The 119707-nt window shown below is 44.1% G+C and overlaps 11 protein-coding genes and 1 non-coding gene across 16 annotated transcripts; 5 read left to right on the top strand and 7 right to left on the bottom strand.

Annotated features, from left to right (window-relative positions):
* Positions 1–3495: 3495 nt before the first annotated feature.
* serpinf2a (serpin peptidase inhibitor, clade F (alpha-2 antiplasmin, pigment epithelium derived factor), member 2a) lies at positions 3496–19119 on the bottom strand. The gene is made up of 8 exons (XM_030100326.1): positions 19099–19119; positions 6762–6978; positions 5887–6030; positions 5755–5797; positions 5162–5307; positions 4524–4666; positions 4261–4456; positions 3496–3950 (listed from the first exon to the last, which is right to left on the bottom strand). The coding sequence occupies exons 1-8, from the start codon at positions 19117–19119 to the stop codon at positions 3496–3498; spliced, it is 1365 nt and encodes a 454-aa protein (XP_029956186.1).
* A 1196-nt stretch (positions 19120–20315) lies between these two features.
* On the top strand, positions 20316–29542 carry LOC115394984 (solute carrier family 13 member 5). Its single transcript, XM_075410434.1, is given in 14 exon segments — positions 20316–20447; positions 23071–23170; positions 23173–23198; positions 23754–23790; positions 23793–23892; positions 24841–25056; positions 25382–25603; positions 26336–26458; positions 26583–26795; positions 27974–28077; positions 28223–28344; positions 28703–28864; positions 28993–29130; positions 29414–29542. Coding segments are annotated over 14 exon segments (1806 nt in total). The 5' UTR covers positions 20316–20333.
* A 3624-nt stretch (positions 29543–33166) lies between these two features.
* med31 (mediator complex subunit 31) lies at positions 33167–35012 on the top strand. Its single transcript, XM_030101495.1, has 4 exons — positions 33167–33317; positions 33910–33984; positions 34243–34339; positions 34563–35012. Exons 1-4 carry the CDS (start codon positions 33308–33310, stop codon positions 34774–34776), a joined length of 396 nt encoding a protein of 131 aa, XP_029957355.1. The 5' UTR covers positions 33167–33307; the 3' UTR covers positions 34777–35012.
* A 345-nt stretch (positions 35013–35357) lies between these two features.
* LOC115395803 (flavin-containing monooxygenase FMO GS-OX-like 4) lies at positions 35358–40848 on the top strand. Its single transcript, XM_030101456.1, has 9 exons — positions 35358–35461; positions 37593–37803; positions 37946–38084; positions 38215–38357; positions 38478–38530; positions 38679–38803; positions 38910–39017; positions 39199–39408; positions 39609–40848. Exons 2-9 carry the CDS (start codon positions 37601–37603, stop codon positions 39918–39920), a joined length of 1293 nt encoding a protein of 430 aa, XP_029957316.1. The 5' UTR covers positions 35358–35461; positions 37593–37600; the 3' UTR covers positions 39921–40848.
* A 958-nt stretch (positions 40849–41806) lies between these two features.
* On the bottom strand, positions 41807–45457 carry LOC115395801 (P2Y purinoceptor 6). The gene is made up of 3 exons (XM_030101454.1): positions 45418–45457; positions 43646–44200; positions 41807–42692 (listed from the first exon to the last, which is right to left on the bottom strand). The coding sequence occupies exons 2-3, from the start codon at positions 44086–44088 to the stop codon at positions 41807–41809; spliced, it is 1329 nt and encodes a 442-aa protein (XP_029957314.1). The 5' UTR covers positions 44089–44200; positions 45418–45457.
* A 3972-nt stretch (positions 45458–49429) lies between these two features.
* LOC115395822 (schwannomin-interacting protein 1) lies at positions 49430–54265 on the bottom strand. The gene is made up of 7 exons (XM_030101486.1): positions 54004–54265; positions 52635–52813; positions 52125–52228; positions 51771–51846; positions 51595–51690; positions 51327–51444; positions 49430–50403 (listed from the first exon to the last, which is right to left on the bottom strand). The coding sequence occupies exons 2-7, from the start codon at positions 52803–52805 to the stop codon at positions 50309–50311; spliced, it is 660 nt and encodes a 219-aa protein (XP_029957346.1). The 5' UTR covers positions 52806–52813; positions 54004–54265; the 3' UTR covers positions 49430–50308.
* Positions 54266–55216: 951 nt separating this feature from the next.
* LOC115395821 (protein FAM122A) lies at positions 55217–62586 on the top strand. 4 transcript variants are annotated; one of them, XM_030101483.1, is made up of 9 exons: positions 55217–56009; positions 56956–57040; positions 57429–57485; positions 57683–57729; positions 57829–57886; positions 58067–58131; positions 58214–58269; positions 58350–58434; positions 58526–62586. In XM_030101483.1, exons 1-9 carry the CDS (start codon positions 55921–55923, stop codon positions 58647–58649), a joined length of 666 nt encoding a protein of 221 aa, XP_029957343.1. In that variant the 5' UTR covers positions 55217–55920; the 3' UTR covers positions 58650–62586. The 4 variants fall into 4 exon arrangements, with proteins under 4 accessions (XP_029957343.1, XP_029957342.1, XP_029957345.1 ...); XM_030101482.1 differs by having other exon boundaries at positions 57426–57485; XM_030101485.1 differs by lacking the exons at positions 57683–57729; positions 57829–57886.
* Positions 62587–64100: 1514 nt separating this feature from the next.
* bacc1 (BPTF associated chromatin complex component 1) lies at positions 64101–67018 on the bottom strand. 2 transcript variants are annotated; one of them, XM_030101487.1, is made up of 6 exons: positions 66702–67011; positions 65965–66059; positions 65725–65826; positions 65029–65264; positions 64836–64940; positions 64101–64749 (listed from the first exon to the last, which is right to left on the bottom strand). In XM_030101487.1, exons 1-6 carry the CDS (start codon positions 66720–66722, stop codon positions 64685–64687), a joined length of 624 nt encoding a protein of 207 aa, XP_029957347.1. In that variant the 5' UTR covers positions 66723–67011; the 3' UTR covers positions 64101–64684. The 2 variants fall into 2 exon arrangements, with proteins under 2 accessions (XP_029957347.1, XP_029957348.1); XM_030101488.1 differs by lacking the exon at positions 65725–65826 and having other exon boundaries at positions 66702–67018.
* Positions 67019–67489: 471 nt separating this feature from the next.
* On the top strand, positions 67490–69517 carry rnasekb (ribonuclease, RNase K b). Its single transcript, XM_030101498.1, has 3 exons — positions 67490–67747; positions 68552–68634; positions 68945–69517. The coding sequence occupies exons 1-3, from the start codon at positions 67670–67672 to the stop codon at positions 69087–69089; spliced, it is 306 nt and encodes a 101-aa protein (XP_029957358.1). The 5' UTR covers positions 67490–67669; the 3' UTR covers positions 69090–69517.
* Positions 69518–70146: 629 nt separating this feature from the next.
* trnav-uac (transfer RNA valine (anticodon UAC)) lies at positions 70147–70219 on the bottom strand. Its single transcript has one exon. It is a non-coding gene; the product is annotated as a tRNA-Val (tRNA).
* Positions 70220–70880: 661 nt separating this feature from the next.
* On the bottom strand, positions 70881–77157 carry LOC115395797 (microtubule-associated protein 11-like). The gene is made up of 13 exons (XM_030101449.1): positions 76965–77157; positions 75861–76180; positions 75690–75785; positions 75486–75615; positions 75320–75406; positions 74651–74771; positions 74421–74568; positions 73888–73970; positions 73591–73742; positions 72970–73106; positions 72772–72850; positions 71507–71621; positions 70881–71425 (listed from the first exon to the last, which is right to left on the bottom strand). The coding sequence occupies exons 1-13, from the start codon at positions 77155–77157 to the stop codon at positions 71269–71271; spliced, it is 1818 nt and encodes a 605-aa protein (XP_029957309.1). The 3' UTR covers positions 70881–71268.
* A 15837-nt stretch (positions 77158–92994) lies between these two features.
* On the bottom strand, positions 92995–93936 carry LOC115394983 (odorant receptor 131-2-like). Its single transcript, XM_030100325.1, has one exon. The coding sequence runs from the start codon at positions 93934–93936 to the stop codon at positions 92995–92997; it is 942 nt and encodes a 313-aa protein (XP_029956185.1).
* Positions 93937–119707: the final 25771 nt, after the last annotated feature.

Below are 119707 nucleotides of genomic sequence, written 5' to 3'. Positions count from 1 at the left end.
GGAAACCTGCAAACTAAAAAACTCCAAATGTGCGAACTGCTTTCGGGAAAAGCGGTACAAAAACAAAGTTAAACGTTTATTTTCAGCATCATGATATAACATCGTTTAGCCACCATTAGATTCATTACCTCGTCGCTATCCGTCCTTCACACAGCCACTGGAAACAAATGTAGGCGAGTTCAGTCTGACAGCATGCCACCGGGAGCAGCATTTTACCACGCCACGCGCTAGTCCTCATGGGAACTGTAGTATTCGTTCAGGCAAAACACTACTGCTTTTGTCCACTGGCGCCGCCAAAATCAACAAAAACTCAAAAGTTCCTTGGTGTTGCTTTAAGTTGATGACAAACTTTTAAAGATTTTAAATGACATCAAGTGGAATTTGGACAATAAAAAAATCTCACAGTGTTGGTTCTACTGGACCGGAGTGCTGATTTCAATACAGTAGACCATCATATTTTAATAAATAGACCGAGACACCTGAAGGGCCTGTCTGGTTTTTAACTGCTTCAGTTCTTGTCTCACATATCAATGTTTTCATATCAGTATGGATACATGTTCCTCAGGAACCCATGAAATGAGATGTGGGGTTCCACAAGGCTCAATTTTAGGTCCTATTCTATTTAACCTTTACATGCTTCCTCTAGGAAAAATCATCAGGAGACACGGCATCAGTTTTCCTTGTTATGCTGACGATACTCAGCTGTACATCGCCGTGTCTCCTGATGACTCAGAGCCAATAGAAACCCTTTTTAACTGTATTTCAGACATGAAGTCATGGATGGCAGTGAATTTCCTGCAGCTCAACCAGAACAAAACTAAGGCTTTAGTTATCAGTCTCGAAGGCCAGAGAGAGAAACTTTTACCAAAGCTATTAGATTTTAAACCAGCACAATTAAAAACCTTGGCGTGATTTTCAACTCAGAACTGAATTTTATTTCAGATATTAGAAAGATCGCAAAGATTGGTTTTCATCTTCTTAAGAATATGGCCAGAGTCACCCGTTTCTCTCTCAGACCAGTACAGCGGTGCTAATGCAGCTTTTATCTCCTGTCGGTTAGATTACTGTAATGCCTTGGTCTCTCGTCTTCCCCAAAAAATATTTTAAAAAAATACAATTATTACAAAACTCAGCCTTATATGTGCTGACGAGGACCAGGGGCGAGTCCACATTACCCAGTCATAAAATTGTTGCATTGGCTCCCTGTCCTTCACAGGGTCCTTCACTCTGGGAGTTTGGTCCTGCTAATTATGGGGGATCCTGTGCATGGGTCCCCCCATCCTGGCTGGCTGGGGGGCTCCTTTGGTGTGGGGGTGCCCTGGTTTGGTGGGTGGGGGGTAGATATACTGGTGTCCCAGCAATCTTGGCCCATGAGTTGTCCCGGTGTGGACGGCCCCATTGGTGGTGTTTCGCATGCTATACCATGTCTTCCAAATGTATGTGACGAAAGTGGGAGCGTGTTTGTTTGTATGTGTGTGTGTGTGTGTGTGTGTGTGTGTGTGTGTGTGTGTGTGTGTGTGTGTGTGTGTGTGTGTGTGTGTGTGTGTGTGCGTCCATGGGTTCGGTGAAGGTGTGGCTATGTTTTTGTTTCATTATATATTGATTTTTGTTTGTATTGTTGATATTGTAACACATTTTGTCTTGTTTCTGTGATATGAAAAGCAAATTATAAATTAAGACTGATTTGATTTGATTGAAACCAATCAAAACATGAGTGTAAACAATGTTTCAAACCAATTTAATCTGGTTCAAACCGCTTTTAATCTGTTCATTGGTATCACAAACCTAGTTAAACAACTTTAAATCCCTTATCAAACCAGTCTAATGCAGTCAAAAAGCCTGTTCTAACCAGTTTAAGCTGGTCTAAACTACTCAGATATAACATTAGACATATTAAACAATCTAACATTTGAACACAGTCACTAAACCCGTTTTAAGCACAGTGAGCTTCTCATCAAACTATCAGAACCCAACGTGAACCAGCTAAGAACCTAATTCTAAAGTTAGTCTAGAGGCAGGTTAGAAATCCAGTCAAGGTCAGAGTTGTTTGCTGAAAGCCTACAGAAACTCAGTTACACAGCTCTAAATTCTAGAGTCAAAGTTAAAGTAAACTAAAGCTCAACCAGACAGTTTGCTTTCTTGGCGTCTCTTTACTTCTGACTCATTTTAACAAACACAGACACCCACAAAGGCTGTGTGAGCACTTTATTTTCTATCATAATTTCATAAACAAATCTCCATTACAAAAAAAAAAAACAATCCAAAAAGACTCGCACATCTTATCACAAAAAAATAAAACAAAACAAAACAACTTTATGTGTATTGGATTATTTTCTGCAATGAAGTGCTGACATGAGATAAAAATACTGTTATTAGACGATTCATTAACAATGTATCTTAAGCATCAGTGTGTGAGCATGAGTGTGAATCTGCGTCACAGGAAACTGAATGGCCTGCAGATAAGTTTAATACCAGTTTTAGAGATACTAAAACAATATATGATATATTTTCTCTAAAAATAAGTCAGGACTTCATCTAAAGATTACCGTAACTGATGAGTGTAATCCCACGTTCCACCACAAGGTGGCATCATGAGTCTCTATCATCAGGACTGAAGACAAACTCTGCTAAAAAATTATAACATTGATTAAAGTCGACATCAACCCAAACATTTATCAAGCGGAAAGAAAATAAACTGCTCATGTGTGAAATTGGATATTTTTATTAGTTTAAATTGATGCAAGAATCTTTTTGAGCTCACGTATGTCATGTGCTGAACAGAAGTCCTCATATAGATGTGGTTGATAGGTATCGTGAACTTCACACACTTTAGTGCCAGGAAATATTTATTTTGGTATTTAATTGAAATGTATAGAATGAGATTAAATCATGTTTGATTCAAAACTGAGTTGTTTAAAAGATGAGGATGAATTTGTTGCAGGCAAAGACAGTGAGTTGACTCACATCCTGACTGACATCTGCAAACTCTTTCTGCTCACTTTGTCTCTCAATTCATCTTTTCGTGGTCACTTTCTAAATATTTGTACATGCTTTCAATCTGATTCATCTTTGGTTTGTATTTTGTTGAACTAAATAGCTGGCTAACTGGTAAGTTAACCACTGAGACTTTGAGAGAAGTTCTGAGAACAGGCGAGATCCTTCAACACTCCCCACACTTGTGTGAGCATTTTTGAAATAATTCCTGTCTTTTGAAGGTGCTCACTCACAAAACGGCTGAATTTTTTGAGCTCATGAAAACATTTTCTATTAATCTTACCTGATGTCATTTTCACTGAGATCAGTTTAAATTCATTTTGGTTTACACACTTGGTTTGAGTGTCGAGTTTTAAAGGGGACCTCCTGGCAATTGTGTCCCTGGATATTTTCCTCTTGGACTGGGCTTTGGTAATCTCTTCTTGAAATGGATCACAATGGGGAAATATGGCGTGAGTGCTGGGATCTAGCAGATGTCCTTCAGTGGGAACACCTGAAGCCTCATGCCGACACGCAGGGATCATCCTGCTCATTCTGCAGCTGTTCCTCGCCAGAGGGGGCGCTGCAGGATTGCGTGCCACCTCCCACTGACCCCGTCTCGCTGCACAGCTCACTGAGTGTGTCTGCTTTCTCAACCGTGTCCGTCACAGGTTGGTCGCTCATGGTGGCGTTGCTGTTGGGATCATCGTTCAGTGTGGGTTCATGGTTGGGGGCGGGGTTTGTGACCACGCCCATGAAAAGAGGCATAAGGGAAGCATCGTCCACCAGCGCAAAAACAAACGGGGAGTTGACGGAGAAGACAGAGACGGAGCGCGTTGCTGTCACCGCAGTAGAGGCTGACGCCTCCACGCCCTCCTCGCTGAGCTCCACCGTGCTGGCGTGATGGACCCCCGTCACCCGGAGCGGCTCGTCGGAAACACCTGAGAGGTTAGGGCTAGAAAACAGGGAGTCGAGGCCTGAGGGGGCAGGGGCCACCACAGGGAAGCAGGGGTGAGTTAACTGGTTAGTTACACAAAATTAACAACATTCAACATGAAATGTTGTTTAATGTTGAAAAAGCTTCAGTGATGCAAAAGCTACAATCCATAACACCGAACAAATGCTATTGTACACAACAATGACCTTTACTTTATGTGAGTAGAATAAGTAGTTCGCCTTAACTGCAACATGAAAATAATGAGGTACCTCCTGATAATACAAATTTTCAGAGACTTGCAGTTTATCAGTTCATCATTGTCTTCAGCTCATAATGTTTGTGAGGCTCACCCATGCTGCTCAGCGCCTCCTGCAGCTCTTGGCGGTACTGCAGCTTGACCTTTGGTAAGCTGACCTGCATGTTTTTCTCCTGAGGCAGACGTTCGTAGATGTCGGAGATGTTGAGTTTGGGCAACACGGACGAAATGTTTCCTCGAGGCAGAACCACCAAGAAGCTGGTGTTTCCTTTAAAAGGGAAGCTAGCAACCTGAAGGAAGGATTTGTCAATTAGTCAGTCTGTGGAGTTTGAGACCATCTGAAGGTGTTTGTGTTACCTGTGCTTGAAGCTCAGGGTGGTCGAGCAAGCGCAGAGGGTACTGAGGAGATTTCATCATGTCCACAGACACAGAGTTCTGGCTGTCCACGTAGAACGCACCTTTAGAGGTTCCCTGAGGGTCAAACTGAGTCTGCCACTCACCTGACAAACAGAGGAGGAGGAAGTCAACCTGATTCCATGTGGAAGGTTGAAGTTTATAAGGCTGTTTCTTAAGTAGAATGTGAAAAGTCAAAGCAAAGTTTGGAGCTAGTATCACGATTCCAGCTTTGTTTGGACGCTATGTTCAAGGAACATTTACATTACCAAAAAACAAAAAACAAGCCACAAACACCAAATATTCTTCAGAACATCTCAAAAACCTACAAAACAGTTAAAACAATATGATTACATCAGTTAAAAAAAAAAGACTGGAACAAGTCTACTTCACATGATTTTTCAGAAAAAAAAAAAAAAAAAACACTCCCAAAGAACAAACCTAGTACAGTCTAATACGTGTGGAACCAAGTTCAACTGCAGGCTTCAGATTTGATCCAAAATGATTTTGAACCGGGTCTGAAACCAGGCGTGAACCCTGGTCTGGAACTACTACTGGAGCCGGACAGACAGTTCCAGCTGTGGAAGTGTTGAGGAGTTCACCTTTGAAGTACACAGCATTGACGAGTATTAGCACCACGTCATGAGGGACACTTTCCAGGAAGTTGGAGATGTGACCACTGGTGGTGTTCTCCACCCACTGGTTAACCTCCTCCACTGAGAGCAGAGAAACAGGTCTGGACTGGTACCTGAAACAGAATCCCCGTCACATACGGAACACAGATGATCCACCAGGAGAAAATATTCATGCTTCCAAAGTCTACTGAAGCTGTAAACTGTGGAATGAGTCTTCTCATGTAATCTAACATCTGACCAGCAGGTGTCAGCAGAGAGCTCCACCAGAGAGCTCCACCAGGAACTACCGCATTCGTAGTTATAGTTGCATTGGCATTACTGTATCCACAGTAGCCCTGAATACCATTAAAGTTTTTGAATAGTACTTTGTTTTCTACTCTAAAAAATACAACAAAGTATGTTAACATTGTAAAATCTGTTCCAATCTGCTGAATCTGAGTAGTAACTGTTTCAGATTGACTGTTATTTGGCAATTGAGCTGAAAGTCTTCTGGTCTGCTACAGGACTGATTCTTGTGGTTTAGTCAAGAGCAGCCCCTGATTTACACATGTAGCCGTTACCTGGCCAGAGACTCCTCAACAAAGGACAGCTTGACCTCGAACCCTAGGAGGGGGCAGAGACACAGAGGTGACAGAGCCCATTTTAATGTCCACTGGCACTGCAGCAGGCTGAGAACATGGAGGACATCCCACCTGGTCTCAGGTACGTGCGCGCCGCCACCTGCAGAGACGACTGGCTGAAGTGGGGGAGGAGACGACCCAGAACGTGATGGTAACAGGGCAGATCCTGAGCGTGGAGACTCTGCAGAAGCTGTCGCTCTGTCTCATTACGAGCACCTGAAACGTCACACCCATAATCAAGAACCATTTTTATTCGGGATCCACAGGATCTGTCCTCTTTTTATTCCCCCATGTCAGCATAAGTAAAATCATACACAAAAGTTCCTCTCACTGAGAAATACTGTGAAGTTTGACTCACCAACTATGTTTTATTTCATAACAGCTAAATGGTCTTCCATAGACATCAATACATAATCACCTTAACAACATAAAAGATCAACCTTTTTTGTAGTTCTGTAGCTGTGTGCTGTATCCTGACACTCCCATGAGTCACTGTGTGAACAGGTTCTGAAGCTTCACACTTTATTGGACTAAATCTGTGTTATAAAAGGAGTCCCAGAGCGCTAGCAGCTTGCACAGTGCACCTAGCATTGCAATGACTCACGCATTAGTTAGTCAATTAAAGTAGGTTTAAGGTAAGATATAACACCACTTTTCAACTCCACTAATGAAAACAGTTAAAACTAGCTTTACAGTAAATTTTAAACCAGATTCAAATCAAATGTGAATTTAAGTTTGAAGCCAGGTAAGAAGACTCAGTGTTCAACCAATTTTCCAAAACCATATCTGGTGAACTGTTAAAAACCACTTTGGATGCTCCTGCGGCCATTTTGTTTGGCAGTTGCTTGCAAACCAGCTGTGTTCTGCTCTTCAAATCTGTAGAACATCTGTGACCATTTGAAGGTGACCTTCTTCCTGCTGTTTTCTGATGAACCCGAGCGACTGACCTAATGTGAGCTGAGCCAGTGCTACAGCCACGCTGAGCGGGGACACAATGACGTTGGGCTGCTGTGGGCTGACGGCGAGTTTCTCCAGGAGACGTAAACCCAGTTGCTCCACAGCGCCCCCTATAGCTCGTTGATCCTCAGGGGCAAATGCTCCTTCACATCTGTCAAGCTCCTCCTCTGCTGGAGCAGCGGTATCAGGAGGCCCCTGGGTGGGCTCCTGAGGAGTAAGATAGATGGGATGACTGTTGGATCCGTGTGAACAGGAAGTAAAGATGGCAGAGGGTTCACCACACTCAGGTATTCCTCACAGTCAGACCGCCGCAGAACAGACAGCATCCCAGAAGAAGGAGACACAGCTTCATTTCCAGATCAGCAGCCTAAAGATTACAGAGGGACATGTGACCACCAAACAGCCCTTCTGCCCTCATCCACAACGAGGAGAAAGGCCAGCTGGAAACTGCAGGGCTCATCCCCCGCTGTCGACATGGAGTGCAAAGCAATACAAGAGTTCCAAAGAGCACAACACAACACAACACAACACAACACAACACAACACAACACAACACAACACATTTCCAAAGGGTTACTTTGTAAGGAGTAGCTAGACGACCATAGAATGAAGTAACTGTAATCATTAACTTAAATCACAACTAGAGGTCACAGTAAATCTGATTGTTGCAAACAATGACGCATTGAAATGTGAGGAATTGATTTACTCACAGACAAACTACTACTATCCAACCAACTGACTAACCAGTTAAAGGTGCTGTAGGCAGGATTCCGCATCTCCGCCATTTTGCTTAGGATTACCTAAGCAAGACGGCGATTTGACCCATCTAAGATGGCGATTTCAAACCCAGCACAGCCAATCCTGTCCTGTTGTCTCTGACATCACGCCCTTACGCAAGTTAAGCCCCTCCCACAAGAATGTGCGACGAATGCCCTTTGACCAGTCACGGTTAGAGCCTCATGGGCTCTTCTGATTGGTCAATAATACCTGGAGCTGTCGAGATTCCTTTTCAGCTCAGAACAGAGACAGATGGAAACGCTGCGCCCTCGCGGTAGTGCAATTATGATACACTCCAAAAGGATTATCAATGGATACTCTAACATTTAATCCAAAGAAAACACAGAAAAATTAGCACTGACTAGCAAAATCCTGCCTACAGCACCTTTAACTGGCCTACAAAACTGAGTAACCAACCAACAACCAACCAACCAGCCAACCCACCAATAAACTAATCGAGTGCCCAAACAACCAACTGACCAATTAAGTAACCTACAAGCTGAGTAATAAACCGACCAACCAATCAACCAACAAACTGCTGCCTGACAACATAGTCCTAAGCTTTACTTCTTATTGTCTCATGTTAGCTGTTGCCAAAGCTGTCCGTCCCTGGGAGTGGGATCCCTCCATACTGTGGTTCTCCCCAAGATTTCTTCTTTTCCCACTCGGTTTTTGGAGTTTTTTTCTTGCCGGATGTGAGGGTCTAAGGCGGTGGTTGCTTCGTTTTGTCTCGTTACTATGAATTTGACATATGAACATTATGCTTATTCACTGTTTTTATTTTTACCAACCAATGTAACATCTTGAAGCCCTCTGAGGCAACTGTTGTTGTGATACTGGGCTATACAAAAATAAATTGATTGATTGATTGGATTGATTGACCGATTGACCAACTGACCGACTGACCGACTGACCGACCAACCAACCAAATAACTGACCTACAAACTGACAGGAGCAACTCTACTTCATCAGAGAGAAGCCAGCTGTGCCCAGCACGCAACTGGAAGAAGCTGGCAGATGTCAGCAAACAGCTGGTCTTCCCCTCAGAGATTGCCACTGCCACGTTGAGGCCTGACCTGGTGCTCTGGTCCCCTTCCTTAAAGAAGGTGTACATAGTTGAGCTCACGGTACCCTGGGAGGACTCCATGGAGGAGGGAAATGAGCAGAAGCACCTTCGGTATTTTGAGCTGGCTGCGGAAGCTCGAAATCGTGGCTGGAATGCTGAAATTCGCCCAGTGGAAGTTGGGTGCAGAGGCTTCATTGGAACATCCACCATAAAACTTCTGGCGGATCTGGGAGTGAGGGGCCACTGCCAGTGCACAGCTGTTAAAGCTGCGACAGAAGCAGCCGAAAGGAGCAACCAGTGGCTCTGGCTGAAGAGGAGTGACCACAGTTGGGCCGCTAAGTAGTGAGACAGGAGGTCTGCGGACATCCAAGGTGACTCATGACTAATTGGACTTGGGACACAAGCTCAGGACTGATCATCCTGCAGCTGGCCGCCTCTGGAGAGGGTGTATAGTGTTAGTGGCCGAAACACCCTATGACCCAGAGGAACACTACTGATGATGCATACCCATAAATTTATTCCTCCTCCTTCTCCTTCTTCAAGGCTACCAGTCACCGTTTACCGACAAGTCCACCGATTGCATATGCTCACACAAGAATAACAACATCACATTCTGTGTTTTCTGGAATCTACTATCCAACCAACTGACCAACTAGTTAACTGGCCTACAAAACTGAGTAACCAACCAAACAACCAACCAGCCAACCCACCAATAAACTAATCGAGTGTCCAATCACACAACCAACTGACTAAGTAACCTGATTAAGTAACCTACAAGCTGAGTAACAAACCAACCAGCCAATCAACCAACAAACTGCTTCCTGACCGATTGACCGACTGACGACCAACCAACCAAATAACTGACCTACAAACTGAGAGGCCAATGAACTAACCAGCCAACGAAATTATCAAGTGACTAATCAACCAACCACAATAACCAAGCAATTAGAGGTGTCCCCGACTAAGAATTTCCATAGTCGAATCTGATTCGTCCGATTCTGCCAATAGTCGACTGATAGTCGAATCTATCATCTTGTTTGGCGGAATGCACACGGAGCGTCGGGGCGCCTATACCCACAGCCGGCCCTGATTGCACTAATAATAATAAAAAATACAAATAATTAAAAAAAAAAAAAAAAAAACCAGCGCAGGCAGGTAAAACAACACTTATTTTTTCCTACACACTGAAACACAGACTGGAACAAAGTGTCGGTAACTCTAAACATCAAACAAATGAAGTATAGTTCAAATGACCAGAACCAAACCCTCTTCTAACAAACGGGCTAAAGCATGTTATTTATTTGTATCTATAATCTCTGCAGATAAGCTCACATTTTTTGGCTAAACAGTTTCTCACATTATCTGCTCAAATTAAATGAAATAGGCTTAATTGCACTGTGTCGGTCCGTTTCGCAGCGCAACATCCATGCAAAAACAAACACTAAATTAAATAGAATTAGCCTTTTAGATAAATAAAAATAATAATATAATAATAACCTAAAATATTACAATTAACGAAATAAAAGTCAGCATTAAAAATGAGAATTGAGTAACAGAACCGTCTTTTATTAGCCCAATTATCTGGCTACTTACCCGTTTAATGTGGAAAGCCATGTTGTTGTGAAGTGATATGAAAGGACACAATTTGCATTTGACTTTTTTTGGATCATCTTTGACTTGGTCTGAAGTTCTGTTTTTTTCCGACATTGTAAGACTTTTAAAGTTCAGCCAAATCACCACCGAGATGCTGCTCTGTGATGGAGCTCTGCGCAAAATGGGATTGTGCCACTCACCATGGTGGTTGATTCACAGACACTAAATAGATAGAATATTGAATAAAACTACAAGTTAAGTAAATTTTTCCACAGTGTATTTGATAGGCTAACATGTATATCAAATAGGCTTTATATCATGTTTATTTGGGGAAAAAAACCAAGCAATTCTATGTAAAATCAGTCATTCAGCACCCCCATACAGCTGTAATGGAATGGTCCTCGTTTAATAATCACATTTTTTCGATGCTTCGACTGCGTGATTGGTAGTCGAATCAGGCCCCTTCGAACGAATTGTCGAATCGTCGACTATCTGAGGACACCCCTACAAGCAATATACTGCTGCCTGACAGACCAACTGACCAACCAGGCAACCAACCAACCATCAAACCAACCAATTAACTGACCTAGAAGCTGAGCAACTAATCCAAAAACTAGCCAGCCAACCACCCAATCAACCAATTAACAAACCTATCAACCCATTAGCTGGCCTACAAACTGAGCAAAAAAATCAAATAGCCAACTAATCAACCAACCAATTAACCGTGTGACCAATCAACCAAACAAGAAACCACTGCCTGCCTACCTGACTGACCAACCAACAAAGCAAGCAACCAACAAACTGATCAATCAAACATCAACCAACCAACTGACCAGTTAACTCACCTACAAACTGAGCAATGAAACAACCAAAAAAAAAAACCCATCTAGTGACCAATCAACCAAATAAAACCAAATAAAACAACCAACCAACAAATCACTATCTGAATACTTGACAGAACATGCAACCAACCAATCAACCCAAAAAACTGACCAACCAACCATTCAATCAACCAACCAGGAACCAACCAATCATCCAACCTCGCTATGAAACAATGGAATGATTAAAAAGCCAACAAACCACCTTAACAATGAACCAGTTGGACCAACAAATGAACAAGGGGATCTGTAAGGAACTGAAGTGACAAACAAATTAACAAACCAAGTGACTAATGGATCCCTAACTAGTAAAGCATGCTGTAACCAACCAAGTAACTTGTTTATGTGGTAATATTAATGCTTGTACTAAATCTAATTCATAAGGGTTTCAAATCACTGATGAGACACAATGCCACTGATTGTAATGTTTTGCACTAGGAAAAACCGTTTACCGATTAAAAAAAAAGCAGAACTACAGACTAAACATCATAAGTCAGTTCAAGGAAAGTCTGTCTAAAAGATTCCTTCATTGACTAAAATATTCCCTCTACATCTGTCAGCAAGTCAGAGTCTGCACTGTTTGCCGCCAGACTAAAGGTTAGTTTTTCCAAACCTTTTGTGGCCATGCTGCTGAATACACACAGCAGAGAAGACCCCGAGCTCCAGCTCGGCCTCAGGCTCCTACACCACTGTGTCAGTGGACCTGACTGGTCTGAGGCCTGTTAAAAACCTGCACTGACCTCTGAAGTCACTGATCAGTTTGAGCGCCATTAGGAAGAGGAAGGATGGGAAGGAGCAGAGGATGAGCAGGGCTTACCTGAGCAGAGGAGAGCAGAAATGAAATGAGTAAAGACGTTGTGATCCTCTTTCTCCACGCTGGAGCGCCTCAATCCAAGAACGCCCCCGCCGGTGGGTTAATCATCGACACACTGTCTTTGAACGCAACACGATGTAGAAAATAAAGAGACAGAGTGTGTTTGGAAGCTTTCTGTCTTGTCAACAAACACAATCGACCCAGAAATGAGACGACTCCTCCGCAAGGGACCACAAAACACCTGATTAATCTGTGCAATAAGTGATTCAGCTTTTTTAGCCCACGTAGCTGAGCAATAAAAAAAAGCTTCATGCTAATGGTAAACTTTTAAATGTTTGCCTGATAATGGAAACTTTATATTTAACCATGAAGGACAATATCAGAGCTAAAGAACAGATATGACAATTGTGACAAGAAGGAAAAACATCTTATCATAGAAAAGCACAACAATACAGCAAAACTGAGGCAGCCAAAGTAAAATAAAGTGAAAACTGACAACAAAAAACAGAAGTCAATAAATAGGCTAGTCTAGAGTAAGGCTAATGTTTACACAAACCAAAGAAAGCAAAATCAAGCTATCATAGTTCAATTACACCAAACACAGCAAAAGTAATTTGTCAATAAAACTAAGCAAATTAAATAATAAAGCTTGACTTGAGCCTAAACCAAAATCTGAAGTGAAAACCCGTTCCAGTGGCCTCAGTGAGTGTCTAGGGTGTTCGGGGTGGCTTGGTGGGTGCAGTGTGCAAGTTGAGCTTGTTGGTGGCAGTCCGATGGACCCTTCGACACACCGCGTGGGCGAGTGTTTGTTTTTGCCGAGCTTTCGCGGAGCCGCAGTGGGTCAAATGGTGCATTTCCTTCGACCTCCTGCCCCCTCTGAGCACCTTTAGAGTTAGATGATGGACAGATCTTCTGCTGCTGGGACTCCGCCCTCACACAAACATGAAGCTCCACCCATCCTACAGCCTCACTGCCAGGAACAACACACACTCATACACTTGTATGTGTCATCTGAGGACACTCTGACTTTGACTTTTCAACAGGGTGGGATGAGGATCAGACTATCAGTGATGGTATTGGACGGCACTGCAGCTGATCACAGATTTCAAATATCTGTGCGTGTGTGTGTGTGTGTGTGTGTGTGTGCGTGCGCACACTAGACTAAATCTGAAAATATGTACTTTCACTGCTGGTGTTAAATCAGTACTTATGCTGTGACTTGTGCAGTTGTCCCTACTTGCACTATTTATAACTTGGAAAAAAACAGAAAATGCATTTAAATGGCACAAAAAAGTTGATCGTATTTTCTTCAGAAAATCTTGTATTTTGATTTTACTGTTCCTGTGTCACACTGATTCTCTTGATGCTTTTCTTTTCATTCTCCCAGGTGTTGAAGTCAAGCTCATTTCTGAGGCTGATGCAGGCTGGTTTATGTCCAGTAGGTGGCAGCAGAGGACAATGTGAGAAAACAGCAGCTCTGTCCATGAGCAAAAAACCATGCTTTTATTCGTGTCTAATCTGTCCTTGAATCTGAAAAACACCGTGAACTTTCACGTCACACAAAAACAAGGAAATTAAATTAACTCAATATGAATTAAAATTACTAACCTATAATCAGAAATTGTGTGAAAGTTGTTGAATATTGCCATGAGCTCATTAGTTTAATGACAGATGGTGAAGTAAAATGTTGAGCAATGAACACACACAGTAATGCTGCATTTAAATCCAGTTCAGATTCAAACTTTCTGGGTCATTTGACCACTTTCCTAAAGAGAACTCTTTCGATGAAGGTCATCTTTTATTACCTCCGCCAGGAGGTTATGTAATCATGTCGGTTTGTTAGTTTGTTGGTTGGTTGGTTTCTTAGCAAGATCCCGGAAAAAGTAATTGACGGATTGCAATGAAACTTTGTGGAAAGGTGGGTCTTGGGCTAACTTAGAATTGATTAAAGGAGTCATATTATGCAAAATTCACTTTAAAAAGGAGTCTTTACAGTCATACTGCCTCCCAGAGCCTCTGTATGATCCCCCAGAAGTGAAAAATTCAGTCAACTCCCTCAATTGTGCACTCCACTTTTAAGAAAATATACACACAAACACGCAGTTCTGAAATCTTCCTCTTCTCGATGTCATGAAGAGGAACGCCACTCCCCCCCGGAAGAGGATCCAGCCTTTGGCCGGCCCCCGAATCGGTCGCTCATTTCGGCTGTATTGTCTCATCCATCGCCAGTGTTTTCATAAAGTCAGCTCCTCCACCGTCTTCAGGTGGGTCAGCTGACGAGCTGACAGTTTTCGCTAACTTAGCCACAATTAGCTCGGATGGGAACGTAGCGGAGCTCCTCTCCCCAGCAGAGAGGCACTTTGAGTCGGCCGCAGCTGTGACGGCGCCCGGGCGTCTGACTTCCAGAGGCTGAGTTGGGGCCGATTGGGTAAACGGCCCGGAGCTGCTCCACGGAAGCTGGTCCCGAAGCCGGCGGAGACGCACGGCTCGCGTGTGGCCGCTGGGCCGCTCCTCTCCTCGCCGGGAAGCTGCGGAGCCCAGCGGAGGCGCACTGCGCGCGGGGCGCAAAGTCACCACACACCGGCAGCGCCGTCCGGATGAAGAGGGCTGCTCCTCTGAGAGGCTCTCTGCTCTCGATATCACACGAACAACACATGATATAAACAGAAAATAAAAAAAACCACACCTCATTTCGCTTCTGCAGGTCGCTCTGCTCGTCCAGCCACATTGATCTGTAATTTATAGACTTCCAGCAAGGATGAGTACATGGTTTATGTTTCGATCTCAAATGAGAGCTTTTCTTTATCCAATAGTTACTTTTGTATGGTTTATTCTATATAAAAACGGTAATTTCCGCGTTTGCTGCTGTCTGGGACCCTGTTGAGCTGATTCTCGTGCCTCCCAATGCTCCGTAATAACAACATATAGGAAAAAGTTTACGTCCGTGAGGTCGTGCATTGTGTTTATTTCGAAACTTCCGGTGGTAACTTCCTGTAAGGTGCTTTCTTAACAACAGTAAATTTACAAGGTGGGCGTGGCCAGATGCGTTCAAGTTCATCACGCTGTCAAAAACAGGCTGTTCTGAGGAAGGCTCCTCAGAGCCACTGAACGCTCAAGCTCCGAAAATAGGACGAATTTGGGGCAAACAAACTTATATACTATGTTTTTAGGTGTCTGTGACCTATATGACGTGACTGAAAAATAGCATAATAGGTCCACTTTAAATTTTGGTGATGATCCGGATCACTGTCTAGATCCAGGAATTTTTTAAAGGATTCTTTATCATTGAGAGATAGGGAGTCTTTCACATGGTTGAGCAGGCCCGCCGACAGGGGGCGACAAACGCCTGGTTCACACAGGACGCGCCGCCTCCGACGCGGAAGTGGGAAGCGCCGCGCACCGACTGTCAGATCGGCGCAACTGTTAACCTATCTGACGGTTCATACAGGAGACGTGGCGGACCGCGGCGTCCCTAGCGGCTCGCGCCGTGGACCACGGCTGCTCCGCTCCTCTCTATTTTTTGCGTGCCGTGCACTGCCAGTTGTAAAGCTGGACAGAGCAGATCGCACCTCACAGGAAGTCGGGAACAGAAAATACGACAGAATCCGGTCAATTTTCGAATTAAAATGAAGTAAAATAACATAAATTATGTCGCTTTTCAGTTTTCCTTTTCAGATAAACACACACACAGGGAGAGAGGGCGACACGGCGACAGAGAGAGGCATCGCACGCTGCAGCGCTCTGCTCCGATCACACCCCCCCCACAATCACAATGTTGTGCGATTATATATGGTGTTCTTACGGTTGTTGGTGACTGATTTGAGCTGTGGCGGAGGGTCTGCGCTCTCTGAGTGCCAATTTCTAGTTCTTTCTAAAATAAACCCAATGTGTAGACCATCTGACCTCCAGGTGGCGCCACCACAGCACGCAGTGAGAGGCTGAACTCACAGTGGAAACTTTACTGGTGATTATCTTGACTTCCTGGTTTCTAGAATGACTTTCAGGGACTCCTGTCATTGGTGTGGACCAGCTGGGTGAGTCAGATCTCGTTCAGGAACATAAAAGTCCTGACAGCAGCTGATGTCCAGCCAGATCTTCCTCATCTGTCAGTGAACCTCTGGATCTCCATCCTGAAAGCACTAGACACACTTTTCCGGCAACTCATCGCACAATAAACACAGCAGTCCCACCTCAGTGCAGCAGGAACACTCCTCAAAATCCCTGTTTCCACAGCGCCTCTATAGGTGGTTCTTCATGGTACAGGTCAGGTTGTCATGACTTTCCACTGATTAAAGTTGTGGATAGAACCCAAAGACCCGTACTCAACCCGGACCACTTCTCGGTTCTCCCCCGCTGAGGTCCCAGGCGCACAGGTGCGGGTCTCAGGAAGGAGCTCCAACACTGCCGTCTGCTGATTGGTGGTAACGACTGTCTCACTGGACAAACCGCCATGTCTAAACAGTTCATCAGCTGGAGAAACTCCAGCTTGGTGTCTGCACATGCTGCTTTACACACTCTGGTTGTTTTAATTCGTTTTTTTTTTCTTCTTCTTTTCTATTATGTCAGCGCTGACTGCAGTGGAGACACGTACCTAAGAAGCAAAATGTGGACCCATACTGTTGAGGACCAGCCTGCACTGTGCCACATCACCAAAAAAGGTGCTGTGGAAACAAGGCAAAAGTCATCACACTCCTCCAAATAATTCCTTTCATCTCCCCACACCCTGATTCAGCAGAACACGATCCCCAGCAGGAGATTCTGGATGTCGTCAGAAAGATGAAGTCGACCTTGGAAGCCCTTCAACACTGGCTACATTTACACAGGCCCAAAAATCCTCCGTATAATTGGAGTGTAGGTAAAGTGAATTGTAAATGTGTCATGTAAACACCCAAGTGGTTTCGCTTCACTCGAAGCGGATTGTATTTCGGATCTGATTGTACGAGGTCGTCTACGCCGATCGATAATCCACTCAGTATCTCACATATACAGTGCTTGACAGCGGAGAAGATTAAACTGGGTGTTATTCATTCCGCGTATGCGTTCCCTCGTATGTATTGACGTGATGACATGCGCAGTAAACGCGAAGCAGGGAAGACAAAAACAAGCAGAAGAAATTGACGGTGATTGAAAAACACATTTTTAATAAAAACTCTGAGAGAAAAATACACTGGAGAGGTGAGATGGCTTCAAATCGTGCAGCAGCGAGTTGTTCAAAGAGCTCCGTAGCAGACTACCAGCAGGCCGCCCGACCGGTGTTATGGATTAACTGGTTCCCATTTTAACGAGTGACAGAATTCTGTGCAAACACATGCTGATAACAGCAGATGTTAAAATAAGACCCACAAAAGGCTCTTACTTTCTAAATATACTGTAACTAACCAACGTTCGCTGGAACGACTACAAGTTTCAGTCAGGATCTCAACTTCTGTTGGTCACAAGTTAACATGGACACCAGTTAATTTGAAACATCAGCAGGCAGAGTGGAGCCCCGGTGCACACAATGAGACCTGCCGCTCGGCGGGGCGGTATTCCAGCCGGGCCGGGGGAGTGCTCGCTCCTTGAGCAGCGTCTCATGGAGATGTTGGGAGATTGTTTGAGCAGATATCAGCAGATAAAAACACTCTGCTCGGCACTGAGGACTGCTGGCTGCAAAGCTAAAGACCTGAAAGTTCCTTGAGAGACTTTGTGGGCATGTCATAGGACACCGTATAATCAGCTTCACCCAGGGCCCTTGTAAATGAGGATTCATCGTGGATCGCTTTGTATGCCGTCCATGTATACATGCTTGTTTAACACGATCGTTTTCAAAAATGCCCATGTAAACTGGGCCACTGTTCCCACACTACATAACTTCAGGACCACTTCAGACTGAAGCAGGACTGAATCTGCAGAGTGGACGATGAAGGCTCCCCTGCCTCTTCATCCTCCTCCATGTCTGCAGCTTTCTGCACTGTCGACCTCATGAACCACGGACTGTCTCTGATACAGTCCCTCACTTCACACGAGAGCCGTCGCGATATCAAATTTTCTCTTCACGATTATCATCGGCAAAAAATATCACGATAACGATATTATCACGATATCAGCAAAAATTTAACAAAAAATGGTACAAACATTCAGATTCATCTTAGTTTTATTTTTGTTTGTTTTCTCTCTTTTCCCAGATGAATTACATTCAGAATATCTGTCAATGAGATGTTGAAACAATATGAGAACAGTAACTGTACAACTGCATGACAAAAGTGTAGTTACACTCAACTATTAAAATCTGATGAACTGATTAACAGAGGATCCACAGCAGAGGCGTAATTTACGCAGTGTGGTGGGTTATGAAAACCCACGGGCCCTGTTAGGGTGAAATCCTGTACCACCACCACACGGCCGAGAATTTTGTTTGTTTGTTTGTTTAACTCCGAGGCGGAATGAGCGCAGCAGCTGCTTCTCTCCAGCCAGAGGCGCCGCTACTGGCTAGGGCCCCGAGCTGAAGGGGGCCCCGAGGGACGGCTGACATCAGTCAATTTCAATGACAAATTTAAGGCGCTACACTAGACGCTGCAACGACAACGTGTCGAAAATCCCCCGCATGGGGCCCTTTTCCGAGTACTCACTGGTTAGTTGCTAGAAGGGGGCCGGCGGAGAAGACGGCGGATATCAGCGACACAACTTGAAACCCCCCCGGACACATTACAATGACACGTCTGGAACCACCTAATGGGACCCCACTACTACCCCCGGCTTGCATCAACGTGCAGTCAGTGTTGCGAAACACACTTTTTTTGGGTTAGGATGAGCGTCTCGCTGTCGTTGTCGGCCACCGCCGACATGTTTAGTTCACATCGTGACACTCGCTAACTCGGAGCCACGCTAGCTAGGAGCCGTGCCGCTACCGCTGCTGCTGTGTTAGATGTTGTGGTGTGGGGGGGTTGGGGGGGGTGGCTGCAGGAGGGAGACGAAGCAGGGCGGAAGAACATGAGCGGGTTTTGAAAATACAATTCAACACGTTTCAAGTTGCACTAGATCCTCTATGCGATATTATCATGTGCGCATTTTGAACACGATATTGAAATTTCATTTTTTTAATACCACGATTATCGGCATAACCGATTTACCCGCGACAGCCCTACTTCACACTGAACATGCTTCTATCAAGAACTGCGGTATTCCTGAAGGACCAGTCCTCAGTCTCAAATTCAACTGACCTTGGTCAGGTCGTCAGCCATGACAGAATCTCCCTGCACTGCTACGCAGATGACACTTCACATAAAAACAGACCTGAACCCATCTTCTGCTTCACCATCCACCCCATCGTCTGTCCGCAGGAGGATCCTGAACTTTCTGCAAACAAACAGCTCCGGAACAAAGGTCATATCAGTTGTTGCCCCTCATCAGATCCGGCCACCTGTAGCCTTCTCTGCTCAGGACATCCGACTCTGCTGGCACCAGGCTGGGTCTCTGGTTTGATCCTGAGCATCAGAACAAAACATCTGAAAATCAGCACACGCCGGTGTCCGTCACTCACCCTTCCAGGCTCTGATAAACTTGTCCTTGACTTTATCTGCTCTAGGCTCTACCACCGAGACTCACTTCTTCTCCAGTAGGATCAACAGAAACCTTCAGAAGCTTCAGTTCATTCAGAAAAGTGTCGGCAGATTATTGACAAATACAGACAACAAACGTCACAGAACAATTGAAAAGATGTTTCCCGACCCACCATTGACTCCTCACATGATGATTATATACTTGAATTAAAAAAAATTCTTTAGATTATATGCAGATGAGTGGAATTACTGAGATATGACAAGGCACAAGAAATTTGAGCAAATCAGGTTAAAGTCCAATGATTAGCCTCTGAGCGGATTCTGCCAGTAGCTCAGTGGGCAAAACCCACAGCGTTAGCATGTTCGAGTGGCCGCATGAAAACATGTTTTGGAGGCATTTTAAGCAAAAGTTTTAATGCTGACATGGTTTAATGTCACAGCCATGAATGAGTGTTTGCAGTGAGTGTTTGTTTTGGGTTGTGTGTGAGGACAACCTGCAGATAAGCAGAAGTGAATGAGCTGATGTTCTGAATGGGAGCAGGGCGATAAAAGACGGGTTCGTCCTGACGCAAACGCATCTGATCTCCACCTCTGTGTTTGTTCACACAAAGTCTGCAGGGACACAGTGTGTATGTCTTTATGTGTGTGTGTGTGTGTGTGTGTGTGTGTGTGTGTGTGTGTGTGTGTGTGTGTGTGTGCATGTGCATGTGAGCAGACACACATAGAGTTAATATTTAGTGTGGGCCGTGAGCTGCATCTCAATGGTGTTGGACTCAGACAGAAATCAGACTGAGAGGAGAGCCGAGCGACTTCAGACTGACTGAGAAAGTCTGATCCTTCATCCTGACGTCTTCATCTTCATCCTGAAACCTTCCTCCTCCTCGCCGCCCTCGGCCATGTCGGTTCTTCCTCTGCGGGTGAAAATGTTGCGGCAGGTTTGGAGGTTGAAGGGCGTCGTGGTGCTCGTGTGCAGCCCGTTTATCCTGCTGCCGCTCGCCATCAGCACCAAGGTGAGCCCGTCAATTACCAGCGCAACTAACCGGTACAACTAACCACTCGACTAACCAGTTCAACTAACCACTTCAACTACCACTTCAACTGACCAGTTCAACTAAGCTGTTCAACTGTTACCTTGATGTTTAAATTAGTTCCCTGTGAAAAGAATTGTTCAAAAAACACCTGTTGGAGTTTCCATGATGTGTCAGGCTGCAGGAAGTTGTTGTTTACTGTCACCTTGCCAGTTAAAATACAAACTAACAACTTTAAATTAATCAATTTAAAGTTAAATTTATAATCTCAATTATGTGTTTATTGTGAATTACCAATTTCAATGATTAGGTCATTGTAAAATTGCTAGTCTAAATGACTTGCGTGATGTGATTTACCAATTCAAAGTGAGTTACCAGTTTACACAACCACTTCACAGTGAAAGTACTAGATTTCTCATGTGATTTGCCAGTTTAATGTGAATTAGCAACTTAAATTACCGGTTTACTGGTAAAACTACATGTTCAAACGACTAGCTTAGATTTAAATCACTAGTTCAAATTACTATTTTACAGTGAATTAGAAATCAAAATCCTCTTTTAACTGTTAAACTAGTTGTTTGACTTATAGCTTAATGTCAATTTCCCACTTTAATAATAGACAAGCTTCAGTTATCAGTTACTGTTAAATTAGTCATTTAATTACCAGTTTGATTTTATTTCAGCACATTAATGAACATGTTGCCAATTAATTTGACCAGTTCAAAGTGAACATGACTGATATGAATGATTAGTTTACTGGAATTACCAATTATTATTAAATTACTCATTCATATAACCAGTCTACTGTGAATTTAATTGTCTAATTAAACAAATGAATAGTTAAGTGAAGTAATATAGTGTTAAACTGCTATTTTAAATGACTAGGTCATTATAAATTTACCACTTTAAAATAAGAATTTACCCATTAGAATGAACCCATTTACTGTAATATTAGCTGAATTATCAGCTGACGGCAGTAATCAGCGGAGAAGCAGTGAATTTGAACATGTGGAGAAGGAGACGTTACTTTTGGCTCTCAGGAATGTGAGTTGTTGTCCTTCCTGCTGGTCGGGGGCAGCGTGCTGCGCTGCTGTTTGTGGTTGATGAATAACCTGCAGCAGGTTCCAGTCACTCATTGAGACTCCTGAAGCTCTCACACATAAACAAACCTTGACAGCGGGATTCTCGGTTCCACCGTCTCTTCTTCGAAAGGCTCTCGCGGCTTTCTCATGATCCCCGTGTGTGCGAAGCGGCGGCTCGGCGGGTTTCTCACCTTTCTTCATTTTCACATGAACCAGGACGAACATAACTGAGGCGCCGCTGTCGGCCGCCCGGCGCTCTCCTAGCAGCCCTGGCAGGCTCCCCGCCGGCCTTCCCACACTCACATGTTTCAGTCTGCTGCTTCGCATGTTTCTACATGGAGTGCCACATGTTTCCCCCCGCAGCGCCGCATGTGTCGACGAGAACTGTCACGATTCCTCCTGCACCGTCACGCTGCCTCTGCCAGCGCCATGTTTCCTCCCGGAGCCTGGCGTGTTTCGGACATCTTCCATGTTGCTGTCAGGAGTTGGTTTCGCTTAATGAGGCTTCCAAACAGGGGTTTAGTCAAATAGTAACAAAGCTGGCAACAGTTCTGAATGATACAAAAACTAAAGTGTGAACTGAGCTGAGTGAGCAGGACACAGAGAGACAGAAGCTCGTTTGTCTTTCTTTTCTTTTTTAAATAACAAACCGTAGCTAAGTTAATAAAATCTACCACCAAAGAATTCAAAGTCAGACACTTTCAAGGGTTTCAAATGCCTCCAGAACCTTCTGGAAACTTTACGTTCACATTGCAATTTTATATTGGCTAAAGGTTTCATTTGAATTCAGTTTATTAAAGTTTCAGGCTGACTTTTAGGTACAGGCTAGATTTTGACTAGATTTTATTTATTTATTTTTTTGATAGTTTTTAATGATCTTTGGGTTAATTTGTCTAGTTTTCATTCCAGAATACTTTTAAAACTAGTTTTTAAAAAGTTTTAGGATAGTTTGGACTTAATTTCATGAGTTTCAGGCAAGTTTTGATTGAGCTAAAGGCCAGGTTTCACTTGATTCTAGCTTTAGCGTTAACTAAATTCCTACAGACAAAATACATTTCATGTATCAAAATGCAATCTTAAAATAAAAATCCATTCCAGTCAATAGTGAGCGAGCATCAGGCTAGAATTTCTTTACTAAAATTTGGTAAAATCATCAGGAGTTGGAAATTAATTTAAGAGATTAATTCAGGACCTTAATTTAAGACAAGCACACAGATGACGCGTCCGGTTCATTTATGAGGAGTTTGATTCCCTCCAGGCTCACAGCAACAGTCCCGGACGACACTCGACCACAAACATTCATTTATGGCTAGTTTTAAGTATGATTTTAGTCTATTGTTTTTGGTTAGCTATAGCTATTGATTACAGGGTCATTTTTAACTTGTTTCAAATCTGTTTTTCTTTTTTTTTTTTTGTAATTTATTTCATTGGCCTCAGACTGATGTCAGTGTGTGTGTGTGTGTGTGTGTGTGTGTGTGTGTGTGTGTGTGTGTGTGTGTGTGTGTGTGTGTGTGTGTGTGCAGGAGGCAGCGTGTGCATACGTCATCGCCCTCATGGCGCTGTACTGGTGCACCGAGGTGTTGCCACTGGCCGTGACGGCGCTGCTACCAACCATCCTGTTTCCGTTCTCGGCATCATGGAGTCCAAGGACGTAAGAACACACACACACACACACACACACGTCCCAATCTAGCCTTGAACAGATTTCAAACTTCTCTGAAACATTTCCAAAGTACTCCCAAAGCGTACCATCAACACATCGTCGATACGGTGTCAGTAACTCGTCTTAGCTCCATCCATGTCTACTCTCTAACTCCTCCAAAACCAGAAAAGATATGTCCCAAACTACAATTTAATATGTCCACAATTAATCTTTAAACTAAAAAAAGCCCCAAACTGGGTCTTTGGCCTGTCCAAAACTAACCTATAACTAGTCTAAAATAATTCTAAAACTCCTCAACTAGCCAAAGTCAGTCTGATTATGTCTAAACTAGTCAACAGCAAGTTCAAAATAAGTGTTAAACTAGCCCATAACGAGGTCTAGTATTCATTGCTAACTAGTCCTAAATGTGTCAATGGAAACCGCTAGTAGATTTGGAAGATGGCGCAAAGCTTTTCATTTCAAGTGTGTGTGTGTGTGTGTGTGTGTGTGTGTGTGTGTGTGTGTGTGTGTGTGTCTGTGTGTGTGTGTGTGTCCTGTTGTCAGGTGTGCATGCAGTACCTGAAGGACACCAACATGCTGTTCGTGGGGGGCTGATGGTGGCCGTGGCCGTTGAGCACTGGAACCTCCACAAACGCATCGCCCTGCGAGTCCTGCTGCTGGTGGGAGTCCGGCCCGCCTGTGAGTCTCTGGTGACGCTTTACACCTTTCTCAGTCACGAGATGATCTCGTATAAAAAGAGTGTTAGAGAAGTAAAGAGGTGACAGAGTTTGTCATTCTCTGAAAGACTGAAACAACTCAAGAAGAATGTTTCTGTCTACAAACAACTCAAATGCTCTTGGACGTTCAGAGAATCCATAGAAACCTCTGAAAACAGGCTAAAAACCACCGCATGGACTCAGGGACATTTCAGAAAACTTACAGTGTCCTGTGGAAACTTCTGAAGATCATCGTCTGTGACTGGTGTTCAGAGAACAACCTGCTTCTGAACACCCGACCCACCTGTTCTTCCCGCTCCCGTCAGGAAAGCGGTTCCACAACATGAAAACTGTCTATCAGCACTTTTCAGACCCATCATCTGTAAACACTTTTTAAAACCATCATCTGTGAACGCTTCACAAAACCATTGTCTGTGAAAATTTCGGAAAGCTATCATCTGTAAACACTTCAGAACACCATCAACCGTGAATGCTATTGAAGATCACTGTCTGCAAATACTGCTGAAGCATTTCAAAAAAAAAAAAACATGTTAGAACCACTGTGAACATTTTTAAAAATTTTCTGTGAATATTTCTGAAAAAAAGCATACTCTAGAAATACCCTTCAAACCCATTGTCTGTGAAAATTCATGAAACTTTTATGAGAGCTTCTGAAACATTCCTGAGACAGGTTAAAACCATGTCTGTGAACACTGAAAACTATTGTCTAAACACATCTGTAATATTTTTTAAAAACATTGCCTGTGAGCACAGTTTAAAGCCTTCAAACACTTACAAAACATTTTCAGAACATTTCAAAGCCATGGTCTAGACACTACAGTGTTCTGAGCGCAGTGCGGTGGATGATGTGTTGTGTGAGTGTGAGCAGGCGGTGGACGAGAGACGTGCTCTCTCACTCTGTCTCCCTCTCTCAGGTTGATGCTGGGCTTCATGGGCGTCACGGCTTTCCTCTCCATGTGGATCAGCAACACGGCGACCACCGCCATGATGGTGCCCATCGTCCAGGCTGTTCTGGACCAGCTGCACAGCGAGCCGTGCTCCACCGTCCGGAGCGATAGCGCCACCAAGCTGCAGGAACATCAGGAGAAAACCATGAGCATCCAGACTGCGGCTCCAGAGAAAGGTAGGGAGCCTCTCTGAAGCTGACATTGTAAAGAGGGACCCGTCAGATGTTCTGTGCTGTTCCAGTCTAAGGTGTTTGTCTGCAATTAGGCTCTTCTTCTGGGTTTGTTTGTCAGGTATGAACGGATCCCACCAGGACCTCCTGCCAGACGCCACGTCATCAGAACAGGAAGTGATGTCAGAGGGTGCAAAGCACACTGAAGAAATCACCAAACCGATACCACAAGACAAACCTCCGTCGAGCAACGGCAGTCCCGGTGAGTCTACGGATCAGGTTCGTGGAGGAACTCCTGCTTCCTGCTCCTCTCAGAGGAGCTGCAGGAGCAGCAGGAGGTTTGCGGCTCCTGAGGTGAGCCGTGAACTGATTCTGTGTCCAGCGGTGGTGGAGAGCGTCAGCTTCGAGATGGAGGTGGAGGAGCTCAACAACGAGGAGGAACAGAGGAGGAAGATGAGCAAAGGCCTCCTGCTGAGCGTCTGCTACTCCGCCAGCATCGGCGGCACTGCCACGCTAACGGGAACCGGACCCAACCTGGTCCTCTTGGGACAGATGAACCAGTAAGATCCCCGAAAGTCCTGCCAGAGGACCCACAAGTAAAAGATGACTAAAATATTGCTGAAGGAACCTTTAAGAGCGCTTCCAACAACCCTCTGTCTGTCCTGCATTAAACCAGTATGAAACCATTCTGAAACTGGAGGGAAACTGGTGTGAAACCAGTAAGAAACCAGTCTCAAACAGCCTTAAAGGTCTAATACACGATTTTCTCGAAAAGACGAAGCCCCAAGTCTGTTACTCACTTTTTGAACAACGCGCATGCGCCAGACCATCCGCCCGGCTCTCCTGCTTCTCCCAGGAAACGCGGAAGTGTACGAGCGCGATCTCCTCTTCTCCGGCGTGCACGGCTCTGTTTACAGTTTCTGCGATTCGCCTCGCTCATAAATAAAGCTTTTTTTCCGAAACAGTTACAGTTTCATGATGTCAGACTCGCCATCGGTAAGTACTAGCTCAGAAGCTCACCGGCTACATAAACACTCTGAATGCGCATGCGCAAAAGGGAGAAGCTGATTGGGCGCAAGCACGTAGAACCGCCTTACGAAAGCAGCTCGTCAGAATGATTGACAAACAGACCCACCAATTATTTAGGTGATCCACCCGGAAATCAAAATCGTGTATTATACCTTTAAAGTATTGTGACAGTCTAATGCCTTGATGACAGAGTCTTTTTGGTTAGTCGGTACAAGAGGCAGAGCTGAGAGTGGAGATGTTCACACTGTCCCCTCCTCTCACAGACTCTTCCCTCAGAACGGTGATGTTATCAACTTCGCCTCCTGGTTTGCCTTCTCCTTCCCCACCATGCTGCTGACGCTGACGCTGGCCTGGTTCTGGCTGCAGTTCCTCTACGTCGGCTGCAAGTCAGTGCTGCACCTCCTCCGACACCTCATACACCTCAGCCTGTACCGTCACACGTTATTCTGATCACACCCCCTCCTGGCCATATCTCCTCCTCACCCCTCCTGTCCCGGTGTCCTCCTGCAGTTTGAGGAGAACGTGGGGTTGCGGCTCGGCGCAGTCGCAGAAGGAGCGTGCGGCGTACGATCTGATCCGAGAGGAGCACGGCCGCCTGGGAGCAATGAGCTACGGAGAGTTCAGCGTGCTCGCCCTCTTCATCCTCATGGTGGCGCTGTGGTTCACGAGAGACCCGCGTTTCATGGACGGCTGGGCAACGCACATCTTCAACGCCAACGCAGAGTGAGTCCACTCACTGAGAGCGCCACCTGCAGGTCACACCGGAGTTACTGTAAATATCTTTGTAACTAAATGTTTCTTTGTAAAAGGACAGTTGAAACAGATGATTGCTTTGTGGTGAGGTCTGTGAGTTGCAAGGAAACGTCACTCTGAATAAATTTCTCGCCACTCTCGGTTCTGTGGCTGGATTGGTGGAACGTGGGAAAAACCAGCTGGGAGGAACAAATTCACCCAGATGGCCTGAGGGCAACAACTTCAAACACAAACAGGAAGCTTAGGAGCAAACAAGTGAGTCGTGTCCCGGGTCCAGGGTTACGTCGCCAGCCGGATCAACCCGAACACCGCGTGGCATGACTGGCTCCGCCCCCTCACCTTTCACTTACTTCTCTTTCATTCATAAAGTCAGTCTGTGTATCCCATCCAATCAGAAGACTGGAGACGTTCCTGTCCTCGTTCATTTTCATTCACAGGATCAGACTCTGTACTCATTAACCTGGGGTCCTTGACTTCTTCCCCACAATCCACCTCCCCGTCTGGTTTTGTTCAAACTCAGCCTGAACCTGTGGAGAATTCTCTCAATCATAAACACTGTCACAAACAGCTAATGCTAACTCTTTTTAGCATTTACACTCATCGTGGTAACACAGCATCAGTGCTACATGTCTGCGCGGTTAAACCTACTAGCTTTAATCAAGCCACAATGTTTAGCTTGAGGTTTAACCAATATGTGAAGACGTGAAATGTCCGTAAATGATTGGTTTCAGGTGCAGTTTGTGACAGTTAAAAGCTGCAGTACTTCAAGAAGTACAGTGAACAGAAAGACAGCTGGCGAAATCCACCCGTGTCAAAGGAAGGACAGGTTCATTGTGTTTGCTGGCAAAGTGAAGGTCGGAGACCGTGACCATCTCCTCTGGATTCAGAATTACAACACTCACAGAGGCTGGCGGGGGGGTGGGGGTGGGGGGGTCACTGTGGTGCTTCAGTTTGTGTAAACAGACTATTTCGACACATTTCCCGATTGCATGTCTTGATAACAATACTCAGATGTCCCCTGACCTGTCAGCGGCCTCCAAAACTTCCCTCATTTCACTCGTGTTTCATCATGTGCTCATCGACAGGAACCGGGGTTTGAATCTGGGAGGTTGAATTGTTTTGATTGGTAAAGCTCGCTCTGTCCACAGGTTCGTCACTGACGCCACTGTCTCGCTCTTTGTGGCCATTTTGTTGTTTGTTCTTCCCTCCGAGCCACCACGATACCTCTGCTTCTGGAGACGCTCTGACACAGGTAGCGTTGAGCTAACGCTGACATTCACAGCTAATTCTAATCAACAAAGCTAATGCTAGAAAACACTGCTGGCACCAAAACACGCAGCTAGAAGTTAAAATCCAGCTCTAAAGTTTTCGTCACTGTTTATCTTTCATCCAATCAGAGTCGCAGCTGTCTCAAGGCCCCGCCCCCTCTCTGCTCACCTGGCAGGTGACCCAGAAGAAGATGCCATGGAACATTGTGCTGCTGCTCGGGGGAGGCTTCGCCCTGGCTAAAGGCAGCGAGGTGCCCATGTCCTCCACGTCCCCTCATGTCCCCTACATCCAGGTCCCCTCATGTCCCCCATGTCCCCTAAATCCCCTCATGTCCTCTATGTCCCCTACACCCCTATGCCCCCTCATGTCCCCCATGTACCCTTGAGCCTTATGCGCCCCCCCCCCCCCCTTCCCTACATCACCTCATGTCCTCCATGGCTTCCATGTCCCCTATATCCCCCCATGTCCCCTCAAGTCCTCCATGTCTCCTCCATCCCCTGAAATCTATCCACGTCCCCCCATGTCCCTCATGTCCCCTACATCCCCTCACATTCCCCACGTTTGCCTGGACATCATAAGTGTTGTTTGTAAAGTGCCTGTCCTCTCAGGAGTCGGGCCTGTCGCGCTGGCTGGGGGCTCACATGACGCCGTTGCACTCCATCCCTCCGTGGGCCATCGCTGTCATCCTCTGTCTCCTCATCGCCACCTTCACCGAGTGTGCCAGCAACGTTGCCACGGCAACACTCTTCCTGCCCATCCTCGCCTCCATGGTAACCAACCAAGCAAACTCTCACATCCACACACTTCTATCATCAGCAAAGAAATTCAACTTTCTGTTGCTTCTTATTTTTGGTTTTATTGTTATTTATTTGTTGTTGCTGTGATGTTTCCGGGTCAGTGTCAGTCCATAAAGCTCAACCCGCTCTACGTGATGATCCCCTGCACGCTCAGCGCCTCCTTTGCTTTCATGCTGCCGGTGGCCACGCCCCCAAACGCCATCGTCTTCTCCTCAGGATTCCTCAAAGTCTCCGACATGGTGAGTCCTGAAGAGGGGGCACTCGGGGGGAACGAACGAGGGCAGAGGAGGGGAGCCTGAGGGGTGTTGTACCAGCCAAGTTTATGTTGTTATATGATTTTCACATAAATACCAAAAACTGGATCATTTGTCACTTTTTAAAAAGACTATTATATGTGTAGGTGGTTTCTCCATTTTGGATATTTTCTCTCTGTTTCTTGTTTTCTGGTGCTGTTAAACTGTGATCAAAACTTTTTCTGAACCATGTTTTGCTCCTGACCTGTGCTCGCTGCGTCCCCCGCAGGCCCGGACCGGCGTGGTGATGAACGTTCTGGGGATCGGCTGCATCACGCTGGCCATCAACTGCTGGGGCCGCATCATCTTCGCTCTGGACACCTTTCCCTCATGGGCCAACGTCACTGTGCCTGCATGAAAGCCCCCCGCCTTCATACGAACTCCCACAACAAGACCTCCAAACTTCATACTCCACCCCTCCAGAACCCTCCAGAACTGCCCAAACTCTTTTAAGATACGCAGCAAATAGATTTTTTTTCAAGTGAAAGTCATAAACATCGCAGGTAAAAGACCTGTCTAAAGCTGTAAACCATTTCTTGCCCCACAAAAAAAAAAAAGCTGTTTGCATTTTTATTTTGAAAGTAGCCATTTTTTTATATATATAGAAAGAGAAAGTGTGCAGCTGGTGTTCAGGAAATGACATTCACAGTATGCACCTGTCCTCCGAGAAGAAATCAAAGTGAAGTGGAGAACCATGAGGCCAACACAACAGGTCAATGATGCTTTCAAAATAAAAGCCTTCTTGTCACACTCAGTTCAACTGAGCGTTGTTGAAAATATTAATATTTGACAACAGTGTATAGGTTACATGATATATATTAAATGCTGAAGATGACTTATTACAAGCATGTTTGTTTGAGAAGACAAACTTGTCAGCATTTTTTTGGTTATTCTTTCATATTTTTAAGCTGAAGTTTTCCTCTGGATGTGAGCACTGAAAGATATTTAACTTTTTCCTCATTTATTCTGTAAAGAATGAAATGTTTTCATAGTAAGAGTCGTTCAAGTTTTTTAATTACAACATGTAGCATGAAGAAAAGACAGAAGAGTTTGGCCTAATGATCAAAGGAGTGTGGAGAGCCACAAGGATCCTGTCTGGGTCCTTTTTTGTTCACATTTATTCCATTTATGTATTTATTTAAACAGTACCCATTATATTCTGAAGGTACTTCTGCAGGGATAAAACCCAACACTTCCACACAAACCTGCAGAAGCAGACACATTCAGATATGCTGATTATAGAGAATTATGAGGGTCTGCTCTGGAAGTGGCTCTAGCTCTGAACTTATTTACATCATGCAAGAGTCATCATTTTGATGTAATGAGCCACCAGCTCACACAGCTACAGATCAACTTTCTTAAAGCTCTGATTTTATGGTTAAAATTAGGAGTAACTTGTGCTGGAGGTCAGAGTAAATCCATCCAGTGTTATATGTTTAGGTAATAGGTCTCTCAGATGTTTTGGGCCAAATAACAGCTTCTGTTTTTTCTGAGTTCAGAAGCAGAAGATTGCAGCTCTTCCAGGCTTTCTGGTCTTTAAGACAAGCTTTTAATTTGACAAATTGATTGATGTCATCTAATTTAATCTATAAATAGATTTGTGTATATCTACATAAAAATGGAAGTCAATTGAGTGCTTCTTAATAATACGTATAAAATATAGAAGCTAACACAGAATGTAGAAGTTATTGTATTAAATTCTCAAGTCTTTTAGTTCCTCCGAACACATTTTTAATAGTGATGCAGGTTTTGTATTGTTTGTATTTGAAGACACAAATTGTTTGTTTGTTGTTGTTTTCGTGTACAGACATAGCTTCCATAGTTTTGTACTGTTTTGATGCTAACAGTTTATTATTAACAAAGTTTGATCTTTGCATGAAGTCATATGTAAAATACCTTTGTGAGCTTATTAATAAAAAGATTTTACAAATGTGTTTGTGTACCTTCTTTTATAAAGTTTTTTAATCTTTGAAGCGTTTACCTCGTTTTACACATTTATTTTTACAGTGTGGGGATCAGCCCACTTTTCAAATCAACAGATCAGACTGCAAAGCTATGGCTGACATGGAAATGTGAAAAAAATTAACCTGTTTTTTGGGTTTTTTTTTTTTTTATCACACACACATTATGCAAACAGGAATGGAGTGAATGAAAAAAGCTGTGTTACTGTAAAAAATTAATAAGTTATGTTCACTTGTTGCTTCAAAAAAAAAAAAAAAAAAAATAACTGAGTTAGTATCTGAGCTATGATATTTAAAGGTGCCTTAAGGAGTTTGCACGTTTTATGCGAAACAGCGCCCCCTGCAGGCCTTGGGCGTAATGCAGCTTAGTGAAAAACACGTCCCTGCGGCTCTCGTGCACGGAAGAGGGGGACTCCGTCTTCGCTCGTTTAGAAACGCTCAAGTAAGATTTAAGTTTCTTTTACCTGGTGGAGTCTGTGTGGAGCTGTGGCAGTGCTAGAAGTCAGTCTTTTCTTACTTTCTGGAAGCTCCTGCTCAGTTGTTGCTCACTAAGCATCTGGCGGAGTAATGGTGGACAAAATGAAACCTAACCAGCCGGAGCGTGCATTACGTCATTCCTTTCAAATTCTCCCCAAAAAAATGCTGGTGCCGGACCGGCACTGCAACTTTCAAGTGACAATTTAGCGCTGTTAGAGGTACTTGTAATGAATATGTCAGGGCACATTGTACACATCATCAAAAATGTGTAACATATTTATGGTGGAAAATAAGTATTTTTAAGGTTGTAAAACTCCTTAATGCACCTTTAAAAAGTAAAAAGTAATGAGGCAAAATAACTGTTGCTTCCCCTAAAAAACAAAACATGTTTAATTTAGGGCTGTCAAATGATTACAATTTTTAATCAGATTAATCACAAATAATCGCAATTTCTAACTATATCTGAAATATACCCTTTTTTTCCTGTATTGCATTAACAAAAAAACGACAGGACATGATTATATATGTTCAAAACGTGATGTGTTTTTATTTAAGGCTCCAAATAAAATAAATATTAAAAAACTTAAACATGCACACCATAACATTATGTCTGTGTGTGTGCAGTGTATTTGTACGTGCTCCTCGCGCTGCACGCCGCTCCGCTTGTCATGATGCGCATGCATTAAACTGCATTAAAAATTTTAATGAGATTGATTACATAAATTAATTAACACCATTGACGTGTTATTTTTGACAGCCCTAGTTTAATTATGTCAAAGAATTTAGATTTCCTTTTAATGGAACTTTAAGATCCCCATTCAGTTATTTCATAAAAAACTGAATACTGTATGATGAATGAAATAAAAGGATATTTGCTAGAACAAATTACAAACAGCAACTACTACTTTAATCTAGATTTTTTTAAGTGCTGCTGTGGGATAATACGAAACAAGACATCAATCAATAGCATTTCTACATTTGTATGAAAAAAAAAATTGGCACAATATATTTCTGTACTTACATTTAAAAGCTGCCTTCGAATGATCAGAGCTCTCTATGGCCGTGTCTCTGTCACGTCACATCCATTTACCAATACAGTTCCTTCTTTCTCTGTGATCATGTCATTTAGAACTTTCCTGACTGAAGAGTTGCAACAATGTATCAATTTGAAATGATGCCATCATCTAGTTTGTCCGAGATGTGCCACTTAGTAGCTATGCAAATGAGATTATGACATCAATTACAATTTTCCTGAGTAGTTGGTAACAATGTATCAATTGTAGAGCAGCATTTAAAAGTGGATCATATTTGGATCATTTCATTTGATTCCGCCCTTTGTTGGTTATCAGTTTGATTCGGTTTTATTCGTCTTTATTTGACGTCATTAAGCTTCATTTGTGTTTATTCGTTTTCGTTCGGCTTTTTTCGTCTTTGTTCGGCTTCATTTAGTGGCAGTGGCATGTCGCCCTCTGGTGGTCACAGTGTGAACTGCAGCTGTCGTAAAGCTTCCATCAGCGGAAGTGTCGCTTTACGTTTGACGGTGAGACAGCGTCAACAATCACCTCCGAGAGAGTTATTGTTGTTCATTTCCATCATTTCCCAAGTTTTGAAGCTCCAATTCGCCAGTTTTCACACACGGAGACCTCCTGTCCTCTTCAGCACCGCGTCTGGGTGCAGCTGTTACAATGGAAACGGGTTTGTGGTCGATTTTCTGGCTTATCGTTGAGCTAAAAGTGTGCTAGCTCGCTCATTCAGCTCGCAGCGAACTCCGTCAGTAAATGAGGCAATTTTCCGTTTATTTGACTTTTCAGTGATATTTGATAAGTCTGTGAAGCTCGCTGCGTTCATTATTGATGTCAGTGAATCAGTGCCTTTAATTCGGGTCATGTTTCCTCTTTAAATATTGTCGCTTGGCGAAATTAGATGCTCATGCATCCTCGTGAGCATGGTCATTGTAATTAAATGTGGATTTCTGTTCGGTCGGTTTAGCTGAAACTGTGACGGCGTGAAGGAACTAATCATATTTTGATCGTTTATGCAAGTAAATATCCCCTCAGATTGCAGCTGTGAGTCGAGGATGTTCATTAAGTCAGAACTCAAAGCTTCGTTAAGTGGGCAGATTTTTGAATGGAGTCTGGTGTAGTTACATATATTTAAGTTTCAGAGATAAAATGGTTTATTTCTCTTGTTTTGAGTTAAAAAAGAAAACATTCAAAAGTGAATCCGAAATCATTAAAGATATTTATTAAATGTTATTGAAAAAAATGTGTGTGTTTGTGTGTTGCAGAGGAGCAGTCCAGGAATCGTTTCCAGTCAGAGCTGGAGTTCGTTCAGTGTTTGGCCAACCCAAACTACCTCAACTGTGAGCGCGCGCGCTCGCGCACACACACACACACACACACACACACACACACACACACACACACACACACACACACACACACACACACACACACACACACACACACACAGACAGCATCCCTTAAATTTTTCAAAAGCAATTTTTTGTTTTCATTTAGATTTTCTTTTTTTTTTTTTTTTTTTGATTTTCACAGAAATTATCTTGAGCTCTTTCATCCAGTGATTTTTTTTTTTCATTTGTTGTGTGTTTGTGTTTCAGTCTTGGCTCAGAGAGGCTTCCTGAGAGAGAGACCCTTCATCAACTACCTGAAGTACCTTCTGTACTGGAAGGAGCCTGAATACGCCAAGTTCCTCAAGTAAGTCACTTCATCCTGACTCTTGTCATGAATCACGACCCAGTTTTGAACGACTTCAACCAATTTCGACCAGTTTGATTCACATTATCATCAGTGAGACATTGAGAGACTGTGAGCAGAAATGTTTCTGATGCATATCCAGAGAGAGAAGAGAGCGATAGTTCGCAGACATGTTTCAGTCTGTGTGTCTTTGAAGTGAAGTGTGACGCCCCGCCCCCTGCAGGTACCCCCACTGCCTGCACATGCTGGAGCTGCTGCAGTACGAACACTTCAGGAAGGAGCTGGTCAACGCTCAGTGCGCCAAGTTCATCGACGAGCAGCAGCTGCTTCACTGGCAGCATTATTCCAGGAAGCGCACGCGGCTGCAGCAGGCGCTGGCCGAGCAGCAGCCGATGCAGCAGCAGCCGCCGCCGCACGGGAACGCCGCGGCGAAGTGAAGCGGCTCAGCCGGGGACTCTCTGGGCTGAGGCGGACATTTTGGACAGTCTCACTGCAGGACGCCAGCACCGTGGTCATGTGGCTTCAGGATCACAAACTGTGACATTTCCTCCTGACCACAAGGAAAAAACTTTTGAAAGTTTTGACGCTGAGTAAAAATTCCACAAACATTTAAGTCATGCAAATGTTTTCTCACTTTATTCTTTTTCTGTAATAAAATATTTGTTATATGGTGTTTCATTGACTTCAGGTTTGTGTTATTCCAGTTTCTGCTCCTGTATTTATCACACTTTCAGTCTTTAAAAGTAAAAAATAATGAAAAGAAAACACTGAAGAGCACTGTAAAATAAAAATAAAAAATCAAGATACTTTGATTAATTTCTTCGAATCAGGAAAAAATACTTGGAAGAACAGCAGTTTTTTGTTTTTTCTTCCAGGTGATTTAATACTGAATTGTTATTCTACGTTCTTCCGGTTGGCGCTTTATCATGAGTTGCTGCAGCCGGAAGCAGCCTTGTGCGCGGACGCCGCTTTGCTCGTTACACCTCTCCATGTCTCGTGTGAGCAGCGGTGTAGTGAAGTCGGTGGTCTCTCAGTAGGACGCTGTGAGCGCGGAGGGGCATTTCTCCGGGTTTCCCGAACAGACAGCGGACGCGCATACGCTTCGTGACCGGGTCGAGAGCGGTAAGTGTCTCTGTTATCACGGGATGAAGCCGGTTTTTAGCATTAAATCACTTATTTTGTTGGAATCTGCAGAGCGGACCCGTAGACCTAATGCGCATGCGCAGTTCGGTGGATGAGTTTTTTCAGCGTGACCCGGGTTAAAGTTCAAACCGGACTCTGTCTCACCGGGTGTTGTTAAAGTGGTTTAAGCTGTCCGCTGCTCATAAACGTGACCTTTATTTCCCCATGAGTAACTTTTTAACTAGAACTTTCCACTGTGGCGTGAACTCCGAGACACACACACACACACACACACAAATCTCCTATCTCCTGTTATTCTCAGTCAAAGCTTAAGAAATGACCAAAAAGGTATCAGGAATGTGTTACTTGCACTTTATATGATTGTTAAAACAAAGGAGACCAGATCTCAGATGTCCCATTTCTTCATCAATCCATGAAATGATTCATTAATAATGTCAGTTCAATCAATCAATCAATCAATTTATTTTTGTATAGCCCAGTATCACAACAACAGTTGCCTCAGAGGGCTTCAAGATGTTACATTTGTCGGTCAAAGTAAAAACAGTGAATAAGCATAATGGTAATATGTCAATATTTACAGTAACGAGACAGAACAAAGCAACCACCGCCTTCGACCCTCACATCCGGCAAGAAAAAACTCCAAAAACCCAGTGGGAAAAGAAGAAATCTTGGGGAGAACCACAGTATGGAGGGATCCCTCTCCCAGGGACGGACAGCTTTGGCAACAGCTAGCATGAGACAATAAGAAGTAAAGCCTAGGACTATGTTGAGGACAGTCCGTTGGACGGTCCAGCACAAGAACCACGGATCCCAGCAGTAGAACCGAAGCCAGTCCACGGGCAGGACCGACAGGGGTGTCCTCCCGGTCCGGACGGAGCTTGTTCATAGGCCTTCGTAATAGTGGAGTCAGCAACTGAAACTGGAGAAGACTCCCCCTCGAAGGGGGGGACAACAGGTGAAAAGCAATGAACGGACTAAAGGGAAGTTCTGCCAACCTGGTGGAATTTCAACAAAGTCACAACTTCACTGCTCCGGCAACTCATTTAACAACCATTTGGTAAAACAAAAAAAATCAGTGTATGATAAAACAAAAGAAAAACTAAATCTCTAATCGTCCATATTTTTCAAACTAACATTGATCTAATTCAAAATTTTGCCGGACAGCATTGGAATTGGTTCTTACAATATGTGCCACTCAAATCAGCTGTTTAATCTAAAATCAACATTCGACAGATCTTATCTTTATATCTACGTGGTGATCCTCCCCAAAAAACTAAGAAACTTCTTTCTAAATACTACTGTGGCATCACAACTTGCCAAAACTTTATCTGCCCCATCAATAAAAGGCAGTGAAACCTGGCTCTGCTCCACATTCCAACCTCTGGACCCAGATCTTTAAAACAATACAAACCTGCAATTTGTGTGTTATAATGTACAACACAGACTTTATCACGCTAATCATAAATTAACTTCTGTCTGTTTGGGATATCTGGACTCAAACCTGCCCTGACCCTCTGGATCTGTTCGCCTGTTGAACAGATTCCTGGACTGCTACCATTCTCTTCTCTAGTTTGCATTTTCAGTGTAATTTCAACTCTGAATTCAGGCAACACGAAAGGTTTCTGCTGGAGGCTGTCATGGTTGACCAGAAGGCGATCTTGACAAACTGGAAATCCATTAGTCCTAAACACCTCCTCTCAATACCACAACACAACCTCGACTTTCTCAGATTCTTTTCCAAACTACCGCCACTTCCTGTTGTCCATCATCCACATTCCAGATGTTCTGAGGGGTGAATCTCTTCTGGGACTCTCTCAGGACTTTATATCTTGTATATCCACAGACACAGAAGCATCCATGGATACCTCCACCCAACTATCAGGGTCACTGTTATTACTTCTTCCTACCCAACAGTGTACTTTTCCACAATGGGATTCCAGCATATCAAACATGTCAGTTGCTTTTCCCACATAAGTTCAAGTACTTTTCTGAAACAAAAACACAAAAATAATTGGTTTTCACTCAAAATGTCATACTTTTCAGTGGTTTGATTGTGACATCGCACCCATCGACTACTGTGATTGGCCCCGCCCCTCTGCCTTCCCCTCAGGTGCGGCCATGCTGCACAGGGTGGCTGTGGTTGGCGCCGGGGCGGCGGGACTCTGCGCGGCCCGACACATCCTGTCCCGCCCGGACCGCTTCGCTCCCCCGGTGCTGTTCGAGCTCAGCGGCCGCGTCGGCGGCACCTGGTGCTACGAGGAGCGGGTGGGGACGGACGAGCGGGGACTGCCGGTCCACAGCAGCATGTACAGAGACCTCAGGTAGGGAGAGGGTCCCCTGTCTGAGGCTCCGCCCACTCAGGCAGCGTGTCACACACCTAGAAATAGTCAGGGAGGGTCGCACAACCGCTGAACTATCCACAAGCAAAGGGTTTTTGTGTGGGTCTCTCTCTCTCTCTCACAGGACGAACCTTCCCAAAGAGGTGATGAAGTTTCCAGACTTCCCGTTCGAGGAGGATCTGAGCAGCTTCCTGCCTCATGAAGAAGTTCTGAGATACCTGCAGAGCTACTGTGAGAGATACCAGGTTCACAAACACATCCGGGTCCGTATACACACACACACACACACACACACACACACACACACACACACACACACACACACACACACAGACAGTTGTTTTCTGTTCACCTGTTGTTATTTTACTTTGTGCGTTGTTTGTTTTTCTGTAGTTTAATACTGTGGTTGAGAAGGTGAATCCTGTTGTCATGACGACGGAGGATGGCGAGGAGAAGACGGTCTGGGAAGTGACATCATCCGATATGTCAGGTCACTGCAGGACCGAGACGTTCGATTCCGTGTTTGTCTGCTCAGGGTGAGAAGAGACAGGGAGAGAGAAATTTAAACATTCCAGAATGTTACTTTCCAGCTGTTGTCACTGAGGGCGACACATTGTCCTCCAGTTTAAAATATGTGTGTATATGTGTGTTTTTAGACACTACTCAGACCCTCACATCCCAGTCATCCCGGGAATCGAACACTTTAAAGGTACAGTCCCTTTGAAACCTCCCAAACACACAGTGAGAGCAGCAGCAACAACAACGTCACAAGAATAGAAACTGTCACTGAAAGAGGTCTCACTCTGGTTTCATCCTGGATTCAAACCAGGTTTCCAACCTGCTCTGCCTCCCTGCAGGACAGGTGCTCCACAGCCACTCGTACCGGTTCGCAGAGCCGTTCTCCGGTCGCTCGGTGGTGGTTTTAGGAGCCAGAGCTTCAGGGTTAGACATCTCCATGGAACTGGCTAAGGCTGGAGCACAGGTAACACACACACACACACGCACATACAAAAACAAACGCAGTGTGCTGACACGGTCATGATCGTCTGTTCTACACAGTGAAATTTCTTCTTCTCCTCCTCCTCCAGGTGTGTCTCAGTCACGCTCGTCCTCGCTTCACCTTCCCACTGCCCCCGGGGCTCCGACAGTGCAGCGCACTGGAGGCCGTGCAGGAGGACGGCAGTGTTCGATTCCAGGTGAAGATCTCTTTAATTACCTCTGAGGAGAGTAAACAATCTAATCAGTTTCCTCTCAGTAGAATAAACGTTGTTGGTAACATGTGAGAAGTCTAAATAAAGTCTTTATTTACCCCTGAGGCGGGTAAACAATCACTACTTCTGCCTCATTGTTGACTCGGAGCTCTGTGATTGGCTGCAGGACGGTGAGGTGGGCGTGGCCGACGTGCTGATGTTCTGCACCGGGTATAACTTCACCTTCCCGTTCCTGGACTGCGGCCGGCTGGGGCTGCAGGTGGACGACCACGTGGTGGCGCCGCTGTACCGCTTCCTGCTGCCGCCGGCCTTCCCCTCGCTCTTCTTCATCGGCCTCTGTAAGATCATCCTCCCCTTCCCGCACTTCGACTGCCAGGTAACCGACGGCAACCACGCTAACAACACAACACGAATCAACCACGCAAAGCTTGCCGACTATTTGCACCATGCTAACCTTTTTACTCAGTTGTTAAGTTTCATGCACAATCTTTTGATTACTTCTTCATTCTTCGTGCTTCTTGCTGATATTTTCTGGTGAACATCGGCCATCTGAATCCCATCTCTTTGCCGCCTCAGGTGCGCTTCGCCCTGGCGGTGCTGGACGGCTCGGTGACGTTACCGTCCCGGGCTCAGATGGAGGACGAGGTGCGGCGGCAGCAGCAGGAGAAGATGGAGCGCGGCGTGGAGCGGCGCCACCTGCTGGTGTTGGACCAGGACCAGTGGGAGTACTGCCAGTCGCTGGCTCGCACAGCCGACTTCCCACCGCTGGACCCGGTGATCCGAGACCTTTATCAGGAAGTGTGGCGGCAGCGGAGGATCCACCCGGAAAACTACCGCCGGATCAACTACCGGCTGGTGAGCGACACGCGGTGGGAGCTGAAGGAGTGAGAGAGCGGCGAGCGGACTTCGTTAATGCCAGATGAACTGTGAAATCAACAAACTGTCAACTGACTTGATCAGCTTTTAATTGTTTTCTGTCAATCAAGTAGCAATCCGACATTTCCAGCTCCTTAAGGAGACCGTGGTTTATAACAAACTTAACAAAATGAAAGCCTTAATCGTGTAAACACAGAAACATTTCAGAGCTGGCGTCCTTCATCCTTCTGCTGATAGGACTCAGTACCTCCATCAGAAAGGGGGCGCCACAGGGCTCCGTACTCTGTTCACTTCTTTTTGCTTCAGGTGATTATTTTTTTCCTGAGAAGTTGTGTACAGTAGTAAATAGAGGGTTAAAGAAAGTTTGAGTCCTTGAGAGCTCTCTTTCTGGGGAAATGTGGTCACAAATGCACTTTGCTTCATGTTAATTGGTTCAGGAGCTTGTCTGAAGACGGAGCATGGAGGAGACTTTTCCAAACAGAGCTTCAGACGTGGAACACTAAATTGGGTGAATTAACTGCTGTCTACGGATTATTAACAAGCTAAACTGCATGAAGACACATTTTCCGGAAGTGTAGCACATAGCTTGTTGGAGTTTTGAACTGAATCAGCTGCTTGTAGTGAGTAATGAGACAGACGGCGCAGCTGCGTCCGAGGTGGATGGATGAGTAATCTCTTCAGACCACACAACTCTGAAAAGCTCCTCTCTGAATTTTTGTCGCTCTCGCTGGTTTGGAGAGCGAGTCAGTTCTGATATGAGGAGATTATACAAAGACTATTGTCTTCTGTAAAAAAAAACAAGTGCCTTTAAAAGAATAAAGCCCTTCGGACTGTCAGAAGTCCTTCCTGTTGAAATGTTCTACACTCCTCGATGTCTCCAACATGTTTTAGATGTTAAAATCTTTCACTCATGTAAAGTTAGAGGAGAGTAAATCTTTATACTGACCACCCTCACATTTGTCTGTTTACTTTGTAAATTCTAAGTAAAAACTACTGTCATCTGCAAAAAAAGCAAAAAGTTTTTGACTTTTCATTCTCTACAGCTGATTGTGGGCACACCCTGTGTGATTCTGTTTTTCTCGGACTAAAAACAAGCTGCTGTGGTTGGAAATCTTCAGTCATGACCTCTGTTGCACTACACAGCGTGATAGTTACAAGCTTCAGCTGCTAACAACCAACAGAAACACTGCAGGAAGTGATGTAGCAGCCAAAGACACAAAATCAACAGTTTACAAGATCAAAAGATGGGGAAGTGTTGAATCACATCGACCATTTCCCTCAAATGCTAGCATGCTAACATGCTAAAAGAGTCAGTGAGTGGAGGACGACCTGCCGACTGAACCAGCAGAGACACTTTGAAGACAAACTCAAGCTTCAGTTACGTTTCATTTTATTCAATAAATATATGGAAATTTGTTCAGACTGTAGTTGAATGAAGATTTTTATTGAAGCTACCGTGGTGGCTGCTCCGAACAAAAAAATGTTGGCGACTGCTTGTGAATCAAATGGAAACCTGCAGAACGTCATCACAGTGTAAGTCTGGACGCAATAATGCCTCAGCTGGATTTGTTGTGGTAACTAGCTGAAGTGAAATGGACAGAAAACAACTTCTAAACGCTGTAAAGCAACATGAAAACTCTGTTCATGCTATCATGCTACATCGTAGTGGACACGTTGGAAACTCAACTCTCGAGTCCTTAAAGTTGTTTGACTTTAAACTCGGATTTCAGGAATCTCAGCGGGGCTTTCCCAGCTTCCACTCCATACGGGGAGAACTAGAAGAAGAGACCGTCACGTGTGAACTGGTGGTGAAGCTGAGGAAGCCTGTTTCCTGTTTCTACAGCTTCACAATTTTTTTTTTTTTTTTTTTTTTTTTTTTTTTTTAGATAGACAGCTTTTTAAAAGATGACCCTTGAAGATTTGGACTCGTTCTCCATGTGCAACTCCCTCTCCACCTTCTCCTGGGCCTCCTGCTCGTCCTCTGCGACGCCCTCTTTTTTCAGTATTTTCAGCGGCCACCAGAGGGAGCCGCTGCGGCGGTCCCGGCGGACGCCGCGCCGCCCCGGCCAGCAGCAGGGGGCGCCCTTATCGCCGGTGAGGAAGTAGAGGAGGGCGTTGAGCCAGGCGTTGCAGGACGCCAGCGGGCGGGTGACCTTGTAGCAGATGGAGACGGCCTTCATGGCGTTGCAGCCGCCGAGCTGGCCGCGCCGCAGCAGCAGGAAGAGGGTGCGCGTCACGTGGAAGGGCAGGAAGCAGAGCGCGAACAGCAGAGTGATGGTCACGATGGTTTTGATGGATTTCCGCCGCCGCCGGATGTAGTGTGAATACTGCGAGCCCGAGATGGACACCGAGGTCCTCTCCCGCTCCCCGGCCGCCTCCAACGCCACGTCCCCCACCGGGCCGTCCTCGCCGCCCTCCACGGAGCTGGGAGGGGAGCGCAGCGTCTGAAATATGGTGCGGACCACTTGGGAGTAGCACCAGGCGATGATGACGAAGGGCACGAAGAAGCCCAGCAGGTGCAGGACGATGCCGTACGGCACGTAGTCGGCAAACTCCTTATCGATGGCGTCGTCCCAGCAGTTCATGTAGCCCTCCCCTTCCTGCTCCACCGTCCCGTTCCCTGCCTCGCTCGGCCCGCCTCGCCGCACCAGTCCGGTCTGAGCGAACCTGAAGATGGGGCAGGTGAGGACGAAGACCACCACCCAAACCAGCGCGCAGGTGCCCTTCACCAGCCGCCGGCTCTCCAGCGTGATGGTCCTCATGGGGTGGCAGATCCCCAGGTACCTTCAACAGACCAGCAACACACTGTCACGGCTCGGGAAACAGGAATCGACACTCTTTGTCATCATTACACTGTCAGTTGTCAGTCGAACGACAGCGTACTGTGATCTCAAAGGGTACATAATATTTAATTATTAATCAATAAAATCAATTGAAGATTGTCTGGAAAAGTACAGTTTTGGAAAAGTTTAGGATCAAATAATTTAATTTCGTCCTTTGTTATTCTTCTGGGAAAGTTGTTCATTTTGTATTTTTGCCGTTCAGGCGTCAAGAACGGTTGACGAGATCCATTTGCTCTAAGCAAAAAACAATAATGATCCAAAACAGATTTCAACTGAAGACGAAACACTTTTTTCCCAACAGAAATAACTGCTAAAATACATGAAAAGAACAGGAAATGCACAAAACAACTGCCAAACTACTTGCACAACAAAATATATATGAAGAAGTGTTGTGAGAATCAAAAGACAAATACAACACAGGCAGACTCCAAATGACTGCTAAAACACAACAACGTGACAGAAGACTACATAAACACCAACTTAAACGCACAAAATAACTCAGAACAGAATCCAAACAACTGCTAAAAGACACTAAACAAAAAAAGAACACAAGACATCAAAACACTGCTAAGAGATACTTAAACAACCAAAAATGATCCAAAGCAAATGCTGAAAAACACAAGAACAATTCAAAATGACTCAAGTAAAGACACAAAAACAACAAATTCAAAAGAATTGCTGAAATACACAAAAAAATAACTCCTTAAAGACCCAAAACTGACTGATACAAAAAAAATAAAATGTGACCTTGAAGTAAATCGAGTAGGACCCTGATGGTCTTCATAGGGATTCTCCAGCAGATGTGAAGGAAACTAAAATAAAAACCCGTCTGAAGCAGATAAACTCTTCTGGCTGGGAGTGTGAGCGGCGGTTCGCCTGCGGGAGGCGTCTCACCTGTGCACGGAGATGCAGGTGAGGAAGAAGATGGAGCAGTAAAGGTTGAAGTAGAAGAGGAAGCGGACCAGGCGGCACATGAAGTCTCCGAACACCCAGTGGTCCCTCAGCACGTAGCTGGCCACCAGGAAGGGCAGCGACAGGCCGTACATCAGGTCGGTGGTGGCCAGGTTCACCATGTAGATCAGCGAGGTGTTCCAGCGCCGCCCGCCGCCGCCGTGCGGGCAGCAGGAGCGCAGCAGCACCACCGAGTTCAGCGTGAGGCTGAAGACGAAGGTCAGCGAGTAGCAGACCGGCAGGAAGACGTACTTGTAGGACTCGTCGATGCTGCAGGACGACGGGGGGACGGACGCCGCCGCGGAGGGGCCCGAGGCGTTGGGACGGTCGACGGACGCAAAGCCGAAGAACGGAGGGACGCCGGAGGCCGCGTGCAATCCCATCATGCACCTCTGAGGGCTATCCGTGGCAAACGCAGGGCACTTCCTGTTCCTGTGGCGTCATTTTACTGAGGTCCCTTCATGAATCCCTCATCCGTCCGGTCATCCGTCCGTCCCTCTGCGGGACAGAGAGAACATGTGGTCAGGACTCTGTGGACGCTCTGGTTGCAGCGTCTGTGTTCTGCTGATGAAGACGTCGTCTCGCTTCATTAGAGCCGCAATCATTAACGAATGTTTCCGGAAACCTCGCCGGGGAGGGGGGGACTCTCTGTTCCAACTGCCCGGGGGTCAGAGTTCAAACGCTTAGGAAAAAATAAAAGAAGTATCCGGTGCCTGGTCAGGGGGCTCGCCGGCAGAGTTTTCCAGGGTTTGGGGTGAAATTTAGTCTGCCTTGCAATCCGTTGGGACCTCAGCTGGTAAAACTCTGAAAGGATCGAAGCAAATAATGAATTAATGCTGCTTCGTCCGATGTGCTTAAAGCTTCTCTCAGATTAACGACCACATGTGTTCCTTCCAAACTCATTATAATCCAACTGAAACAGTGACGGATCCTTCGGTCAGTGGTTGATGAGAAACACGTCAGTGCTGCTTTAAGACTTTAAGGGTCTTTGTTTTGCAGACGTAACAGTGTTTTTGTAATTAAGATGCCAAATTATGAAGGAAACATGATTTTAGGAGTTTTCATAGGGTTTTATTTTTTTAATTTCATTCATTTAAATACATATTTTAGTTAAAGTGTTATCAGTTCAGTGTTTTAGATTGTATTCTCTATAAATGAAATGGAATTCTAGTCTAGGTTACAGAGCATGTCTATCTCTATCATCCAGGTCTTTGAGAATCTTCCTCTAACATCCAGATTATAGAGCATCTTCCTCCTCTAACATCAGTTTATAGAGCATCTTCTTCATCAAACATCCAGATTATAGAGCATCTTCCTCCTCTAACATCAGATTATAGAGCATCTTCCTCCTCTAACATCAGTTTATAGAGCATCTTCTTCCTCTAACGTCCAGATTATAGAGCATCTTCCTCTAACATCCAGATTACCATCCTCAATTAACCTTCTCGAGTGGTAATAACTTGGATGTCATTAAACTTTCCACTCATTGCCTGTAAAGTTAAACTTTCTTTCACTTTACAAACATAAACTTCAACAGGATCCATCAGCTGGAGGTTTGCTGCTGTGCTGCTATTTTTATTGGAGGATTACTTTTCATCCTGTAATGATCTGATGGAGAAAAACAGAATTTGAGCCACTGTGACGTCTGTCTGATCGCCTGCTTCGACTGGCTGAAACAAAAGATTCCGAGGAGCCGGGCCGAACACCAGTTTTACCTGCAGTTAGTCCAGTTTCACCTTCACGACTGGAGAAGTTCTCCTCCTCCTGCTCCTCCTCCTCCTCCTCTCCGTCCTCCCGGGCTCGTCGGGTTTCCTCGGCGGAGTGGAGAAGCGTCTGCTGGAGGGTCTCTGGAGGCTTCAGCCCGACCTTCAGCTGCCCTGTAAATAATTCATCAGTGCTCATTCAGTCAGAACTGAAACCCAATACAGGGACTGCAGAGGAGGAGGAGGAGGAGGAGGAAGAGGAGCCGGGGGTGGAGGAGGAGGAGGAGGAAGAGGAGCCGGGGGTGGAGGAGGAAGAGGAGGAGGAGGAGGAGGAGGAAGATGTGATGAAGTTGGAAGAGGTGCAGGAGAAAGAGGAGGGAGAGGAAATGAAGCTGGATGAGGAGGAGGAAAAAGAGGAAGAGGAGCTTGGGGTGGAGGAGGACGAGGAGGAAAAAGGTTTTTTTTTTTTTGGAGGAGGAGGAGGAAGAAGTGTAGGAAATTAAAACAGAATCAGATGAAATTAATAGAACAAAGTTGCTGTTCGATGATGCTAAGGCGCAGCTAACATTGTAAAGTAAATCCTGAAGTATTTTCTCTTCTCAAACTGATTTTTTTTTTTAGTCGTAATGTTTACAGACGGCGCATGGTGTCCATCACGACACAATCTGTCTTTTCCTTCTAAATCTCATGTTACTTCACCTTTACTTTGTTTCTGTTCTTATTAATTAATCCTGATTGGCTGTAATACAGCCTTCCTTCCCTGTGGAGGAATAAAGTTTTTCATGATAGAGTTATGAAAATTACACAAAAGAAGAAATAAAGAATTCACCCAAAGTGGCAAAAAGTCGTCCATGTTTGTAGTTCTATACCTTCTCACTGCTCCTTACTAAAACTAACTCCTAATAATAACAGTAATACCTAATACTTCTCCTATACCTCTACCAATACTCTCAATACTGTCCCTAAAGCTAATAAATATTTTTCATAATTTTTCATCTTTAGTTGATCCATATATTTGTCATATTAATTCGTATGCATAGAGTGAATAGGCTTTTGCTTCTTTATTCAGCTCAGTTTGAATTTAAAAATATAAGATTAATGCAGTGAAAACAGACATTAAGTTAAAGATGCTGCTGAGAGGAAAATCTTATTTTTGTCGTCTGCTGCTGTGTGATGGAAGAAAATGAATCAGAGAATCACTCACCGTCTGCTCCTGCTGACAGTCGCTCCACTTCTCCTCCATCTGAGGCTGCAGCTCCTCCTCCTCCTCCTCCTCTTCCTCCTCCTCCTCCATCATCACCCTCATCAGCTCTGCTTCATCCTGGTCTCTCTCCCCTCAGCTTCAGCACCGCTGCCCTGTTTGAACACTCTGGTGATGACGGGAATCAAACACAGGCACTCGGCGAGAGTCCGCCCGTTTGTCCACTGCACCTTTCGTTTTAGTTAAAAATACAACTTCCAAGTGGAAGACAGTTGGTCGCCCTCGCCACTCCATCACAAAGGTTAAACGTTAGAGCCTGTAAACCTTCGGGTGAGAACTCTTTGGTAAAAACACGACACATTTCAATTTCCATTCATGAACTGTTTTCCTTCAGAGTTCAGAGTAAAACAAAAAAAAAGAGACCGTGTGTGAATTTCAGCAGCAAACTACACAAAACAACACTAAACTTGCATAAAAAAACCTCCATGAACAACAAAAATCTGCACTGAACTACAAATACCTACACAAAACAACACAAAACAAAAACTACAAAAAAACCCACATGAACACAAATCTACACTAAATTAACCTACATAAAAACAACACTACAACTACTAAAAACCTAAAATACACAAGGCTACACAAAAACTAGACACAAGTACATAAAAACAACACAACCTCACACAAACTGCACAAAATGTCATAAATAATTAAGGATCTACACTAAGATTATACAAACCTCCATAAACTATGCGAATCCACATAATCTATAGACAAAATGACACACAAAAGTACACACTGATTAAGAGAAAACTAAAAAAAATAGCACAAACCAAAACAAAATTAAAACAGCCCTACAGACAGAAAACTACACAAAACAATGCCAACAACACCAATACACACTATACAAAAGCAACAAAATAAATCAAAAACAAAATGGACAAAAAAATAGTGAAACTCCAGAACTCGACGCCTCAAACAGAACTGGAAAGCAAAGCTCTTTTTTCCTCAGAATTTATTTCAAACTGTTACACTTTACATATATTAGAGTCATTACATAAATAATCTTTTCCTTTATTGTGGAGTTGAAAAAGATCACGGTTAAAATGTAAAAAAAAAAAAAAAAAAAAAAAAAAAGACTCAGATCTTCCTCAGAAGATAAATATTTTATTAAAAATACTTTTTAAAGCTGAAATTTAAAAACAATCTGTATAAATATGCACATTCAAGGTAAACAAATATTTTTAGATATAATTAAATTATTACGGTAGTTAAAGCGATACTTCAACATTTTGGCAAATTGGCCCATCTAGGGCAATTCGGTAGTCATTTAGAACAGCATACTTACTTTTTTTGTGAGGGCGAGCTGTTGTTTATTCAGCGGTGCGTCTGAGGAGAGCTTCACGGCGGACATAATGGAAGTGGACGGTACAGTAGCTTCCCTCGTCAAACTCATCAATCCAACACAATCCAACAACCCCAAAACACACTTTGGTGGACACGTTATAATCCCCACATTCACTACGCTGTGAAATATTAATGCAAAATTACGAGATTGAGCGTTTTTTTGCGAAGATTGCTAAGACGGAACTACTTACTAAACATGGCGTCTGGGCGTAGTGATCTCAAAAGAAAAAGTAGTTCCCAATATTTGCTTCAATGTCGTAATGCTACAATATTATTTGTTGGTGTTTCACAGCGTAGTGAATGTGCGGATTATAACGTGTCCACCAAAGTGTGTTTTGGGGTTGTTGGATTGTGTATTTGATGAGTTTGACGAGGGAAGCAACTGTACCGTCCACTTCCATTATGTCCGCCGTGAAGCTCTCCTCAGACGCACCGCTGAATAAACAACAGCTCGTTCTCACAAAAAAAGTAAGTATGCTGTTCTAAATGACTACCGAATTGCCCTAGATGGGCCAATTTGCCAAAATGTTGAAGTATCGCTTTAAGGAGGTTAATAATGTGGATGCAGTTCCACCTCTGTCCTGTGGCGGCAACACTGAGTTCAAACAGCTTTTTAATCTGCTGTTTTAAAAGTTCAATCTATCGACCTGCTTCTTCTCTCACAACTAAAAGTATCACTTTCATACATTCAGATATTTATTTCTTTCATGAAAAAAATGTAGTTTTAGTATTTATTTGGGGGGTAAATAACATAAAAAACATGAGAATCTCCAAAGAATACTCCTCCTTGTTTGATTAAAACTGAAATGTCCATAAATCAGACATTTACTACACAAAAACCGAAACATTTCAGCCCTTAATATTCATAACAGTAGCTCATAAATCATAAAGAAAATGTCAGAGCAGAATTGCAAATTCCAAACAAATGAGAAAAGTTTTATGTGAGTTTTCATTTTGTGTATTTTGTCATTTTCTGTTTTGTGTAACTGAATATAAATCATAAAATATGTTTTAAAAAATGGGAATTTAACTGAATTGTTTGTAGTCAAAACAGTTTTCTTCACATTTTGAAAAGAAAACCTTTCCAAACTTTAATGTTAGCATCCGGTAAGCGAATTAAAGGTGCTGTAGGCTGGATTTTGCTAGTCAATGCTAATTTTTCTGTTTTTTCTTTGGATTAAATGTTAGAGTATCCATTGATAATCCTTTAGGAGTGTAGAATAACTGCACTACCGCGAGGGCGCAGCGTTTCCATCTGTCTCTGTTCTGAGCTGAAAAGGAATCTCCACAGCTCCAGGTATCTTTGACCAATCAGGAGAGCCCATTAGGCTTTAACCGTGATTGGTCGAGGGGCGTTCGTCGCACGTTCTTGTGGAAGGGGCTTAACTTGCGTAAGGGCGTGATGTCAGAGAAAACAGGACAGGATTGGCTGTGCTGAGTTTCAAATCGCCATCTTAGATGGGTCAAATCGCCATCTTGCTTAGGTAACCCTAACCAAGATGGCGGAGATCCCGAATCCTGCCTACAGCACCTTTAACGCCATGGCGAAATATAGAGATTCTCTGTTTTGATTTTTATTTTAAAATTTAGAAGTCTAAAACAAAAGAATCAGTTGATGTGTAATAAATCTGAAATCACAGCTTTCCTCATGTTAGCACATCTGATTGGAAAACCAAACAGGAAGATTGATCCAGTGGGAGGCTTCAAACAGGAAGACACGCTCTTCCTGTAAATGATTATCAAAATAAAAACATTTTTGCATCTGATTTCAGACTGAAATATAAAATGTGTTTAAATGTCAAAAACCAAACCGAGTTGTCTTTCTAACCTCTGACCAAGTCCAAATATCTCATGCTCACAGGTTTCAAATGTCCTACGTGACCCGAACACAGCATGGGGGTATACGGGTAGCTTTATAGCTTCTGGGATTTTAACTCTCATCTCCCATTCACATGTTTCAAGCACAGATGTTATCATTTTGAAAACGGTTTTCGTTCACATGGAAACATAAGAAATGTTGAAAACAATCTAGTTTTCATGTTGAGCCACTAGTAGGTGCTGCCGCCTGTCTGTGTAGCATTAACATGGGCGTACACAGACTATTTCCTGTATTTAATTTAATCTGTTATGAGAAGTAGCTAGCGTTAGCATGCCCTGAGCAGAAGTTGAATTGTTACTGCTAACGTGAAGGAATCCCAAAGTCTTGGCTTAGTTCCTTCAAAGCGTCCCGTTTGTGCACAGTTCCCGGTAGTCCCGGTTCCGGTGGTCTCTCCCAGCTCCCGCTCCCCCCATGGCTTAGGTCAGGTCCTGGACGTCCAGCAGCATGGCGTCCTGCTTCGTCCTCAGCTGGTCCCGGATCAGCAGGTGTGTCACCAGCTCCGAGCTCAGAGCTGGAAGAGAACAGTGAGAAGAGCTCAAGAATTGGCTGAACACGCTGCTGCGCTAAAGACGCTGCTACGCTAAAGACGCTCCTAAGCTAAATACGCCACTATGCTAAAGACGCCCCTACGCTAAAGACTCTCCTGCTAAGCTAAAGACGATGCCACGCTAAAGACGCTGCTAAGGTGAAGACGCTGCTAAGCTAAAAATGCTGCCAGAACACCAAAACCCTGGACGAAGAGGTTGTCTCTTAGGAGGACTAGAGCCGTGATTGAGGGATCGCAGATAGAACATCAATCGCGGCTGATCATTGGTCTAATGAGACGGCCTGGATTCAATGGGTGCAATTCTAATTGGGCATCAATCAAAACAGCTGCTCCACTGATTAACTGAGGTAACCCGGACCCAGTGGGTGTAAGTGTTTACTGAACCCTGGACTCCTGCCATGTGGAACCGGCTCCCAGCTCTGCTCCTTCTCTCGTTTCAATGTAATTTCATTCTATTACTACATGTCATTGATGATTGTTCCTCTTGTAGCCTATGTTCTCTCTGTTTATATATGAAATGTATGTAGATACAAGAAACTGTCTGTTCTATCTCCTTCTCTCTCTGTCCCCTCACCCCAACTGGAACAGCAGAAAGCCGCCACCTCTGAGCCTGGTTCTGCAAAGGTTTCTTTCTGTTAAAACGGAGTTTTTTCTTTCCACAGTCGCTTATGCTTGTTCATGTGGATCTGTTGGGTTTTCTCTGTAAAAGTGTCTAGAAACGACCACGTTCTAATTGGCACTTCATAAATAAAGCTGAATTGAATTGAATTGCTACGCTAAAGACGCTGCTAAGTTAAAGCTGGCGGAGCGATGAACTGAGTGCAAGGCTAACATTACTGCTCAGCTAACCGTGCTCACATGGCTGCTGGAAGAGAAACTTTGTTCACCGTGAACGTTGTGTTGAAGTGTTGCTCTCAAACTGCTGAGCTGAAGAACCGAACGCTGCCGCAGGTCCCCCACATCCAGATGTTTCCACCCAGAAGCACAGCTGCTGCAGGGACCTTGCTGGAACAGCCATATGCATGCACACACGCAATTAGACACACAAATCTCACACCGCTTTGCTTGAAATATTAAATATACTATAGTACTGTAGCCCCCCTCCAACACAACAACCCAATGACAAAGGAAACACAGCCACACACACACACACACCTCCTCCCGCTGTTCAGACAGCAGCTGGTCTCGCAGCGCTCTCAGCGTTGAAACCACTTCCTGTTTCAGGCCGTTGTGTGCTGTTGCCGCGGTAACCTGCAGGAAGTGACATCACGCGGTGACTTAGTGACACTCGTCACCTGCGGAAAGAGAAGCTTCCAAAAAGAAGGGCCGACCTTCTGATCCGCTGCCTGCTCCTCTTCATCACTCTCACTGTTGTTAATGAAGCAGAGCTGCAGGTTCCTCTGGAGGCTGTCAGCACACACACACACGCACGCACGCACGCACGCACGCACGCACGCACGCACGCACGCACGCACGCACACACACACACACACACACACACACACACTTCCATGAATACAGTTGATCTGTGATGTGGTGTTCCACAGGGGTCTGTACTGGGGCCTCTGTAGTTCTAATGCCTACTTATCGTAGATATTATAGTTTGTGTTTCTGAATTCATTCACGGATTCGTCCATAAACAACATAACCCAGCAGTCGTGTCAGGAGGTGTCACTTTGCGTTACCGTGAGGTGACGACAGAAACTCGACACCTCCTGAAGTCCTCCTCCTCCTCCTGCTGGTCCCAGACGTCGCTCCAGATTCCCCCTCGACTCAGCCCCGGTACCCGCTGCAGGGACACAGACGCTCCGTCAAACACAGATCCTGATATCCGAGGATGGAGACATATGACGCGGATATGATGTCTTCAAACAGGACATCGTCCCCTGAAGTCTGTGATGGTTCTCTAGAGATGTGCTTTAGCTTGAATCTGCTAACGACATTAACGAAGCTGCTGTCTGAACTCTTCCTGTTAGCTGCAGCACATGTTCTGGATCCTTTCATGATCCAGTTCATACAGTTTGAAGGTTCTGAAACTGTTGCTGCACTGCTGAACATTCTGATCCTGCTAATGTGTTTTCTACCGTTCACCCGTCCTCAGGCTGCTCTGCTAAACCTGAGGCTGGACTTCCACTCTTCACTGATTCTCCTCAGGAGGCGGAGGAGGACCAAAGCCTGATGGGAAATGTAGTCACCTTGTCCCGCTCCCTCCTCTCCTGCTCCTGTTTCTCCAGCTCAGCTATCCGCTCGCTCAGCTCCTCCCAGTGCATGATGGGAAGGTCCTGGAAGTCCACAGAGGACGCAGCTGCATGGTGATGAGGAAGCTCCTCCTCCTCTTCCTCCGCCGTCTCTTTCTCCCCCTCCATCCTCGTCTCTGTCAACCAGCAGGGCACTCAAAGTAAACCAGCAAAACTTATAGAGACTAAGAAGATGCTCAAATCAAAACATCTTCACAGGATGATTAATGGAGACGCTACAACCTGTTTTATCCCGCACTGACGACCTCAGATTAGAAACATTGGGTTTAAACAAGGTCATGATGACTGACACAAAGTGTGGAACCTCTGTGCGGTCCCATCACAAAGTTTTGCATCGACGTTGCAGGAACCACGCTCAGGGCGTAGAGGGCTCGGGCAGAACATTCAGATTATAGAGCATCTTCCTCCCTGTAACTGACGTAACTTCACCCTGCTATTAAACTGACCCAGGCACTGCGGACAGCTCAGCTAATGCTAAACTATACGAGTAATATAAAACCTTACCAAATAACTAGCTACTTTTTATCTGCAGAATCCAGTTGAGCAACTCAAAAAACTTTTAATAGTTCTTAGTTGTCTGTGACTACAATCCAAACACGAAGCAAGAAATGAACGTATTCAACTAGTTTTTTTCCATCCAAAGTAATCACAAATGTAACTTTGACTTTAAACTCATGGGGAATGTAATCCAGAGTTAACTGTTCAGTAGCTGGTAGATATAACATCAATATAAAATAGTTGGAGTTTTCACACTGCCTCGTCTCACTACTGCCACCCACAGCACACAGGAGGAACCGCAGAAATTCCCCATGGATCGTTATTATCCAAAATGCAGAAAATAGAGATGTCCAACATGTGGCGACTGGGCCAAAAACAGTCCGCCTGATGTCCTATGATGACATTACAATGTGTAAAAAAAAAATATATATATATATATATATTTCTGTAAAAGAAAAGGACTGTCTCCTACATTTCACTGTACTCTGCAGCACTGCTGATGATTTTAAGTTGTCTTAAAAAGTTCTTGTTTTAGATATGAACTTATTCATAGTGTATTTGCAGCTTCTTACAATAAAACAAAGGGAAACGTATCAGGAATGTGGAGTTTTTCTGTTGCTTTCCCCCTGTCAGATTGAACTGTGTGATTAAGAGCTTCCTGTTTCCATAAATATGAAATATCCTCTTTTTAATAATCCGGGGTTAAACTCCCTCAGTGTTTCTTCTCCTGCAGCTCAAAGCCTTTAAAGCGGGACAACATGCAGACATGTGCGTCCTGCCCCGGGCCGAGCAGCGCTCCGTCACCCACCTTCCAGTCACATCCAGGCGGCTCCGGATCTCCGCGACATGCCGCCGACCCGCTCCCCGCCGCTCCCCGCCGCTCGGTGCGTCCCCGCCGGCCTGCGAGGGACGGGAGAGCCGCTGAGCGGAGCGCGGAGCTCCGAGCGAAGCGGGGCGGAGTGGAGGCACGGAGACGGCTCAGAACATGGAGGAGGGGGTTCAAAACATGGAGACAGAGAGTTTCAAACAGAGACAGATTTAAAGTAGATAAACAGCTGAAGGAGGCCGGACTGTCCCTCCTCCTCCTTCTCTCCTCCTCTTTAACCTCTTTTAGCTTCAACAACTTCAAACTTGAAAACTTTCTAGTTGTTTCTGACAGTTTGTTTGTTTTTGACAGGTTGTAAATCATTTAGTAGAGATGTTTGAGCCATTTCACCCGCCTACCCTCACTTATTTTAAAGTTATCTCAGTTTCTTTTATTTCGTTTTCCCCCCAGGCCTTTAACAGTTTAGCTGGTTTTGTTGCTTTGAGGCCATTGAAAACACAACTTTTCAGTAAAACTGCTCCTGCTCATGGGCACTATGGCTGAGATGGATAATAACAATGGCGGCCTCCAGAGGGGCATGGCTCCTTATTATGGAGCTGATAGTCAATCAGATTAATAATCTGTGTATGTTCTTGTCACTTAATATTCACAGCACGAAACAATGGCACTGTTCTACACATCTGACGTCTCTGTGTCAACAGATGTCAGTTTCCAATGTTCCTGTGTAAACCTAAAACACTTTTCTGTAACAGAAAAGCAGAAATGATGTGATTTTACTTGGATTATTGTGAAAATGCACTCCTCAACAAAACAATAAGTGTCCTCCCACTTAGCTAGCGGGTCTCTGCAGTTATCATGGAAAATGCTGACAAGATGGACGAAACTGAAAGGAAATTGTAGAAATACAGAAAAATTACAAGTCTGTACAAGTATTTCAACATTTTGAATTTGCTCAATTCATTGCAGTCAAATATATGTCAATATATGAAATCTGTAAAATGTTACTGAATATGCTCCCAAAATGTTGACATGACAACTTATATGTATATATTTTAAATATCTTTTTTTATTTTAATTTGTTTTGACTTTCAATTTGATGTGCACACAGCTGCAGTTCTCCCAGCGGCCAGAAGGCGGTGCTTTTTCCCCACCTGGCTGTGCCCAACTGCAGTTCCCCCAGCGGCCGGACCGCGGCGCTATTTCGCCGCCTGGCTCACTGGCTCTTTATTTGTTGAAGGACTATGTTGTAAAAATCTTTCAAACTGTTAATTTTTGTGGACTCCTCGGCTCTCCCGGAGCTCCGCTCGCTGGTACCGGGGCCTGAGTGACAGGCTGTCCCCGCGGACCTGCGGCCCGGCCCCGCTCGCACCGCCCCGGGCTGCTGCTTAGCGGTTTTCTGACTCTTGACTGGAGCTTCTTTTTTTTTTTTTTAATAACAGAAGTTAGCTCAACAGCTAACCCTAAAAGTCACGTCAGCTGTGCGGGGAGGAATTAAAAGTTTCCCGGAGCGGAGGGACGGCCGGCCCGGCAGCGGCGCGGCGGACTTATTAAACTTTGTCCCGGGTGTTTTTGCGCTCGGTTCGTCTTTTGAGCCGCTTTTACGCAGTCGCCAAATTGTGGCGAGAGACGGCGGCGAGTGACGCGCAGCTGCGGGTAATAAATGACGCTCCGGTCGGCAGTCACGCACGGATAAGCCGGTTATATCCGAGGGAGATGCGGTAGAGGGCGGAGGCGGCCTCGGTGTTCAGCCCGCGGACTCCGGGGGGGGCGCTCCGGGTTTGCTGCTAGCGAGGCCTGCGGGTCGGGCTTCCACCGGGCTCGAGTAGAACCCCGGCTCCGCCGTCGACAGGTCGAAGGCCGGCAGCTGGCGCCGCCGCAGCCGGGCCTGCGCGCAGCGGTATGGAGCGGATGGAGGTGGACCAGTGCGCAGGCGCGGGAGGCGGGGCGCTCCGCAGGTCCAACAGCGCCCCCATGATCACGAGTGTCAGGTCAGTGGTACTACACCAACACGAGCCACGCTGAGCCCCGTTCAGGAAACAAACTGTCAACAGAGAGCTGTGGAAGTCAGTCACAACACAAAGACTTCAAATCGGCTGAGCTGTAAATCCTAAGTAAATTGTTTCAAAACTCATCACAGTAATTACAGATGAAATAGTCATTTTAGTTATCACAACAGCTAATCAACATATATAAAAATGCCGGATGCATTTAAACAAGCGTGTATCCATCTTATTTATTAATGCATGTCATTAATAAATAGATGTTTGAAAAGCAAACAGTAAGTATTTTAGATTGGGTGTAATGATTTGTTCTAATTGCAAGGACTACTATGTATTATAGTTTGCCTTTTAATATTTTAAAGCTTCTATATTATTTCTTCTTCTATATTCTCTCTCTCTCTCTCTCTCTCTCTCTCTCTCTCTCTCTCTCTCTCTCTCTATCTATCTATCTCTATCTCTCTCACGCTCTCACTCTCCCAGAGCTTTTATAATATTTTAGAAAATCACTTTCATATGTTTGTTTTCATACTGTGTGTTTTGGTGTTTGGAAACACTTCAACCTTAACTAACTTAAAAGTATGATTACTTGAACTACTACATTTATCAGTATTGTTTGATATTAGAACTTTGATGAGTAAAAGTAACTGAAACACGTTGTAAAGCGAGGTGAATGTATAGAAATGATCTATCTGGACTGCACCATTGGTCACATTTATGATTTGTGCTGCAGAAAAAGCTGCTGACAGTTCGGTCTGACGTTACCAGTTGTTACCACTGGGTGGTGCAGTGAGTGTGTAAGGACAGACTAGAAGATACAGTGGCAGCCACAGTGGAAGTATCGGCTGTGTGAACGTTGTGTGACAGTATTGGGTGTTGAATGTTCGGTTTACCACTGCATGAACTTTCTGAGCGTGTGCTTTGTGCTCTCTGGCAGCGACGGGATGGCGGTCTTCACTCCCGTGTCGTCGGCTCGATACCGACGCAGCAGCGTGTCCATCAACCCCAGCGGCCCCTCACAGGTGTGGAACCAAGATTCAGCTTCTTTCAACAGGGACTACACTCTACTGAAATCCAACATAATTTAAATTCTTTAGAACGAAAAGGAGACTTGTTGCTGTGGCTTATTTTTTAAAGGATTATATTTATCAGTGTGATAGATTAATAACACAGTTCTACAGTGCATTAAGAGAGTATTCACAGCACTTTCTCTACATTTTGTTATGTTGCAGCCTGATTCCTAAATGGATCAAACCTATTTTTTCCTGAAAGTTCTACACACTATAACCCATAATGACAATTTTGGAAAAAGTGTTTTGAAATGTTTTTTGAAAACAACATTAAGAATTGACATGTACAAAAGTATTCACAGCCCTCTACATTTTTCCCTCTCTGTTCCCCGTCCAGCAGCTCGTCTCTCTGTCTCCGTTCTCTCTGACTGCAGACAGGCTGGAGCAGAAGAAGCAGGTGAGGACACACACACACACACACACACACACACACACACACACACACACACACAGCTGAAGATGTTGGTCACATGAACACGCCCCCAGTCCGCGAGGCATCGATCCACAGACTGGATTCGTGATGAATAGACGAACAGAGGGATTTGACATGGGTCAGAGAGATGGAGTGACGGGGTGTGTTTGTGTTGGCTGCAGGAGGAGAACATGGAGACGGCGCTCAGAGGGAGTCTGCAGAGACTCAGGTGAAGCTCCGCCACAGAGCTGCTCCTGCTCCTCCTCCTCCTCCGCCCGCCGTTCCGGGTTACAGATGTGACTAACAGCTGCTCTCTGTCTCCTCCCAGCCCGTCCAGCCTGATCCCGCTGCCTCCCGTCAGTCAGTGGCACGACCACACGTCAGTGGTGAGCATCTCCACGCCTCCAGCACGCCTGTTACAGGACGTTCGCTGACGTGATCCACGTGACGAAGCTGTTGAATTCATGAGGGAACGGCACAAGCTTCGGGTTGCAGTGCCGAGCAGGGTCTGGTTCTGCTTCAGACTGAATCCAGATCCAAACTGTTTCCGTCTTTCTCTTCTTCAGTGGTTTCCGTCGCAGGACAGCGGCGTCACGCCAAACTCGTCCCCGAGTCCAACCAGGAGGTTCAGGTTGGTCCAAGCTCAGACTCGCTGCTCTGGGAGTGTGTGCGGTTACCGTGGTTACACTGACGAGGTGTCGTTCCCCCCACAGACCCGCCGTCAGCGCCACCGTCAGGTGGCCGGCGTTAACGCCGCTCAAGAGGAAAGGTGATTCACGGCCGTTAACATCCAGTGTAGACGGACTGGACAGAACGGTTTTCTCATGTTGGTGAACCTTCTTCCCTCAGGAGGGGCGGAGTCAGACGGACCGCCAAAGAAGCTTTTTGTCGCCGGAGTAACAGACCCCGCCCACCGCAGCAGCTACACCGTCAGGTGAGTCTCACCTCAAACACACGGTCACGTCCGCTCGTCTTCTCTGTGCTGCCTCACCCTCGCTGTCCCCCCCTCCCCCTCCCCCCTTCAGCGTCTCCCAGTCGGCGGCCGACTCTCCGCCTGCCGGAGGCGCCAGTCCTCAGTCCAGCCCGCTGTCGCTCTCTCCTCCGCCGGCCTTCACGCCCTTCACCTCCCACCAGAACCCCGGACACTAGAGCACCAGCAGCTCCCCCACTTCCTCCCGCCGCTCCAATCACCTGCCAGCATCCGTGTAAGTCCCGCCTCCTCCAGCGAGCACGCGACACATGGACCCGTGGCGTTTCCCCACCTGCAGTTTGGAGGTTTGTTTTCCTCTCTGAAGATCCACACTGGTTCTGGTGGGTGGCCCGCTGGGACTTTTGCCTCCTGGATCTCTGTCTCGCTTCAGTTCTGTCGCTCTCGTTCTGACGTTGGACAGTTTCCCTCGAACCTCTTCACCAGATCAAAAATCCACAGAAGATCCGTCATCAGTATTAATCACCAGGTCACAGCAAACTGCTTTGGGGACATGCTGGTTGTGTCATCAAGCAAATGGACAAAACTACGCACAAAAACACAAAACACTTGTGGGGGTGCTGAGAGAAGGGGATTGTGGGTAATTTTAGTCAGTAACAAGTTTCAGAGGGCAGTGAGGATGATAGAAGCAAGCACAAACAGGTTTTTTTACGTCGATTTCAGAGAGACTGTAAGAATGAAATCCGGATAAAAGACAAACCAGCCTGTTGAAAGTGGTTTTACTTCTCAGGTGAGTAAAATCTCGAGACTCCAGGTCGATCCGACCAATCAGGAGCAGAGGCCGAAGGAGGACTACAAGCTTCACGTCAAGTCTTGAGTTGTAATCAAGACCTCTTCAATAATGACGGGAAGAAAAAAAAAAAAAAGATCATCGTGATCTTTCTCTGAAGAAGACGGAGATCTCTGGACGACTTAAAGATCTGATCTTTGTTAGCAGGTCGTCCTGATCAACCAGCAGGGTTAGCATTCCTACAAACCGACAAGTGAATATTTAGAAAAAAGCTTAGTCCAGATGAAGGGGGGCTGTTCTCTGGGGTTTGGAGAGTATTTGAGAGTTAGCTGGAGGAGGACTCCTGATGAGCAGACCTGGACCAGTCCAAACCCCTCGAAGAGCGGGGGGGTTCAGAAGGATCCTGATAGTTAAAGAATCGTCTGTACGCAGTGTGAAGAAGTGCTCTGTTTGTTGATAGTGTATCTATATGTGAATACTGACGTCTGAGCTGCCTGCGCGGTTTCATTGTACATATTCAACCTGCAGCCGGTCGCACCGCTCTTCTTCCTCCCCGCCGGGTTCAATCCACCCTCACTCTGTTGGCCTGAGGAAGACTTTGTGTGTTTCTCCAACTAGAACCAGTGTTACAGACTTCACCCACTAATTGATCACTGTCAAACTTTGCCAACAAACTGTTAGGCTTGGGTGACATTTTTTTAATTTTTTTAATTTGAGCCATGGAAAAGTGTCAACACACGGCTACAAAGGGACTCGGCTTCCTTGATTCTCCAGATTCCAGTTGGATACGCCCACAGTGGGATTTTAACGGTCATTTTGATTATGGCACAAATCGTACTGGACAGATTCTCCTGTCAGTTGTGTAAGCTCCTTTGGAAAGTTCCGAGGCATCTTAACGTTAGCTGGTGTGTTAAACCTTTTCAGTTTTTAGTACCAGAATCGGTCCGCTGCACAACAGTGAAACAAAGGTTTCGAGCATCAGTCTGCTTGATGTCATTTTGCACATATCCTCCACATTAAGTTACAAACTGTGACGAAATGTTGGTCTAATTCTTGTACCGTGTCGCGCCGGCCCAAATATATTTGATGATTGATTGTAAAAACCTGTGGAGCCTTCGAGGGAGCATGACTGCAGTGACGATCTAGTGCTTTACTGAAAGATATTTTGCGCTCAAAAGAAAGCAGCAACTTCGCAGAAGGCATCTTGAGTGTGACTGAGTCTATTCTGAACCATTTAATGAGTATCTTAACTGGAAAATAACAATAATGTAAAATAGTCTGAGACCCAGGACAGAATTGATTGTCCACCAGGAATGTTTTGTTTCACCTGTTATTCATCCAACATAAGTCAGAAACTGTCCCATTTCTGTCGGAAACACCGATGGAAAAACCATCCAATGCGAATCGGAATCCAACCAACACCTACAGAATGGGGAAGGAACAATTACTCGCTTGTCAGAAACTACATGAGTCCACTGGAACTATTTGAAACCTTCAACCAACAACTCCCCTCAAATAATGAGGACACACCCACTTCCCATTCACCTTTAGACCACAATCAGCAAACCCTCTTGATGCTTCATTTTGGCGAACGTCAAAACAGTCCTTGCTCCCTCTGAGGCTCCACACGAGGGTCATTCCAGGTCCAATCAGCACATTTCTGTCTCTTGACTAAACTCTATGTACATCAGGTCTTCGAACCGCAAGCGTGTAACTTTTCAGCTTTTCATCCTTCAATTAGCAGAAGAACCAGTTTCAAGGCTATCGAGAGTTTTCAGGCTAAACGTGACGGCACAGATATGTGTCATCTGCGTAAAAGTGTACATTTCTGTCACTTCAGGCAACCAGTGGGCGTCTCATAATGTGAAACAATCCCTGAAAGCTGATCGTTTTCCATGCTTGTCGTTCGATCTGCAGATGTCCTTCATAAAAACATAAATGAGGCAGGTTCTGATTTCACTCAATGACCCATCGATCCGTTAGAGACGGAGCACAAAGACGACCCGGAGTCGGCTCTGCTCACATGTTTGCACAGTTTTCTACTTCCTCTCATCGTTGTGCCTGAACGTACCGGAGGAGCGCCGTCCTCCGTCACCACTTTGCACAGTGTTCGTTCGAGAATTGCTGTAATGTTTTGCTGCTTTTCCTTCTTTTCATGTGAAATTTGTTGCTTTATTTCTCGGCTCGTTGCGTCTCTGAGAGTCCGTCCCGATTCCAAAGCATGAGATTAAACTCCTGAACGTGTGATCAGTTATCTATGTTCTCCAACTCAATGCAGAGAGGAACCGATGAGAAGTGAGCAATACAACGCACAAGTAAAAAAAAAAAATTAAATGTGCACAGAATTCAGTTATTTGTTGATGATCACAAAGGAGAACCAAACTCGATTGAAGCCAAAGGCACAAATAACAACAACCAAAGTTTGCAATAATTCCAACGTTTAATCAATAAATTCATGAACCTTTTTTTTCACAGTTACAATTTTAAAAATCACTTCAATTCAGCTTTAACTGAAATCCCCATATTTTGTGCAATAATTTTATGTTTCTCAGTTTTCAGAAATCCTATGGGGTCAAAATATTAAATAGTGGCGCTTCACTTTTTTTATTGTTAGTTTACTGTCCAGTAGTTTTAGCGGATCACTGTTAACAAGCACAGCATCAGATATCCATCGCTTATTACAAAAGAATAAAAGAAAAGGAACATTGAATACATTTTCACTTGTCTTTTTATGTGATTGTTTTTTTTTTTTTTTTAAATTCATGACATTTTGTGCACTAAATTTCAAGAACTCTGTTTAAAACTGGTACAACAAATTCTCACGGTGTTCCACAGGGCTCGATTGTGGGAGCACTGAGATTCGAATGGCCCTTTGGCTAAGCCCTGCCCACAAATGCAATACTTGCCAGAACTGGTCATTCTGAGTGTAAAACCCTGCAGAAGAGCATGAGATGACCGTTAGGCCTGTAGCTTACCTGGCGGATGTTAGATGAGGCTTCTCCGCCCTGATTTGGGATCTGAGGGATCTGCAGTCGTCACAGCAGCAGCAAACGCTGCAGCTGAACTGTTAGAAACAGTAACCAAGGGGGGCGTGGCTTAGCCAGACGTCCATTGACAATTTCATTATTATTTTCTGATAAAATTACGCGAATTATTGGATAAAAGCTCTTGACTGTGGCTTATTTTTTAAATACCAGAAAATTTAAATTTGATAAAATTTCTTAAATTCTGAAATTATCCCAAAATGTTGTGTTTGGCTTATTTTTACAGTCCACATGCCAAAAAAAAAAAAAAAAAAAAAAAGCTCACCAGTCTCTTCTGGACATTGAATAACAAAACACAACAATGGTTCCGACTCCTGGTAGCGACTCTAGAAAACCCGGCATCTCCGGTTTCATGTTCTGGTTTGATTTGTCCAAAAATGAAAATCTTGTGGCACTTTAAGAGGTTTTCCAAAGGCAGGAAGTGGACGGACGTCTCGGAGCCGCGGCGACTTGCCGTCATCGCTGTACAGACACCAGCTGTAGCTTTAAGACCATTGTCTGTGTGCACTTCCCAGTTTGCACTGTGTTGTCGGCATGTCGCGTCGACCCGCTCGGCTCCTCGTACCAACCTAAAAGTCTTCGTTTTAAGCCAAAAAATTCTTCGGCAGAAATTTTTCCTGCAGGTTTTTTCCTCCTCATAATAACCAAACCTAAAAATTTTTTCTATCATTCTTTTATCCGATGCACAATATCGTCTCGGCTTACACATTCTCAGCTATTGCGTTATTTTTTTAGAAAACGCCTCCAATCACTTTGGAGCGTCATTAACGAACGTACGGAGAAAACTGGCAATCGTATGAAACGCAGTCGATCGCCCGGCGTGTTTCAGTATTAAAGCTGAGCTGCACCTCGACGGACACCAAGTCAAAATTTTACAGGCAGCAGCACAGTACCTTACCTTTTATTTTTCATCATCTGAAGATAACAACAGATTTTTGTTAGAAAAAGCTAAGTCAAACTTTATCAGTTTTTTTTCTTCCTCAAAAAACAAATTAGTATTTATTCACGCCTCTGATGCCAAAACGGATTTTTCTTACGATGGCGAATTAGCTCATCATGTCACGAAAATTAAAAAAGAAAAAAAAAAGCAACTCACATTCCTGACACATTTTACTTTTTTTTTCCTTTAATTGAGCACTTTAATATTTTTTCTTCCCCCTTGGAAACAAAAAAGTTTGGTTTAACGGATCAAATTCGGGTTTATTGACATTTTTTCTTCTTTTCTTTTTTTTTTTTGTTAAAAAAGGGCTGTGGGATATTTTGAGGAGGAGCTCAAAGGGAAACGACGCACACTGATGGAAACAGTCACAGATTTATTTCACACTGTAAATTGTTTTTCGTTTTTTTTTTTTTGTTTTTTCTTTTTGGGACAAATTTTCAACAGACGAGACAATTTATTTTTCTGCTGGAGTGAAAAAAATGTTCTTGTTCGCTGGTGTTTGTCAAAAAACGGCGCAGAATGACTTTTGAATGGAAACAATTCATGTACACAGTATAAATACATACATACATTATATTGTATATTAAATGATCAATAAAAAGAATCTGTACCTTCTTATGAGAGAGTTTTTATTCAGTCTGAGCCTGATTTCCTTAAAAAGCAAGTTAATGTTTCAGTTCCTGGTAAAGAACCACGGCAGAACTGCAGTAGGACGACAGACGTGACTATTATCAAGTGTTTATTTATAGTAACTTGTTACTAGTTACTGCTGAGAAACAGTAACTAGTTGGTAAAGTTCGTGTTAAGAATGGTGACTTGGCTGGGTTGTTAGTGTTACAGAAGATCACCTGTCGTCTGGATAGAAAGAGGTTGAAGTTTTAAAACATGGAGACAATCATCAAACAAGAGAAATTATCTTTATTTCACATCATTGAAAAGTTTTGTTTTTTTAAACACCAGTCATAAACAACACAAACTCAAAGTCAAACCTGCGACTTTCCAACAAGAAGAAACTATTTATGGACTTCAGGCGACGAACTCCGGGAGGTGGAAGGAATCAAGTAAAAAGCAGAAAACTAAGAAAACTCGTCAGACTTAAGCTGAAGGATTCTCGCCTGTTTTTTCTCAAGAATTCCAGAATTCCTCTAAAGAAAGTCTCTGATCTCTGCGGACACGCCCACTTCCACTTAGGAATATAATTCATTAAGATTATTTCAGCTTCAAATAAAAATGTTTGGAGCGGGTTTGTTTCCATATTTAAAAGTGGACATCACAAGGTTTTTGAGGATCAGAAGTCTCTCAGGAGGAGGAAGACGTCTGGAGACGAAGGAAACAAACAATTTATGGAATTCAGGCAACGTGTACAAGAGATCCAAACGTTTGGAGTGAAAGAAGCAGAACGGCAGGCGAGGGAGACGTCGCCCGATTCCTCCGACGTCCTTCCTTCAGTCAACCGACTGGTGCGCGCGTGGAGGTCAGAGGTCAACGGGAGAGCAGAGGGAGGTCACTGGAGTTCATGATGAGGCTGGAGTCCAGGTTCAGACTCTCTGCAGGAGGACAGCGCCACGCGTCGCGTCAGCAAACCCATAACGCACCACAACTCCGAGACGGTCAAACCTGTCTGCTCGCTCACCTTGGTCGAAGTTCAGCTTCTTACTGGACGAAGAGTCTCCCAGGCCTTCGATGTCCACCAGGTCGCTGTTCACGTCCGAGTCATTGAGCGCGCTCAGTGTGACGTCTACACACACACACACAAACAAACACGGGAATGACGTCACACGGCGATCAAACAGGAAGTACGACGACTTTCGGTTTGTTTTTCTAACCTGCTGTCTTCTGTTTCTTGATGGGCGGGGCCATGGAGGGGCTGTTCTGCATCCCCGTCGCCACGACGACCTGCGAGGTCGGAACGGCGATCATGGCAGGAGTGGCGGCGGGGGCCGGCGCCGGCGCCATGGGGACAGCGGCGGCCTTCTTCACCGTCTTCTTGGGCGACTCGGAGGAGATGGGCACCCGGCTGTCCTCGTACAGCTTCCTCTTCACCGTGCTCTTAATCTGAGCCCTGCAACACAGCGGCGGGCGGCAGGTAAACAACAACAACAAGCAGGGTAAACGACAACAACAGCTCGGAACAAGCTCAGAAACTTGTAAACCACAGACTCTTCCCCAGGGACATGAGCTATGAAGCGGGATTAACGTGCCCGGGATGAAATGCTCCGATAAAGCGTTCACTGAGCACCTTCCAGAACTGGTTCTTCACTTGTTCCCAACTCTGTTTAGCTTTCATCCTGGACGACATGTCTGAATCCTTCGTGTTTTTGGAGAATCACTGTCTGATCTGAGCTGCCCTGCAGGGTTTGTGCGCGCACTGATCACTGGAGAACCCGGGGTTGAACCCGGGGTCAGTCCAGACAACGCAGGGATATCTCAGTGATGTTAAGTCCGCTTCATAGCATCGGCCTCGGGACGGAGGTCAAACACAGACACTTCTCCTGGACTACAGGTAGGGTGTGATGTCTCACACTGTGCGTTCTTTGATCACCGTGCTGATGTTGTTGAGGTCGTCTCCAAAGCGACGCACAGCGAGACGCAACATCTCGATCTCCGTCTCTGTCCACTTGGCCCTGAGAGACACTCGACGTCAGACAGAAGCAGAGACTGCAGACCTCACACTCACGATCCATGTCTACGCCACAGTGACAGCGGTGTGCAGGCGGTGTGTGAGGACGGGTGTGTGAGGTGGCGGTCTGCGACGGTCTCACCCTGCAGGGCTGGAGTCCGACACCGGGTGGAGCTGCATCGTCAGCTCGCCCAGTTTGGTGAAAGCGGCTCCAGCTGCAGAGAAGATCTCCCCCACCTGCAGGAGAGCATTATAGGATCAGGTTTCAAAATATCCTGATAGAATAAAATCTAAAAGAAAGAAGGGATGTCCTTCTGTTCTGGGAACTTTGTCCTAACTTACATTTTACAGTGCTTCATTGTTTACCTCCACACGTCTGTCTGATTACAATATTTTTTCATGACAGTAAACCACAATCTTGGTTTTCATGAATCCATCTCTGGACTACGACTGAAAAGATTCATCAAGTGTCAAACATGTTGATTACAGTCCGGGATGAAAACTGAAATAATGGGGGGGGGGGGGGGGGGGGGGCAAATAAAGCAGAACCATCTGCTATCTTCTAGATACTTTGATTGAAATACGTCATGTAATACAGTAATACAACAATAATAATTACTGAGGGCTGATCGATTTAATGCTGGGCTTGTGTTTAACCGGATCTGCTATTATTTTCAGCCGAATCTGAACACAAAGTATAACGTTTAACGAGACATGGCATTACAGCACATTACCGGACGTCTGAAGTCGTATTTTAATGGAGTGTTAAATTGGCAGATTTCTGAATGGAGCTCTGCACGCTGTTCTCGGACCAGCCCTCCAGAAGTTTGAGTTCGAGGCTCCGATGTGAGATCGAATCGCCACCAGGTGAGCTCTTACCTTCGCGGAAGCTGACGTCATGTCGGAGACGCAACCTCGGTTCTGTTTCTTTTTACGTTGACGATTTCCTGAGACGCAAAAAATAAACAAACAGCCAGCTAGCAGCTAGCTAAGGTTAGCTGCCGTGACGTTGGCGCGCCGAAAGCTTTCTGGGAGATTCTGTGTCCACAGAGAAAGGACGTTAGAAAAAAAAAAGACTGATCCCGTGGAAGAAATGTGTCAATTCGACTTTGCTTAATGGATTATTCACATGTTTAGAGGGCGGTAATTAAACAAACGTTTTACAACAAAGGTTCATAGAATAAAGAAAGCGTTTCGCGACTTTCTGAGTTGAATATTATTGGTCAGTTTCAGCGGAAAAGAGGCGGGGCTTGTTTGTAAGACGAATCTGATTAGTCCGTGTTACGTTCCGAAGCTCTCCGAACTTGTGCGGCTTAACGACGTGCGCACTCATTGGTTGGCTGAAGGATTTAGTAGGCGGGACATATTGGATGGAAGGTTTGATTGGTGGCCGAAGTTGCCTGAATGAAGTCGAAGCGAGTATATAGAGTAATCGCTCACGATTGGTCAGTTTCAGGGGGGAAAGGCGGGACTAGTTGGTAGGACAAATGATTGGTCGTTGCACCGTCTAGAGGTTTTCCAAGGAGAACCGCTGATTGGTTGGTTGTGGGGGTGGAAGGCGGGATATGTGACTCAGAAGTTTTGATTGGCCTGGAGTGCTGTCTCACAGTACTTGTCTATTGAGCTTTTCCTGATAAAGTAGGCGGGTTCTATCAATTCAGACGATTTGATTGGTGCTTGCAATGCGGATTACGATTTCTACCGAACTGTGCCGACTGAAGCCGAGGTTGAAGGATCAGCTGACCGCGGAGCCGCGTCCTTCGATGGGACTGTGTGTGGATTAGATTTAGGTTATAAATTATTTGTGGACCTTCCGGACTGACCCCTGGAACCCTCCGGACACCGACATGCCGTCGCTGTTGTTCTGCGGGCCGAAGATGGCCGCGTGTGGGATCGTGATCAGCATCTGGGGCGTCATTATGCTGGTATGATCCTCCGTGCGGGAACCGACTAGCTCCTGGATAAACTGACTCACTGACGCTTGAACAGTCGTCTAGATGATCTTGTTCTCAGTGATAGCGCATCTCGGAGACATTCAGAACACATTTTATTCAGAGTTTGTTTAGTCTATTGATATTAACGTGGAATTTCATGTCTAACTGGCAGTTCTTTTCCAGGAAATAGACGGTGCCATCAGGCCGCTATGTATTTACTGTGGTCCTTCAGACATTGAATTAATGCTGTTTGACTGTCCTTTCGAGCTGCTGTCACGTGAAACCGTCTAATGTTTCTCTCAGATATTCCCAGTTAAATTGTTTCTCTTTAATTCAACACGGATGTTATGAAAAAGCTTAACTAAGGTTTATGCAGTTACTGGTCTTCACGTTCATGAGTAATGTTTTCATCCAATATCATGTTTCTTTCCCTAACCTTGCACTTTGTCACTTCTTCCAGGTGAAAGCAATGTTGAGGTTTATTATAATAACTCTAATGTCAACCTTGAAACAATCTGACGTGAATATTCCAAAAATAGGAACTTGTGCCTTGTGATAGAACTGTTACTAAAGAGAAACATCTCAAGATGAAATGCAGAAGTTACCAGATGTGGTGTGTATGATGAATGGTTAAATTCCTCTTCAGGGAGTCATGTGACACTTTGGAAGAGGAAGTCAGAATTGTCCATCTGAGAATGACTCTGACAAGACGTTTTGAGACAGATTTATGTCTTTATCAGTTCACAGGAAACAAAAACTGTCCCGCCACTTTGATTTCTTTTGTTGTTGTTTTAGGCCATGTTGGGGATTTTCTTCAGCGCCAAGTCGGCCGTGCTGATCGAGGACGTGCCGTTCACCGAGGAGGACATCCGGGAGGAGTGAGTGTCCGCCGCCGCTCACTTCCTTTAGATCACCTCCTGTCTGCCTACAATCACTTCCTGTTGTTTTTTTGTTTGTTTTTTATGTCTTTTTTCATTAGAGTGCAATATACATGACTCATAACTCATATATACGCTGAGTGCTTAACATTACAACACAAACAAACGCTTCAAAATGGAAGAAATAAGGAGATAAGAAAAGAAGATAAAGAATCTACTCAGTTTCTGCTTTTAGGGGGAGCTGTTCACCTTCCAGTGAGAAAAAATGTCGGTTTATTCCTCTTCCCATCTCCCTCTTCCTGTCCCGCAGTAAAAACCCTCCCCAGAACATCTACAGTCTCTACAACCAGGTCGGCATCAACTGCTTCATCGCCGCCGCCGTCTACGTGGCGGTCGGCGCCGTCTCGCTCTGTCAGGTGCGGCTCAACAAGCGCCAGGAGTACATGGTGACATAGGAGCTGACCTCTGACCTGTGACTGCCCACCGCCTCTCCGTGGAGCCTGAGTTTGGTTTTGTGGAGATTAAGGAAAAAGGGGGGCGGGGCCAAGCTTGGATTATTTATTTTGAATTTTAAATGTTTATTGTTGTTCACTGTTTTCAGATGAAATGTGATATAATTCTTTTGATTGGGTGTTTTTTTTTTTTTTGTGAACGTGACCAAACACACACACTCACACACACACACACACACACACACACACACACACACACACACACACACACATATCCATGTTATGTAACAAGGCAATGCGTGACCGACATTAAAACACAAACTGTTACATGAGGATCAAAGTTTGTTTGTTTGGGTGGAATTTAAAGTGTTAATGTGGTAAATTGCTCGTCTGGAGGATCGCTGCAATAAAACATCTGAAAACAAACCAAACTGCAGTCTTCTTCTTTCATTATAAATTGAATTGATTGAAAGTCCTTTATTTGTCCCACAGGGGGGAATAGCAGTGTTTCAGCAGCACAGAGAAAAGAAATAAATAGAAATGTGAACATTTACAAAGCTCAATCGTACAAAGTATAATTTGAATATAAATTTAGGACAGATATGATTTAGTAACAGATATAAACTAACAGACATAATTAAATATAATTTAAATATAAATTTAAGACAGATACAATTAAATTACAGATGTACACTAACAGATATATATTAATTATAATTTACATCCGAGTACTGTATAAGTGAAAATAAAAATCAGGGAACAACCCTTTCATTTCTCATTTGCCTGATTTGAAATTCTTCTCATATTTACTTTAATCTTAAAGGTTTATAGTACATATGAAAATGTGAAGCTTCACTGTACATGAATACATTCTCTTTTTATTTTGATTCTTTGTAGGAAGTGTTTCCTGGGAAGGGTTAAAGATTAATATAACACAGAAACCGATTTGACATAAACCCACTGCTCTCCATGTGCAGATATCCAGTTATTTTCGTAAGAGTTTTCGAACTGTTTGATACGGAAAGAAAACTGCACATCTCATTGGAAAAACAAAAAGCGATGGTTCCACTGGGGCTCGAACCCAGGACCTTCTGCGTGTAAAGCAGACGTGATAACCGCTACACTATGGAACCAGATGACGTAGGATGCGGTGACATCACCAATATTTCATTATTACTTTGGTCCATTCCTATTGATAGAATTTTTCTTTCATCATGTAATGCAACATTACCTTCGCGGTGCCGTCACTTCCGGTTCACCTGGTCAGGCACTCCGTGAAAACAAACCCATGTGGTGTGTGTGGCGCATCTGGTGCATCATCACTGCTTCTGCTGTTCTACTGAATCTTTATATTTGTCTAATGCAAACATGCATGCATGCATAAATGAACATGTATGTATGCAATGCATACACAAATACATACATAGAGAAATATACAATTTTCATATAAAAACATGTTGAAGTTTGTGATATACAATTGATTAATATGATTGGGTAGGAATAACCTGGCTAGACAGTATAATATTACCATTTGAGTAAATAAGACAAAACTGTGATTTTCACCTCAATCCAACCAGCATCGCTGAGATCATGTTTAGAACAGTTACCATGGTAACCAGGAAGGGCTGAATATATTTGTACCTGACCAAGGGGCTTGAAACCTTTGTGTGTGTGTGGGTGTGTGTGTGTGTGTGTGTGTGTGTGTGTGTGTGTGTGTGTGTGTGTGTGTGTGTGCATGCACACATACTGGACTTTGCTCAGAGAGAGTGGGTTTAATTGTTCTTTATTTAACAACAGTGTTTATGAAGCACTGTAATACTGAGGTTCACTCCCAAAAAAAGCCTTGGATACATAACACAGCATGTTTGACCTTTGAACCTTGCATCAGACTGTGTTCACAGACAGTGGACTGCTCTTGAAACACTGTGACACTGAGAAAAGGTGGAGGTGAAAGTCGCGTTACTGAAATCAGGACAATATTGATCGCTCCTCCCACCGTTGTAACACTGTTCCTATGGTAACGCCACTGTAAATACCTTGAGAGCTACAGCTGATCTTTACAGCTGTGGGAGGAACTTTTCCAGTGACTTGACTATAAGTTAGAGAATTATAAATATATTTACAGTTTCTCTCCAACTGAAGGTCAGAGTTCATGTTTTGGTGTCCCGCCTCCTTGTGTCTCCTAGCTGACAGGATCTATCACCAGGACCTTACACTCCCTCTTGGCGATCTTGTCGAGCGACAGCAGGGATTTGTCCTGCGGCGGGAGGTAAAGCGGCCGTCCGACCGGTGACCCGACGGGAGGGGTGATGGCGCGGCGCTCCATGGCGCTGCCCGTCCTGACAGACAGATACAGACGTGGGGTCAAAAGCTGTGGTCAAGCGTAAATCTCCCCTGGCCTCCGGACGTGCGGGGCTCACCTCATGATGTGCGAGCGCGACGGCTGCTGGTGGGAGAACGACTGCGAGCGCCCCAGACTGGCCTGGTGGCGGTCCAGCAGGTCTCGAACCGCCGGGCTGGATGGGCTGTTTTTCCCTGTCAGGTGAGGACAAGATGAAGTCTGGACATCTCCGCCAGCTCTTCCAGGCCGCCGCTGAATTCTTTTTACACTTGTAACAAATCTACTGCCAAACTACCAACAAAAGCCCTCAGCAGTGTGATTGATTGCCTAAGCCAGAATCAAATTACTTACACATCAACCAAACTACCAACCACTATGAGTAATGACTCAAGTTCAAACCAATCAAAATACTTTCCTCAGAATCACACTACCACCCAAACTACTTATTCCTCAACCAACCAAACTACAAAACTACCATCCAACAAAACTTCTAGTTTACCCAGAACTGAACTTCAACCAAACTACAAAACTACCAACGAGCGAAACTACTTTCCCCAGAATCTAAATACCACCGCAAAAATTACTTACAACTCAACCAACACAAACTGCCATAACCCCAACCAAAAAAAACATGGAACCAACCAAGCTACTGCTAAGCTACTTATACCTCATTCAAACTACAAAACTACCAACCAAACTACCATAACCCTAATCAATATGAATAATGATTAAATTCTTAACTCCTAACCAAGTAAACCCTTTCCCCAGAATCAAACTATCAACAGCAAAAACGAAACAGCAAACTAAACAAAATCAACAAACTACCAGACAATTGAGCCAATTGCCAGCTAACAAAAGTAAGAATTAAACAATCATCAACTAAAATACCAACCGTACCACCAAATATTTGACTAAACTACAAATCCATCAACCAAACATAAAAAAAAAAAAAATGAACCAACTACTTACCAGACAGCCAACTTACCAACTAACAAAATGACCAAAAGAACCAAACTAGTGAGCAACCAACCAAAGCGCCGAAATGACCAATCACACTTCACCGTGTGGTCGTCATGTTCCAGAAACTCACTGGCGCTGAAAAACCCAGAGACGTGTATAACCTGATAAAAAATGACCAATTTACTTTACAATGTGACCAAATGTCTCACATTCTTCACTTGATCTGAGCAACTTTTGAATAAATGTTTCAGTCTGACAATGTCTCAACTTTTTTGTAGGTAACTTTGAGGGTCATGCTTTCTATGGTTGACAACTTTTCTACAGTCATGTGTTTGATGAAAATTTGTTGTTTTTGTGTTTTTAAAGTTTCATTTGCGTCTTTACGTGAGAGAGGCCGAGCGTCCGGCGGAGGGTTGGAAACGGAGGCCGTGAACTGGAGCTTCAGCTTCATGTGTTGACTCAGCTGGAAATGAGAGGAAGAGGAGAAAAAAAAATGAGGAGATGGTGAGGAAAAGAAGACCGAAAGCTGAAAGCAGGAAGAACCAAACGGTGAGGACGCAAGGAGGATATGATGGAACGCACCTCGTACAGTCCTGGTTTGAGGATCTGGAACGCCACACTGAAGGACAACGTGCTGCCTTTGCGACAGTGACCGAGGTTACTGAGAGGAGTGTGACAAACCACCGCAGCGAGCGCTGCATCCTCACCCTGACCACGGCCTGAAAACAGTTTCAGACGTTAGACCCAGACCCACCCTGCAAGAGTACAAAGATCCCAAACCAGTCTGAGCACAAGCAATGGTCCGAAATCAGTTCAAATCAGCTTCAAACTGGTCTAAACATGTTTGGGACTGGTCCGACATCAAGCTAAAACCCATGAAAAACTGGGCTCAGGCTGAAATGAAAGCAGTCTGAACTCCTCCTCAGTCAATGGTTAGAAATCGTGATCATAAGGTCATAGAGTCCTGATGTCAACTGGATCCAAAACCGGTCAGAACCCATCTCAAACAAAGTCCGAAAACCAAGTTGCTTAAACTAGTCAAAGTCAAAAACCAAATCTAAACCAGAACATCTATTTTCCAGTCAGAGTTAAAAGAGATCCAAACACCAACCCACGTCCAACCTGCTCCAAAAACTGAGTTGAGGAACTGTTTGGCTCCAACTGGCCTCTGTGAAGGAACCTTCAGAGCTCAGCCACACTGACCCTCAGGAGTCCAGACGAGACGCACAGCCAGGAAGTCCTGCAGGTTGTTGAGGAGAACGTATTTGACCTTGAAGTTCTCCTTCACTCTGACCGTGCTCGGACAGCTGGCCGTCATGACGAACCGCGGCCGGTCCAGCCGGATGCTGGGCAGCCTGGAGGAAGAGGGGTGGGGGGTAATTTCAGGTTTCTGTAACATGAGCGTTGTTCTAAATGAATGGCTCCTCCAGGAATTCAGGAACCATCAAACTGGACCTTGGTTCATTTGTTGGTTCTTCATCAGTGTCACTGAGTCTTTACCTGTAGTGTGTGTAGATACAGTTGGTGAACGGCATCTTGGGAGTTGACCACTGCAGAACAGCGACCAGGGGAACCTCCAGACCCTAGAAACACATCACACACACACACACACACAAACAGTGAGATGCATACCTACTCTTACACATCCCTCACAAAACCTCAGCCACCAAACACACACACACACACACACACACACACACACACACGCTCAGTCTTGTATTTCTATCCTTGTGGGGACCGTCCATTGACTCCCATTCATGTCTAGCCCCTAACCCTGACCCTTACCCTAACCCTAACCCACACCACAATAAAGCCTAACCCTAAAGAAATGTTTTTGCACTTTTACTTTTTTCAGTAACAACAACATGGTCAAGAAAACACTGTTTCTCCTACTTAGGACCAGAAAAAGGTCCCCACAAGGCACGTCGTTCCACGTTTTGCTATCCTTGTGGGGACATTTGGCCCCAACAAGGATAGAAATACGAGAACACACACACACACACACACACACACACACACACACACACACACACCTCGTTTGAGTCGTCCTGTGGGATGTCGTTCAGGTGCAGCTGGAACAGGAAGTCGTGCTCCTCCAGAGCACTGAGCATGCTGGGAAGGCGCCCAGCCGTACTGTCCACCCGGCAGAAGGACGCCATGCCCACCTCGCCGGACTGGTGGCTGTGAAACGTGAGAACGAACGCGGTGAGCTTGACGCCGGGTCAAGCCCTGAGCATCACCAAGAGGAGTGTTCACTTCGTACCACACGTTGTCCACCAGCAGCACCGAGCCGTCCGGCATCATGGGAAGGTACGACGCGTTCAGGTTGGGTAGAATCCGAACATCCCGAACGCTAAGCTCCTCCTGCGACGACTCGTTCAGCACTGATAAGAGACATAATGATTCTCACCAAGCTACTCAAGCTTCCTCATTGTTTCCATCATTCCATCAACATTTCAATGTTTAAATCATGAACATAAAGTACCGAGGCCACCAGCTGGCCACCACACAGTCGGTCCTGTAATACCACCTGGTACCAGCAGGTGGTGCAAGTATGAGAATATAAATTGTGCATTACTGTTGAATGGGTGAAGCTGAAGAAAATCAGTATTTAATCTGTTTAACTGCAAAATATATCCATTCTGTAAACAACATGCATTTAATTTAAAGAAGTATCTTGTAGACTTGTGTTGTAATTTCAATGTGTGCAGAGTTTTCTTAGAGAGGGATAAATAAATTGACACCCGTTTGAAACTCTGCAGCTTGATTACCAAAAACATCTGCGGGGCCGCTACACCAAGAAGGAATGAAAACGTGGCCATCTTTGAAGTCCCATATCTCTGCCATACGCCCAGAAACTAAAAAGATGGATGAGTTTTTCCCTTCTTGCTCTCTGGACGGTTCTTCACTACGAGTCAATGTGTTGCGGTACCTTTGAGCACGGCCAGGTGCCTCCCGGACACCGTCATCAGCTTACAGCGGAGCGCTGGAGGCGGCAGGACAGTCAGCGTGGTGCTGACTGTGGAAGAGAAGCTTCGTTACAACACAGAGTCACTCCCGTCTGAAGCTTTGTGTTGGAAAGTGTGTGTGTTGCTCACCCTGAGCCTTGAAGGTGTTCAGGTCGTGTCTGAAGGTGTGTGTGGGCTCTCTCTGCTGCAGGACACTCAGGTAGCCCAGCTCCTGGACCTCCACCTTCTCCGCCTCCTTCTTCCACACAGTGACCATCACCTGAGTGCACAAAGAGACACACTCCAGAGACACACACTCCAGAGACACACACCGCGCATGCCCACAGGTCTCACCTTCACTTTGAGGGTGCTGACGGGCAGCTTGTCCAGAGACACCGTCAGGGGGAAGATCACCTCGTCCGTCAGGACCACCGGCTCGTCCAGAGGAGACTGACGGGGCACAAAGACACACAGCAGGTCAGAGCGGGACGACGTGACTTCCCACTGCTTCAAGCGTGTGTGTACCTGAACGGGAGCCCTGCGGAACTCCCTGGACGCCGTCCCCGAGGAGTTGTGTATGAGCAGCGGCTTGCAGTCCCTGAAGGTTCGGCAGCGGGAGTCCACCCTGCTGCCTAGCGCGGCGATGGCCGCCTCCGCCACCGCGATGTAGTCCTCCTCGCCGTCCTCGTTGGCCTCGTCCCCGCTGCTCTGGTAGTCGTGGTGCTGGTGGTGGCCGCCGCGGTGCCGGCTGCTCTCGCCAGGACTCACGCTGGCCACGGCGCACAGCGAGCCGGCCAGCTCCCTCCAGGCCCGGCTGCTGGCAGACTCCGTCCCAAAACCATCAGCTGAGGAGGCACAGAAGCACTAAATACGCCGAAAAACATCCTTCTGCCCAGAGGCAAACTGTCTTTACTATAACGTCTATAAGTCCTTTCATTTGCATTCACTCATTTCAACAGACGTCTGAGTCCATGAAGTATCACATGGCTCCAATAAAGCGATTATTTATAACCTCCATCCAGATTGATTTCAAAGTAGTACATTCCAGGGTCTGAAATGCTCTGAAGTGTGAGAAAAATGAAATACTTTATTATTCTTCAGTAATCTTTGTGTATTTCAGCCTCGTCCTTATTGCTCTGGAGACTTTGTTACTCTGTTCTGGTAAACTCTGTATTTTTTTTTTTTTGTTTGTTTGTTTTTTACATAGATAGATAGACAGATTGATTGATGGTATATCTCTAAATGTATTGATTTGGATACAAGAGGATCAATAGATGAAAATTTGTATTTGTACACACACGTTTGTCTCAGGGTTTCTTTTTCTTAATATATACATCTACATGTTATTCCATGTGTAATTCCTCACTTTCAGTTGACCCCTCTCACGTTGTGTGTGTGTGCGTGTGTGTGTGTGTGTGTGTGTGTGTGTGTGTGTGTGTGTGCGCGCGCGCGTGTGTAAAAGATGGAAACAGGGTTCCTCTTTTCTCCCCCCCATCCGTCCACAGCTGGTCGTCCTCTCTGCTCCTCCTCCCCGGTTCTCCCCGGTCCTCCTCCCCGGTCCTCCTCCCCGGTCCTCTCTGCTCCTCCTCCCCGGTTCTCCCCGGTCCTCCTCCCCGCGGCGCTCCTTACCGGGGCCGGCCTCCGTCGGCGTCGCTCCGGCGTCCCTGCACCGCAGCACCAGGAGGAAGCGGACCGTCTCCCCGAGGTAGAGGTGACTCCTGCGGGGCAGCGTGCGGTACCGAGCCGGGTCCGACAGGTCGGTGATGGGCACCGCCGGAAAATACATGAAATACTCACACTGAGACTCCATCATCTGCACCATGGCGACGGAGGAGAGGCTCTGTGTGTGTGTATGTGTGCGTGTGTATACACAATGAAACAGGAGCTTTCTCTTTCCACCGTCACAATAACGGCAAAGGCGGAATCACTGCGCCCCTGCTGGCCTGAACCTGTTACTGCAGCTTCAGCGCCCTCACCATTAGTGGCACTTTAGTCACAGTTATACCTAATAACCGTTTCATTTTTTTTAATATAAAACTGCTTTCTTGATACTTTTCACTATTACTGATAATATATCCCTGCTTTTTAAACATGAATGGTCTTTCATACCTACTTTTTTATGTGCAGTATCTTTGTAGTCCTTTTTAATATTACTGGTAGTTTATTCATGCTTTCCCACCATTGCTGGCACTTTATAGAAACTTTTTTTTAACTTTTAAATATGCAATAAGCAGTGTTGGGAAAGTTGATTTTTAAAAGGTAATTATGTGTGGCTTCTTGGACAAGGTTAGTTACTGAGTTACAATACTTTAAAAGTAACTGATTACCAGGCAAATTAACTGTTACCTAAAAAAAGAAGTATTACTGAAAAAAATGGGTTTAAATTTATAAAAGAATTTGGATCCCCTCTGAATGGAACTTTAACAAACATGTTCAATGATCTATTATAAAACTGAACATGAACAGGGCTCTATGGCTGTATCTCTATCTGCTCTAATGACCAGGGCTCTATGGCTCTATCAGTGTCATGTCACGTGACCCACTTTTTGCCAGTATGGTTCCTTCTCATTCTACAATGATGTCATTTAGAACTTTCCGGACTATGAAGTTGCAACAAAGTATCAATTGGACCTAGTTATGCAAATGAGTAAAGCAACATTGTTTTTTTTTTTTTTTTACAAAACACAATAAAGTGCATCATATTTAATTAAATATTATCATTGTGTCACATTATACATTTTCATTTCAAATATCATGAATTCTTAACATGTATAACACAGCTCGCCATTCAATTCAATTCCGCTTTATTGATATAGTGCCAAATCCAACACAGTCTCACACTTTACATAAAAACCCAACTGTTTCACAAGAGTAAGCATAAGCAGCTGTGGAAAGGAAATACTCCATTACAAAAGCAAGAAACCTAAATAAGTGGACACTTGACAAAATAAATTACAAACAGGAAGCACTACCTTATTCTATATTATTCAGATGTGTGTAAATATGAGACAAGACACCAATCAAATGTCATTTGTAACTGTACATAGCAATTCTGCATCTGTTGACATAGATGTATGGATTAAAGTATTTTAAAATCTTTCAGTAAACACCCTTAAAACTCAAATGGAAACAGCTAAAGTTTTAAACTTTGCAAAGGCTTTCATACTGATAAAAAAAAAAAAAAACACCTGACAAAATAAAGCCCCTCTTGCATTAACAATGCCAAACATTTGAATAACATGAGCACAATGCAATAACTCTTGAGTGAGTTCTACATAAATAACAGAATAGCTAACTTGGTAACTCAGCATAGTAAAAAAAAAAAAGCATTAGCAATTTTCATGAAAATCATTTTTTTCTGTAAATAACCATAAAAATGAAAATAATGAATAAAAAAATAATAGTTGAATTCAAGGAAACAACAGAACTGCAAAGAAAGCATTGTATTTTGTCACTCGTGAAACATCCTGTAATGCAACAGCAGCACAATAAACACACTGTATCCCTACAAGGCTCTCTTTGTTGTTCTGTTGCCTGAGAAATATTTGCTGGCAAAGTCCATTTTTCTGAGAAGATCACTTTCAGTGACCATCAGACAGCTGATTCAGTCTGTTTTGGCCCATTATGGATCTCACTTTAATTTGCATAAGTCCAAGTTTTGAGACTGAGTCCCCCCTCCCCACTGGCAAACAGTGAAGTTAAATAGAGTCTCAGTGTGATGTCAACAGCTGGAAACACTGACTGTAGTTTGAATAGTTTGAATCCTCTTACAAGATTCAGCAGTGACCCTGTTGAAGTGTTCTAGTTCATAAATTCTCTGGATTGTCCAATTTCATCCACTAAATCCTCTCCTTTTTCCTGAAGGACTCAAACTTTTATCATTGCAAGAAATGGTAAAACATGTTGGTGTGTGGCTCAAGTCCATCGCTCAGACTCACTCAGTGCGCTGGTCACCATCAGCCTCACCGTTACCTTTACCGGAGCTGGATGCTGAGAGCTCTGTTTGATTGGACAGAGGTTACTCATCACTGACCAATCAGAGGGCCTCTCCACATGGTGGTGGTGGTGGGAGCGGTGGCGCTGGGCCCTCGCCCTGCAGTTTGGTGTTTAGTGCAGGAATCAATACAGTGAAATCTTCGGGAAGCTCGAAATTCAAGATTCAAGTTTCATTATTTGTCATATACATGTTTAACACAGGGTTGACAGTGCAATGAAATAATTAGGATCATAGAACCGTTGACTTGCTGAGAGTAAGTACTAATAACAGGATAGTGCAAAATTACAAGAGAAATAAAGTAAACAATATAATAGCATATAGCACATAAAACAGGTTATTGCACAGGTAATAAATAGCATTGACAATGATGTAGCATTATACATTCAGATCAGGGGTCCCAGCCCAGGGGGGCGAACCATTTCTCCATGGGCCCTTGTGGCCGTTACATCCCCATTAAATCATAATCGCTGGCCTTAAAACAAGTTAATAGGATGAAGATTGGAAATGAATGGATAAAACATACAATAAAAATATGGGCAGATGTTAAAAAAATGATTAAGGATACAGGGTCCATCTCTCGCCCTTCACCCTCAATATAGGATTATGGCTTTAAAAGCTGGGTGGTGAAAGGCCTCACTATTTTGAATCAGTTATTTGAAGAAACGCATTTAAAGTCCTTTCCACAACTTCAGGAACAATTTAATCTACCATCAAGTGACTTTTATAGATACCTTCAAATGAGAAGTTACATAACAAATTATAAAGACAAAGACCGACTTATCAAAATCCCAAATAATATAGGACAATATTTTATCACAGTTTCAGAAAAAGAGTGTCCATGGTCCAAACATGTCTCTAATCTCTATAAAAATCTTCTATCAGATAGTCCTCTGAATACTTACAACATAAAAGAAAAATGGGAATTAGAAACTAATAGTATAATAGAAGACGAATTGTGGGATAAACTCTGTAATGAGAGTCATAGAGGTGTCACTGGTCAGCAAAGGAAAGAATCTGACTGGAAACTTAAAATCTGATATTTTCATACCCCCATGGTCAATTCTAATTTTGTTAAAAACCCCTCAGCATCTATGTGCTGGAGACAATGTGGTAAAATAGGTGATCATACACATATATTTTGGGACTGCCCAAAGATACATGAGTGTTAGAAAACAATTAAACAAGAAATGGAAAACATCTTAAAGAGAGAAGTCCCCTCAAACACTCTGTTTTACTTGCTAGGGGTCATACCGGTCGACCTTTTCAGTGCTGACCAGAGATATATACTGTGAATATTACTACTGGTTGCAAAGAAAATTGTAACTTTGAATTGGAAGAATGTTAAACCACCAACTGTAAGCGAATGGAAGCAAAAGCTGAAGCAGGTCTGCATAATAGAACAAGTGACGGCATCACTACAAATGAAAACGGACATTTTCAACCAGATATTGCACTCAGTCATGGAATATTTGATGATATAAATTGTACAGGTTATTAACATAACTTACCAGAAATTAAAATGAGTCTTGACACAAGCCAAATATGTCTTTTTTTATTTATTATTAATAGAGCACGTATGTAAGTGGGTATAAATGTATACAGGCTGTGCATTATTCTGCGATGTGAAAATATATAGTTTCTTTTTTCTTTCCTTTTGACCACCTGTCTCCGACAACATATTTTGTTCATTCGTATATAAAAAAAAAACAAAAACTAAATAAAAAGTAAAAAAATTTAAAAAATCACAATCGCTGAAAAAACAAAATGTCGCAGATCAGCCCCTCTGACACAACCGCAGCAAGCAGGTGCATGTGGTCAGAACGATTCAAATAAGGTTTCAGCACCATGGACAGCACCATGGATTTTGCCAGTCATGATGTCATACCTAATTAAAAGCCTAATGCAGGCTTTAAGATATAGGTATCAAACTAGAGATAAAAATCAAATGACATCCGGCGATGTCAGATTCAATACAGCTGAGTTCTATAATTGTCCGTTGGTCTGCTTGGGCGTTCCTGGGTCGCCACTGCCTCCCCCAGCGATCCTTCTCAAAATCTCCCCGGCGGGAAGTTTTGTTTGCACCCCTGCTGGGCTTCCTGGTCACGCACACAGCTGCTGCGCCGACCATGGTCGCAATCCCCCTCTTCCTCCCACATCTCTCACACCCGTCCGGTGGAGGATTTGCAAAAACAGGTATGAAAAACAATAAACCGAAATAAATCAAATGAAATAAAATAAAACACCCCACAAAAAAGTTCTCCCAAGCGTGCAGTTGCACAACGTTTTGACCAGGTACGATCTTCCTCAGGCACAAAGCACACAAAATTAAAATAAATGAGTGATCAATTGCTTCCCAGCACAAATCGGCTTCTCACAAACAGCTTCTTTCTCATTAGAGAACGGAGCAGAAAATACAGGCTACACCTCCGGCAAAAGTAAACAACAGACAACATGGGTGCGCACGTACCCGTGCATGACAGGCAGACAGACAAGGGGAGAAGGGAATTTTTTTCCCCATTTTTATTTTTTAAACAATTTCATCATCATGAATGCAAGTGTTATATCCTTCCTTACCGTTTTCTTCAGCACCCCCCCCCCCCTCAGGATGGGTCCCCACGCAGCAGTGGGCCCAGGACAGCCGCCTGCTCCGCATTGACAATAAGGTAGTTCCATACATTATACATTTAGATGGAACAGTAAACATATAATGCCGGATGGTTTGGTGCAGTCTTGTAGAGAATCCGGTTTATTGGGAGTATTGTTGGAGTTTAGTAGTCTGACAGCTTCGGGGGTAGTAATGGTCTTTAAGTTTTTTAGGCCGTGCTGGTAGGCTCCTGTATCGTCTGCCAAAGGGTAGCAGACGGAAAAGTCCCTGTGCTGGGTGAGTATGGTCCTCGGTGATGCTGTGTGCCTTACGCAGACCCCTGCTGTGGTAAATGTCCTGGATGGAGAGGGAGACTGCAGCCAGTGATGTCCTCTGCCGCTCGCACCACCCTCTGTAGTTCTTTTCAGCTCTGAGCAGTGCAGTTCCCAAACCACACTGTGATGCAGCCTGTCAGCAGGCTCTCGATGGTGCACCTGTAGAAGTTTGTGAGGATGCTGGTGTTCAGACCAAACTTCCTCAACTTCCTCAGAAAGTAGAGTCTCTGTCGGGCTTTCTTTGCCACAGTGTCTGCATGTAGTGTCCAAGACAGGTCCTCACTGATATGAACGCCAAGGAATTTGAAGCTGTTGACCTGCTCAACTTCTGCGTTGTTGATGTAGATGGGGGGATGCTGGTCTGCTCACTGTCTCCTGAAGTCCACAATCATCTCCTTAGTTTTGTTGACGTTCAGGGACAGGTTATTTTCCTGACACCAGGTAGTTAGAGATTTCACCTCATCTCAAGCTCGAGCACACCCTGCAGCCCTGTAGGTCTGTTACCTGTTACCTGTAGCTCTTCTTCTGGTGCCTACGTGAGTGGCAGCTGCTCCAGCAGCTCTGTGCATTCTCGCATTTTTCTTCCAACTTCTCAGTTTCTCCGAAACACATAATTTCATTATACCCTATGGATATGGATACTTCTACACTGAGACTCATTTATTTGAGCAACTTTTTACACGCTCTGAGAGCAAAGTCCTGCACCAGCGTGGTTCCATATTTACCTGACGACATAATGAAGCCATACTGAGGCTGCAGAATCTGTGTATCATTCGCTCAATTGATACTCAATTAACAATCATAAAACAAAATATATAGAAAAATAAGTCATTTTTCCTTTTTTTGTTTTTAAAATAAAAACAAATAAATGAAAATTGGTTTGTTTATCAATATCCCGTTTGTTAAGACAGATCAAATACAGGAAATTTGAAACACGGCCACAGAGCAGACTTTAATGTGATTTTTCAATTTCTTCAATCTCCGTGACCCGGAAGTTCTATCGTCTGTGTTTTGGTTTCTGTCGGCGGGAAAGTGGGCGGGTCACGTCAACCTGTGGGTCAGTTTAAGGCCAGCACACACTGCAGAATCCCGATCTTCTCCTCCCGGCCGAAGCTGACAAGGTCCGACTGTCGGGAGTTCGGGTCCGATCTTCGTGTAGTGTGCGGTGTGTTCAGAGAGATTTTTTCCAGTCGGAGCCTCTCGGGAGGCGTCGGAAGGGGAGATCATCGATAATGAACATGTTTAATATTTCTGATCGCAAATCCTGTGGTGTGGTGCTCTGAGAGGCGCTGATCAGCTCGGAGCAGACCTGTCCACACCCTCGAAATAAAGCTTCCTGATTGGCTGGTGCTGCTGCTTAAAAAAAATCCCCTCTCAGCTGTCAGAGATGGAGACGTATGTGAAATATATTCTCGACATGACAGTGAAAGAGAAAAGTCAGAACTCCTAAATTTAGCAGTGCAGAAAGTGAGAGGTTAATCCTCAATAACTGGATCGCTCCTGGATAAACTGTATTTCCTCCATTCAGACCCAAACTCCGATCTGATTCATTTATCTGCATCGCCAGTCCTGCAATAATTCAAAAGTAATAATTCATCTCCATTATTAACCATCACGGAAGAATGAGGAAAAAAATACATGGAAAAAAAAAAAAAAAACTTCCTGACTCCGTGCCTTCAGAGCACAGAGCGACGCATAATGAAACTTACCAAAGCTCAATGAGATTTTATTCTGGTGTAAACTATCCAATCTGGGGACAAAGCGAATGATTTAAGATATTTGGTGATTCAAAAAGGTACCACAGACTGCTACTAATAACTTTATTCTACTTTATTCCCTCTTCAGTAGCCTACTAGAACATTTACATTTTCTGACAAATGGGGGGGGGGGGGGGGGGGGGGGGGGGGGGGGGGTTGAATATAGTGAATATAGTGAATATATTTCACATATGTCTCCATCTCTGACAGCTGAGAGGGGATTTTTTTTAAGCAGCAGCACCAGCCAATCAGGAGGCTTTATTTCGAGGGTGTGGACAGGTCAGGTCGGAGCTGATCAGCGCCTCTCAGAGCTCCACACACCACAGGATTTGCGATCAGAAATATTAAACATGTTCATTATCGATGATCTCCCCTTCCGACGCCTCCTGAGAGGCTCCGACTGGAAAAAAATCTCTCTGAACACACCGCACACTACACGAAGATCGGACCCGAACTCATTAGCATACTCCCGACAGTCGGACTTCGGTCGGGAGGAGAAGATCGGGGCAAAATTCGGCCTGATCGTCCTGTAGTGTGTTCTGGACTTAAACTAACCCACAGGTTGACGTGACCCGCCCACTTTCCCGCCGACAGAAACTAAAACACAGACGATAGAACTTCCGGGTCACGGAGATCGAAGAAATTGAAAAATCACATTAAAGCCTGCTCTGTGGCCGTATTTCAACTTTCCTTTATTTGATCTGTCTTAACAAACGGGATATTGAAAAACAAACCAATTTTCATTTATTTGTTTTTATTTTAAAAATGAAAAAAGGAAAAACGACTCATTTTTCAATAATTAGTTTTTTGATTCTTAATTGAATATCAATTGAACGAATGATACACGGATTATTCCAGTGTTTCAACTTTCCTTTATTTGATCTGTCTTAACAAACGGGATATTGAAAAACAAACCAATTTTCATTTATTTTTTTTTATTTTAAAAACCAAAAAAAAAAAAAAAAGGAAAAATGACTCATTTTTCAATATTTTGTTTTTTGATTCTTAATTGAATATCAATAGAAGGAATGATACACGGATTCTGCAGAGCCGGTGCTATGCTAAACTGCTATTCTAACTGGCTGACAAAGAACATAAGACTAGAGCTGGGATTTCTGGCTCTTGGAAGGGAGCCGGCTCATGAGGAGCCGTTGGTTTGAAAAAGCCATTTCAAAGACTGGCTCTTTGATGAACGTCACATGATCTCTATTAGAAGGACAGAGACGTCACCCTGATTCGTGCAGGAGTCAGAACATTATTTTGTGACTTCTGACAGTGTTCCTTTCGGGTGCTGAGTTTTTATATGTTGATGTAAAGCTGTTTTTTGAGCCAGATTTGAAAGAGATATTTTTGTAACAAATATTGCTTTGTACTTTACCTTGCACGTCGTCCCCACAAAAGTGCATCAAAATACTACAACATGTCATTTGATTGAGCATTTTATGGTGTGTGTGTTTTCCATTGCTAAAACCTCTGATAAAGCAGTCAGTATGGTGTTTTAAATTAACTGGTTTCCTTGTGAACTGGTGACCGACTTCCTTTAGCAGTTTCTACGGCTAATGCTACTGCTGCTCGTCACAAATCAGTCTCATAAAAGGTCCGACGCAGCTTTTTGTCTGGTTTTCATATCTGGCAGCAACAACGGACATGAAAGAAAGTCAGTCAAAAATTAAAAGAGAAACCAGGAAAACCAGGAAAACTGAAACTCTGAGATATCGCCAGTCGTTCACATGAAGACAGCAGTGAGAACTCGGACTCATAAGCCACACAGGAGACGCGTGAAGGAAATGTGGACAATTTGCACATAGGAACGGCTGTGAACCGGCTTTCGTTGTTCACTTAAAAGAGCTGTTCAAACGAACGACTCGTTCATTGAACATCCCACCACTAATCAGGACCTTCAGGAAGTACAGTTTATTGTGTTTTACTGAAACGTGACTAACAGCTAGCATTCCAGTTGCTAACGAGGAGCTACCAGACTTCAGCACAGTCAAGGTGGACAGAAACATGAGAGCCTGCAGTCCAGTGATCATTAACTGGCGGCCCGCCTAAATGTCCAAGCCTGTGACTGGATTCCAACGCACACACACACACACGCAAGCGGACACACAAACCCCCCTCGGGCCCACGATCACTGGACATACGCCCTCACCCCGATTGTCTGCAACTAGATACTTGCACCCCAGGACCCTTGACTGGACTACACTGCAAAAACTGCAAACATTTACAAATCTTACCAAGTCCATTAGTCTTGTTTTAGGTCAAAATGTCTCATTCCACTTGATTCAAGACACATTTAAGATAGAGAGACTTATTTATTGCTTTAAAATTCCTATATCAAGATCCCTTTTTAATTAGAATTTACTTGCTGCATGGACAGATAATTTCACTAGTTTTAAGAGTTTTCTTTAATTTAATTTAATGTTGATAGCTTGTATTTGGTGTATCTTATGTACAGATTTGATGTAAGCAAATGTCAAGGATGCTGTTGAATAGTTAAGTAGTATTATTCATATTATATATATTATTTAGTAATCTTCATATTATGTTATCTAGCATCCTTAATATTATGCATGTCAGTGTTTAGGTACAGTGTGTCTGTGTGAACAGGTGTGGAAAAAAAAAGACGTCATATGTGTGACAAAAAAACAGGTATTAGTCTGCCTGCATGCCTCTTTTTCTTTAAATAAAAAACAAGAGACACTTGGCACCCGTGCTTGATGTTAGAGAGTTAGTGAGTCCTGATAAATAAAGGGTGAGGAGGACCGGGAGGAGGTCAAGGAAAGGACACCATCAAAAAAACAAAAAAACAAAAAAAAAAAAAACAAGAATCAACAGCGTCACAGCTGTGCCGCACCTGGGAGTGCACATTTATTTACGACAGAGAGTCGCATTGTCAAAAGAAAAAACTGTGATGCAGCTGTGTTTCCAGAAACAGTATGAAAGGACAGAGATGAGAATGAGTTTTTGTGTCAGTCTCAGATGGTCAAGCTGGCTGCCGGGCTTGAGAAATAAAGGCCTCTGTTGCACTCTGACTCTGACTCCGTGTCTGTTTTTTCAAGGAGAACCAAGAGTTGCTATAGTTGAAGATTTCCTGCAAAATATGTGTGTGGGTTTTTTGCCTCGCAACTGGCCTATGACACTTTTTTGATAAAATCCAGGACAATGCATACAGCACCATTGACCTGCCTGCACTGGGAAAAGCAGACCACACTCTGGTCCATCTCAAACTTCACTACACGCCAAGAGTGAGGAGACTACCAACAACCACATGCTCATTCAGGAAGTGCTCTCCTTATTCGGAGCAGGTTCTGAAAGACTGCTTTGAAGCCACTGATTGGGAAGAACATGAAGGTGAAAGTTGACTGCACTACAGACTATATAAACCCCTGTATGGATGCTGATGTTCCAGTAAGATCTGCTTTGCTAACAACAAGCCCTGGATAATCAGCGACAGCAAAGGAATTCTGAACCACAAGAAGAAGGCATTCAAATATGGTGACATAAAGGAGCTCAGTTGGATACAGAAGGAAATCAGAGTCCAGCTCATGAAGGCAATAGAGCAGGACTGAAGGAACATAGAACAGAAGGTGTATAACAAAGACATGAAGGAGGTGTGGGAGGGAATGAAGACCATCACTGGCTGCAGCTCAAAGAGAGGTGCCCCTGTTGTGGGGGATGTGGGAAGGGCAAACCAGTTCAACCAGTTTTTTTTTAATACCGGTAGGTTTGATCAGTCCAACCCATTCACTCCACTCAACACAGCAGCCCCCACCCACATACTCCCACAAGCTGTCCCTAGCACAGAAGAGGACTTCCTCAAATGTTTGTTTTTTTCCAAGAGATATTGATGTTGCAGAGTCCACTAGCACTCTTTCACAAATCACCCTTCAGAAAATGGCTGGCTGTTTGTGGCGATTTTGTGAGAAAGCACAGCGCTGGACTTGGTTGCTGCGTGCTTGGATGTGTGACGCTTGGTTAAAAGAGGAATGCTGCTTTTCTAGCTTCCAATGTCCATGCCATTTCACCATCAGTTAGGTTTCAGTATGTCTTACAGAGGAATTCCATATAGTCCGTCTGCGGTCCGGTCCGGTCCAGTCTGCTCCGCTGCGCTACGCTCCGTATTCTCAAAACTCAGCGCACGCATTGCTCCTCTGCACCTCTGTTCTGCCCGGCCGGAGAAGCAGAGGAGCGCGTGCGCGAGGAGCACATTCAGGCCATTCAGAATAAAATGCATACATGGTCTTGAATATGTATTTTGTAGAAAACACAAAATTTATGGGCAATAGCCTACAAATAGGCATATATGCAGCTGTGTAAACATTCAGAAACGTTTGACTATAGCTTGATTACAGGCAAAACAGAAGTTTGTGAAATAAAACTTGAAAGTGTGTTTTAGTTTTTGTTTTTACCACTTTTAAAAGTGTATATTTTAATCAGCATTGTATATCTATTCGTGATGTAGCTGAAAATTAATGTGAGGACAAATAAAACATCTTTAAACAGTTTCAAGTTTTTAATAAAGACAAAATGATTTTATTTTGTGTAATGCCGGAGGTTGTTGGAGTTCTCGCTCCTGTTTGGTGCGATCTGAACTGTGGAAATTTATGCGTGTGGATCTGGGGCCTTACCTATAAAACTCTGCAGGAAAATCTGACAATAATCATGCGTGGGAATGCAATGCAAACTTCTATCCGCAAAAAAAAAAAAAAAAATCGGGAGCTAAAAACGGCAGCACAGCTGTACGCAGTTTCCAAGTAATGGATCCCAATCCTGCGCCAGAACAAGACGGTGGTCAATCCCACCCACAATTCTGCCCCAACTCCACCCCTTGGCACCATATATGGGTATGCAAATGAACCCATGAATGAAATTTGGGTATATTAGATAGGGATGTGCGAGTACCGATACCAAGTATCGGTATCGGGCTGATACTGGCCTTATTTCAAAGTATCGGGTACTCGTGAAGGCTACCGATGCCAGCCGCCGATACTCACGGCAAGAAAACCCCACACGTAGTAAGCCCTCCTCACCAGCAGTTGGCGGTACTGCAATCAAATGGGATGCAAGCTGCCAACAAACATGAAAGAGGAAGAAGCTCCACTCTGGGAGTCGCGCTGACAGGCACAGGGCTACACTGCAACTGGCTGACTTCTCCATGAGCATCACATCCAGAGCAGAGACAACAGGAATGAACCCAGAACGGCTGCTCGTCTCCCCAAAACTTTGCTGGTGTGGAAATTCTTTCATATAAGTGAAAACGAGCCGAGCTTTGCAAACTCCGCAATGCTAAAATTGCTAAAGGAGGTGCGCGATGTTCTTCATTTACCACTAGGAATTTGTTTAAACACCTCAGGGCGAAGCTTGTGGACGAGAGTCTGACGCTGTTGTGATGGAAAAAAAGAAAACTCCGGCAGCAACTCGACGGCAAACTCTGCAGAAGACCGAGAAACTCAAGAGCAGAGATCCGAGAGCAGCACAAATAACACGAGCAACTCTTCAATCTCAGGGGTTGTTCTTTTACTTTAGTTCATAAAAAAAGTCATTAAAATTAGTACATTTAAAAACCTTAGTTTATGTAAAGTGTAAAACTCAGAAAAAACTGTTTCATCTTGCACTTAATTTCATTTAAAACCGTTAAAATAAGTTTATTTTAGAAAGTGTATAACTTAGAGTTGTTTGTTTACGTCTTGTAATTCAGTTAATTTAAAAAAAAAAAAATAAAATTCAGAGAAATTGTTTTATCTTGCACTTAATTTCATTTAAATAAGTGTAAATTCAGAGTTGTTTGTTTTATTTTTCAGACTATTATTTTGGACTTAAACATAGTGGCTGGTCTGCCTTTTTATTAGAAATAAATTTCATTTTCAAAAATAATCTGTCATTGCATTATTTTAAATTTTATGTATATAAAGTATCGGTATGCAAGTATCGGTATCGGTGAGTAATGAAGATGAAGTACTCGTACTTGGTATCGGTCTGAAAAAAAGTGGTATCGCACATCCCTAATATTAGAGGGTGTAGCGCATAGCACTGTTACATGCACGATTGATAGTAAACGACGTAAGAAGCGACCCTTCAGCGAGACAGAAATCCAAACCCTTATTAGTCTTCTGTCCTTTTTGGAGAACACAGCAGTGGAGTGACAAACAAATGGAAAAACGTTGTGTGAGCAGGTGACCACAAACGTGAACGTGGTCAGCGCCATCGGGCCACTACAGCTGAAAAAAAAGTGGTCCGACTTGAAGGTGAGTTATAATTCATAGTGTCTCAACATTGCAGAAACACCTCAAAAAAAAAAAACAAACAAAAAAAAACATAAAAATGTAGTGTAAATTGGTTACACAACATGATTGTGCATCCATGCATTATCAAAATTGTTTTGCCTCTTGAGTCAACACGATTTTAATGTGCTGTAGCTCATAGGCTCATAACTCAAATGTGTCATAGTCACAGCATAATTCTATCAATTCAGAAGTGCCGATTACAGTCATTGCAAACAGCTTGGACTCTGTGAACCCGGGATGATTCGGGGATCGGACGTCAGATATGGCCATGGCAAAATAGCAAACATTTTTTGTGTGAATTTGCCATTTAATTGAGAACAATTTGAAGTGTGTATGGTGAGAAGAATTATAATGTCATTACAAGTGACAGTCGGTATTTGTAAGTGCAGAGACAAAGACATTGAAGGTGTTTTTATTACGTGATGTGTTTGATTGCTCCCTTTGAACTATTTATTTTGTGTTTATTTTAGAAGATGTAGAAGGTGAGGTAGAGATGAAAACATTCCAAAGCGCACTAAACGTGACTTTCTCAGAGTGTCTCCCCTCGTTTCCTTCTCCTTTTTCGTCTCCACGTAGTTTTTCTGAATTGTGCAGTCCATGTATGGCATCTATTTTGTTTGCGGTGAGGACCTGCAAAGTCCAACGCATTTGTTCCCTGCGGTAGATTTTTAAAAGTACCAGCTTTGGCGCAGAGTCGCCGCTGTGCAAAGTTTGGGGCTCATTTTGTGCGCAGCGAGCTTTATAGGTAAAGCTCCTGGTCGGACCGAAATAGAGAGAAAAATAGGCCTTGGCTCTATTTTTGGACTGACGGAGCGGAGTGGAGTGGACCCAGACGGGGCCGAATGTGGCAGAACGGACGCTGTGGAATCAGCTACAATCATTAAAATAGCAACGTATTTGCTGCAGGAGTTGGAGCGGAGCAGACCGGAGTGGACCGCAGATGGAAGATGTGGAATTTGGGAGTACGAGTGCTTCGTCTGGTAATCTCAACACAAACTGTCGTCTTTGAACACAACAACCTACTCTCCGCAAACAAAACACTCGGCTTGATCTCTGAGTTCAGTAAATCAATATTGAGCAGTTCATGTTTTGTTGAAAGCCCTGCATTGACCGTCAACCTTCCTTGTTTTCGCGGGAGACATTTTGGGGACTTCAGCCTTCTTGTGACCTGCTCACAACAATGTGAATCTGGGTGCAGGTGCTCTACAGACCGGCCGGGCGCCGGCGCCTTCTAGTGACATCACACTTTGTGATTGGCCGAACCGTTTGAAGGATGATGAACAAGTTTGTGTTTGGTACGAACAAAATACGGAAGTAGTTATCATGGGATTAGGTAACTTCTAAATAACAGCAATGCACATTCAGTCCATGCATGTGGTTCAAAGTAGAAAATACGTTTATCTTGTGATTTCTAATGGGGCCATAAAATGCTCGAGTCTGATCTAAAAGCTGGGTGCTCTGTGGCTCTGTCAGTCAGTCCCATGACAAACTTTACACCAATACGGTTCCTTCTTTCTGGACAAAAACTTGTTCCTCTGCTGGACTCCAGAGAAATTACTATTTTACACTACATTTCTTGCTAATTGCACCTTTAGTAATTATTTATGACTGAGAAATTGTTGATACTTTTTGATTATGACTGTTATTGCACATTTATATTTACATTCCTCTGTTTTCTCTCTCTCTCTCTCTCACGCACACACACACACACATACACACACACACACACACACACACACACACACACACACACACACACACACACAAATAAACACACACACACACTTAGTGGAAGTCTTGAGGGGATAGTCAGTGAGCGGCAGACACAGTTATATAATATGGACTTTTCAAGTGATATTTTATTATCTCCAAATTTTCACTTTTCTTCCTCCTTACATTTGAAGGTAAACATCAATACTTTCTCGAGAAAATGAAAACAGATTCTTACTTCACTTTAGAACAGAAATACTTTATTCATCCCAGAGGCAACCTTCTTGTAATATTGCTCCAAACAAAATCAACAAGCATAATAAACAGTTAAAATCTCAATAGAACAGAACATAAAAATGAGTTTTGTATGAATAAATATTTGAAGGACTTTTAAGTCTGAGTCTATACACATGATGTTAAGTGATTGGAAATTTGTAAGTGATTCACTTGAGCCTGTAATCGTACTCATAAAGCACAATTTATAAAATATGAGTTGTACTTCACTACTTCAAAAAATATGGAGGGTAGAAGTAATAGATTTAACATTTTTTATTTTAAATAAATGTATACTTCTTTTCTGGTTTTTGTACTTATGAGAACTTAAATGGAGTCTGTTATTTCACAGTCTGGCATGTGGTGGTTCTGTATGGGGGTTAATGCTCTCACCTCACAGTGAGAAAGTCCAGGTTCAAATAAAGAGGATCTCTGTGAGCGTGTGAGCCCCCGACAGAGCTCTTCCACCCCTCCCAACTCCTTGCTCAGTGTCCTGCTGTCCAGCAGAGGGCATTGGAATCTCAACATCCTCAGCTTCATCCATCAGGATGACTCCGAGGCTGACCTCAGCATCAGTGGTGAACCTGCAGGATGGCTGCTGCACGCAGCTATAAGTGGGCATCTTGAGGTGGAACTGAACTGAGCTGCACACATCTGTATGTAGCTACAGGAAATCATGTTATCTACATATGTCTGCATGTAGCGAGACGTCTGCCCTACGGTGCCACCCGGGTGGAGACGGAGGAGGAGAACTGACAGAGGAGGTGGTGGAGGAGGACGGGTCTGATGGTCTGATCTCCGAGGCCGTAGATGAGGGAACTCAAACACCTGGGTAACATGACCGCACACACATAAAAGAGGACACTGATGCGCACCAGGGTGATCCTGTCGATGATCTGAGAGATGACCCCGAGCAGAGGCATGAACACGGTGGAGGACAGGCTCAGGCCCAGCTGGACCAGGTGCAGCAGCAGAGTTTTATGAGCTTTACGGGCTGACACTTTGTCTGTGGAAGCTGATCTGGCTGCAACCAAAACACCAATGTAGGAGAAAGAGATGGACACTCCAGCAGAGATGAACACAGTCAACTTATAAACCTGATCGAACGTTGCAGCAACAGGGCCCAGCAACATGTTTTCTGCAGAACACATGCGCTTCATCTGCAGAGAGTTCAGGCCCTCAAAACGATTCTCCCTCAGCAAACTGACATAAGAGAGCACATTCACTGAACCGATGGCCCAGATCACACAGATGGCTCCTCTGGTTTTACCCATGGTCACGATGGTGGCATGCCGCAGAGGGTAGCACACCGCCACGTACCTGTCAAAAGACATGACCACCAACGTAACAGGAGAGATTCTTAGAACCACGTTGCTGAGTGTGGTTATAGCCCCGCACACGGGATAGGTGAGCCTGAGCCTTAAGGCAGCCAGGATGTAGAGTATCTGACTGATAGCCAGCTGCACTGTGTCGGCAAACAACAGGTTATAGAGGAGCACATAACGACACGTGTCCCTGAACACAGCTTTACTCCTCAGAGAGAACAACATGGTGCAGTTCACCAAGAGAAAGACACAGCAGGGCACTGTGGTGACGGAGCAGAGCATCACCCTCTCCAACAAGCTCCGGTCAGCTGAGAGCACCGACACGTTAGACATCTCTCAACAGCTCTGAATGAACCAAGAACAAAACCCAGAGGAGCTCATGTGATACGTCCTCATCCGATCAGAAGAAGAACACATACACAGGTCATGTTCAATGTGTGTGAAGACATTGGAAAAAAGAAAAACATAACAAAATATCAACACTGTGAAAACATCAGAAATGATGACAAAAAGAAAAAAAACCGTGAAAACATCAAAACCGTGAAAACATCAGAAAAGTTCAAATATCAGATGAATCAAAAACATTGATGAAAATATAAATTTGAAAAGCTGAAATTTTAAAACATCAGAAACAATAAAACTGTTAAAACATCACAACCTGAAAACATGAGAAGCATTACAAACACTGAAAGCATCAAAATCTGTGAAAAAAAACATCTGAAAGCAGAGAAACAAACATGAGAATTCATCCAGAATGAACTTTGCTGAAAAGTGTAACAACCTGTTGAAGTCTGTGGTAACGTGCAGACTGGAAGTCTTCCTCCTCTGCAGCCTTCAGATGCTTTGCTTCTGAATATGAACCTTCTTCTTGCATCACATGTCAGATCAGGAAGTCATGTGATTACTGGATGATGTCATCTCAGAAAGCCTCATCCAGTCATCATGTTAACCCTATTGAAGGACAAACAGGCCTGTCACGCAAAAAGGGCAGCCCTCATGCCTCCAAATAATCCCACATCTAAACAACAAATATTCAGAAGAAAGGACAACCAAGCAATTTATACACGGTTATAAAAACAGAAATAATTGCAAAACACATAAAAAAAAGAAAACAAAAGTAACTGAAAGCAATGAGACAACAAGAAATACTAATGAACTCAACAATCTAACAAAAGAAACATGAAGAAAAAGAAATTAAAGCCACAAGCGGCGTCAAAAAGGCCCTCACCCGCTGCTTACTTGACCCACCTCGTCAAAAAGTGTTTCAGATTTGGTTTGGATTGGAATCATTCTGTAGGAATGGCAGCCATTTATCATGCTCCAAAAAGGGCAAAATTTGACATCAAATTTGCGGCGTTGCCACACGGAAACCGTGAATTGAAGATTTATGATTGGATAACTTTTAATTGTCTAGTTGTGTACATGGTGTCCACCAAATTTCCGCTCATTTGGAGAAGTGCGCGATCAGAACGAATATTTTGTACGACGTCATGGAAAATGGTCAAAATGGGAAATTTTTCACTTGGTCCCTTTAGAATAACATGGGGAACTTCAGCCATCCCCATGGCAACACCGTTGGTATTACAATATAGTTACCATTTGCTTTTTTGATGGGCACCATATGAAGAATTTATCCCCCAAATTTCATTCATTTCTGGCAAACTCATAATTTTACTTCCCATGCGCGCTCGACTTGTCATCGTTGTGTGTTTTGAGAGTGTGAAAGGCCTGAGGTCGAGTGCTGTGCGCTCAACAAGTCGTTGTCTGTGTTGCAGAAACAATAGGCCCTTTGCCCTTGGCAGGCCAGGGGCTCGGGCCTAATTAAAGCCGCAAGCGGTGTCAAAAGGCCCTCGCCCGCTGCTTACCTGACCCACCACGTTGTCATTGAAGTTTTTGACCTGCATGTGTTTCAGAATTCATGTGTGAAATTTGGCGCATTTCCATGGTGACAGGTGCATTTATTCTAATGGGAGATTTTTGACTTGGGCCAATTAGAATAACATGGGGAACTTCAGCCAACGCCACGGCAACACTGTTGAAATTACAACATGGTTCCCATTTGCTTTTTTGAGCATTGACGCAATGCATTATGGGTTTTTCAGGTGGCGCTGTAGAGCCAATTTTTAAATCCCAAAATTAAAACACATATTAAAAAAAAATTTTCACCGGAACTGAATTTTGTTCAGAAGCTGGTGAGTTTTCGAGCATGTTTAGGGGGTCAAATTCCAGTTTAAAGAGCAGAAGAAGAAGAAGAAGAAGAAGAAGAAGAAGAAGAAAGAAAGAAAGAAAGAATATTAAAGCCGCAAGCGGCGTCAAAAGGCCCTCGCCCGCTGCTTACCTGACCCGCCTCGTCAAAAAGTGTTTAAGATTTGGTTTGGATTAGAGTCATTATGTAGGAATGGCAGCCATTTATCATCCACCAAAAAGGGCAAAATTTGACATCAAATTTGCGGCGTTGCCACGTGGAATCCGTGAACTGAAGATTTATGATTTGGATAACTTTTAATTGTCTACTTGTGTAGATCGTGTCCACCAAATTTCCGCTCATTTGGAGAAGTGCGCGATCAAAACGAACATTTTGTACGACGTACTGCAAAATGCTGACTCAGCATTTTTGAAAATTCAATCCCAGATAGCTGCTTTCCTGCTTCTCTGAGGGCGGGGTAATAGTAATATTTTTTGTTTGTCCCGAAAAGGCACATGTGTATACCGAATTTTGTGGCTGTACGACAAGGTTTATTGCGGACCCTCTCCCATTTTTCACCGGAACTGAATTTTGTGCAAAGTTTGGTGAGTTTTCGAGCATGTTCAGGGGGTCAAATTCCAGTTTAAAGAGCAGAAGAAAAAGAAGAAGAAGAAGAATTAAAGCCGCGAGCGGCGTCAAAAGGCCCTCGCCCGCCGCTTACCTGACCCGCCCCGTTTCTTTCTTTCATTGATGTTTGTCAAATTTGGCACATTTCCATGGCAACAAGCAAAATTGATTTGATGGGAGATTTTTCACTTGGGCCCATTCGAATAACATGGGGAACTTCAGCCATCGCCACGGCAACACCGTTGATAATACAATATGGTTACCATTTGCTTTTTTGATCGGGACGACATGAAGGAATTATCACCCAAATTCTATTCATTTCTGATAAACTAAGAATTTTACTCCCCATACAGATATTATTTTGATTCTGTAGGGGGCGCTGTAAAACTGATTTTCAAAGTTTCACTGTCAATGTGTCCAGGAAGGAAGGATTAATCATTGTTTAAAATTTGGTTTAGATTGGAGTCATTCTGTAGAAATGGCAACCATTTATCACACTGAAAAAATGGCAAAATTTGACATCAACTTTGCGGCGTTGCCACGCGGAAACCGTAATCTGAAGATTTGTGAATTGGATAACTTTTAATTGTCGACTCGTGTAGATGGTGTCCACCAAATTTCAGCTCATTTGGAGAAGCGCGCGATCAAAACGAACATTTTGTACGACGTCCTGGAAAACGCTGACTCAGCAATTTTGAAAATTCAATCCCAGCTCGCTGCTTTCCTGCTGTTCTGAGGGCGGGGTCATAATAATATTTTTTGTTTGTCCCGACAAGGCGCATGTGTATACCGAATTTTGTGGCTGTACGACAAAGTTTTTTGCGGACCCCATCCCATTGACGCAATGCATTTTGGGTTTTGCAGGTGGCGCTGAAGGGCCAATTTTTAAATCCCAATATTGAAATTCATATTAAAAAAAATTTTTCACCGGAACTGAATTTTGTGCAAAGTTTGGTGAGTTTTCGAGCATGTTTAGGGGGTCAAATTCCTGTTTAAAGAGCAGAAGAAGAAGAAGAAGAAGAAGATTAAAGCCGCGAGCGGCGTCAAAAGGCCCTCGCCCGCTGCTTACCTGACCCGCCCCGTTTTATTCTTTCATTGAAGTTTGTCAAATTTGGCACATTTCCATGGCAACAAGTAAAATTGATTTGATGGGAGATTTTTCACTTGGGCCCATTAGAATAACATGGGGAACTTCAGCCATCGCCACGGAAACACCGTTGATATTACAATATGGTTACCATTTGCTTTTTTGATCGGGACGACATGAAGGAATTATAACCCAAATTCCATTCATTTCTGATAAACTAATAATTTTACTCCCCATACAGATATTATTTTGATTCTGTAGGGGGCGCTGTAATGCCGATTGTGAAAATTTCACTGTCTATGTGTCCAGGAAGGAAGGAATAATCAGTGTTTAAAATTTGGTTTGGATTGGAGTCATTATGTAGAAATGGCAGCCATTTATCACACTGAAAAAATGGCAAAATTTGACATCAACTTTGCGGCGTTGCCACGCGGAAACCGTTATCTGAAGATTTGTGAATTGGATAACTTTTAATTGTCTACTCGTGTAGATGGTGTCCACCAAATTTCAGCTTATTTAGGGAAGCGCGCGATCAAAACGAACATTTTGTACGACGCCCTGGAAAACGCTGACTCGGCATTTTTGAAAATTCAATCCCAGCTCGCTGCTTTCCTGCTGTTTTGAGGTCGGGGTCATAATAATATTTTTTGTTTGTCCCGACAACGCGCATGTGTATACCAAATTTTGTGGCTGTACGACAAAGTTTTTTGCGGACTCCCTCCCATCGACGCAATGCATTTTGGGTTTTGCAGGTGGCGCTGTAGAGCCAATTTTTAAATCCCAATATTGAAATTCATATTAAAAAAAATTTTTCGCCGGAACTGAATTTTGTTCAAAATTTGGTGAGTTTTCGAGCATGTTCAGGGGGTCAAATTCCAGTTTAAAGAGCAGAAGAAGAAGAAGAAGAAGAAGAAGAAGAAAGAAAGAAAGAATAATATTTTTTGCAAAAACAATATGCTTTTTTTTTTCCTGCCGTTATTTCGCCCACATGTTATATATTTCCGTAAAGGTCTCGACAAGCCCGACGCGTCTGTCAGGTGTTTGAGAGTGTGAATGTCTGTGGTCGAGCGCTACGTGCTCGACAAGTCATGTTTGTGTGTAAGAGTGTGTGTGCGTTTTTTGTATTTGTAGACGTGTGTATGACTGCATGTAGGGGTGTGTGTGTCTGGACATGTTGGCCTATGTCTGAGGTCGAGCGCTGCGCGCTCGACTTGTCATTTTTGTACGTTTGAGTGTGTGAAAGGCCTGTGGTCGAGCGCTGCGCGCTCGAAAAGTCATGTGTGTGTGTGCGTTTTTGTGTTTGTGCACGTGTATGTGTGAGTGCATGTCGGTGAGTGTGTGTCTGGACATGTTGGCTGATGTCTGTGGTCGAGCGCTGCGCGCTCGACTTGTCATCGTTGTGTGTTTTGAGAGTGTGAAAGGCCTGAGGTCGAGCGCTGCGCGCTCGACTAGTCGTTCTCTGTGTTGCAGAAACAATAGGCCCTTCGCCCTTGGCAGGCCAGGGGCTCGGGCCTAATTAAAGCCGCGAGCGGCGTCAAAAGGCCCTCGCCCGCTGCTTACCTGCCCCGCCCCGTTTTATTCTTTCATTGATGTTTGTCAAATTTGGCACATTTCCATGGCAACAAGTACATTTGATTTGATGGGAGATTTTTCACTTGGGCCCATTAGAATAACATGGGGAATTTCAGCCATCGCCACGGCAACACCGTTGATAATACAATATGGTTACCATTTGCTTTTTTAATCGGGACGACATGAAGGAATTATTACCCAAATTCCATTCATTTCTGATAAACTAATAATTTTACTCCCCATACAGATTTTATTTCGATTCTGTAGGGGGCGCTGTAATGCCGATTTTCAAAATTTCACTGTCTATGTGTCCAGGAAGGAAGGATTAATCAGTGTTTAAAATTTGGCTTGGGTTGGAGTCATTATGTAGAAATGGCAGCTATTTATCACACTGAAAAAATGGCAAAATTTGACATCAACTTTGTGGCGTTGCCACGCGGAAACCGTAATCTGAAGATTTGTGAATTGGATAACTTTTAATTGTCTACTCGTGTAGATGGTGTCCACCAAATTTCAGCTCATTTGGAGAAGCGCGCGATCAAAACGAACATTTTGTACGCCGTCCTGGAAAACGCTGACTCAGCAATTTTGAAGATTCAATCCCAGCTCGCTGCTTTCCTGCTGTTTTGAAGGCAGGGTCATAATAACATTTTTTGTTTGTCCTGACAAGGTGCATGGGTATACCGAATTTTGTGGCTGTACGACAAACTTTATTGCGGACCCCCTCCCATTGACGCAATGCATTTTGGGTTTTGCAGGTGGCGCTGTAGAGCCAATTTTTAAATCCCAAAATTGAAACACATATTAAAAAATATTTTTCACCGGACCTGAATTTTGTGTAAAATTTGGTGAGTTTTCGAGCATGTTCAGGGGGTCAAATTCCAGTTTAAAGAGCAGAAGAAGAAGAAGAAGAAGAAAGAAAGAAAGAAAGATTAAAGCCGCGAGCGGCGTCAAAAGGCCCTCGCCCGCCGCTTGCCTGACCCGCCCCGCTTTATTCTTTCATTGATGTTTGTCAAATTTGGCACATTTCCATGGCAACAAGTAAAATTGATTTGATGGGAGATTTTTCACTTTGGCCCATTAGGATAACATGGGGAACTTAAGCCATCGCCACGGCAACACCGTTGATATTACAATATGGTTACCATTTGCTTTTTTGATCGGGACGACATGAAGGAATTATCACCCAAATTCCATTCATTTCTGATATACTAATAATTTTACTCCCCATACAGATTTTATTTTGATTCTGTAGGGGGCGCTGTAATGCCGATTGTGAAAATTTCACTGTCAATGTATCCAGGAAGGAAGGACTAATCAGTGTTTAAAATTTTTTTTGGATTGGAGTCATAATGTAGAAATGGCAGCCATTTATCACACTGAAAAAATGGCAAAATTTGACATCAACTTTGCGGCGTTGCCACGCGGAAACCGTTATCTGAAGATTTGTGAATTGGATAACTTTTAATTGTCTACTCGTGTAGATGGTGTCCACCAAATTTCAGCTTATTTGGGGAAGCGCACGATCAAAACGAACATTTTGTACGACGCCCTGGAAAACGCTGACTTGGCATTTTTGAAAATTCAATCCCAGCTCGCTGCTTTCCTGCTGTTTTGAGCTCAGGGTCATAATAATATTTTTTGTTTCTCCCGACAACGCGCATGTGTATACCAAATTTTGTGGCTGTACGACAAAGTTTTTTGCGGACTCCCTCCCATCGACGCAATGCATTTTGGGTTTTGCAGGTGGCGCTGTAGAGCCAATTTTTAAATCCCAATATTGAAATTCATATTAAAAAAAATTTTTCACCGGAACTGAATTTTGTGCAAAATTTGGTGAGTTTTCGAGCATGTTCAGGGGGTCAAATTCCAGTTTAAAGAGCAGAAGAAGAAGAAGAAGAAGAAAGAAAGAAAGAATATTAAAGCCGCGAGCGGCGTCAAAAGGCCCTCGCCCGCTGCTTACCTGACCCGCCCTGTTTTATTCTTTCAGTGATGTTTGTCAAATTTGGAACATTTCCATGGCAACAAGTACATTTGATTTGATGGGAGATTTTTCACTTGGGCCCATTAGAATAACATGGGGAACTTCAGCCATCGCCACGGCAACACCGTTGAAATTACAACATGGTTACCATTTGGTTTTCCGATCGGGGCGACATGACGGAATTATCACCCAAATTTCATTCATTTCTGACAAACTAATAATTTAACTCCCCATACAGATTTTATTTTGATTCTGTAGGGGGCGCTGTAACGCCGATTTTCAAAATTTAAATGTCAATGTGTCCAGGAACGAAGGATTAATCAGTGTTTAAAATTTGGTTTGGATTGCAGTCATTACGTAGAAATGGCAGCCATTTATCACACTGAAAAAATGGCAAAATTTGACATCAACTTTGCGGCGTTGCCACGCGGAAACCGTGATCTGAAGATTTGTGAATTGGATAACTTTTAATTGTCTACTCGTTTAGATGATGTCCACCAAATTTCAGCTCATTTGGAGAAGCGCGCGATCAAAACGAACATTTTGTACGACGTCCTGGAAAACGCTGACTCGGCAATTTTGAAAATTCAATCCCAGCTCGCTGCTTTCCTGCTGTTCTGAGGTCGGGGTCATAATAATATTTTTTGTTTGTCCCAACCAGGAGCAAGTGTATACCGAATTTTGTGGCTGTACGACAAAGTTTATTGCGGGCCCCCTCCCATTGACGCAATGCATTTTGGGTTTTGCAGGTGGCGCTGTAGAGGCAATTTTTAAATCCCAATATTGAAACACATATTAAAAAAAATTTTTCACCAGAACTGAATTTTGTGCAAAATTTGGTGAGTTTTCGAGCATGTTCAGGGGGTCAAATTCCTGTTTAAAGAGCAGAAGAAGAAGAAGAAGAAGAAGAAGAAGAAGAAAGAAAGAAAGAATTAAAGCCGCGAGCGGCGTCAAAAGGCCCTCGCCCGCCGCTTACCTGACCCGCCCCGTTTGATTCTTTCATTGATGTTTGTCAAATTTGGCACATTTCCATGGCAACAAGTAAATTTGATTTCATGGGAGATTTTTCACTTGGGCCCATTAGAATAACATGGGGAACTTCAGCCATCGCCACGGCAACACCGTTAAAATTACAACATGGTTACCATTTGCTTTTTTGATCGCAACCACATGAAGGAATTATCAGCCAAATTTCATTCATTTCTGACAAACTAATAATATGACTCCCCATACACATTTCATTTTGATTCTGTAGGGGGCGCTGTAACGCCGAATCTGAAAATGTCATTGTCAATGTGTCCAGATTAGAAGGGTCAATAAGTGTTTAAGATTTGGTTGAGATTCGATGTGTTATGTACGAATGGCAGCCATTTGTCACCCTCAAAAAATGGCAAAATTTGACATCAACTTTGCGGCGTTGCCACGCAGAAACCGTAATCTGAAGATTTGTGAATTGGATAACTTTTAATTGTCTACTTGTGTAGATGGTGTCCACCAAATTTCAGCTCATTTGGAGAAGCGCGCGATCAAAACGAACATTTTGTACGACGCCCTGGAAAACGCTGACTCAGCAATTTTGAAAATTCAATCCCAGCTCGCTGCTTTCCTGCTGTTTTGACGATGGGGTCATAATAATATTTTTTGTTTGTCCCGACAACGTGCATGTGTATACCGAATTTTGTGGCTGTACGACAAAGTTTATTGCGGACCCCCTCCCATTGACGCAATGCATTTTGGGTTTTGCAGGTGGCACTGTAGGGCCAATTTTTAAATCCCAATATTGAAATTCATATTAAAAAAAATTTTTCGCCGGAACTGAATTTTGTGCAAAATTTGGTGAGTTTTCGAGCATGTTCAGGGGGTCAAATTCCAGTTGAAAGAGCAGAAGAAGAAGAAGAAGAAGAAGAAAGAAAGAATTAAAGCCGCGAGCGGCGTCAAAAGGCCCTCGCCCGCCGCTTACCTGACCCACCCCGTTTCGTTCTTTCATTGATGTTTGTCAAATTTGGCACATTTCCATGGCAACAAGTTAAAATTGATTTGATGGAAATTTTTCACTTGGGCCCATTAGAATAACATGGGGAACTTCAGCCATCGCCACAGCAACACTGTTGATAATACAATATGGTTACCATTTGCTTTTTTGATCGGGACGACATGAAGGAATTATCACCCAAATTCCATTCATTTCTGATAAACTAATGATTTTACTCCCCATACAGATTTTATTTTGATTCTGTAGGGGGCGCTGTAATGCTGGTTTTCAAAATTTCACTGACAATGTGTCCAGATAAGAAGGGTCAATAAGTGTTTAAGTTTTGGTTAAGATTGGATTTGTTATGTACGAACGGCAGCTATTTATCACACTGAAAAAATGGCAAAATTTGACATCAAATTTGCGGCGTTGCCACGCGGAAACCGTGATCTGAAGATTTGTGAATTGGATAACTTTTAATTGTCTACTTGTGTAGATGGTGTCCACCAAATTTCAGCTCATTTGGAGAAGCGCGCGATCAAAACGAACATTTTGTACGACGTCCTGGAAAACGCTGACTCGGCATTTTTGAAAATTCAATCCCAGAAAGCTGCTTTCATGCTTTTCTGAGGGTGGGCTCATAATAATATTTTTTGTTTGTCCTGACAAGGCGCATGTGTATACCGAATTTTGTGGCTGTACGACAAACTTTATTGCAGACGCCCACCCATTGACGCAATGCATTTTGGGTTTTGCAGGTGGCGCTGTAGGGCCAATTTTTAAATCCCAATATTGAAATTCATATTAAAAAAAATTTTTCGCCGGAACTGAATTTTGTGCAAAATTTGGTGAGTTTTCGAGCATGTTCAGGGGGTCAAATTCCAGTTTAAAGAGCAGAAGAAGAAGAAGAAGAAGAAGAAGAAGAAAGAAAGAAAGAAAGAAAGAATAATATTTTTTGCAAAAACAATATGCTTTTTTTTTTTCTGCCATTATTTCGCCCACATGTTATATATTTTCGGAAAGGTCTCGACAAGCCCGACGCGTCTGTCAGGTGTTTGAGAGTGTGAATGCCTGTGGTCGAGCGCTACGCGCTCGACAAATCATGTTTGTGTGTGAGAGTGTGTGTGCGTTTTTTGTATTTGTACACGTGTGTATGAGTGCATGTCGGGGTGTGTGTGTCTGGACATGTTGGCCTACGTCTGAGGTCGAGCGCTGTGCGCTCGACTTGTCATTTTTGTACCTTTGAGCGTGTGAAAGGCCTTGGTCGAGCGCTGTGCGCTCGAAAATTCGTGTGTGTGTGTGCGTTTTTGTGTTTGTACACGCGTATGTGTGAGTGCGTGTCGGTGTGTGTGTGTCTGGACATGTTGAATGATGTCTGAGGTCGAGCGCTGCGCGCTCGACTTGTCATCGTTGTGTGTTTTGAGAGTGTGAAATGCCTGAGGTCGAGCGCTGCGCGCTCGACGAGTCGTTCTCTGTGTTGCAGAAACAATAGGCCCTTCGCCCTTGGCAGGCCAGGGGCTCGGGCCTAATTAAAGCCGCGAGCGGCGTCAAAAGGCCCTCGCCCGCCGCTTACCTGACCCGCCCCATTTTATTCTTTCATTGATGTTTGTCAAATTTGGCACATTTCCATGGCAACAAGTAAAATTGATTTGATGGGAGATTTTTCACTTGGGCCCATTAGAATAACATGGGGAACTTCAGCCATCGCCACGGCAACACCGTTGATATTACAATATGGTTACCATTTGCTTTTTTGATTGGGACGACATGAAGGAATTATCACCCAAATTCCATTCATTTCTGATAAACTAATAATTTTACTCCCCATACAGATTTTATTTTGATTCTGTAGGGGGCGCTGTAATGCCGATTTTCAAAATTTCACAGTCTATGTGTCCAGGAAGGAAGGATTAATCAGTGTTTAAAATTTGGTTTGGATTGGAGTCATTATGTAGAAATGGCAGCCATTTATCACACTGAAAAAATGGCAAAATTTGACATCAACTTTGCGGCGTTGCCACGCGGAAACCGCGATCTGAAGATTTGTGAATTGGATAACTTTTAATTGTCTACTCGTGTAGATGGTGTCCACCAAATTTCAGCTCATTTGGAGAAGCGCGCGATCAAAACGAACATTTTGTACGACGCCCTGGAAAACGCTGACTCAGCAATTTTGAAAATTCAATCCCAGCTCGCTGCTTTCCTGCTGTTTTGAGGTCGGGGTCATAATAATATTTTTTGTTTGTCCCGACAACGCGCATGTGTATACCAAATTTTGTGGCTGTACGACAAAGTTTTTTGCGGACCCCATCCCATTGACGCAATGCATTTTGGGTTTTGCAGGTGGCGCTGTCCAGCCAATTTTTAAATCCCAATATTAAAATTCACATTAAAAAAAAATTTTCGCCGGAACTGAATTTTGTGCAAAGTTTGGTGAGTTTTCGAGCATGTTCAGGGGGTCAAATTCCTGTTTAAAGAGCAGAAGAAGAAGAAGAAGAAGAAGAAGAAGAAAGAAAGAAAGAAAGAAAGATTAAAGCCGCGAGCGGCGTCAAAAGGCCCTCGCCCGCTGCTTACCTGACCCGCCCTGCTTTATTCTTTCATTGATGTTTTTCTTTCATTGATGTTTGTCAAATTTGGCACATTTCCATGGCAACAAGTACATTTGATTTGATGGGAGATTTTTCACTTGGGCCCATTCGAATAACATGGGGAACTTCAGCCATCGCCACGGCAACACCGTTGATAATACAATATGGTTACCATTTGCTTTTTTGATCGGGACCACATGAAGGAATTATCACCCAAATTTCATTAATTTCTGATAAACTAATAATTTTAATCCCCATACAGATTTTATTTTGATTCTGTAGGGGGCGCTGTAACCCCGATTTTCAAAATTTAAATGTCAATGTGTCCAGGAAGGAAGGATTAATCAGTGTTTAAAATTTGGTTTGGATTGGAGTCATTATGTAGAAATGGCAGCCATTTATCACACTGAAAAAATGGCCAAATTTGACATCAATTTTGCGGCGTTGCCACGCGGAAACCGTCATCTGAAGATTTGTGAATTGGATAACTTTTAATTGTCTACTCGTTTAGATGGTGTCCACCAAATTTCAGCTCATTAGGACAAGCGCACGATCAAAACGAACATTTTGTACGACGTCCTGGAAAACGCTGACTCAGCAATTTTGAAAATTTAATCCCAGCTCGCTGCTTTCCTGCTGTTTTGAGGTCGGGGTCATAATAATATTTTTTGTTTGTCCCGACAACGCCCATGTGTATACCAAATTTTGTGGCTGTACGACAAAGTTTTTTGCGGACTCCCTCCCATCGACGCAATGCATTTTGGGTTTTGCAGGTGGCGCTGTAGAGCCAATTTTTAAATCCCAATATTGAAATTCATATTAAAAAACATTTTTCGCCGGAACTGAATTTTGTGCAAAATTTGGTGAGTTTTCGAGCATGTTCAGGGGGTCAAATTCCAGTTTAAAGAGCAGAAGAAGAAGAAGAAGAAGAAGAAGAAGAAGAAGAAAGAAAGAAAGAAAGAATAATATTTTTTGCAAAAACAATATGCTTTTTTTTTTTCTGCCATTATTTCGCCCACATGTTATATATTTCCGGAAAGGTCTCGACAAGCCCGACGTTTCTGTGAGGTGTTTGAGAGTGTGAATGTCTGTGGTCGAGCGCTAAGCGCTCGACAAGTCATGTTTGTGTGTGAGAGTGTGTGTGCGTTTTTTGTATTTGTACACGTGTGTATGAGTGCATGTCGGGGTGTGTGTATCTGGACATGTTGGCCTACGTCTGAGGTCGAGCGCTGCGCGCTCGACTTGTCATTTTTGTACGTTTGAGTGTGTGAAAGGCCTGTGGTCGAGCGCTGCGCGCTTGAAAAGTCGTGTGTGTGTGTGCGTTTTTGTGTTTGTACACGCGTATGTGTGAGTGCGTGTCTGGACATGTTGAATGATGTCTGAGGTCGAGCGCTGCGCGCTCGACTTGTCATCGTTGTGTGTTTTGAGAGTGTGAAAGGCCTGAGGTCGAGCGCTGCGCGCTCGACTAGTCGTTGTCTGTGTTGCAGAAACAATAGGCCCTTCGCCCTTGGCAGGCCAGGGGCTCGGGCCTAATTAAAGCCGCGAGCGGCGTCAAAAGGCCCTCGCCCGCTGCTTACCTGACCCCCCCCCCCCCCCCCCCCCCCGTTTTATTCTTTCATTGATGTTTGTCAAATTTGGCACATTTCCATGGCAACAAGTACATTTGATTTGATGGGAGATTTTTCACTCGGGCCCATTAGAATAACATGGGGAACTTCAGCCATCGCCACGGCAACAGCGTTGATATTACAATATGGTTACCATTTGCTTTTTTGATCGGGACAACATTAAGGAATTATCACCCAAATTCCATTCATTTCTGATAAACTAATAATTTGACTCCCCATACAGATATTATTTTGATTCTGTAGGGGGCGCTGTAACACCGATTTTCAAAATTTCACTGTCAATGTGTCCAGGAAGGAAGGATTAATCAGTGATTAAAATTTGGTTTGGATTGGAGTCATTATGTCAAAATGGCAGCCATTTATCACACTGAAAAAATGGCAAAATTTGACATCAAATTTGCGGCGTTGCCACGTGGAAACCGTAATCTGAAGATTTGTGAATTGGATAACTTTTAATTGTCTACTTGTGTAGATGGTGTCCACCAAATTTCAGCTCATTTGGAGAAGCGCGCGATCAAAACGAACATTTTGTACGACGTCCTGGAAAACGCTGACTCAGCAATTTTGAAAATTCAATCCCAGCTCGCTGCTTTCCGGCTGTTCTGAGGTCGGGGTCATAATAACATTTTTTGTTTGTTCCAACAAGGCGCATCTGTATACCGAATTTTTTGGCTGTACAACAAAGTTTATTGCGGACCCCTTCCCATCGACGCAATGCATTTTGGGTTTTGCAGGTGGCGCTGTAGGGCCAATTTTTAAATCCCAATATCGAAACACATATTAAAAAAAATTTTTCACCGGAACTGAATTTTGTGCAAAATTTGGTGAGTTTTCGAGCATGTTCAGGGGGTCAAATTCCAGTTTAAAGAGCAGAAGAAGAAGAAGAAGAAAGAAAGAAAGAAAGAAAGAAAGAAAGAAAGAATATATATAATATTTTTTGCAAAAACAATATGCGATTTTTTTTTCTGCCATTATTTCGCCCACATGTTATATATTTTCGGAAAGGTCTCGACAAGCCCGACGCGTCTGTGAGGTGTTTGAGAGTGTGAATGTCTGTGGTCGAGCGCTATGCGCTCGACAACTCATGTTTGTGTGTCAGAGTGTGTGTGTGTTTTTTGTATTTGTACACGTGTGTATGAGTGCATGTCAGGGTGTGTATGTCTGGACATGTTGACCTATGTCTGAGGTCGAGCGCTGCGCGCTCGACTTGTCATTTTTGTACGTTTGAGTGTGTGAAAGGCCTGTGATCGAGCGCTGCGCGCTCGAAAAGTCGTGTGTGTGTGTGCGTTTTTGTGTTTGTACACGCGTATGTGTGAGTGCGTGTCGGTGTGTGTGTGTCTGGACATGTTGAATGATGTCTGTGGTCGAGCGCTGCGCGCTCGACTTGTCATCGTTGTGTGTTTTGAGTGTGTGAGAGGCCTGAGGTCGAGCGCTGCGCGCTCGACTAGTCGTTGTCTGTGTTGCAGAAACAATAGGCCCTTCGCCCTTGGCAGGCCAGGGGCTCGGGCCTAAAAAAAGAAGATTAAAGCCGCGAGCGGCGTCAAAAGGCCCTCGCCCGCTGCTTACCTGACCCGCCCTGTTTCGTTCTTTCATTGATGTTTGTCAAATTTGGCACGTTTCCATGGCAACAAGTAAAATTGATTTGATGGGAGATTTTTCACTCGGGCCCATTAGAATAACATGGGGAACTTCAGCCATCGCCACGGCAACACCGTTGATATTACAATATGGTTACCATTTGCTTTTTTGATCGGGACGACATGAAGGAATTATCACCCAGATTTCATTCATTTCTGATAAACTAATGATTTTACTCCCCATACAGATATTATTTTGATTCTGTAGGGGGCGCTGTAATGCCGGTTTTCAAAATGTCACTGTCAATGTGTCTAGATAAGAAGGGTCAATAATTGTTTAAGATTTGGTTAAGATTGGATTTGTTATGTACGAACGGCAGCTATTTACCACACTGAAAAAATCGCAAAATTTGACATCAACTTTGCGGCGTTGCCACGCGGAAACCGTGATCTGAAGATTTGTGAATTGGATAACTTTTAATTGGCTACTTGTGTAGATGGTGTCCACCAAATTTCAGCTCATTTGGAGAAGCGCGCGATCAAAACGAACATTTTGTACGACGTCCTGGAAAACGCTGACTCAGCATTTTTTAAAATTCAATCCCAGCTCGCTGCTTTCCTGCTGTTTTGAGGTCGGGGTCATAATAATATTTTTTGTTTGTCCTGACAACGCGCATGTGTATACCGAATTTTGTGGCTGTACGACAAACTTTATTGCAGACGCCCTCCCATTGACGCAATGCATTTTGGGTTTTGCAGGTGGCGCTGTAGAGCCAATTTTTAAATCCCAAAATTGAAATTCATATTAAAAAAAATTTTTCACCGGAAATGAATTTTGTGCAAAGTTTGGTGAGTTTTCGAGCATGTTCAGAGGGTCAAATTCCAGTTTAAAGAGCAGAAGAAGAAGAAGAAGAAGAAAGAAAGAAAGAAAGAAAGAATAATATTTTTTGCAAAAACAATATGCGATTTTTTTTTCTGCCATTATTTCGCCCACATGTTATATATTTTCGGAAAGGTCTCGAGAAGCCCGACGCGTCTGTGAGGTGTTTGAGAGTGTGAATGTCTGAGGTCGAGCGCTACGCGCTCGACAAGTCATGTTTGTGTGTGAGAGTGTGTGTGCGTTTTTTGTGTTTGTACACGTGTGTATGAGTGCATGTCAGGGTGTGTGTGTCTGGACATGTTGGCCTATGTCTGAGGTCGAGCGCTGCGCGCTCGACTTCTCATTTTTGTACGTTTGAGTGTGTGAAAGGCCTGTGGTCGAGCGCTGCGCGCTCGAAAATTCGTGTGTGTGTGTGCGTTTGTGTTTGTACACGCGCATGTGTGAGTGCGTGTCGGTGTGTGTGTGTCTGGACATGTTGAATGATGTCTGTGGTCGAGCGCTGCGCGCTCGACTTGTCGTCATTGTGTGTTTTGAGAGTGTGAAAGGCCTGAGGTCGAGCGCTGCGCGCTCGACTAGTCGTTGTCTGTGTTGCAGAAACAATAGGCCCTTCGCCCTTGGCAGGCCAGGGGCTCGGGCCTAAATATTTTTTGCAAAAACAATATGCTTTTTTTTTTTCTGCCATTATTTCGCCCACATGTTATATATTTTCGGAAAGGTCTCGACAAGCCCGACGCGTCTGTGAGGTGTTTGAGAGTGTGAATGTCTGTGGTCGAGCGCTGCGCGCTCGACAAGTCATGGTTGTGTGTGAGAGTGTGTGTGCGTTTTTTGTATTTGTACACGTGTGTATGAGTGCATGTCGGGGCGTGTGTGTCTGGACATGTTGGCCTATGTCTGAGGTCGAGCGCTATGCGCTCGACTTGTTATTTTTGTACGTTTGAGTGTGTGAAAGGCCTGTGGTCGAGCGCTGCGCGCTCGAAAAGTCGTGTGTTTGTGCGTTTTTGTGTTTGTACACGCGTATGTGTGAGTGCGTGTCGGTGTGTGTGTGTCTGGACATGTTGAATGATGTCTGTGGTCGAGCGCTGTGCGCTCGACTTGTCATCGTTGTCTGTTTTGAGAGGGTGAAAGGCCTGAGGTCGAGCGCTGCGCGCTCGACTAGTCGTTGTCTGTGTTGCAGAAACAATAGGCCCTTCGCCCTTGGCAGGCCAGGGGCTCGGGCCTAAGAAAGAAAGATTAAAGCCGCGAGCGGCGTCAAAAGGCCCTCGCCCGCCGCTTACCTGACCCACCCCATTTCGTTCTTTCATTGATGTTTGTCAAATTTGGCACATTTCCATGGCAACCAGTAAATTTGATTTGATGGGAGTTTTTTCACTTGGGCCCATTAGAATAACATGGGGAACTTCAGCCATCGCCACGGCAACACCGTTGATAATACAATATGGTTACCATTTGCTTTTTTGATCGAGACCACATGACGGAATTATCACCCAAATTCCATTCATTTCTGATAAACTAATAATTTTACTCCCCATACAGATTTCATTTTGATTCTGTAGGGGGCGCTGTAACGCCGATTTTCAAAATTTAACTGTCTATGTGTCCAGGAAGGAAGGATTAATCAGTGTTTAAAATTTGGTTTGGATTGGAGTCATTATGTAGAAATGGCAGCCATTTATCACACTGAAAAAATGGCAAAATTTGACATCAACTTTGCGGCGTTGCCACGCGGAAACCGTTATCTGAAGATTTGTGAATTGGATAACTTTTAATTGTCTACTTGTGTAGATGGTGTCCACCAAATTTCAGCTCATTTGGAGAAGCGCGCGATCAAAACGAACATTTTGTACGACGCCCTGGAAAGCGCTGACTCGGCAATTTTGAAAATTCAATCCAAGCTGGCTGCTTTCCTGCTGTTTTGAGGTCGGGGTCATAATAATATTTTTTGTTTGTCCCGACAACGCGCATGTGTATACCAAATTTTGTGGCTGTACGACAAAGTTTATTGCGGAACCCCTCCCATTGACGCAATGCATTTTGGGTTTTGCAGGTGGCGCTGTAGAGCCAATTTTTAAATCCCAATATTGAAATTCACATTAAAAAAATTTTTTCGCCGGAACTGAATTTTGTGCAAAATTTGGTGAGTTTTCGAGCATGTTCAGGGGGTCAAATTCCAGTTTAAAGAGCAGAAGAAGAAGAAGAAGAAGAAGAAGAAGAAAGAAAGAAAGAAAGAAAGAATTAAAGCCGCGAGCGGCGTCAAAAGGCCCTCGCCCGCTGCTTACCTGCCCCGCCCCGCTTTATTCTTTCATTGATGTTTGTCAAATTTGGCACATTTCCATGGCAACAAGTACATTTGATTTGATGGGAGATTTTTCACTTGGGCCCATTAGAATAACATGGGGAACTTCAGCCATCGCCACGGCAACACCGTTGATAATACAATATGGTTACCATTTGCTTTTTTGATCGGGACGACATGAAGGAATTATCACCCAGATTTCATTCATTTCTGATAAACTAATAATTTTACTCCCATACAGATATTATTTTGATTCTGTAGGGGGCGCTGTAATGCCGGTTTTCAAAATTTCACTGTCAATGTGTCCAGGAAGGAAGGATTAATCAGTATTTAAAATTTGGTTTGGATTGGAGTCATTATGTAGAAATGGCAGCCATTTATCACACTGAAAAAATGGCAAAATTTGACATCAAATTTGCGGCGTTGCCACGCGGAAACCGTGGTCTGAAGATTTGTGAATTGGATAACTTTTAATTGTCTACTTGTGTAGATGGTGTCCACCAAATTTCAGCTCATTTGGAGAAGCGCGCGATCAAAACGAACATTTTGTACGACGTCCTGGAAAACGCTGACTCAGCAATTTTGAAAATTCAATCCCAGATAGCTGCTTTCTTGCTGTTTTGACGGCGGGGTCATAATAATATTTTTTGTTTGTCCCGACAAGACGCATGTGTATACCGAATTTTGTTGCTGTACAACAAACTTTATTGCAGACGCCCTCCCATTGACGCAATGCATTTTGGGTTTTGCAGGTGGCGCTGCAGAGCCAATTTTAAAATCCCAATATTGAAATTCATATTAAAAAAATTTTTTCGCCGGAACTGAATTTTGTGCAAAATTTGGTGAGTTTTCGAGCATGTTCAGGGGGTCAAATTCCAGTTTAAAGAGCAGAAGAAGAAGAAGAAAGAAAGAAAGAAAGAAAGAAAGATTAAAGCCGCGAGCGGCGTCAAAAGGCCCTCGCCCGCCGCTTACCTGCCCCGCCCCGTTTCATTCTTTTATTGATGTTTGTCAAATTTGGCACATTTCCATGGCAACAAGTACATTTGATTTGATGGGAGATTTTTCACTTGGGCCCATTAGAATAACATGGGGAACTTCAGCCATCGCCACGGCAACACCGTTGATATTACAATATGGTTACCATTTGCTTTTTTGATCGGGACGACATGAAGGAATTATCACCCAAATTCCATTCATTTTTGATAAACTAATAATTTTACTCCCAATACAGATTTTATTTTGATTCTGTAGGGGGCGCTGTAACACCGATTTTCAAAGTTTCACTGTCAATGTGTCCAGGAAGCAAGGATTAATCAGTGATTAAAATTTGGTTTGGATTGGAGTCATTATGTCGAAATGGCAGCCATTTATCACACTGAAAAAATGGCAAAATTTGACATCAACTTTGCGGCGTTGCCACGCAGAAACCGTGATCTGAAGATTTGTGAATTGGATAACTTTTAATTGTCTACTTGTGTAGATGGTGTCCACCAAATTTCAGCTCATTTGGAGAAGCGCGCGATCAAAACGAACATTTTGTACGACGTCCTGGAAAACGCTGACTCAGCATTTTTGAAAATTCAATCCCAGATAGCTGCTTTCCTGCTGTTTTGACGATGGGGTCATAATAATATTTTTTGTTTGTCCCAACAAGGCGCATGTGTATACCGAATTTTGTGGCTGGACGACAAAGTTTATTGCGGACCCCCTCCCATTGACGCAATGCATTTTGGGTTTTGCAGGTGGCGCTGTAGAGCCAATTTTTAAATCCCGATATTGAAACACATATTAAAAAAAATTTTTCACCGGAACTGAATTTTGTGCAAACTTTTGTGAGTTTTCGAGCATGTTCAGGGGGTCAAATTCCAGTTTAAAGAGCAGAAGAAGAAGAAGAAGAAGAAGAAGAAAGAAAGAATAATATTTTTTGCAAAAACAATATGCTTTTTTTTTTTCTACCATTATTTCGCCCACATGTTATATATTTTTGGAAAGGTCTCAACAAGCCCGACGCGTCTGTGAGGTGTGTGAGAGTGTGAATGTCTGTGGTCGAGCGCTATGCGCTCGACAAGTCATGTGTGTGTGTGAGAGTGTGTGTGCATTTTTTGTATTTGTACACGTGTGTATGAGTGCATGTCAGGGTGTGTGTGTCTGGACATGTTGGCCTATGTCTGAGGTCGAGCGCTGCGCGCTCGACTTGTCATTTTTGTACGTTTGAGCGTGTGAAAGGCCTGTGGTCGAGCGCTGCGCGCTCGAAAATTCGTGTGTGTGTGTGCGTTTTTGTGTTTGTACACACGTATGTGTGAGTGCGTGTCGGGGTGTGTGTGTCTGGACATGTTGAATGTTGTCTGAGGTCGAGCGCTGCGCGCTCGACTTGTCATCGTTGTGTGTTTTGAGAGTGTGAAAGGCCTGAGGTCGAGCGCTGCGCGCTCGACGAGTCGTTGTCTGTGTTGCAGAAACAATAGGCCCTTCGCCCTTGGCAGGCCAGGGGCTCGGGCCTAATTAAAGCCGCGAGCGGCGTCAAAAGGCCCTCGCCCGCTGCTTACCTGACCCGCCCCATTTTATTCTTTAATTGATGTTTGTCAAATTTGGCACATTTCCATGGCAACAAGTACATTTGATTTGATGGGAGATTTTTCACTTGGGAACATTAGAATAACATGGGGAACTTTAGCCATCGCCACGGCAACACCGTTGATAATACAATATGGTTACCATTTGCTTTTTTGATCGGGACGACATGACAGAATTATCACCCAAATTCCATTCATTTCTGATAAACTAATAATTTTACTCCCCATACAGATTTTATTTTGATTCTGTAGGGGGCGCTGTAACGCCGATTTTCAAAATTTCACTGTCTATGTGTCCAGGAAGGAAGGATTAATCAGTGTTTAAAATTTGGTTTGGATTGGAGTCATTATGTAGAAATGGCAGCCATTTATCACACTGAAAAAATGGCAAAATTTGACATCAACTTTGCGGCGTTGCCACGCGGAAACCGTAATCTGGAGATTTGTGAATTGGATAACTTTTAATTGTCTACTCGTGTAGATGGTGTCCACCAAATTTCAGCTCATTTGGAGAAGCGCACGATCAAAACGAACATTTTGTACGACGTCCTGGAAAACGCTGACTCAGCATTTTTGAAAATTCAATCCCAGATCGCTGCTTTCCTGCTTTTCTGAGGGCATGGTCATAATAATATTTTTTGTTTGTCCCGACAACGCGCATGTGTATACCGAAATTTGTGGCTGTACGACAAACTTTATTGCAGACGCCCTCCCATCGACGCAATGCATTTTGGGTTTTGCAGGTGGCGCTGTAGAGCCAATTTTTAAATCCCAAAATTGAAACACATATTAAAAAAAATTTTTCACCGGAACTGAATTTTGTGCAAAATTTGGTGAGTTTTCGAGCATGTTCAGGGGGTCAAATTCCAGTTTAAAGAGCAGAAGAAGAAGAAGAAGAAGAAGAAGAAGAAAGAAAGAAAGAAAGAATAATATTTTTTGCAAAAACAATATGCTTTTTTTTTTTCTGCCATTATTTCGCCCACATGTTATATATTTTCGGAAAGGTCTTGACAAGCCCGACACGTCTGTGAGGAGTTTGAGAGTGTGGATGTCTGTGGTCGAGCGCTACGCGCTCGACAACTCATGTTTGTGTGTGAGAGTGTGTGTGCGTTTTTTGTATTTGTACACGTGTGTATGAGTGCATGTCGGGGTGTGTGTGTCTGGACATGTTGGCCTATGTCTGAGGTCGAGCGCTGCGCGCTCGACTTGTCATTTTTGTACGTTTGAGTGTGTGAAAGGCCTGTGGTCGAGCGCTGCGCGCTCGAAAAGCCGTGCGTGTGTGTGCGTTTTTGTGTTTGTACACACGTATGTGTGAGTGCGTGTCGGTGTATGTGTGTCTGGACATGTTGAATGAGGTCTATGGTCGAGCGCTGCGCGCTCGACTTGTCATCGTTGTGTGTTTTGAGAGTGCGAAAGGCCTGAGGTCGAGCGCTGCGCGCTCGACAAGTCGTTGTCTGTGTTGCAGAAACAATAGGCCCTTCGCCCTTGGCAGGCCAGGGGCTCGGGCCTAAAGAAAGAAAGAATAATATTTTTTGCAAAAACAATATGCTTTTTTTTTTTCTGCCATTATTTCGCCCACATGTTATATATTTTCGGAAAGGTCTCGACAAGCCCGACGTGTCTGTGAGGTGTTTGAGAGTGTGAATGCCTGTGGTCGAGCGCTACGCGCTCGACAAGTCATGGTTGTGTGTGAGAGTGTGTGTGCGTTTTTTGTATTTGTACACGTGTGTATGAGTGCATGTCGGGGCGTGTGTGTCTGGACATGTTGGCCTATGTCTGAGGTCGAGCGCTGCGCGCTCGATTTGTCATTTTTGTACATTTGAGTGTGTGAAAGGCCTGTGGTCGAGCGCTGCGCGCTCGAAAATTCGTGTGTGTGTGTGCGTTTTTGTGTTTGTACACGCGTATGTGTGAGTGCGTGTCGGTGTGTGTGTGTCTGGACATGTTGAATGATGTCTGTGGTCGAGCGCTGCGCGCTCGACTTGTCATCGTTGTGTGTTTTGAGAGTGTGAGAGGCCTGAGGTCGAGCGCTGCGCGCTCGACAAGTCGTTGTCTGTGTTGCAGAAACAATAGGCCCTTCGCCCTTGGCAGGCCAGGGGCTCGGGCCTAAATATTTTTTGCAAAAACAATATGCTTTTTTTTTTTCTGCCATTATTTCGCCCACATGTTATATATTTTCGGAAAGGTCTCGACAAGCCCGACGCGTCTGTGAGGTGTTTGAGAGTGTGGATGTCTGTGGTCGAGCGCTACGCGCTCGACAAGTCATGTTTGTGTGTGAGAGTGTGTGTGTGTTTTTTTTATTTGTACACGTGTGTATGAGTGCATGTCGGGGTGTGTGTGTCTGGACATGTTGGCCTATGTCTGAGGTCGAGCGCTGCGCGCTCGACTTGTCATTTTGGTACGTTTGAGTGTGTGAAAGGCCTTGGTCGAGCGCTGCGCGCTCGAAAATTCATGTGTGTGTGTGCGTTTTTGTGTTTGTACACGTGTATGTGTGAGTGCGTGTCAGTGTGTGTGTGTCTGGACAGGTTGAATGATGTCTGTGGTCGAGCGCTGCGCGCTCGACTTGTCATCGTTGTGTGTTTTGAGAGTGTGAAAGGCCTGAGGTCGAGCGCTGCGCGCTCGACTAGTCGTTGTCTGTGTTGCAGAAACAATAGGCCCTTCGCCCTTGGCAGGCCAGGGGCTCGGGCCTAAATATTTTTTGCAAAAACAATATGCTTTTTTTTTTTCTGCCGTTATTTCGCCCACATGTTATATATTTTCGGAAAGGTCTCGACAAGCCCGACGTGTCTGTGAGGTGTTTGAGAGTGTGAATGTCTGTGGTCGAGCGCCACGCGCTCGACAAGTCATGTTTGTGTGTGAGAGTGTGTGTGTGTTTTTTGTATTTGTACACGTGTGTATGAGTGCATGTCAGGGTGTGTATGTCTGGACAGGTTGACCTATGTCTGAGGTCGAGCGCTGCGCGCTCGACTTGTCATTTTTGTACGTTTGAGTGTGTGAAAGGCCTTGGTCGAGCGCTGTGCGCTCGACAAGTCGTGTGTGTGTGTGCGTTTTTGTGTTTGTACACGTGTATGTGTGAGTGCATGTCGGTGTGTGTGTGTCTGGACATGTTGTATGATGTCTGTGGTCGAGCGCTGCGCGCTCGACTTGTCATCGTTGTGTCTTTTGAGAGTGTGAAAGGCCGGAGGTCGAGCGCTGCGCGCTCGACTAGTCGTTGTCTGTGTTGCAGAAACAATAGGCCCTTCGCCCTTGGCAGGCCAGGGGCTCGGGCCTAATAATATTTTTTGCAAAAACAATATGCTTTTTTTTTTCTGCCATTATTTCGCCCACATGTTATATATTTTCGGAAAGGTCTCGACAAGCCCGACGCGTCCGTGAGGTGTTTGAGAGTGTGAATGTCTGTGGTCGAGCGCTACGCGCTCGACAATTCATGTTTGTGTGTGAGAGTGTGTGTGCGTTTTTTGTATTTGTACACGTGTGTATGAGTGCATGTCGGGGCGTGTGTGTCTGGACATGTTGGCCTATGTCTGAGGTCAAGCGCTGCGCGCTCGATTTGTCATTTTTGTACGTTTGACTGTGTGAAAGGCCTGTGGTCGAGCGCTGCGCGCTCGAAAAGTCGTGTGTGTGTGTGCGTTTTTGTGTTTGTACACGCGTATGTGTGAGTGCATGTCGGTGTGTGTGTGTCTGGACATGTTGAATGATGTCTGTGGTCGAGCGCTGCGCGCTCGACTTGTCATCGTTGTGTGTCTTGAGTGTGTGAAAGGCCTGAGGTCGAGCGCTGCGCGCTCGACTAGTCGTTGTCTGTGTTGCAGAAACAATAGGCCCTTCGCCCTTGGCAGGCCAGGGGCTCGGGCCTAATAATATTTTTTGCAAAAACAATATGCTTTTTTTTTTCCTGCCGTTATTTCGCCCACATGTTATATATTTTCGGAAAGGTCTCGACAAGCCTGACGTGTCTGTGAGGTGTTTGAGAGTGTGAATGTCTGTGGTCGAGCGCTACGCGCTCGACAAGTCATGTTTGTGTGTGAGAGTGTGTGTGTGTTTTTTGTATTTGTACACGTGTGTATGAGTGCATGTCGGGGCGTGTGTGTCTGGACATGTTGGCCTATGTCTGAGGTCGAGCGCTGCGCGCTCGACTTGTCATTTTTGTACGTTTGAGCGTGTGAAAGGCCTTGGTCGAGCGCTACGCGCTCGAAAATTCATGTGTGTGTGTGCGTTTTTGTGTTTGTACATGCGTATGTGTGAGTGCGTGTCGGTGTGTGTGTGTCTGGACATGTTGAATGATGTCTGTGGTCGAGCGCTACGCGCTCGACTTGTCATCGTTGTGTGTTTTGAGAGTGTGAAAGGCCTGAGGTCGAGCGCTGCGCGCTCGACTAGTCGTTGTCTGTGTTGCAGAAACAATAGACCCTTCGCCCTTGGCAGGCCAGGGGCTCGGGCCTAATTAAAGCCGCGAGCGGCGTCAAAAGGCCCTCGCCCGCCGCTTACCTGACCCGCCCCGCTTTATTCTTTCATTGATGTTTGTCAAATTTGGCACATTTCCATGGCAACAAGTACATTTGATTTGATGGGAGATTTTTCACTTGGGCCCATTAGAATAACATGGGGAACTTTAGCCATCGCCACGGCAACACCGTTGATAATACAATATGGTTACCATTTGCTTTTTTGATCGGGATGACATGACGGAATTATCACCCAAATTCCATTCATTTCTGATAAACTAATAATTTTACTCCCCATACAGATTTTATTTTGATTCTGTAGGGGGCGCTGTAACGCCGATTTTCAAAATTTCACTGTCAATGTGTCCAGGAAGGAAGGATTAATCAGTGTTTAAAATTTGGTTTGGATTGGAGTCATTATGTAGAAATGGCAGCCATTTATCACACTGAAAAAATGGCAAAATTTGACATCAACTTTGTGGCGTTGCCACGCGGAAACCGTGATCTGAAGATTTGTGAATTGGATAACTTTTAATTGTCTACTTGTGTAGATGGTGTCCACCAAATTTCAGCTCATTTGGAGAAGCGCGCGATCAAAATGAACATTTTGTACGACGTCCTGGAAAACGCTGACTCTGCAATTTTGAAAATTCAATCCCAGCTCGCTGCTTTCTGGCTGTTCTGAGGTCGGGGTCATAATAATAT

This window comes from Salarias fasciatus, chromosome 10 (genome assembly GCF_902148845.1).
Source record: "Salarias fasciatus chromosome 10, fSalaFa1.1, whole genome shotgun sequence".
NCBI lineage: Eukaryota > Metazoa > Chordata > Actinopteri > Blenniiformes > Blenniidae > Salarias > Salarias fasciatus.
This window is presented reverse-complemented; position numbering and strand designations above follow the sequence as displayed.

What these genes read in the sequence shown, in the direction of transcription:
- serpinf2a (XM_030100326.1), bottom strand. Translation starts at nt 19,119, where the DNA reads ATGGCTGACGACCTGACCAAG. An exon ending in TGGCTGACGACCTGACCAAG is followed by an intron (nt 6,979 to 19,098) that starts GTCAGTTGAATT and finishes CTTACTCCTCAG; the next exon opens with GAGCCCACCCAGGGGCCTCC. An exon ending in GGAGGCGCTGAGCAGCATGG is followed by an intron (nt 3,951 to 4,260) that starts GTGAGCCTCACA and finishes CTGCCCCCTCAG; the next exon opens with GCCTCGACTCCCTGTTTTCT.
- med31 (XM_030101495.1), top strand. An exon ending in CAACCCAAACTACCTCAACT is followed by an intron (nt 33,985 to 34,242) that starts GTGAGCGCGCGC and finishes TTTGTGTTTCAG; the next exon opens with TCTTGGCTCAGAGAGGCTTC. An exon ending in GAATACGCCAAGTTCCTCAA is followed by an intron (nt 34,340 to 34,562) that starts GTAAGTCACTTC and finishes CGCCCCCTGCAG; the next exon opens with GTACCCCCACTGCCTGCACA.
- LOC115395803 (XM_030101456.1), top strand. Translation starts at nt 37,601, where the DNA reads ATGCTGCACAGGGTGGCTGTGGTTGGCGCCGGGGCGGCGGGACTCTGC. An exon ending in TCCGTGTTTGTCTGCTCAGG is followed by an intron (nt 38,358 to 38,477) that starts GTGAGAAGAGAC and finishes GTGTGTTTTTAG; the next exon opens with ACACTACTCAGACCCTCACA. An exon ending in ACGGCAGTGTTCGATTCCAG is followed by an intron (nt 39,018 to 39,198) that starts GTGAAGATCTCT and finishes GATTGGCTGCAG; the next exon opens with GACGGTGAGGTGGGCGTGGC.
- LOC115395801 (XM_030101454.1), bottom strand. Translation starts at nt 44,088, where the DNA reads ATGATGGGATTGCACGCGGCCTCCGGCGTCCCTCCGTTCTTCGGCTTT. An exon ending in ACCTGCATCTCCGTGCACAG is followed by an intron (nt 42,693 to 43,645) that starts GTGAGACGCCTC and finishes GGTCTGTTGAAG; the next exon opens with GTACCTGGGGATCTGCCACC.
- LOC115395822 (XM_030101486.1), bottom strand. Translation starts at nt 52,805, where the DNA reads ATGGAGGGGGAGAAAGAGACGGCGGAGGAAGAGGAGGAGGAGCTTCCT. An exon ending in TGTCTGAACAGCGGGAGGAG is followed by an intron (nt 51,445 to 51,594) that starts GTGTGTGTGTGT and finishes TGGCTGTTCCAG; the next exon opens with CAAGGTCCCTGCAGCAGCTG. An exon ending in ACTTCAACACAACGTTCACG is followed by an intron (nt 50,404 to 51,326) that starts GTGAACAAAGTT and finishes GTTCTCTTCCAG; the next exon opens with CTCTGAGCTCGGAGCTGGTG.
- LOC115395821 (XM_030101482.1), top strand. Translation starts at nt 55,921, where the DNA reads ATGGAGCGGATGGAGGTGGACCAGTGCGCAGGCGCGGGAGGCGGGGCG. An exon ending in GGCTGGAGCAGAAGAAGCAG is followed by an intron (nt 57,486 to 57,682) that starts GTGAGGACACAC and finishes TGTTGGCTGCAG; the next exon opens with GAGGAGAACATGGAGACGGC. An exon ending in GGCACGACCACACGTCAGTG is followed by an intron (nt 57,887 to 58,066) that starts GTGAGCATCTCC and finishes TCTCTTCTTCAG; the next exon opens with TGGTTTCCGTCGCAGGACAG.
- bacc1 (XM_030101487.1), bottom strand. Translation starts at nt 66,722, where the DNA reads ATGACGTCAGCTTCCGCGAAG. An exon ending in TGACGTCAGCTTCCGCGAAG is followed by an intron (nt 66,060 to 66,701) that starts GTAAGAGCTCAC and finishes GCTCTCCTGCAG; the next exon opens with GTGGGGGAGATCTTCTCTGC. An exon ending in GAAGCTGAACTTCGACCAAG is followed by an intron (nt 64,750 to 64,835) that starts GTGAGCGAGCAG and finishes GTCCTCCTGCAG; the next exon opens with AGAGTCTGAACCTGGACTCC.
- rnasekb (XM_030101498.1), top strand. Translation starts at nt 67,670, where the DNA reads ATGCCGTCGCTGTTGTTCTGCGGGCCGAAGATGGCCGCGTGTGGGATC. An exon ending in TCTGGGGCGTCATTATGCTG is followed by an intron (nt 67,748 to 68,551) that starts GTATGATCCTCC and finishes TTGTTGTTTTAG; the next exon opens with GCCATGTTGGGGATTTTCTT. An exon ending in GAGGAGGACATCCGGGAGGA is followed by an intron (nt 68,635 to 68,944) that starts GTGAGTGTCCGC and finishes CCTGTCCCGCAG; the next exon opens with TAAAAACCCTCCCCAGAACA.
- LOC115395797 (XM_030101449.1), bottom strand. Translation starts at nt 77,157, where the DNA reads ATGGTGCAGATGATGGAGTCTCAGTGTGAGTATTTCATGTATTTTCCG. An exon ending in GAACACCTTCAAGGCTCAGG is followed by an intron (nt 75,407 to 75,485) that starts GTGAGCAACACA and finishes TCTCTTCCACAG; the next exon opens with TCAGCACCACGCTGACTGTC. An exon ending in CTGCTGGTGGACAACGTGTG is followed by an intron (nt 74,569 to 74,650) that starts GTACGAAGTGAA and finishes CACGTTTCACAG; the next exon opens with CCACCAGTCCGGCGAGGTGG.
- LOC115394983 (XM_030100325.1), bottom strand. Translation starts at nt 93,936, where the DNA reads ATGTCTAACGTGTCGGTGCTCTCAGCTGACCGGAGCTTGTTGGAGAGG.